At 32.9% G+C, this 144,179-nt stretch overlaps 8 protein-coding genes and 1 pseudogene across 16 annotated transcripts; 5 read left to right on the top strand and 4 right to left on the bottom strand.

The window, feature by feature from the left end:
- Positions 1-1,784: 1,784 nt before the first annotated feature.
- On the top strand, positions 1,785-2,165 carry LOC117913228. Its single transcript, XM_034828187.1, has one exon. It carries the CDS (start codon positions 1,785-1,787, stop codon positions 2,163-2,165), a length of 381 nt encoding a protein of 126 aa, XP_034684078.1.
- Positions 2,166-13,184: 11,019 nt separating this feature from the next.
- Positions 13,185-15,078, bottom strand: LOC117913227 (annotated as a pseudogene).
- Positions 15,079-42,149: 27,071 nt separating this feature from the next.
- On the top strand, positions 42,150-49,448 carry LOC117912483 (cold-responsive protein kinase 1-like). Its single transcript, XM_034827075.1, has 9 exons — positions 42,150-42,184; positions 42,330-42,733; positions 46,684-47,084; positions 47,229-47,351; positions 47,484-47,611; positions 47,701-47,914; positions 48,107-48,338; positions 48,565-48,715; positions 48,933-49,448. Exons 2-9 carry the CDS (start codon positions 42,357-42,359, stop codon positions 49,248-49,250), a joined length of 1,944 nt encoding a protein of 647 aa, XP_034682966.1. The 5' UTR covers positions 42,150-42,184; positions 42,330-42,356; the 3' UTR covers positions 49,251-49,448.
- An 11,921-nt stretch (positions 49,449-61,369) lies between these two features.
- LOC117912454 (cold-responsive protein kinase 1-like) lies at positions 61,370-65,491 on the top strand. 2 transcript variants are annotated; one of them, XM_034827032.1, is made up of 9 exons: positions 61,370-61,980; positions 62,724-63,124; positions 63,247-63,369; positions 63,707-63,834; positions 63,913-64,126; positions 64,211-64,261; positions 64,376-64,442; positions 64,628-64,778; positions 64,987-65,491. In XM_034827032.1, the coding sequence occupies exons 1-9, from the start codon at positions 61,607-61,609 to the stop codon at positions 65,299-65,301; spliced, it is 1,824 nt and encodes a 607-aa protein (XP_034682923.1). In that variant the 5' UTR covers positions 61,370-61,606; the 3' UTR covers positions 65,302-65,491. The 2 variants fall into 2 exon arrangements, with proteins under 2 accessions (XP_034682923.1, XP_034682922.1); XM_034827031.1 differs by having other exon boundaries at positions 64,211-64,442.
- Positions 65,492-67,380: 1,889 nt separating this feature from the next.
- On the bottom strand, positions 67,381-68,100 carry LOC117913074 (alpha-amylase/subtilisin inhibitor-like). Its single transcript, XM_034827980.1, has one exon. The coding sequence runs from the start codon at positions 68,079-68,081 to the stop codon at positions 67,494-67,496; it is 588 nt and encodes a 195-aa protein (XP_034683871.1). The 5' UTR covers positions 68,082-68,100; the 3' UTR covers positions 67,381-67,493.
- A 9,436-nt stretch (positions 68,101-77,536) lies between these two features.
- LOC117913391 (2-(3-amino-3-carboxypropyl)histidine synthase subunit 1) lies at positions 77,537-86,201 on the bottom strand. Of its 5 annotated transcripts, none has more exons than XM_034828357.1 (3): positions 84,665-86,201; positions 79,324-79,496; positions 77,537-78,164 (listed from the first exon to the last, which is right to left on the bottom strand). In XM_034828357.1, exon 1 carries the CDS (start codon positions 86,140-86,142, stop codon positions 84,757-84,759), a length of 1,386 nt encoding a protein of 461 aa, XP_034684248.1. In that variant the 5' UTR covers positions 86,143-86,201; the 3' UTR covers positions 77,537-78,164; positions 79,324-79,496; positions 84,665-84,756. The 5 variants fall into 5 exon arrangements, with proteins under 5 accessions (XP_034684248.1, XP_034684250.1, XP_034684247.1 ...); XM_034828359.1 differs by having other exon boundaries at positions 77,537-78,157; XM_034828356.1 differs by lacking the exon at positions 79,324-79,496.
- An 8,521-nt stretch (positions 86,202-94,722) lies between these two features.
- Positions 94,723-107,690, top strand: LOC117912061 (pentatricopeptide repeat-containing protein At5g66520-like). 4 transcript variants are annotated; one of them, XM_034826511.1, is made up of 3 exons: positions 94,723-96,531; positions 106,092-106,360; positions 107,197-107,690. In XM_034826511.1, exon 1 carries the CDS (start codon positions 94,799-94,801, stop codon positions 96,410-96,412), a length of 1,614 nt encoding a protein of 537 aa, XP_034682402.1. In that variant the 5' UTR covers positions 94,723-94,798; the 3' UTR covers positions 96,413-96,531; positions 106,092-106,360; positions 107,197-107,690. The 4 variants fall into 4 exon arrangements, with proteins under 4 accessions (XP_034682402.1, XP_034682403.1, XP_034682405.1 ...); XM_034826512.1 differs by lacking the exon at positions 107,197-107,690 and adding an exon at positions 106,458-106,838; XM_034826514.1 differs by lacking the exon at positions 106,092-106,360.
- A 5,488-nt stretch (positions 107,691-113,178) lies between these two features.
- LOC117913470 lies at positions 113,179-114,027 on the bottom strand. Its single transcript, XM_034828455.1, has one exon. It carries the CDS (start codon positions 113,933-113,935, stop codon positions 113,375-113,377), a length of 561 nt encoding a protein of 186 aa, XP_034684346.1. The 5' UTR covers positions 113,936-114,027; the 3' UTR covers positions 113,179-113,374.
- A 25,284-nt stretch (positions 114,028-139,311) lies between these two features.
- LOC117912318 lies at positions 139,312-142,556 on the top strand. Its single transcript, XM_034826867.1, has 2 exons — positions 139,312-139,729; positions 141,553-142,556. Exons 1-2 carry the CDS (start codon positions 139,636-139,638, stop codon positions 142,248-142,250), a joined length of 792 nt encoding a protein of 263 aa, XP_034682758.1. The 5' UTR covers positions 139,312-139,635; the 3' UTR covers positions 142,251-142,556.
- The last annotated feature ends 1,623 nt before the right edge of the window (positions 142,557-144,179 follow it).

Below are 144,179 nucleotides of genomic sequence, written 5' to 3'. Positions count from 1 at the left end.
ATGGATTGAAGTTTATCATTCACCTAAAGATAACTCAAGTGGATATATGTGTCCTTGGGGAGATATCATGGTATCTTTATTGAGTATCCATCTCATTACAAGTTAAATCAAATAATGACATAAGTAAATCAAAATCTATAACTACTTTAGGACTCGCTCTTTTATGAGTACCCAAAGTAATCGTTGACCTAGACATTAACTTGATGATCTCTCAAGATTAAGAGCACCTACAATAAAGTAGCTAGGATATATTACATGTTTAACCAACTTGACATCCATCTTAGAGTCATACTATAGACCCTCAATTTTGTCCTCCTAGCGCACGTCCTATTAGATACTTGTTCGATACTTTACAGTTAGCTCCTTGGTGGCCCATATCTACTCACGCTACTTACCTTTCTTGAGCCACCTTGGAGACTCTGGTTAAGGGATTGTCTAACCCCTTTATTATGACCCTTGGCAGTTTTGATTTAGACTTAAGCTTTCCATTCCTTTTTAGGATAGTTCTTAAGCATGTTTAGGTCACTTAGACAATATCCCGATCACTTAGGACACTTAGATTCACCTTGACCTGCTTAAACCCACCTAGGCACCTTTTAGCCTACACACATGTCACTTGGGTCACTTAGACACCTTTTTTAGAATAGGTCCATTTAGACATTTCGTTGAGGCTCAACATTTTATTTTTTTTATTTTTTTATTTTTTTATATAATAATATTATTATTATGGCATGTATTTGATAATTACATTTATTTTATCTATTCATTTTTACTTTTACTTTTTATTATTTATTTATTCATGTATTTAATTGTCTTTATTTTTTTTTTATTTACTTAATAAAAAAATTGTTTGAATTGTTTATACTTTAAATATGCATGTGACCCTATTATTGAACGAGGAAATGATATTATCTAATCTCTCCTTATTCCCCTGTTTTTTCTTTGAAATCATATTCTATTTTATTACTAATTTCATTAGTTTCTTTAATTTTCTTTTAATTTTTTTTATACTATTATTCTATTCTATTTGCATGGGGAGAGGAATTTTAAAGAAGGATGAAGCTGATGCAGCTGTCACGTGAGGAGGGCATGGGAGGTCAGGCATTTTTGGAGTTTCTCTGGAAGTCTCTGGAGAGGATGATCTGGCATGAAGAACACGTGAACATGGAAGCATGCACACCACGCTTGAGAATAAATGACAGCTGGAGTTCCAGTGACTTCTAATGTCGGTATAAAAAGAAGCCACAACACCGACAACAGGAGGAGAGGGCGCTTTCTTGAATTCTTCTTTGAAAAAGTGAAAAAATGGTCATCAAACACCCATTTTCGGAGCTCCATAACCTTCATACTCAAGGATGGAATCACCATCTTCCCTTGGACACCCATTTTCTTAGAGAACAGGAGATCACACCTTCACCACGACTCTCTTTCTGGTTTTCTTTCCGGCATCTCCACGTCACAACACCGCTGCACTTCTCACCATCGCCGGTTGAATCTAACATGGACGAAGATGCCTCCAATGGCTTTTACCGCCATCACCACCATAACCGCCACCACTGCTCTTCCAGAAACTGAGACCAGGATCGCGATTCAGAGCGGAAGAACCATGATCGCAAGTGACAGAAAAAGTTTGAATCCATCAAAGAACAGAATCGCGAATGCCCTCACCAGCGCCATCTCTTCGACGACCACTCTTCATGCACTGCCGACCACCGACGATGCGATCTCCTCTACCTGCACCGCTACACTATTGTGAGAACCATCATCTCCACATTGTAACGCTGATGCACTCCTCACCATCGCCGGCCACCGACCTTCAATTCAGAAACTTCACCGCAAGATCTCCCTCCCTCACCGCCGTCCAGATCCGATGCCCCTCCGGGAGATTTCATAGCATCCTCAACGTAGCCGCGGCAATGGTCAACGCCTCAGACTTCGCCTCCTTGACTGGAACGCTGGTGATCAACCACCACGATCTAATGGGACGGAGTCTCCGGTGTCGGCGCAGTCGTTGGCAACGAACCACGGAGAGCGAGCAACTCTCGAGCAGGGAATCATGTGATCACTCGTGTGCAGACTCCACCGACTCCTCAGAGGGCGCAAATTCAACGACTTCCTCTTCGTCGACAGCATCAACGGTTCTCAAGGATTGCGATATATTATGAGATGGCGGGAACAAAGGTATTCAAATCAGACGATGGAGAGTGCTATGCGAGTTGGGGTCTCAAATGCAGATTCATCTGAGCCCATCAGATAAAAATTTCCAAGTTGGGCATGGGCAATCATGTAAATTCCACCGTATATCATAAGCCATGATGCATGCACTTTCCCGGGATCCACGTGCATTAAAAAAAGAAATAGAATATTCAAAAAAAGGAAGGTGCAACTATATAAACAGGGGCAAAGAGATCCACAATGGGAGATTTTTTTTGGAAAGAACACGCAAGAGAGAATTTTCGAAGCAAGGGGTCGTGATATTCTTTTTGAAATAGAGAGGAGCAAAGAGATCCACACGGAGAGAGGAGCCACCTTAACGCATCAAAGGCAGATTTTTTTTTAGAATACAGGTGAGTTTTTTTTTAAATAGTTTTGATTATTTTGTTCGTAATTCATAAGTCCATGCTAATTTTGTTTTAATCCATATGATAGTTAAAATGTGTTTGTGAGTTTAATTTAATTAGTTTTGTCTTAATTTACTCCTTAGTTTAGTTTTGCTATTGATTTTGATTTCTTAGTTTAATTAATTAATCTTTTTAGGTACAATTTAGGTTTCGATTTGGTTTATTAATTTATTCTATTCATAATTTTAATTCAATTGTTTGATTAAACCTTTAGAAAGATTGCATATTGTTTTTCCGATTTCGATTATTTTGATTTGATCCCTATTTAATTTTGATTGATTGCTTCGGATTGAAAACGTTTGAATTTTATTCATTCAGTTATTCATGTACTTGCTACTCTTTTAATTACTTGTTATTCATTCATTTATTTGGTGATAAAATTGATTTCATGTTAGAAAGTTCATTTTTTTTTAGTTTACTCTAATTTAGTTTGATTCATCTATTTAGTTCAAGTACATTTATAGTTTTAATTCATTGAAAAAATTGATTCTATGTTCGAAAGTTTGCGTTTTTAGGTTGCTTTAATTTAATTTGATTCATTATATTTAGTTTAGATATTTGTTATAGTTTAGTTCATTAATAAAATTGATTTCATGTTAGAAAGTTCATTTTTTTTAGTTTACTCTGATTTAGTTTGATTCATCTATTTAGTTCAAGTACTTTTATAGTTTTAATTCATTGAAAAAATTGATTCTATGTTTGAAAGTTTGCGTTTTGAGGTTGCTTTAATTTAATTTGATTCATTATTTTTAGTTTAGATATTTGTTATAGTTTAGTTCATTAATGAAATTGATCCCATGTTTGAAAGTTTCAGTTCTTAGTTTGCTTTGATTTAATAATTTATACTTGTTATTTTAGGTGTTTTTTTTTATATATATATAGTTTTAGTTTATTAATAAAATTGATCCCATGTTTGGAAGTTCACATTTTTAGTATTCTTTATTTAATTTGGTTCATTTTAATTAGTTTATGTGTTTTTATAATTTTATTTATTTATTGATAAAATTGATTCTTTATTTAAAAGTTCATGTTTTTAGTTTAATTTAGTCAAACTCGTTATAATTAGTTTAGGTACTTCTATAATTTTAGTTCCTTACCTGAATTGATCTTTTTTTAGTTTTTGTTTCAAAATCATTAATGTTAGATCCTGATCACCCTCATCTTAACTTATTGCTTTTAAAATCCTAGCGGTCAGTTCATGAATTGATACTCCGTTAGTTTGTCTAATTTAGAATGCCTTGCCCGTTGCTTTAGTGATCCTTCATTTAATTTGATTTTCTTTCTGAGGCTTTTGGAAACTCATGAAGATTAGTCTCCATTCTCACCTTCAATTTTCTTGGTTGTCAAAAATTCTACTTTGTGATTTTGTTCTCTTTTGTTTTGCTTGGTATTTTGATTCATACACTTTATTGCTTTCAAATTAATTTCTTTTATTTTTAAAATATAAAACTATTCTCAAAATCTCATTTTCCTTAAAAATCCATTTCAAAAATTCATTTAGAGTTCTTAGAATCAAAATCTCATTTTTTTAAAATAATGTGCAACCATGTTTTGATCGGTTCACATCTTTCAAATAAAATTACAGTTTTGAATAAAACACGAATCAAAGCTTGTGGTCCAAAAAAAATGGGATAATTCTAAGCTAAATTCGTGTATATCGATTGGGGAATTGGTGAAACCCCTACATAAGAAAATCTTTTCAAAATTTATTTTTGTTGCCATATTTGACACTTGTTGAAATCATGTCTATCTATTTTTTTTAGGAATTATATACAAGATGTATGTGATAATTGATGATTCTGTATACTTTGATCACTTTTGCTATGCTAATTAGATAACGAGCATGCTAGGATTTCTATATTTTATTATTTGTTATCTAACCCCTTACAACTTAAGGAAGCACATTACAAATTATCTATGCTATCCAAGTATGTCCTCTATCACCTACTTTCTGAATTATGTGAATATGCTTGTCATTGTGAAATAATGCTTATGTCTAATAATGCTTGAGTGTTCTGATATACATGTTTCATTGTTTGATTATTTTTAATAAAATACATGCTGGATGATATATTGTTTAAATTAACTATCGATGTTTTATGATAGCGCTTGAGAAGTGGTCCAGGTACGCATCCTAACCTTTCTTTATTATGATTTGATCTTGTTTGGCATGCTATTTTTTTGGAACCACCTAGCCTACTTAGGTATCCATAATTAACCGATTAATTGCCACTTTCCCCTTAACTTAGTTAGTAGAGACCTTTATAGGGCTTAGAGGGGTGCTACCTTTTAAAGGTACCTTCCCAATAGGTAACCTGATCCCCGGACTTAGACTCGGGTTTTTCAAAGACATGCTTTTTCCAAAAATTATGGAGTCACATTTTAAGGTTTTTCTTTCTTGTTTTATTTTCCCTTTAAAATAAAAATAAAATAAGTGGTGGCTCCAACCTTTTTTCAAAAATTAATTTTTCACAAATAAATAAAAAGCGAGTCTCGCCGATCGAGTGGGGACGCACGTGAAAAATACAGGTCCACACATACTCTAATGACCTAGACAAGTCAACGATAAATAGATTTTATTATTATTTATATTAGGATTCTAATTTTTCATTCATTATCGTATTTGTGCATTATCTATGTTGATCATTAAGGCATCACTTGCATTGTACATGACTTAAGTGCATTAGTAGTTACATAGAATATCTAAGTCATTAGTTCCTTACAAGTAGATGAGTTGGTCACAACTGGTTTATGGACTTAAGCAATCCATTTAAGGTAGTAGTGCAGTACCTCCTAATTGGAAGGATAACCTGTCTTGGTTATTGAAATGGGGTCCTTATAGTGACTGCACTAGTGTGTATGATTACACATTAGACAATACATATAGTAAGTCATGACATTAGTTATCGAGTAGTCATGACTTCACCAAGGTACTATATATATTGCATGAACTCTCAACCTTGAGAGAATATTAAGCTAGGTTGAACTCTTCACTGGCTTTGACCTATAAGTAGATGAGATCCTAAGGTGGTCATATATTCCCTATGGGTTAGATCATTGTTGATTAAGACATGTGACAATAGGTATTCTAAAAAAATGCGTCATGATATCTTATAAGTTTGAGACAGTGTGTCCCCTTGATGATCATAAGGACATATGATCATGAAAATTGTGACCATAATGATTCCTTAAGTGGAATTTAACATATGATCTTAAAGGACTAAAATATGTTAGTTGATAAGATAATAAGAGGATTTGAGACTCAAGAATTATAAAGGTAAATTTAAAAAGTTGATAACATACATCTTGTTAGATTATGGACATCAATTTATAAGGAACTTACATGGAATGGTTAGTAGGTCATAGATTCTAGCTTTATATCTCAATTTCATATCATAAGATACTAGAGTGCAATTGACTCTCTATTGTGGGATATTGAGTCAACTTCATAATTGGATTCTAAGGAACACAATATTTTCCTTTGAGTCTTAATGGTCCTCACTCAATCTCATACTCTTTGGTGGCACATTTATTTTTAAGAATATTTAGGTTATCTATTTATATGTATGCATAAATTCATTTTGGTAATACATAAAGTTGCACAATAGCTTGTTATAAAGAATCTCAAATTATTCATTTCCTTATTCTAGAATTAGGTTAGGTGCATGCAATTCTCTAAAGGCCTATCTAGATCTTACACACAACAAAAAACAAGCATATAAATTCAATATTAGGATCTAGAACATGAGAACAGAGAACTTACCTAGATTAAAATGCTCCTAAATCTAATCTTATGGTGAAAAATAAATATAAAGTTGTTGGAGATCTTGTAGACTCGCAATCTTTCGCCTAATGACTCAACCTTGAAGCTTGGCACTCAAATGTTAAGAGTTTGGAGGGTGGAGTCTAGGGCCCTCTTTCTTCAGAATGTAGAGAATGGTGGATAGAAGAAGAAAAAGACTGAAACCCTAACCCTTAAAGGGTATTTTTGTAGTTCTTACTAAGTTTAAGTGACTTCAACCCACCTTGAGCTTAGATCACTTAATTTAGCCTAAAATGGGTGTTGATTGATTAATTAACCTAATAAGGCTATTTAATTAATCACTTAGCCCAATCCAGATATATCATTTGCTAACTCTTGCGCAACCTTATGAGATTACTAAAACACCCTTATGCACATAAGTGAAATGATAGTCAATCCAACCCTCATAAATAGTGTCATCAAGGTATATGAGTTCAAGTATGGACCATGAGGAACCATAGGACAATATCTACTCCCTTATAATCCAATTTTAAAGTTGATTCAACATTCCACTATAAAGAATCAACTTCGCTCTAATACACTATGTAAATAATACTAAGACACAAAGTGCTCGAGTCCATGACCTGTCATCTACTATATATAGTCTCTTCATGAACTTTTGTTTGGAATCTAATGAGGTAAAAGCTATCAACTTCTCAAGATTACCTCTACCATCCTTGAATTCCAAATCCTCTTATAGTCATGTGATCAACTAACATATCCTAACTCACAAAGCGCTTATGTCAAATTCCCCTTAAAAAACTATTATGACCATAGTTTAACTGAACACATCTCCTTAGGATCACCCTAATGGGAAAAACTCGGATCTCTTCGATTCCCAAGTCCGGATCAAGTTAAGAACATGCATAACTATCCTAGGCTTTTTCTAAATTCTATGCACATCAGAAAAATAACATTTTTATACTTTAAAATGATTCAAAAAGTGTTAACGAAAACTATACATCAAATTCAGATGTTCTCTAATCAAATCCACATTATGAAGATGAAGATTGTAATCGCAGAAGTCTTGTAAACCAAAAGTCTTCCTCCCGATTACTTGAACCTTGATCTTGGCACACTTCCAGTGGGGAGGAAAAGATGGTGGATGTTATGGTTCTCTATCTTTCTGGATGGTGAAAAACAAAAGCTATGGAAACCCTAACCCTTAGGGGGTATTTATAAGGTTCTTAAGTGGGCTTAAGTGACTTGAGCCCACATAGGCTTGGGTCACTTAATCTAGCACAAAATGAGTTCTAATTGATTAATTAATCTAATTAGGCCTACTAATTAATCAATTAACCCAATCTAGAGACCTTGTTCGCTTATCCCTATGCAACCTTGCATAATTACCAAAATGTCTTTATGCACAAAAGTGAACTTAAAGTCAATCCAACCCCTATAACCCATGCCAACAAGGTATATGAGTTCAAAGCGGGGACCACTAGGACCTATAGGAATACTGGCTCCCTCATAATCCAATTCTAAAGTTGATTTAACATACCACTATAGAGAATCAACTAAACTCCAATGTCCTATGTAAATAACAACAAGATATCAAGTGCTCCGGTCCGTGACCTGCTATCCATTATGTTTAATTTCCCTATGAACTGGTGTCCGTAGTCTAACAAGGTGAAAACTATCAACCTTTCAAGACTAACTCTACCATCCTTGAGTTACATATCCTCCTATTGTGTGTTCAATTAACATATCTTAGCTCTCAAAGGGCCTATATCAAGTTCCACTTTAGGAACTACTATGACTATAGTTTTCATGAACACACCTCCTTAGGATCACCCAAAGGGACACACTGTCTCAATCCTAAGAGATATCATGGTTCCTTTATTGAGAATACATATTGCTACTAGCTTCCATCAATAGTGACCCAATCCATAGGGAATATATGATCAGCTTATGATCTCACTCGTAAGTCAAAGCCACTGCTAACTTCAACATAAGCTCAATATTCTCTCAAGGTTTAGAAACTATATAATGAATTAAATTGGTAGAGTCATGACTACTTGATAGCCTTAAGTCATAACTCATCATAGGTCTAGTCCAATGTGCAACCATACACACTAGTGCACTCATACACACTAGTGCACTCATCATGGGAAACTCATCCCAATAGTCAAGACTAGTCATCCCTCCGATTAGGAAGTAGTGTACCACGACCTCTAATGGGTTGCCTAGGCCCATGAACTAATTATGAACAAGTCATCTATTTGCAAGGAACCCATGACTTAGATCTTTTGTGTAACTCCTAATGCACCTAAGTCACGTACAATGCAAAAGATATAGGCAAGAATGCTCATTAAGTATAATACATGGAATAAGGATAGATAAAAATGAAATTAGGACATCATTAAATAAATAATGAATTCCAAATTTATTACATCATGTCATATTTTTAAGGACTCTATCCTAATACACCCAAGAGAACACACTATCTTAAAGACCATGAGATGTCACGGTGCCTTTATTGAGAATACCTATTGCTACCAACTTTCATCAATAGTGACCCAATCCATAAGGGATATATGATCACTTTAGGATATGCTCAAAGATAATGAAGCTTCAATATGCTAAAGATATGATAACCTCAATGAAAAAAAAAAGTGTCCTAGTATGCAACGATGACCAACATAAGATGTGGAATGCCAAAACGCAAGACATACATTTTATGATATGCTCAACAATAATGAGATGATAATGTCTAACCTTAGTCAACAAAGTCAAACAAAACTATACATCATGGAAACTATGTTGATAAAACAAAGTGGAATGATGGACATAAACAAAGCTAACCAGGGCTTTGAGTCCAATTGCAAGTAAGTTAAAACATGACATGTCAACTATCAAATTGAAAGCATCATCATAAATCCATTGATAATCTATCAGGCATTACCGTCATGAAAGATGTTGAACCCAATGTCTAAATGGCACATAAAAGCTCGAATAGAAAACTAAGGACTAGTCTATATCCTTCTCTAATCAAGAAAGTGGAATACGGTCATATGTCATGATGAATGGGATAGGCAGACTAAAAACAAGATATAAGTGTGAAGTAGCAAAAGGTGAGTGTATAGGTATAAAAAAAAATGTAGGTAAGTGTATGTATCAAACTAGGTATGCTAAAAAAATTGAATCCAAGGTGTCATCATCTTTTTAGACCATCAAAAACCTCAATCATGTGGTTGGATCCCAATGTTAAAGAATATCAATAAGGTGGACATGCCCCAATATGAATACTCCCTTAGATGGCTATGCCTTAGTATAAAAGACATCAAATCAACATCTCCCAACTATCTCTCATATTTTAATGTAAAAAGAATGTCTAATCACCTTTGAAAGAATGGTTATGCCCTAATATACAAGAGTGAAAATGCTAAATAGTCCAATAATCCTCATATCACTTGTCATGTTCCATTGTAAAAATAGATATGATCATCTCCAAAATATGGTTATACCCCAATATAAGTTGTTATCCTTAAATCTTTTACTACTAAGAAGGTTATGCCCCAATGTAGGGTAATCTCTAAAATGGCTATGCTTCAATGCCCAACATCAAATCAAGATTAAGCTCTTTGAAGTGGCTATACCCTAGTGTAAACTGTCATCTCAAAAATCAATCATCAATAAGAGGTTTACGCCATAGTGTAGGGTCGTCTCGTAACTTCTAACCCATCATAATCCAAATGATCTCCAAGCAATATCAAGTATCACCTAAGTATAAGTTATTAAACATAGTGTTGATGTTATAGCCTTAGGGTAGTTTTAAGACCCGAGATGTAACGTAGGCTAAGGTAATACAATGAAAGAAATGAAAGGAAACTAGGCTTAATAATCCCAACGATATAATCCCTATGCCTCTAGTATGCATAATGTAATAGATAAAGAAACTCTAATATCATGGACCTCACAAATACTCATTAATACAAATGGTCGGGGAAAATGAATAAATCAAGTAGATATGCTATAGTACATATGACTAAATAAATGAGAAGATTGATATCAATGAAAAAAATAATGAACCTATAGATGTACTACATAAGTAAACAATTATCCACAAGAATAAATCAGTTAAACAAAAAGGATAAGGTGAAACTCCAAAATAAGCCCATAGAAACCAAAGAAACGGTACAATAGTTAAAAGAAAAATAGACAATGTTGATGGAATATAATTTGATACATGAGCAAAAACCAAGGACATAACCAAGGTAAATGAGGGTATAACTCTAAATGAGAAGCATGATTAATATGAGCCACAAAAGTATGTCACAAAAAATGATGAAAACCAACAACTCAATAACGACTCAATGTGTAATGGATATATACAATGGGAAAACCAAATTGTCACACAAACTACCTATTTAGACTAACATCACATTTTTTTTCTTTCTTTTTTCTTTCTTTTTTCGTTCATTTTTCTTCCATTTTTTTCTTTTTTTTTTTTCTTTTTTGCAATTATCAAATAATTGAATCCAAGAAATATCATATACAAGGATCTCAAGGTAGCATGGTGATGAATCTTGATATATACATATAAAAATATCAACCCATGTGTAAAAATATGAACTCATGATAACGAGATGATGATCAATGTCACGAATAGATACAATAGATGTCATGAAAAAGTATGGATGGAAAAATAAGAATGATCAACATAGATACAATGAATGCAAAAGATGAATCAACTACAAAATCCATAACCAAAGTGATCCTCCTATCAATAAACAAAGTATGCCAAAAGGCACTAACACAAGGTATGAGAAAAAGGTAAAAGGGTGATGAATGAAAAGGCTAGGTGTATGATTGGAGCCAAAATATGTACTCTAATGGCATATATTCAATATAATTTATGCACCAGAAGATACTCAAATCATCCGACTTGACCCAAATTGATGTTAAGGCTCTAACCATGAGTTTAACTTACATTATGGAGATTTATCTTAGGTTTAAGGGAAAACTTGATTTGAATCAGGATGAATGGGATTAAAACTCGTATCAAACAGACCTTGAGTGAATCCGAGGTAGACATAAACAGGCAAGCAAGAAGGACAAGCTGTTGGAAAATCAGAACCTAAATGAGACGCCTTATTTAATGGTTTGAGAAGTTGGCTTTGGAAGATAGACTTTGAGAAGTTAGATGGAGCAGCAGATTGACGCGACTTGGAATCAAAAGGTAACAAATATTTATTAGCAACAGTGCCATTTTCTTTCATGGAGGGAAAGTTGTTTATCTTCACTGAAGCAATAGGATATGAACCAGACTTTACATTCCTAAAATTAGCATTGGTTCCATTTGTACCATCTCCAACATAAGTTGAATCCCATGAATAACACGATACAACTTCAGTCCCATAAGGAACAGGTTGCTAAAGATATCCTTATGAAAAGTAAGGAGGTTAACTAACACATTGCCTATCAACACCTATAAGAGTCTGACTAGCATACGAATTATAGCCAGACAGATAATAAACCATTCCATTGTCTAATTGTACACCTGTATAGGAACCATCTACATTGTAGTAGCCATGATCATCTGATTGATTCAAGGTCCCATTATATCCTAGGTAGTAATAATTGTAACAACTAGTAGGTGGATAGCATCCACCTTGCTCTGCAACTAACTCTTGATCAATCTCATCTTTGACACTGACAGTAGCATCCACAAAAGAGGATAGGAAAACATTAAATCAGATGGTGTTCCATCTTTTCCAGAAACCACACCTTGTTTGGTCAACTTGGTAAAGGTATCTGATTTCAATCCCATAGTCACCTGCTCAGATGTCTCAAAGGTCTTCCCAGAAGCTATTCCAATCTTAGAAATTCAATTTTCTCTTCGATGACCCATGAGAGCAACTTTGAATTGCCATTTTCAGAATGCAGTGAACCTACTGATATGAACCACAACAAAAGTTCCATTTCCAATTCAATGATAAATTCAATAGATTTACTTGTTGGTGATGGTGTTGAACAGAATTAGGTTAAAGGACAAATTCCATCTTAGTCTCTTTGCTAGGTCTACTATCATCACATTAAAAGTAATATCATCATGTACTATGGATTCGGCTTCTCAATTACCTCAAATGCATCTACCACTTTCCTAGAGTTGAAATACATTGTAAGCAGAAGCTCTAACCAAAAGCCCAATTTTGATGACCAATGTATGCATCTCTCTTCTAAAATCTAGCAACTTCGAAGAACACAAGTTGAGAACACTAGCAAAAGCATACTTGTCATGTCTAACACTCAATTGGTGCATTTTCGAAAATAAGTTCAAAGCAATCTCAGTATGTTTATTTTCTGCACATCCGGTGATTATTGCATTCCACACTACAAGGATCATCCAAGGTGTTTGATTGAATAAGTGGCAAGCATAACCAATTTACCCTCTTGGTACAAGCTGAAAATAGAGTTGTCTACTAATATACATCTGGATTTTCAATTTCATTGAATACTCATTACATAGAAACTTAGTCTTTTGATTTTTCATAGAAGGAAATGAGAGTATTTCCAACATGTGTGTAGGCTTTGAGACCTATTCAGATGGAATAGGCATGAAGCTGATTACCAGTTTTACCCATCTGAAATATTTGCTTTAGTATCATAAATAAAATACAAAATTTCCATGACAACTCCTCATTCTGGCGAGATATTATAGTAGCCATTTTAAGAGGTAAACTTTTGCCATAGGCATGGATAGTAGAAAATACCATACCAAAAGCATCATTGCCCCTTAATGCATTCTAAAATCGAATCTAAATTTTCAGAGCTATCTGTGGACCCCTTTTAAGATGGAATAAGTGCTCTAGCAATATAGAGAGCTCTTTGGGAAATCAATAAAGCTTTGACTTTGGTAACTAGGATCCAAATTTAAAAGTGATGTCTTTAACTCTTTCATCTATTGTTGCTCGCATATCAATAACATCATAATAGTTTTTTTTTTCGCTTGCAAGAGGGTCCTCTTAGCAATAAGAACTACAGCCACATCATCTTGAACACTTCCTAGATATGTTGAAGCACTATCCACAGCTGGCAACCTGACAGAAATAACCCTTGGAATATCGGCTTGATAAATGTTTGAATATTGAATTGCAAATTGGAAAAACTCATAATCGCTCTTGATGTCTCCTTTAGTTTCCATGGAGAGTGCAATGCTTTGTGTTTCTTCAACACTTAACATTTGAATAGAGAGAGAAGTGTCATTTTTAAAAGTTTCATGAGCATCAGTGTGTGTCTCTTCACCAGGACCAACAACTTGAGTTATGAAAATATCATCAGAGCAAAGTATCTCAAACAAACCATGGGAATCTACAACCGTAGTAGATTCCATTTGTAAGTTCACACCAAAGGCTTCCTCGATGTCATCATGAAGAACCAGAGCTCCCCTAGAAGCTTTTGCAAGATGCTGCAAAATGGGAATCTTACTGGGCATGTTTTAGCACATAGAATGTCCACCACTGTATTTTGTCTGTGAGTCTCCTAACCTAGAGGTTCCATCCACTTTAGCGTTGATTTCTCCATATGAGGATAGTTTGGATGACTCAGGAAATAAGAGACCGATCCAGGGCCATAACTATTTGGTACACCAGCACACACAATAATTATGCTATTACCCCTTAACTTTTAACTATTCCTCTTGATATTTCAACTGATGGCCCTTGAATTATACGCAGAGCAACCTCCACAGTTGTACCCAAGCACGGGTCTCTAGATGTTTCTGGAAGGTTCAACTTATATGGCCTCAAAGATGAGAATATGGTATGTATTACAGGCAGTGAAGCATGTATTGCTGACTGGTATATGCCAATTCCATAAATCAATGATTTCAAATAATCCTGAGTTGGTGATTTGTCACCGGGAAGCATATCAGCAGATGCAACTGAATCCTCTAAAAAATCGTATTATGATATGGTGCGACCATACAGTACAATACCAATTCTTGTAGTTGGGGGCAGTGAATCAACAAATGCATGCAAGGAACTCTACAAATGCTGGAGGTGTGGTTCATCTAAACATTCGTCTATCACAAGAACAATGGATGCAAAAATTCTCAAATCGCCAACTGGAATAAAACCATGTCTCTTGTTTCCAGTTTGAACATAATCATCCATAAGATAGGACAGTTCTGGATAGTTAAGGAGCTCTTTCTTATTGGATACAAATAATTCTCCACTAGACTTAAAAGTCTTTAGCAGTAAATTGAAATACGTGGCCTCTTTCCTCAGGCATACCAAAGCATAAAAAAGACATTCAGAGCAAACCCCAAAGATGTGGCCTAGAAATAAAGACAAGGATTGAGGTACCAAATACAGAGATGAACAACTCTAAACAGAGTACGTTCAAAATGACAAACAAACAAACAAAAGTCTCAAAATGTGGGAACCCATTTCATGCTAAAATCAATGGGCTCCATGGTCGGTTGCATAACTCGAATCGTATCCAAATATATCTTTGGAGTGAATGCCAAGAGAAAATGACAAAGAGAACAAAGCAATAATATACCCAAGTAACAAATGAAAGGCAGGGACGACCAGATAAATGCATGCAGAGTGATATAATAAGAAATATGAATAGGAAATCCACAGTGCTCATACCTGGAAGTCTCTTCATCGTGCAAGATGTGCTCGTCTTCAAGCATTCATCTTTCATCCGCCACCAGCCAAAGCCCCCATGTGTCTCCCTCTGCAGCCCATTCAGATGGCCTTCTTCCTGTCTTGTGTGTTGTGGAGGTGCTCTCCCTTAACTTTTTCCTCTCATTTTCCTCCTGCCCAAGCCTTTCTCTCACCAAAAACCCAAAAAACCCCTTTGATCTCATTGGAAACTTCTTCGTGGCAGCCTACATAATCCTCTTTTTCTTTCTTTTTCCTATCTTCCCATCCAAAAGCAATCCTCAAAATTTCAAACTCCCTTCAAAACCTTCCAAGGAGAGTCCCACTTTCCTTAAACTCCAATGGTTAGTTTCCTTGCAAAAACATGAAATTTATTAAATTAAATAATTGAATGAATAAATAAATAAGTAAATAAATTAGAAAACGATATAATAAATAAATAAGTTAATTAAAAATAAATAAATAAATAAGAAAAATAATATAAAAGGAATGTTACAAATAAAAATAAATAAGTGATTGATAATAATAAAAATAAAAATAAATAGATAAAAAAAAATGAGCCACACAAGCCATGCAACCATGCTAGTCATACAAGTCACGCTAAAAATGTCTAATAGGCCAAGTGGGCCTAAGTGAGTGGGCTTAATGTGGTGTCTAATGAGCCAAGAGTGCCTAAGTAGGCCTAAGGTGATGCCTAATGGGCCAAGTGTACTTAAGTGGGCCTAGGGTGCTTAGGATAGTGCCTAAGTCTAAATTAGGGTTGCCAAGGGTCACAATGGGGTTAGATAAATTTCTCAATCAAAGTCTCCAAGGTGGCTCATAAAAGATAAGCTACATGAGTAATAATGGGCCACTAGGGAATTGTTGTAAGCACCAAACAAACACATAATAGGACATGTGCAAGAAGGCTAAAATGGAGAGTCTACATATCATTTAAAGACAACGGCACAGAGCTAAAGGACTATTTCGAAATTCAACTTATTAATTCAAAACCATTCCAAAATGTCCTCAATTTTGAAATCACACACTACCACATTGATATTTTGCCTCCTCTATTTTGAAAATTGCATCTTGGGCACTCCATCCACCCTAAGTGGGTCCCACACAACTAGAAATCATGATTTTATTTTTTTTATCTTTTTTAGATAATTATTTGTAAAATAAGTTATCAATAGGAATATGCCACGTGTTAGGTTTTTTGGTGAAAACTATAAAAACTCAACATTTAGGTTTTTTAGGGGTTTTTTTTATTTTTAGGAGTTAGAGATAGCTTGGCGATTCTTGAGGGGAAAGAAGAAGACCTTGAAGGTTTTTCTTGGTTAGTTTTATTCCTTCATTTTATTATTGAATAAATTATTGTTTTTAATTTCTTTGAAATCAAGAATGGTTCTTTCTTATTCTTTTATGGCCTATGTATGTGAGAACATGCTCATAAGAGGCTAAAATGTCATCTTGGAGAGAAACATGAAAACCTAGGGTTAGATCCAAAGGGAAACAATGGGTGAAATTGGATTAATAATGGAATGGATGAAAGGTTAGGGCACTAGTATTGAGATCAAAATACCCTCTAAAGTTAGTTTCACTTAGAAGATGGTACAATCACATATTCATTGATACTAGGTATTCTTATTAATTTTTTATCCCTAGTTATCAAAGGTTTAGTCATTGTTATCTATCCTAAGGCAAATCTACACAGAATGGTAAAGGTCTAAAAACCTTATACCTAAACCTAGATTTCATGTTCATTCATCTATTAGGTAATTCAATGGAATAAAATATTAAAAGTTAGGATACAAATCAACTCTGAGGTGTGGGACTCAAGTTGATCTCATTAAACCATGTGCTTTGATTACCCTAAGACTATAAATTATATACCCTTGTCTTACTTAAAGGTTTATACTCATAGTTGGATTGTGGACCCCTAATTTTGATTAATTGAATTAAAAATCAATACTTATTCTTGAATTTAAATAGTCTTATTTATGAATTTTTTTCCATATTTTATTATGATTTATTTGAATTAGGTATTTTTTTTTTACCTTTAGTAAATAATTAATCCTTTGAATCTAAAAACAAATAAACATATTAGAGCTGATCTTAAAAGATGACAACCCGGAATACTACAAAGTCATGGTAACTTTAGCTCTGGTCTTTTTTTTTTACCAATGTTATCATATATTTAAGCTTTAGTATTTTATTTACAATAGAGATTTTCAGTCAATGTACATGGCTCAACTAGTTAGCAAGTGGTAACTCCATATGTAAGAGAATGATAACCACTCATACTTCAACCATAACCTTAAATATTGTGCTTGTAAGTTCTCATATGATCAACACTAAAAATTGGTGTCCATCCAAATATAACCATGTCAAACCTCTAGAATCACGAAAAGGTCTTACTCCAAATACTCCATATAACCTCAAAGGTGATCCTCTTAGCCACAAAATACTCAACAAACTAATCAAGAAACTAACTCGCTCATCACAAGATACTCCTCATTATGCAAGACACACCTTAGGTTGAATCTCCTCAAACTCTACCTAATTAGATCGAAAAGGGACAGAAAGAACAAATAATGGTATTGTACAAAGCTAGAATACTTAGGGATGTAAAAGTCATGTAATGGTGCCAGGGGGTGATATCGTACAACACTCACAATAGATAGGCCCATGTCCAAAAAGTTAAGGTGTGGAAGTGGATAAGTTACTACTCTGATCGTAAGATAAATGGGTCATAGTCTTGAACTCCCTAGTTTAATCCTCTAATCCTAGGTCAATAAGCTCAAAATCCTCCATGATAGATCAAGCCCAATAATTATGATATGCAAATGAATAAATGCCTTGGATCAAAAGTAAAATACATGTCATCACAAGATACAAACACATACTAAAAAGAAAATTGTATCACTAAATGAACTTATGAGTACATCATGCAAAGTAAAAGAAAACAAAAACAACGTGACTAGAAACACAAACTATAGACTCTATGCACTAAAAGTAAAACAAGACTCAATAACAAAATAAAAACTCAGGTGACCAACTGATACTATGGTCACCAAGTATATATCAATTTAGCAAAATCAAGGAACCACGTAAACCTCAGACCTTTGGTATCTTAAACATAATTATCAACATTTGTGTTCAATATGGGAAAGCTAACTACACCACTATCAATAAGATCCTATATAGAATGGTGTAAAGAAGCACAATAGCCGATATAGTGGTCTAACAATTGATAATATGCACAAAACTTCTGAGTGTGAAAAGGTAAAAGTAAAAAACCCAAGAGTGACTAATGGTATAAAAAAAAACCAGCATCTCTAAGGTACTTAAAAGCTTTATCTAAAGGCATCCTCAAATCAGAATAATTCCTTTAATATTGCTAAAGATGACGTGGTTATACATACTGTGAGGTAGTAGTTTACAGATACTAAAATTGAATGATTGTTGCACAGTTATAATATGAGCCACTATATGAGGGTATTGTTGGGTTGATTGAGGATGACAATACTATGGGGGTGAGAAATAACCCTTGAGAATCTATGTTAATCAAGTATAAGGGTGATAAGCAAGTCATCAACACTGAAAACTAGTAAACCAAACCTCTCCTTGACTCTCAACTAATCCATAACTCTCTTTCCCTTAGCATGAAAAAGGAAAAAAATACCAGTGTTTGGCCAAAATCTCTAGCTATGCCCTTCTCAACACTAAATAAAGCTTGGATCAATGATTTGAAATTTGTAAATGGGACACTTATTAGATGTTAGGCAAATCTAAGTTGTAAGCTACTCAAAATCATATCGATCTTATCTCTCTTTGAGGTTGGTCACTTCACCATCTCTACAACATTTCCCCTCAAGTGTGAAATAAAGGAAGTAACGAACTTATTTGATCTTTATATGAGAGACTTAAGCTCTTTATGAGTAACATCCACATCAGTGTTAAATGAATATTGTCTTAAAAAACTCTTAGGCCAAATCCTCGTAAGTCCCTCCATGTGATGGCTCTAGCAAAGCGTACCAATGCTATATAGCACCACTCAATGATAATAGAAACAAAGTGATCAAATATGACTTGTCTAAACCATGTGCTCTCATAATTGTGTTATAAAGTTTGATATGAATAGCGAGACACCCAATACCACTATACCAATATATCTTTGGCATCCTAAACTCTATTGGCAAATTGTCCTCTGACATACTATCAAAATAATCTCATGACATCATCTCCTCAAGGCCTCACATCTATCTTACTTTCTACTTCAATCAATCTATATAGGCTATTTGCTTAACCATACAAGGATTTTCATTGATTGTAACTAGGATTAACATTGTGATTGGTGGAGCAACGTCAACTTGATCATGTGAAATAAATCTTGTGGTTTGTGAAACTAGTATTTGAACAGGTGGAGGTAGCGGTGGTAGTATTGAATCAAGAGGTATATCCTCATGCATGACTTGCCTACTATGTTGGGTGTCTATCATCTGACTCAATATGGTTAATGCCTTTTGAATCATTGTCATGGTCATAGTTAATTAATCAATCAAGACAGTCTATGGATCTATATAGGGCTACTTTGTAATGCCAAACAACCTCTCTCTAACTCAAGCCCAAGGAGCTAAACCAAAACTAGGACTACGGATGGACTCCTATAAAACATATAATAATAATAATAAATTTCAAAGCTACTAAAGTATAACTCATGCAACAACATATGACATGACACATGATACAATACAACACAACATAACACAACACATGATATTCAATCCTATAATGGAAATCAAGATCTAGATGTATAATAAAGACTCTAAAGTCATAGACATGTCTATGGTGAGATGACTACAAATGTGACAAGAGAATTTTTATTAATAATCCAAAATGGATGAGGTGCGAAGGAAGACACTATCATAATATCAATACTCCATCTCTAACATGATTTCCCTAGCTTAACTTTCAACTCAAGCTCTATAAAAATAATGAGGAGATTAAAATGGATCTCAAAAAAGAAAAAGATGAAAATGTGAAAACATGTCTTTCACCCTTCTTTAATGAAAACATAAGTATCAGGTTGAAAATAAAATCAAGTACATCAATCAAAGAATGAAGTACCAGGCTTATGATAGGACTTCTCAATTTGTGAAAGGGGTTAAGTTCTCCCATCCAAAAACATAAAACTAGAACTTAAAAATTTATTTAAATTAAAACAAATTACAAGAAAAACAATAAAAGAAAACAACAATGATAACTAGAGCAACAAAAACAATATAACTTATTCTCTTAACACCTTTGTTTTTTAGAAAGATAATGAGCCTCCCCTCTAAGATGCAGAGTGCTTTCTCTAAGAGAGTCTTCCTCGAAAGAGAGTCTCTACTATATACAATTCTTGTATTTAGAGGTGAAAAATTCATCTCCTTATCATTTTTCTAAAGTTATTCCCTCTAAGCTATGCCTCTTACCCATATTGATAATGTAATGACACAATCATCAGTCAAGAGATGTCATCGTGGAGTAGGTGGCAATCACGCCTCTTTTCTTTTCAGTGTAGTAGCATGATGATGAATGATGGAATGTTTAAGAGCTTCAGGAGAGTTATTTGGTGTGCAAATTGATGAAGGCATAATGTTTGGAAAATGTAACTCATGTGTGAATGGAGTGATCAAGGAAATACACTAAATTGAGATCTAGGTGGCTTCATAATGGGAGAGAAAGCACTTTATTAAGGGGTGAGTGCGCTTAGTTGTTGATGACAAATTTGTATAATGATGAATATGACGTGCACTTGATTTATTGTTGAATGAATAGTGCACATGAGTCTTTATTTTGGGAGAACTATGCAAGTTGGGATAAGCTGTAATTTCCTATCGGCACGCTCAAATAGTGTACAATCTAATGAGGGTCCCTTCAATGTGAAATAGGAGGTGCACTATGTAGCCTAGCTTCTAAGTGCACAATCCAAACCATTGTTCAAAGGTGGATACTTTAAGTACACTTCTCTAAGTGTATAATGTGGATTGGCGTCTTTAGCGTGCACAACCTAGAAAAGGTTCTTTTGTGTCGGATGCACCATAGTTAGAGTGCTCAAGGAAGGTGCACTATCTAACCAAAGTGTAATTAGATGAAAGTCCTTTAAGTGTGCAATGTGGTGGCTCTCATGGGTGCGTAATCTACACTGCCACTCAAATTTGCACTATTGAAGCACTTCCCCAAGTGCTCAATATAGTTTGCTACCCTCAAGGTGTGTTATTCTCATTATTTTTTGCTTAGTGCACAATTTAAGGTTTTTACTCGGTGTGTTATTGGTGATAAGGTCCTTGACTTGAATAATCTCTATTCTTAAAGTGCTAGAAGTGCATGAAATATCCTTAGTCTTACAAAACTCTCACAAAATACATCAAAACGGATTTTTCTAAGACATTAGCACTACTACAAAAATCGAAATTAATGACACTTGATTCCTTGACACTTTTAAAAAATGTCATTATTTAGATTATAATATGATATTCAATGGTACTTATTAGAAGTGTCATTGTTTACTATATTATTTTTCAATCCATGGCGCTTATTAGAAGCATCATCATTTGATAAGGCTTATTTAAATATTATTTGATACATAATGGTGCTTATTCAAAGCGTGATAACATTAATCCCATATCTTTGGCGCTTTAGAAAAGTGTCATTGAATTATAGGTATAAATATACCTCCCTAAAATATTTCCCCTTCCACAATCTCTCATCAACCAAACATTCCCTATGCCATTTCAAACCCCCCAAATGCTTATACCAAATAAACCTATGTACAAAACCAAATAGGATCTCTTATCCACCAAACACATCCTTTTGGATACTTTCCCAAAATTTCCTTTGTCGCTGTTATCGTTACCATCATAAAGAGAAAACTTCAGTCTTGATATCGATGATGAAACCCTAGATTCTCTTGATGTTTTCCTGACTTTGTCCTTATGTTGGAAGAAGTTGTGGCTATTCTCGGATGATTACTACATTTCTTGATCCTAGAAACCTAGAAAGAGATCTTGAGGCTAGAGCCACTATAGGATATTCATTGTTATGGCTATTGATGTGGGTAATGGTTATGGGGCTCTTGATCCAGTTATTGCCAAGGAGGGTTGGGGTGGCCATGGGCCATCATCTTGCTCAAATATGTAATGAAAGAGTATCCTATGGGTCGTTTTTGTCATGGATTTTTGCCCAGATTAGGGCTAATATCTAGGAACTAATTCTTAGCCATGGGTTTTTACCGCTTTGGGCTGGAGTTGTAATTTTTACATTCAATTGGTAAATCTTTTGATTTTTTAAATTGTCTTGTTCTTTGTTCCTATGTTTCTGCACAAGAAGCTAAGATGAATTCTGCCTTTATTGATGACTTCCAATTCGTCTTTTTAATTTGTCATTCTTTAGCTTGCTTTTGTTATTTTGTTTGGCCCTCCACCTCATATCATTATCATATTCCGTTGGCAAAGTGGTTGAATACTCCAAATTCTCTATGGATGATTACTACTCAAAAAGTGCTATTTTGTAGCTTGTAATAAACTCTTTTAAACACTTTTGAGTAGTAGTTATTGCCTTTTAACCCAATTAACATGTTAAGGCCCCTTTCAATCAATTCTAATCAAATTGCTTTAAGTTTTGGTGTTTTGATAGCTTTTTGATCACCAAAGCAATATGAGATTGAGGAGAGTTATTTGGAATCCTTGGCAAAGCAATGGGAAGCTCAAAGGCATGAAGAATCAAAGCTTTGAAGTCCTTTTCCATAAGCAAAGTTGAAATGCAAGGAGGGGAAGCAAAGAGAATCCAGTCATGAGGCATTCTTGATGACAGTCATTTCAGCCACTTTTGGAGCACTTTCTTATGTCCAATTTATGCATTCTATATGTCATTTGAAAGCTTAGGAAGTTAACAATCCAATGCTTCAAACCGTGTACGATTTGGAGCTGAAATGAGGAAGTTACAGCCTTTGGAAGACAACTACTCCAAGCTAAAGGAAGGATTCAGCAAAGTGCTGTGAAATCACCCTTTTGTTGCGAAATGATTTCGCAGCCTTTTTGCACAGTGCTATGGATTTCCCCTGAAGTTTCACGACACGATGGAAGCCAAACACCACAAGATGTAAGCCAACTTCGCAGCGCTGCGAAATCAGCCGTTTGCTGCGAAGTGATTTCGCAGCCCTTTTTGTGCATCTGCGAAATCTCGCAGACCTCGTTTTCACCTGCGAAATGGTCCTTAGTGCTTCCCGATATTTGCGACCGACACTTGGAGATATTTTCTTCAGATTTTTTGTTGTTTAAATCCCCAAACTCTCCTTGTAACCCACCAATTATAGGATTCCTTAGTTATTAAGTTTGGAAAAGGGGTGAATAACCTCAGATATTTTGTTTTGTAATTTTCTTTATATATAACTCTCGGGAGCTTGTTCTCGGGGTTACGGAGGATCCTTTGTACAAATTTGCAAGAAATATATCTACAGAGCACTTGCTCTGCTTTTCATATATATTTTTGTTTTCTCGTTCTTTTTCTTTCTAGCCAATCAAACTCTGAGGATTTTTCCTCAGAGGATGAGAGGCTAGGCTCTTTGTCTCTTGGAGTGAAGAAAGTCGGGTAAGTTTCCTCATGCATAAATTGGAAGTTTTGTTGTTTTAGTTTTTAATGAAGAGAAAGAGTGACCCGTTAATGGTTTTTATCTTTTTAGTTAACTTAAAACGTCTTTAAATCACCTAGGCCAACACTTGGTAAGGCAAGTGATCTCCGTCCATGGAGATTCACTAGTTTACCCCTTGCGAGCCTCTGGGAGGTGACTTGAAGGTAGGATTTTCTAGAATTGCCAACACTTGGTAAGCTTTTGGACTCCAAGGAGACATCCATTAGTTATCTCTTGCGAGCTTTTGACGGGTAATCCAAGGTTAAAGATCACCTTGAATGGCAAGTGCTAGGTGAGAGGTATGAGCCATTGCAAGTTGCATCAGTGAGAGGAATTTAGTGTTTGAACCCATTAAAGGGAAGCATCTGTACAAAACCGGTTGGAGAAGGAACTATATGTTAATTCTCTAATGCGAGGAAAAGAAACAAGTGACCGGAACTCTCCTTTTTGTATGAGGAATCTGAGCCTAGTGATCTAAAACTCCAAGAAACACTTTTCTTTGTAATTAAAATCAGTTACTATTTTTGGTTAGCTTAAAACCAATCCTTTTTCCACCAAAGTTTATGTTTTCTTTTAAATCTAACCTTGAAATGAAAGGCACCAATTCAGCTTTGAATTAATATCATTTGCAAAGTGAAAACCCATCCCAGTGAACGATCCTAGAGCCACTATGCTATAGTAGCTTTGTCTTTGCTACCCTAGTATATGGTGTAATAGGTTATAAATTTTGTTGATTACTCCCTCAATCAAGGATCATTCACTTTTCACCCCTCCTAAATACTATGTTTTTCACCACTTCTTTATTCTCTGTAGAAAAAAAAAAAGTGAATACTAATGTACCTTTAAAAAAAACTTAGAATAAATTTAAAAGTAACAAAAAAAACCACAAACCAATGATAATAAGAAAAAAAAATTGAAGATTATACCAGAGGAAGCAACCTTAGAACTAAAACAACCCATATTTCTCTCTTGAGTTGAAAAGGGTTATGTGACCCAACATGTTATTTGTAAAAGAAATTTCCAAGGTGCGTGAATGGAAAAAGAATTTTTCTTTCCTTTTTTTTTTTTTTTTTTTTTTGCCACAAGAGAATTGTTTTTGGCATTTCAATTTTTATTAAAATAAGAAAGTGGTTTGCATAACTTGGAAAGTTAAAATTATTCAATATCAGTAACAAATACTTACTTAGTTTACGCACAAAGAATACAAATATTTTATGAGACAATTTTATCTTTATATAAATAAATATATATATATATATATATATATATATATATATATATATATATATATATATATATATAACCATTAAACAAACTATTCAATACAAGCTTTGGTGTATCTAACCATTAAACAAATTTAAGAATTGAAAGTAGAAATAATTTTGTAAAATTTAAAAAAAGTAGAAACTATACCTTAAATAAATAACATTATGTTCTATTTATACAAATATATATCAGGAAAAAAAAAACCTTTTAATTGAGACTCCTTAACTATTAGACAATGATATTTTACTTCCATAAATTTACAAATTATAAAATTTTATTAAACAAACAAAGGAAACTGATAAGGGAACTTAGATAATGATATATGTTATGTGTTGATGTTTTTTTTTATATTTTTTTTGTAGGCTATCAATGATAATGGATCATGCGTAATGGGGTTTCAGTGAGCAATAGAGATGGGATGCGATAAGGAGAATCTAAGTTTTGCTATGATGAAGAAGAGACACAGGTTAATCTTTTCAACCCAACTTGTCAACTCCTTTCGTATTTATTGATATCTATATCATGACCTATTTATTGTGATATTTTATTTTCTTGTCTCCTACCCATTTCCCATTTATTATATATTTGTATATTACATACATGAAAATATTTAAGAAGTGATGTTTTTGGTGTCTTATGCTGGTGGGAATTCCTAGGTTTTTGAGGATTTGTTTATATGAACAAAACACGATTTTTGAGGATTCTCAGAGGTTTGATTGGAAACCCTAGAGGAAAGTTCAGACCTAGTTAGAGTGAGCCTTATGTTATTCGAGAGTTGACTCCAGAAGGGGCTGCATGGTTTACTGACTTAGATGGAAACCAGTTTTCAGAGCCTACCAATATGGATCAGTTGAAGAAGAATTATGTTTGAGATTATGGTCGCAAGATGGGTGGCCATCATTTTGGTCAGCCTTACACCTTATCACCTTTATTAATATATTAAACCGTTGCTAGCCCATTGATCCTCACGTGGTATGTTATAGCCTTATTTCTTTCTTATAGCCTTGATTACCATTTCTACACCTGGGTTGGGGCCCTTTGATGTATATGCATGCTTTGCTAGGAAAGTTTCATGACCTTTAGACTTATAGGCCTATCTTCTCATTCTTGTTACCATCCTCTTATCGCCCCGTTTGTTCTATTTCACTATCATTACATTTTCATTCTCTTTCTTGCATTTATCATTATTTGCTTCATCTTATCTCTTCTATTTCTTGGGTTGATGATTCTTCACATCTTGGTGCAAAAAAGGGCAGTCATATCACTCCATCCATCCCATCATTTGGCATTGATTCGGAGATTTTAGTTTGAGAGGTTGTCTCATGGGTTGGGGTTCATGTATTCATCAGTGGTCTGAGAGAGTTTGTTCATTCCTTGTATCTTTCCCATTGGAGTTCGATTTATTGATGATCAGGGCATGCGCATCCAAAAAAAAAATCAATAAAAAAAAACAAAAAAAAACAGCAAAAAAAAAAAAAAAAAAAAAAAAACGTAATGATATGTTTGTATATGGCATCTTGCTCCATTAGGCACTTATGTCAACTTTTGAGGTCTGTTTATTGGGTATATTTGTCATCGTGGGTTCATGTGAGAGTTCTATGGTATCCTATGCTTCTCGAATCATGGTTGATATGTATTAGGTATGAGAGATGAGTAATCTTTTACTAGGGTCTCCGGATCATTGTCTTACTCATCATTCCTTTATTGGTGATATGACTTTCCTTTATTATACTAACATGGGTTGATCATCATCTATTCTACTTTCTCATTGCCTTCTTTTGTATCTCATTACCTCTTTCCAGATATTCATTCCACTTTTTATCCATTCCCTACATATTGATACACATTTTTTATTCGATACCTTCTTCACATCATTCACATGTTTCATTGATGGTTTGACCACTCATCATTTCTCTCATTTCGCCATTGATATTTCTTTTGGTTACCTTTAGGTCCATGGCTCATGAGATTTTTTCTATGCATTACATCTTATACACGAGGGTATGGGTTTGATCATTGGGTATTTGAGCCTAGTTTCCCTTCATTTCTTTCACCCTATCACCATGGTTTATGTTACGTCCCGTGTCTTAAGACCACCCTGAGGTCATGAGATCAGGCGTTATCTTTGACAGTCTTCACTTAGACAGGCTTTTGTAGACTGGTTGAAGTATTGTTGTTATCATGTTCTCTTTTTATGGAAGATACTTTTGGAAGCATTTGGTCTCTCTCTTGCTTAACATATTGATGTTTGATGGATTTTTGAGTTTGGAGATAGTTCATTGATGATATCGAATTCATCCTTTTTTCTACATCAGATATGCATACTGGGGCATATTCCCCTTTCATTTGGTTGAGATGAGCCCCTAGTGGAGCACTTTCTTTGAGCCTGGGCATTTTCATCGATCAGAGATCCCTAGTGGAGTATGTTGAGGTGATATCAGTTCTAGTAGAGCATCATTGAGCTCATTGGCAGTTTTCATGACTCTAAGTTCCATTTGCGGAGTATTTTTGAGATAGACTAGTGGATCATTTTTTGGTTAGAGGCAGTTTTCAATGCGGTGTATAGATCTTATATATTGGGGTATATTCCCCCATTTTGAGGTCACCAGATTCCCATCAGATTTAGTTAGGGATTCATCAGAGACGTGCTTCTACTCTCGAGATTATCATATTCCTCATCATTTTGGTTATTCATTTGAGATCAGATTTAGAGCGTCTTCCTTGAGGTATCGACTAATACTTTATTCTGATTTCTTAGCGGATTATTGTTGAGTTTGAGACAGTTGATTGATGATGTTGGATGCATCCTTTTGATTGTGCGTCAAATATCCATACTGGGGCATATTTCCCCTTTTCTCTGATGTTTCTAGTTGTTGTTGGATGATATGACTATTCCTATCCATGGTTATAGAGATGTTTGATTGATTTTGATTGATTCTCTATTGTACATCAGATATCCATACTAGGGCATATTCCCCTCTCCATGATGAGATTATGTTTGGGCAGTGGTATATAGATGGATGATCATTGTTGGTTGTTTATCTCACAACTTCGACATCAGATATCATACTGAGGCATATTCCCCTCTCCTTTGCGAGATCTGTTTGGGCAGTGGTATGAGAATGGATGATTAGTGTCGGTTGTTTACCTCATGATTTTGATATCAGATCTTATACTGGGGCATATTTCCCCATTTTCTTTGAGTATCCTTGAGATCGAGACAGTGGCTAGCTCGGTTTTAGATTGAGATTAGTTTGAAGCTTTCGACAATTGATTATATCAGGACCTCCCTACATGGATTTGTCGAGATAGAGATGGATCATATCGGCTTTCGCCAGAAGAGCATGGGTGGATCCTTTAGCCAGATGTTCATGGAATAGATTTGTTTTCATCATTGTCACCTTGTAGATTGGATTACCCAGATGAGCAGTATTTTGTGCGCTTTGAGATTTACCTTTTGAGATCCGTCAACAGGGTAGTTTTTCAGACATTGAGAGTTCTTTCAGCTTAGACTTTTCAGAGGTTTGTCATGATGCATCAGTTTCTGACCTATTGATTTCAGTGGATGATTGATTTACTGGTTGTTTTAACAGTGTGAGCACCCTAGATACTGGGGCATATTTCCCTTCTTGAGCTCAATAGTCCGACTCTTGTCACCTTGAGTATACGACTTTGAGCCCATTTACTTCTTATCCACTTTCGAGTTGGTCTTCTTTATCTGTTCCTTCTAGGCCCTGAGCCTCATAGCCCTAAGATATCCACTCCTTCTAGACCCTAAGTCTTATGGCCTTGATTTATCCATTCCTTCTAGGCCTCGAGCCTCATAGCCCTGAGTTATCCATTCCTTCTAGACCCTAAGTCTTATAGCCTTGAGCTCTCTTTCTTCCCTTAGGTCCTAAGCCTAGTAGCTCTGAGCTATCGTTTCCTATAGACCTGGAGTCTTTCCAGCCCTGAGCTAAGTCTTCATCATTTGGTCGCCCATGAGTGGTTTGACCGAGAGTTTGCGTATCGCATTCTCCTTCTAGCCGATCAGTCATAAAGCCTAGAGCTCATAGCCCTGAGCTATTCATTGTAACCCCAAGTTACTCATTGCATCATGACCCAGAGTCATTTATGTCATCCATAGCCTTGAGTTATTCATCGTAACTCTGAGTTGCTTATTGCATCATAACCCAGAGTCATTCATTCCACCCATAGCCTTGAGTTGTTCATCATAACCTTGAGTTACTCATCGCATCATGACCCAGAGTCATTCATAGCATCTCGAGCCCTGAGCTTATGACCCAGAGTCGTTTGCATCCTTCACATCCTTGAGATGTCTCGTTTTCATCATTCTAGCCACTTGTGAGTGGCCTCGACTCGGCACCATGAGCCGAAAAACATCCTGATCGGCTATTCATTTAGAGCCCAGAGCTCACGACCTAAAGTCGTTTTTTCTCATTTATGACCCAGAGTCATTCTTTCCATTTAGAGCCCTGAGCTCATGACCTGGAGTCATTCACTTCCTCTATGACCCAGAGTCATTCTTAGCATTTATAGCCCTGAGCTCATGACCCAGAGTCGTTCATCCTATTTTCGACCCAGATTCATTCATCCTATTTCCGACCCAAAGTCGTTTGTCCTATTTTTGACCCAGAGTCGTTCATCTTGTCCATGACCAAGAGTTGTTCATCTCATCCATGACTTTGAGTCATCATTTTCATCTTTTTCCATCTTTGTGCTACTCATCACATACCTTTCTCTCTTTACTGCCATTCCCCCACATAGAGTTGTTCCATCCTTGTCGTTGCAACCCCATGTTCCGACTCTACTATTGCCATGAGCTAAGACAAAATCTCTGGTCCTTCTTTAGTTCTTCGGTATAGTTCACTTCGTTCCACTCATTATTCGTTTTTTCTACTCACATTCTCTACACTCATGATCTATACTGAAGAGGGGCATATTTGTAGACCCCCAATTTTGTCCCTTTAGCACATGTTTTAAAGTCCATTACCAATACTTTACAGTAATCTCTTGGTAGCCCATAGCTACTCACGCTACTTACCTTTCTTAAGCCACCTCGGAGACTTTAGTTGAGGGGTTTATCCGGCTCCACATTATGACCTTGGCTACCCTTCAAGTTTAGATTAGGCTTCACTTAAGTTCACTTCAGGTTAGACTTAGTTAGGCCCACCTAGTCTCACCCTAGGCCCACTTAGATTCACCTAAGCTCACTTAGGTCCACTTTAACCCACTTAGACTCACCTAAGCTCATTTAGTCACATCTAGGCCCATTTTGGTTTGCTAGGTCCACTTAGGCATCCTGGCCCACCTATGTAACCTTTTAGATAACTCCTGTATGACTTGCATAGTTCGCTTGATTTGTATTTCTTAACACTTGCATGAGCTTGATTTCTTATTCATTTATCTATTTATTTATTTAGTTATTTATTTATTATATTTGTTTAGCTATTTGTTTATTGTTATCTATTTATTTGTTTTTACAAGATTGCATGTGATCAATTATCTTATCTCTTTTTATGATTACTATTATTATTACTATTAAATGTTTTTACTAATATGTACGTTAATAAATTTTTTTAGTAAGTTATTTTGTATTTTATTTTATTTTATTTGGTTATTTTCTTAAAGTGCTTTTAATATATTTTTTTGGTAAGTTAAGTTTTTTAATATATATATTTATACCAATTTGATAAGTTATTATTATTATTATTACCTTTAAAAAGGTTTGTTAATATTTTTTTATTTTTGAATTATGATGTATATAAAATAGAAAAGCGCTTTCCATAAAAGTTAAAATACCACTTTGCAATTAAAACATCACTTTCCATATATCCACGTACATATCCCAAAAGGAAATAAAATATTCCATGAAAAGGATAGGTTGCCATATAAATGGGACAAAAAGGAATAGAAGAAGGACGGTGGGACTTTTTCTTGGAAAAATGAGACTTTTTCTTTGAGGAGAGATCAACACACGCAAGAGTTTTTTGGGAGGAGCGGTAGAGGACTTGAAAGACTGATTGGGTTGCCATTTCAACACATCAAGAGAGTATTTTTTTCGATACAATACAGGTTAGTTTTCGATTTTTGATACAGTATTTCTTTTTTTAGTTTGGGTTTTAGTTGATTGGTTTAATTAATTGTTGGTGATAAATTCTTTTAAATCTCAATTTCGAACAATCTTTTATTTTTCTTAGATTAAATGTCTCTCTTTTATGATTGCAATTCATTAGTTCTATGCTAGTTTATTTTAATCTACATGAAAGTTTAAATAAAGTTTATATTTTTAGTTTAATTTTAGTTTATTTTTAATTTGAATGAGTTATTGATCTTAAATCTATTAGTTTAATTGGACTTGTAAGGTAAAGTTTATATTTTTAGTTTAATTTTAGTTTATTTTTAATTTGAATGAGTTATTGATCTTAAATCTATTAGTTTAATTGGTCTTGTAAGGTAAAGTTTATATTTTTAATTCCGATTAGTTTAAATTTTAGTTTATTTTTAATTTGAATGAGTTGTTGATCTTAAATCTATTAGTTTAATTCGACTTGTAAGGCAAAGTTTATATTTTTAATTCCGATTAGTTTAAATTCTAGTTTATTTTTAATTTGAATGAGTTATTGATCTTAAATCTATTAGTTTAATTCGACTTGTAAGGTAAAGTTTATATTTTTAATTCCGATTAGTTTAAATTCTAGTTTATTTTTAATTTGAATGAGTTATTGATCTTAAATCTATTAGTTTAATTTGACTTGAAAGGTAAAGTTTATATTTTTAATTCCGATTAGTTTAAATTTTAGTTTATTTTTAATTTGAATGAGTTATTGATTTTAAATCTATTAGTTTAATTGGACTTATAAGGTAAAGTTTATATTTTTAGTTTAATTTTAGTTTATTTTTAATTTGAATGAGTTATTGATCTTAAATCTATTAGTTTAATTGGTCTTGTAAGGTAAAGTTTATATTTTTAATTCCGATTAGTTTAAATTTTAGTTTATTTTTAATTTGAATGAGTTGTTGATCTTAAATCTATTAGTTTAATTCGACTTGTAAGGCAAAGTTTATATTTTTAATTCCGATTAGTTTAAATTCTAGTTTATTTTTAATTTGAATGAGTTATTGATCTTAAATCTATTAGTTTAATTCGACTTGTAAGATAAAGTTTATATTTTTAATTCCGATTAGTTTAAATTCTAGTTTATTTTTAATTTGAATGAGTTATTGATCTTAAATCTATTAGTTTAATTCGACTTGTAAGGTAAAGTTTATATTTTTAATTCCGATTAGTTTAAATTTTAGTTTATTTTTAATTTGAATGAGTTATTGATTTTAAATCTATTAGTTTAATTGGACTTGTAAGGTAAAGTTTATATTTTTAATTTCGATTAGTTTAAATTCTAGTTTATTTTTAATTTGAATGAGTTATTGATCTTAAATCTATTAGTTTAATTAGACTTGTAAGGTAAAGTTTATATTTTTAATTCCGATTAGTTTAAATTCTAGTTTATTTTTAATTTGAATGAGTTATTGATCTTAATTCTCTAGTTTAATTGATCTTGTGAGGTAAAGTTTATATTTTTAATTCCAATTAGTTTAATTTTAGTTATTCATGTGTTTCTTGAAATCTAAATGTTAGTTTTTGGATGATAATTTTGTTAGTTTGTTTGATTAGGAAGTCATAAATTTGTTGCCTTAGTGATTGTTGGTCAAATTTTTTTTAGGGCCACTAGAAATCCATGAAGGTTGGCCTTTACTCTCACCACTTTAATTGACAAGATTTCTTAAAATCTTTATTTCATGATCTTTGTTTCCTTTTGTTTTGATTGATATTTTGTTTTCTATTTTTGTTATTTTAAAAATTAATTTCCTTTGTTTTAAAACAAAACTCTTTTTCTCAAAAAAAAAAAACCCTTTTAAGAATTTTTTTTTAATTCATTTAAAGCCCCTAGAATCAAAATCTCTTTTCTTCTTTAAAAAATAATATGCAACCGTATCTTAATCGGTTCGCATCCTTCTCAATTTTCAACAAAAATTTTGGTTTTGAACAAAACGCGAATCAAAGCTTATGGTCCCAAATAAATAGGATAATTTTAGGTTATATTTACGTATATTAATTTGGGGAATTGGTGAAACCCCTACATAAGAAAATCTTTTCAAAATTTATTTTTGCTACCACCCTGCTATTTATTGTAATCATATTTACATTTTTCTTTTTAGGAATTGTATACAAGATATATATGATAATTAATTATTCCGTATTCTGATAATTTTTGCTAATTAATTAGATAATCATGCTAGGATTTATTATTAATTATTTATTATCTAACCCCCATGTCCTGAGGAAGCGCATTAGGAGTTATATATGCTATCCAGGTACGTTCCCTAATACCCACTTTCTAAACCCTATGAATATGATTGTCGTTGCGTACTATGTCCATGCTTGCTATCTGTTTGATTGTCTTGATATATATTTGATGATTGTTTGATTATCTTTGATAAAATGCATGTTGTGTGATGTATCTCAATACTAACTTTCATGTTTTATGATAGCGCTTTGAGAAGCCGTCCAAGTATGCACCCTAACTCTCTTTTATGGCAATTTGATCCTATTTGGCATGTTATTTTTTTAAATCACCTTAGTCTATCTAGGTATCCCCAATTAATCAATTAATTGTCACATTACCCCCAATTTAGTTAGTAGAGACCTCTTTAGGGCTTAGAGGGGTGCTACCTCCTAGAGGTACCTTCCCAATAAGTAACTTGATCCCCGGACTTAGACTTGGGTTTTTTCAAAGACACGTTTTTCCAAAAATTATGAAGTCATTTTTTTAGGGTTTTATTTCTTGTTTTATTTTCCCTTTAAAATAAAAATAAAATAAGTGGCGACTCTGACTTTTCCAAATATTATTTTTCACAAATAAAAAGCGAGTCTTGCCAATCGAGTGGGGACGCATGTGAAAAATGCGGGTCCACAGTATTTCATTATAGATTTGTGACCTTTATTTTACATTTCTTTTTTTCTTTCAGAATGATTTTATGCTTGGATGAGGAATGCATATGAAACTTGGTTATTGTACACATGTTTTATTTTTAATATGAAACTAAAAAAAGAAAACATGTTGCTATGTAAGCTTTTTCATTTTTCTCTTTTATATTGTAATAACCTTAGCTATGGCAATGCTATATATGTTTCATTCATTCATATATATATATATATATATATATATATATATATATATATGGAGTAATTATAACAAATTAATAGCAAAGATAAATTACAACATAAGAAATACTCATTAATCTAACTTAATTTAAGACAACAAATTAATTAAACTTGATTTCTTTATAAGTATAGTAATTTCAATTAATGTGTATGCACAAATAACTATATAGATTATTCTTATTAATTATATATCCGGCTTAGTCTATGTCTTTTCTTCTTTCTTCTATTAACTATCTCCAATTCTTCTAGCTAGTATGAAAATTATTATGATTTTCGTTATTAGTGTAGTAAAATTTAATTATTGTATATTAAAATTTGGATTTCTTTTTCTTCTAACGTATTAACTTTTTCTAAAATCAACAAAACCTTGTTTTTAGATTTTCACTCTTTATTTTTATAAAATATAACAATTTTTCTTTTTCTTTTTTTCGAAATAAGAAATATTATTAATACTAATAAATAATTGGCCTTTATACATTGAAATAGTCTATTTTTAAATATGTGAATGTCTCTTTTTCCTTTTTTTTCCCATCTAACCAATAAAAAGGGAGGACTGATGATTGAATGAGAAATTTTACTTCTATAAGAAAGCAACTTATAAAAAGGTTAATGAAAGAAATACCCTGCTTAAAGTCTAACATGTCATGATTTTTGGATTTGAAAAATTCTAAGAAAATATAGCATGAAAAATAATGGTAAGAAAATTTTCTTTTTACATCTCTTTTATTTATTTTTCCCCCTTATTTATGGTTTTAAATTTCTTGAGAAGTCATCCACTTAGACTTTTATTCCTTTGGTATTTTCTTTGTGTATTTGAATTTTTTATATTCACTACTTTGTGTGTATAACATTTATTTTGAGTTAATTGTTTACGTCATGTCTTATTTATCCTCTTATTGTTATGGGGTACCATGAATCATTATTTTTAACTTTTTGATGTTATATTATATTTAGAAATATGTTACTCTTCAAGAATTTTATTTTTTTTTTTTAGTAATGAAACACTTTTTTATTACAAAGTTTCTCTATTCAATTAGTGAAAGACATTTTATTCTTAAGTGATAAGCTTTAACAATATATTTTTCTCTAACTCATATTTATTTTTCTCAAATTTTTCTACATTTCATTTTATATTGGTTCTAGTGTTTTTTCTTCTTCAAATTTTTGTGAAAGTTTTATACATAGTTTCAATTGTACTTATTAGTTGTTACATGTATAATTTAGAGGTTTTCTATTATTTCTATATTTGTTTACAAATTGTAAGAGAAGCTGGTTTGCCGAAAGAAGAGAACCATTGTGTTGAAGGAGGTGATCTTGAAAACCATGAAGATTACATCAATAAAGTTATTTGGAGGTTGAACTATATTTTTTTTAAAATATAGATATTAATAGTTGCACTAATATTTGTTTTTTATTGAAAGAATTAGAAATTGTTGTTGAAATATTTTGATATAATTAACAAATTTGTATGTAATTATTATATATAAGTAGTACATTAATGGTTTGAATTAAGTTATTGTATGTTAATATTTGAAGGTATTTTTATTAGTAAAATTCAATCTAATTTTGGGGCGTGTTTTTTTTCTTTTTATTTAATTATATAGGAAATTACTATTTTAATAAAAAAAATATAAAAAATATTTTTAATATGAAATGTTCAAAGATAACGCTTCTAAAAGTGTCATTGATAAAATATATTAAAGATGATGCTCCTATAACTGACAAGATTGCCAATTTGGTAAAAATCATTTCACTAGAAAACGTTAAAAAATGACGCTTTTTAAGAGTATCATTGTTAACGTTATTCAAAGATGACATCTTTTTAAGTGTCATTGAAAGCATTAATCAAATATGACACTTCCTAAAAACATCATTGTAGGCTAAAACATATAATGACAGTGGAAAAGATGACGCTTTAGAGAAGCGCCATCTTTTACCTTTCTTGATGTGTAAAAAGTGTCATTGTTTCCCATTTTTCTTGTAGTGATAGTGACAAACTGAATGCATGGGTCTATTATGAGTGCCTCAAACACATTAAAATAACCTCTTTTAAAGCCTTCCTAATGTAAGGTTTGAGTTCTCATCACTTTCAATCTCCGCTTTTTTATCACCATAGAAAGATAAAACAGTTATTTTTACATGAAAGAAAAAACCTAGGCTCCACTTATGAAGCTTACAATCCATTTGTGAACAAAAGTTGAATTTTTACATACAAATATAAAAATCCTATGCTCTTAACCACAAAGCTTACAACCTAATCTATGCAAAGAAATAATTATTCATGTACGTTTAACAAGAAAAAATAACCATTCATTCATCCCTTTAGGTCATGGGATAAATAAACATATCCTACAAAACCAAGTGACCACACCCTAGAATGGATCTAACACTTGAGAACTTAACCTAAGGCTTTGATACTAGTTGTTGAGAACCATAGATTGCTTTGTTCCTAGGCTCTAGATTATTAAGGTGCATGTAATCCTATCCTAGGCACTTTAGATCTATCACACAACATAAACTAGGCATTCAAAACTAATAAACATACCATAAATCCAAACAATAGTACCATACCTATGATTTAGATGATCCCATATCGACTCTTATTGGTGTAGAATGCTCCAAAATTTTCATATGATCTCATAAATATGTAGTAACCTTCAACTTGATGACTTCTCCTTGAGTCTAGGCATAGAGATGGTGGAGATCTCTAGGTTAGAGGCTAGGGTTCTCTCTTTGGACTGAAATGAGAAGCAATAAGACCAAACCCTAACCCCTAAGAGAGTTATTTATAAGCTTCTTACTGAGCTTAAGTGACTTATGCCTACCATGGGTCTAAGTCACTTAATTTAATCCAAAAAGGTTGTTAATTGATTAATTAATAAAATAGAACTTCAATTAATTAATTAGCCCAATCCAAATATACTGTTCACTTACTCTTATGTAACCTTGCATATTTACCAACACCCTTGATATAAGTGAACTAAAAATCCATCCAATCCTCATAAATTGTGTCATGAAGGAATATAAGCTTGAGTAAGGACCATTAGAATCCATAGGATAATGTTAGCTCCCTTAAAATATAATTATGAAATAGATTCAACATCCAACTATAAAGGCTTAACTACACACCCAATGCTTTATATATGTATATTACAACAAGAGACTAAGTTCTTAGGGTCATGGCCTGCTATCCATTGTATACAATCCCACCATAAACTAGTCGTTCGTAATCTAACAAGGTAAAAGCTATTAGACTTTCAAGACTACCTTTACCGTCATTGAGTTATATATCCTCATTTGATGTGATCAAATGACATACTCTACCTCACTAAGATTATATGTCATATTCCATTAAAGGAATTATTGCGAGCCCATATATTTCATAATCACACATCCTTAGGATCATCCAAGGGGACACACTATCTCAAAGTCAATGAGATATCATGGTACCTCTATTGAGAATACTTGTTTCTACTAACTTCCATTAAGAGTGACCTAATCCATAGGGAATATATGATTAATGTTAACTTTAGCACAATCTTAATATTCTCTCAAGGTTAAGAAACAATACAATAAAGTAATTTTGTAAAGTCAATACTACTTGATATCCTTATATCATGACTTACCATAGGTCCTATCCAATGTGTAACCATACACACTAATGTACTCACCATGGGAAACTCATCTCAATGGTTAAGACTAGTCATCCATTTAATTAGGAGGTGGTGTACTACAGTCTCTAATGGGTTTCTTAAACCCACAAACCTATTGTGAACAAGTTATTTACTTGCAAGGAACTTGTGACTTGGATCTTCCATGCAATTCATAATGCACCCAAGTCACGTATAATGCAAGATATGCAAGTCAAAATGCTTATAAGATATAATGCATGGAAATATGATAGATAAAAGTGAACTTAAACTTTATTAATAAATAATAAAATCCAAAAGTTTATTACATCATGTCATACTTTTAAAGGTTATATCTTAATAATGAGAAGGAAAGAGAATGGGAAGGGAAGAGAAAAAAATGGAAAGAGAGAGAAAATAGGAAAAGGAGATCATCCTCGAATGGGACTATCAACCGGTAATGGTACCACCAACAATGACATCGAGGACAATGGTGGTGGCATGCAAGGGTAGGGAGGGTGGTGGTGAAGGTAAGGGTGAGAGGAAAAGAGAATGAAAGAGAGAGAAAATGAGAAGGAGTAGGTGGTCAAAGGTGTGGCCGATGGTGCCAACAATAGCAACAGTGCAGTAGGTGGTGGGTGTGAAAGAGAAAAATGGAGGAAAAAAAAAAAAAGAAAAGAGAGAAAGAATGAAGAAAAAGAAAAAGACAAAAGAAAGAAAAATAAGAAAAAGATAAATGAGATGGATGACATCTAGTGTTTCAAGATGGGTCTTTTAGGGGTTTGTAAAATGGACAATGGAGATGAAATATGAAAACAAAGGGTCCAAATTTAGTCTTGCTAAATGGGTATGGAAATGGGCCTAAAACTTGGGCTTAAATCCAAACAAAAAATATCTAGAAAATGTGCCTCGAACAAATGTTAGAAATGGGCTTAGGAACAATTTTTAGGGTCTACAAGGATACTTCATCCTTTAATCTCCATTGTTCTTGATGTTCCGTCAATAGTTTCTACTAGTAGTCCTATTCTTATTGCCTATATTGATGTTTCTCTTACTCCTCAAATTATTCAAAAGGTTCCTGCAGTTGTTCCACCTATTTTAAAGCTTAAACTATCTACCTATAAAGGAAACTTTGTTCCATCATCTTCTCACACTACATTACCACTCTATGCACCTTATTAGTCAATGGCCCTATTGGATATTATTCATAATGCGATGACTTAATAGGTTTTTTATAAAACACAATTCTTATTACTTAATGACTTAAGTTGACTTTAAGTTAAATTGTTATAAAATTGTTAACTTAAAACTCATTAGTTTTTTTTTTTAACTTTAAGTATTAAGATTATTTAGTAAAATTAACTTAAAGTTTATTCTAAATCATCAAATTGATACATTCACCACCATCAGTTTTAACTAATATTTATCCTCATTAATTTTAAGCAATATATTTATTTATAAAACATCTATATTTAAAGTATTATAAATATATAAGATAACTATAAAATATTTATTATGAAAAATGAGTCATAAACATGAAATCATAATTTTAAAATATACTTTCACTACTGTGAGCAAATAAAGTTAAGAAATATTTGAAATTAAGAATAAGTAAACTATATTTGCTCAATATTTAAAGTTCAAAATAAATTTAAATTGTAATATTAAATTATTTCATTAAGCATGTTTAATTTATTTAATGATTTAAAATAAATTATTAAATCATAGTAATTAATTAAATTAATTTACTTAGAAGTATAGACATGCACCTTACGTTTCAGCATCTCCATTTGGAGAGAGTCATCTTGACTAGTTGGAAATAGCACTACTATTGTAGATGATATTGATGATGATAAAGAATCCTAAAGTTCTATGAAGAAGCGTAAATTTGCTATGAACAAATATTTAGACCTAGCTTCCCACTTCCACTAGAACCCTTATCTAATTTCTTGAGTTTGAAATATTTAGGTTCTTTCTTATCCATAGAGGTTAGAAAACAATATTCGCATATTCTTTGATCTTTGCAATGATATCTTTTTGAATTGCATAAATTTAAATTATTTAAATTATTTAAATATTTATGTATATAAAAGATATTTTTGTATTTCCAATCCAACTTCTCTTCCTTTTGTGGAGTCAATTGAAATTTATCATTTTCTTAGTTATATCATATGATGACTAAAACTAACCATAATTTAATTAATTCAACATTTTGCTCGTTTAGAATCTCCCAATTAAATATTTGGCAAATTTATGCACAACCCAAAGTCTTTGTCCACGCCTTAGACTTTTCTTACCTTATAATTTTACTTTAATTTATATTCAAAGACGTGAATCATTTGTCTTAGAACAAGTAAAATATTACTACAAATAGACATGATCAATAGTGTTGAACATAGGATTTAAAGTTTGGGAATGATTGACAAGTGCATGTGATTTTAGGGGCATATATTAATTTTTTTTTAATATTACCTATTAAAAAAAATTATTCCAAGTTGGGTGGAGGCAGCAATAGGGATGGATAATTGCAATTGTTGGTATTTAATGAGGAATTTCTAGTAAGTACGAGTCATCAGCTCGCGTCTCACCTCAATTGACTAATCTTAAGGTTGGTGGTATTTTCCTTAAAAGAATTAGATATTTTACACGATTTTGAAATCATTTTTAAAAATATAATTAATTATTTGAAGTGGTTTTTTAACTAATTTTTTAGTAATTGTTTCTTCTAAAATTCACATTTTTATTATGACATTATGTTCAGGCAATCACAAATTTTTAACCCACTTTGAAGTATCATACAACACTCCGTATTAAATTACATAAAGATTGAACATCATATGAATAATGATGCTATGTGCTATAGAAAAGTTTAGTTTTGGTGGCTTCCATGACACATCAAATTAACCTATGTATATGGAATATGGTTTTCGTGGTTTGCATCAATCAAAATTTAAATATTCCACAATGAGCCATCCATTTGATTGACCATGACACATATTTAGTTCCCTTGGAAGAATAAATTTTCAAATAAAGGTAAATCAGATCATAAGAAAAATGAAATCCAAGCCAGGATATAAGTGAGATTTTTACGTTCATGATAATAAATTTTTTATTACTATTCTCTTTTTTAACAAGTGACTCAAACATATTAATAGATGAAAAATGTAATTGATTTTTCTAAATATGCTCACATTCTTTAATGTATGCCCTAGTATTGACGGAATTTATTTAGGTTGTTGAACATTCTAAACTTCTAGATGTTCCATCTTCCTAACATTTGACCATTCTTAACTGAATGACCAAAACAACTATATTTGCGATGGACTTTCATCATATGGCTCCACTAGTCTCCATCATAATGACTCTGTTCAAAAGATCTACTTCTTCGTTACCACCAAGGCCCTCCCTCCTAACCTTAAGACTCATACCAAACAAGTGTGCTAACGTCTTTGACTAATAATAATAATAATACAATCGACTTCCATTATAAGGCTCCAGTATTCCCAGCATAATGACCCTATACAAAATGCCTTTGACAAACTCCAACGCCCCTTCCTCTAACCTTAAGATTCATATCGATCAAATGCTGATATCTTTGACTAATAATAATAATATTATGACTTCCATTGTATGGCTCCACTAGTCCCGTGATCATACCAGCCTTAGGCAAAATACTTTTTTGTAAGCCCTTTCCTCTGACCTTAAGACTCATACCAATCAAATGCCAACGTCTTTGACTAATAATAATAATGATACAGTCAAAAAATTTAAGTTTTTTTATAATATCTACGCAAAAATAAATGAATATTTGGCCCTTCACATTATTCAGCTCTCAAAAGGCTTACATTTTTCACGTGGCACATGATAATTTGTAGTCCATAGTCTTCAATTTTTAAAGTGCTTGTATTTTTCATATCACGCATGCTTGCCCTTTTATGTCTTCCATTCTTGATGAGTTTGGATTTTTTATAACCTCGACAAATAATATTTTTATTAGTATTTTTATAAAGGGGTCTTAGAAAATTTTTAACTTTTGAAGGGGCTTGTATTTTCATAACATGCTTGGCAAATGATTCTTTTTATACCAATAACTTGTTGAGGGTAATGATAAATTTATTGAAGTATAATGTATTAATTTCGAGTTTTCTTTTTAAAATTGATATTATAAGTCATGGGGCCAATGGACCAGATTTCTGGCTCGTAGCTGGCCGCCGCTGACCCACCCAACTAGACGTGTGATAACAAAACATTGCGTAATCTATGCCCCAACTCGATTTTCGGACAAGTTTATTTATACCATTCATTGCTGCTAATTCCAAGAACTCACATCCAAACTCCAATTCAGAGGCCACTGTATCTAAGAACAAAGGTATGTATGATAGATTCTGCAGTTTACTATTCAGGGTTGGTGTGTATGCAGTATAATGAATATGCGAGCTGTGCAGTATCATGTCTATGGAATATCCTTCCTTTGTTCCTTGCTTAACTGATGATGAGCTTGAATTCATATATAGCGAACTGAAGAGAAGAAGATAGTATAGATGGAGTTCGGCAGAGGCTTGGTGTCCTTGATGACAGTGGGAATATGGTGGTGGTGGTTGATGAGAGAAGCTGTTTCAGACCCACAAACCAACCTGCTAATCCAGGGATGCAGTACATACAGCCCCCCCAACCTTTCCGACTTCTACAGTAACCTCAACGACACCTTGTCTGACCTCAAAACGCAGTTAAGCGGCAACAAGCGCTTCGCCACCGCACAGAGAACAAGGAGTACGGGCACTGTCTACGGCCTGGCGCAGTGCAGATATTACATGTCCACTGAGGACTGTGTGGCTTGTTTCAACACTGCTCAGTCACACATACGCAATTGCTCTTCTGCCAATGGCGCTCGCGTTATCTACGATGGCTGCTTCCTCAGGTAATTGTCTTTTTATTTATTTCTTGCAAGACGGCTGTCAAAAATGAGTATTTCCTAACATGCTTTTAGAATAACACTGCTAATTAAACTAGAAAAGTTAATTTATTTTTTATTAAAATTAAAAATACTTATAAAAATTTTTAATATATATAAAGAAAATAAAAATCAATACTATTTTTTTTCACCTTTAATATATATATATATATATATATATATATATATATATATATATATATATATATATATATATATATTTTAACATTTTATTAAATATATAATATTTAAATGTGAAGATATTTATTAAAATTTATATAACCTATTACTTTATAATTTTAAAACTATTACTGAATGGTCCAACTCTAGGGATGGCGAACAAATCGGGAATCCGGGAAGGGATGTTATTCCCCTCTCCAAATATATTATTATTTATAAAATTTTAAAAATAATATACTATTCATAATTTAATATTTTTAAAAATAAAAACAAATAGTTATATTAGATATTTTTTTATATATAATTTTTTTTAAAAAATAAAATAATAGCCATTCTCCATGAAGGATGAGGAATTTTATTATTTCCAGCCATATATATATAAAATAATAATTTCAATATCTATTTATTACATTTTTTTTTTTGAGCTTTTTTCAATATTTATATGAGATTTAATCCATCCCATTAATATTTTTTACCTAAATTTCCTTATGATATTTTTTATATTTCAGTAAAATTCAACTATCAATATTTTCATAATTTTTTATATTTTAATAATTGGTTGTACTTTATCTCAATTTTCTCTTTATTATTATTATTAGAAATTATTTTTTTTTTATGTTTTCTACTTTACAAACTCATCCATTTTGCTAAATACACCCATCTTTTTAATTTGTTTTTCTTTTAAAAAAAAAAAAAGCCTTTGAAAATTGTCTATCTTTTAAATAAACTTTAGAATTATATTTTTTTTTATTAAAAATGAATAATAAAATTGAAAACGGTCTAACCATGATATTTTAAAACCTTACACAAATTTGCATTTACTTTAGAACAAATATTTTTTTTATATAAGTAAAAGCATAGAAATTCTATGTATAAATAAAAAGGCCACCCAAAAGCCAACTTAAAGCATATAGGAAGTATACAATAAGTACCTAAAAACAAGAATAAAAAAGAAGATGATATACAAAAAATCCCATCGATCCTCGTTTGAAACACAACCAATCAAAAAATATATATTAACGGTAAAGACCTTTCATCTATAAACAACTTTAGTCCAAGACTAAAAATTACAAACAAAATTTTTTTTCATCATTTTAATCTAAAGCTCCTCATTTTCAAAAACAATTTTATTTCTTTTCCTTCAAACCGTCCAAAAGAGACATAAGGGAATCGCCCTCTAAACCTTCTTCACTTCTTACCCACAAAAGAACCATGTCAACTAATATCACACCAAAGAGAGTAAATAACAACTCACAAAACCCTAACCTTAGTGCAATGGATTAGAATATGATAAATAGACTCTTCTACAGTACAACAAAGGAAACATCTATTCAGAAGTGACCATTCCCTCTTCTTTAGTTGGTCCAAAGTTAAAGTCTTATCCCACGAAGCTTCTCAAACAAAAAAATCCTACCTTAGAAGAAATGCAAGGGCTCCAAATGATGCTTCTCGAAAACGAGAGTGCATTGCTACCCTCCAAAGCACTATAAAGGATTTAATAGAAAAATTCTCATCCTTAACCTCTTTCCATTGCACTCTATCCTCCATATCGGTAAGCACCCTCTTTCCTTGTAAAGAAAAGAAGAATCTCTCCACCATCTCCACCTCTCAATTGTTAAACAGTCTAGAAAACTGAGTATTCCAACCCTCCTCCTCTCCCAAAGAATCCCAAACTTTCACCACCCAAGCCTCTTTTGAAGTTGCCAACACATCCAAAGAATGAAAAGAAATATTGCTCAAAGTATTGTCTCCACACCTCCTATCCTCCAAAAATCTCACCCTTCTACCCTCCCCCACTAAGGAAACGGTTTTTCTATTTAAAAAAGACCATTCCTTCCTAAGAGAAGGAATATTAAGTTAGCATAAATAAATATAGAATAAATAGATAATAATTGTTTCAATAAGGAATGTAATGATAAATTTTGTAGATGATAAAAGATAAAAACTATGTTTTTTGGTTAAAAGATGATAATAATTTACTAAAATGTTTAAATATAAATATTTTAATAAATCTATAAATTGTATTTAATTTTAAATATTAATATTTTGATAAATGAGTGATTATAATAATATTTTATTTAAAATAATTATGCAAACATAAAATTCATTTTTTTTAAGCAAATAAACCAGCTTTCTCTATTATATGTATAAATTATAAAATATACTCCTTAATTACTATCATGATATTAATGTAGGCCAGAGAAGTAATAATTGGCATGATTTGTTTAATTAATAAATAAATATATTATAATTATTTTATTTTAAATTTTATTTAATTAATTAATAAAATTATAAAAATCATCATCATAATTTTCTTAACAAGTCTTTTTTTTATATCATTTATATGATAATTAAATATAATAAATATAAATATTAAAAAATCATATATGCATGATCATTTATTTTACATTATTAATTAGATTTGAATTAAATAAATTATACTTTTAATATTAAATGTATCATCATTTATCTCATTAATCATATTTTAAAAAATTAATAGTTTAAATTTTTTATATTTATCCTTTTAATTTTATTTAATTTTGAATGTTTTTATTTTAAAATATAAAAATATAGATTTATTAAAAAAAATACTAAAATATAAAAAAATAATGAAGTTCTAATATTTTAAAAATTAAAATTAATTTGATAAGATAAATAATAAATTATTAAGACCAATATATCCCTGTTTATTGATATTTTTTCTCCTTGACCATACATATGTCAATTACACTTACAAAATAATTTTAACATGTATATTTTTACTTATTTCATCATTTTTTGGACTTTTTTTAAATATTTCCACGAATTTTGAATAATTTTGGTTTCACCAATATTTTTGTCAAAATATCCACCGATATCTCCGATATATTCATAAAATTTAAGTACCGGTATATCTGTATTTACTGATATTTCAAATCAAAGTCACAAACTTTTGTTCAATAATGGCAGTGGTACATGTGTTAACATCATATGGTACATTATGAAATAAGGGTTAGTACATGTATAAACAAACACTAGAAACACACTTACATGTGTTTATTTATACTCAACTTTCAAAGTGCTTTGTTTCCTAAACTTTCATAAATTTTCTAACAAGGCAAACAAACTATGAATCAAACAAGGCTTATAATATTGGATTCTTTAATTAGTCTTAATCTTAAAAATTAATCTAGAATACCAAAAAGAAAAAAAAAAGTGAAATATACTATTGAAAACAATTAAAATACCTTCTTAGAAAGCACGGTTTTTATAAAATAAAATAAAATTATCAAACTTATTTTCTTAAAAGAGTTTTTTTTTTTTTTTTTTTTGTAACAAAAATTATTTTTAAAAACAGCTACCAAGTATACTCATAAATTTCCCATATTCATACTTCTGCAGAGAAAGATTTAACTTTTGCACCATGTTCATGCAGTTTTTTGTAGGGTAAATGTAATGGTAAATACTTATTGAGACTCGGATGTTCTTGCGCAAAGCAGAACAAATCCACTAACTAACTCGGATGTTCTTGCGCATAGCAGAAAAACATGCCTGATTGTCATCTTTTTTTTTTTTCTTTCTTTTTTTTTTGTGAAAAAAAGTAACAAAAATCGAAGAACACAATATCAGGGATGTAAAGTAATATTTTGAGATGAATATGGACTCAAGCCCGTGGGTTGTCTGATGTCCATGGCTTGTTGGAACCAGATATGGCCTTCTATAATACAAGTTTCTTAGGGCTTGCTTCTTTTCTTTAGATATGAGAGCAGCAGCTTCTACGACGAAACTACTGGCTCTGGCGATACTGCAATTTGTGGCAACCAGACTGCAGCACAGGCGACTGCTTTCCAAGAAGCAGTAAACGGACTATTAGCAGATCTTGAAACTGCAACACCCAGAACTAATGATTCCTATGCAGCATATAAAAAGGAAGTGGTCGGAGGTGGTGGTGCAACCGTGTATGGGGTGGCTCAATGTGTTGAAAGGGCGAGTTCAAGTGCTTGCAAAGAGTGCTTGAAAGTCGCAGATGGAAACATAAAGAGCTGTCTTCCCAGTACAGACGGTAGGGCTGTTGATGCAGGATGTTTCCTGAGGTACTCCAACACGCCTTTCTTTGCTGATAACCAGACCACGGATATCTTGCCCTTCCTAGAAAAAGGTGAGGTCTTATTCTTATTCCTTCCAATTTGGGATACTACTATATATAAGCCTAATACTCGAACTTGAAGATCCATTCCACCACATCAATTATCTTAAGCAGTATCAGATTAGTATGTAAACAATGATGTTGGATTCTTTGCAGGAGGTTCAACCAAGAAGAAAGCCATTATAGGAGGAGTGGTTGGAGGTGTATGCCTATTCTTGCTCCTCATTATGTTGTTTGTATGGCATCAGCACTCAAGAAGGGCAAAGGCAGCTCCTAGAGGTAAATTAAAGCAAGTTGCACCATCATGGTTTGGAAAACAGTTTTAACCCTTCTGAGAATCATAGTTGTTTTCCATTATTTTAGTACTATTTTTCTGTTAACCTTTTACCTTATTGCTTACCTTCATAACAGGTGATATGTTAGGGGTACCCGAGTTGCAAGGCCCAGTAAATTACAGCCACAGAGACTTGAAATCTGCAACAAAAAATTTTAGAGCTGAATATAAACTTGGAAAGGGAGGCTTTGGTGATGTCTATAAGGTAAAATTCCAGATATATATGTAGTCCAGTCGAATGTTTATTGCTTTGGGCAAGTGCTGGTAGGTTATATTAAGTCCATCTTTGAACAGGGTTATTTGAAAAATGGGACAACGGTTGCAGTTAAGAAGCTAATTATAGGCCAACCCAATAGGGCAAAGGCAGATTTTGAGAGTGAAGTCAAGATCATAAGTAATGTTCATCATCGCAATCTCCTCCGTCTTCTTGGATGTTGTAAAAAAGGATCAGAACTACTTCTTGTCTATGAATACATGGTCAATAGCAGCCTTGATAAATTCTTATTTGGTAAGTTAATCTCATCCTTCTAACCATACGGACCGAAAACAGCCACCACATGGCTCAGTTATAGAGTTAAACAAGGCTAAGTGTTTAATTAGTTGGATAGTTTTAATCAGGCTAGGCTGCTCAGTTGCTATAATCAAGCTAACTAAACTGTTGAATTTTGTATATATTAATCTATTTGGAGTTGTTATACAGGCGAAAGGCGAGGAGCTCTCAACTGGAGACAACGGTTTGATATAATAGTTGGGACAGCAAGGGGTCTTGCCTATTTACATGAGGAATTCCATGTCTGTATTATACACCGTGATATAAAATCCAGCAATATTCTTCTTGACAATGATTTCCAGCCCAGAATTGCAGATTTTGGGTTGGCAAGGCTTCTACCAGAGGACCAGACTCATCTCAGCACAAAAGTCGCTGGAACATTGTAAGCCCGTATAAGAAATCACTGATCAAGATCTGTCTGTGTCCATTATTATGAACACCATGCATATTACGTAAATTTGCATGCATTATCTCTATTTGCTTACGTTCTATCTCCATTTTCTTGGATTGACTATTCCTAATTATGACTAAAAGGCTAGTGGTTTGTGCTCCATTTGCTTAAGTTCTATCTTGGGCTGTTGTGATGACTAGTAATTATCATGCTTCAGGGGTTATACTGCACCTGAATATGCAATCCTTGGACAGTTATCTGAAAAGGTTGATACCTATAGCTATGGTGTTGTCGTCCTTGAAATCATAAGTGGCCGCAAGTGCAATGAAATGAAGGCTGAAGATGTCACCGAATACTTGCTTGAACGGGTAATCCACCATAATCACAATACTCTTTACATCTCATTCACAAGGAAATCTACTGAAGGCTTTGTCCCATGTTCATTATAGCTCTAAAGTAATTGTCCTGCATTTATATATGTTTTTCAATCTTAATCAAATCTTGTCATTGCAATTGAGTTCTTACATATGTAGTTTTTTCCTTACGTTTCTCCTTGAATTTTGATATATATCATTGTGTAAATAGGCATGGACACTTTACGAGAATGACAAGCATTTAGAGTTGGTGGACGAGAGCTTAGACCCTGAGGAATATAAAGCCGAAGAAGTGAAGAAGATCATAGAGATTGCTTTGATGTGCACTCAGTCATCAGTTTCTATGAGGCCCACAATGTCTGAAGTAGTTTTCTTGCTACGCAGCAAGACCAGCTCACTTGAGCATGGACCCCCAACTAGGCCTGCTTTCATTGATTCCGACTATAGAGCTCAAGGAGACTCTTCCACCGCTACTGGGTCCTCTGCTTCCAATGCCACTACTTCTATTTCTCACTTCTCAGGTCGATGACATGCTTTGGCAAAAACACCAAGTGTGATGTCTGGTCATTAATCTTGAAAGTCATCTCTGTGTCAATGGAGCCATTAGGTTTGCCCAAATAATGCACCACACCACACTAACATGTATTCTTGTGATTGTGATTAAAAACTTTTTTCTTGTATCAACCACATCATGTATCTAATTAATTCATTTTAGATCATCGTTCAATAGCTCCTATAATGCTACCATCCAATTTCACAAAATCTAACCTTGAGATTAATTTAGTAAATCCGCCAAGTTTGCAGTACTATATTAACCATTCAAGACAATTTGAACATAATACTATTCTATAATTTCACACTAACCAATTCAATCAGATTACTTCTTCAATTCAAGCTCCAATTTTCTAAATCACTGCAGACCTTGATTTTAGATCCTTCCTCTTCCAAAAAAGGAAAAAAAAATGATTTTAGTCATAAAATCAACTGCACAAGACATGTTGGCAAGCAATTAAGAAAAAGAAAATGAAGGAAAAATGAAAATAAAGAGAATTTTATTACAAGGTTAGCTAAGTTCCAAAAGTTCTATCCTAACATTTACAGATACTATATATAAGCCAAGGTCATGGACACTTGACACCATTTTAGTCTTCCCCTACTTCCAGCCCCACATTAGGAGTGTTCTTTAATTCGAAACATACGTATTGGTGCCAAAATTTTAGAACTCTCACGTAGGTAAGTGATCCTCACATTGTGGTGCAAGATCTCGACTCCAATGTAGCAAAAATGGCTCTTAATTCCTAGAGCTCTGCACATAGGCATTCCAAGGTGAGAGAATATATGCTGCAAAGAAAAACCTCGAAATGCTCTTTAAAACAGCCCCCTCTGGTTCTCGATGACATGAGTTGTGCAAAAATGCCCCTGAAATAACACTTTTAACTCCTCATTCATCAACCAGCTCGTGGCCATTTAAAACCATTAATTCTATGAACCAAAATCATATTTGTGGTCCTCTATGCATTCACCTTCGATCCCAGTTAAGTTAATACCAAAACGTGCATATTTTGGTCTTACTCAAACACCCATTCTACCAATCAAAGGTGCGTTAGAGCATGCATCTTCAACTCTGTGTCCAAGCTCCATAGACATAGTAATGCTTCCAAGATTAGTCCCCCTCATACATGATCCATAAGCATATCTTCCTTGGCCCATTAAGAAAAGAAATGGAATCTCTTCTCTTGGTAGTGCACCATCCTTCTTATCAGGAACTGTCCACCATTAGCATTCAGCTGATCATAAACTCGTAGCTAATCTTCCATATATACTCAATCATCCACCATCAACAACCTTCCCATGGCATACAAGCTTCGCTTCTCCCTCCATAGGTTGCTCTTCTGTCTTTCCTTCATAATTTTTGTTGGAAAGTATCTCAAATTTCTTGTGAGTATAGATCTTTTTTATAAATAATATTGTATAGAATATTTTCCAAGTTAAATATCATTGCAATATTATCTTTCCTTATAAAAGAAGGAAAGTTATTAGGAATGTCTCTATAAATATTCTAAATCATAAGGGGATTCGAAAAAGTTATCAAATAGAAATAGGTTTGTAAAGACTATATGAGGTGGATAAAAATGCAAGGAAAAATAGGACATACCCAATAAAGCGAGAGGAGGGGGCTCATGGTTCAAGGTATGGATACAAAGAGTAGGGAAACATAATATGTTTTGAGAACTTAATACTTGTATATGGTTTTGTCATCTATAATATTCCCTATGATATAGTGGAATGATTTTCTCTCATCTGTGGATGTTGACATGGTTGACCGAACCACATTAAAATCTCATATATCTTTGAATGAATTATTTTATCTTTATGTTATTGAATTAATATTTTTAGAATTAAAGCTTCCGTTAGCACAACAAATTGGTATCAAAGCCTAGGGTGAAGATTTATGGAAGGGTCAAAGAGAACAAAACATAGAAGAAGATGACAAAAGGAATTTTAGTTGAAGGTGGAGTCGATTGTTCCCTCATTAGAATGTGATAAGCGTGTATCATGGAGAGATGAAAGATTGACTCATTGGAATTTGGTCTAAGGTAAATATTGTTGGAAAGTGTCTCAAATTCTTAATAAGTATAGATTCCTTTTTGTAAGAATATTTTATAGAATTTTTCCTAAGTTGATATATTATTGTAATATTACATTTCCTTAAAAAGAAGGAAAGTTAATAGGAATATCTTTATAAATATTCTAAGAGGAAAAACTTATGGAATGAAAATGGGCTTGTAAAGATTATATGAAGTGGATAGAGATGCAAGGAAGAATAGAACACACCCCGTGGAGCAAGGTTGCTCATGGTTTAGAATTTTGATACAAAGAGTGGGAAAACATAGGATGTTTTGGGAACCCAATAAGTGTATTTGGTTTTATCCTCTGTAATATTCTCTATGGTATAGTGGAATGATTCTCTCTTATCTATTGATGTAAGCATGGTTGGTCGAACCACATTAAAACTTTGTATACTTTTATACAAATTATTTTTATCTGTTTGTTCTTGAACTAACATTGTTTGCATTAAAGCTTCCATTGGCATAACAAATCAGTATTAGAGCCCAAGTTGCAGATTTATGGGATAACTAAAGAGAACAAAGCACACAAGAAGATGACAAAAAGGGTTTTAGTTGAAAGTGGGTTAATTATTCTCTCATTGAAATGTAATACAAAAAGTATGTATATGTGGACCTGTTGTGTCCTCACTCAATGGCAAGACTCATTTTTATTGGTGAAAAATTAGTTTGGGAAAAGTTGGAGTCGCCACTTATTTTATTTTATTTTAAAAGGGAAAATAAAACAAAAAAAACAAAACCCTAAATAAGTGACTCCACAATTTTGGAAAAGCAAGTCTTGAAAAACCCGAGTCTTGGTCCAGGGATCAGATTACCTATTAGGAAGGTACCTCTAAGAGGTAGCACCCCTCTAAACCCTAAAGAGGTCTCTAATGACTAAGTTGAGGGAAAAGTAGAAATTAATCAATTGATTGAAGGTACCTAGGTAGATTAAGGTGATTTCAGAACTAACATGCTAAAAAAAATCAAATCACAATGGCAAAGGAAGGTTAGGATGTGTATTTGGACTGCTTCTCAAGAGCTATCATAAGACATTAAAGTTAGCACCAAAATATAGCACACCACATGTATTTAATCAAAGCAAATCGAACAGACATCTAGGCACCTAAGGATGGAATCAAACATAAACATGGCTCACAACAACATGCATATTCATAAATTTCCGAAAAGTAAGTGATAGAGAGAGTACCTGGATAGCATGCATAATTTATAAGATTCCTCTAAAAATGTTAGAGTGGTTAGGATAAGTATAAATTATATAACGTATTCATTATGTCTAATATAATGTACCAAAGCCAAAATTGAGCCAAGGTAAGTCAAATGACTCCAAAAATAATAACAATTCAAGCAATGTACAAGGTCATTAGCATGCAATTAGAAAATGAAGCATCACAAAACAATTTCTAAAAAAAAATGTCTTAGAGTGGGATTTAATTACAAAAAATTCTAGAAAACAACTCCTACATATCTAGATCAACATACCAAAAACCAAACACTTATTCAAATGACAGATTGAAGCAAAGACACCCAAAAGTTCTACAAAGTCCAAATTAGGTAAAAATAAAAAATAAAAAATAAAAAAGGTGGCATGCATACGAATTTTTTTAAAAAAATAATAAAAGATCACATAAAATCATAAAATAAAAAAAAATCACATACATCGTTCAAAGTGGGTAAGCTACATAAGCAATAAATTGATTTTCTTCTATATCACAAAAAAAAAAAAATTCAAGGTTGGGTAGTAATCAAAAATATTTTTAAAATACTCCAACTAATTAGATGTCTAGAATCCATTATGTACAGTAGGTACAATTTTGAAAAATCATATCTCCCTCAAAAATGCACATTTTTTTAAATATTTTATATGTCTTAGACCAAATTCAGGAAGTCTAGAATTAAGGAAAAATATTGAATCAAATTTAAAAAGTCATCTGTTATTTTATTTTTACAAAAAGATTTCGGGTGTCTATAATTAGGTGAAAACAAAGCCCTCCTAAAAACTCATTTATATCTTCTATTCTGGAATTGCTTTCTAACTCAAACAAAATTTTAAATACAAGTTCAAGAAATGAGGAAAATCGTTCAAGTTTTGGAAAATTTTTTAAAATATTCTAAAGTTGTTGAAACAAATTTTAAATGTAAAAGGTCAATGGTTGAGTGAAAACTAGCAGCAAGGAAGAGTCTTGAAAAATTTTCTTATGTAGAGGTTCCACCAATTCCCCAATTGATATACACAAATCTGGCTTAGAATTATCCCATTTATTTGGGACCACAAGCTTGGACTCATGTCATACTCAAAACCATAATTTTTATTGAAATGGATCAAGGCCTGGCATGTCCTTATAGGACCATGCAAAAACGTCCAAGTAGGATCTAAGCAGCTGGATAAGGCTATTTCTCTCATCTGTAGATAAATCCGATCCGATCCTCAACTTCCTAGGCCAATCTGCTGTGCTGAAATCAACAATTTATGTGTCTCCTATAGCAGGTGAAACTCTTTGATCACTGGGGTCTGAATCGGAAGCAGAGGATGAGTCATCATCTGAATCATGTTGTACAATCTCATCATCTATGTCAAATATCTATGATGTGGGTGAAGATGGTGCAGATAAAGTAATATCATAAGAGACAGGCAAATACTAAAAAATGCTCAAATCCATAAATAAAGAGTCATGAACATCGTCAAAACGGGATACAAATCCCTATAAAACATCAAATGAAAGAGATGGGTCCACAAAGTCAGACTTTCCCTCAACTAGGCCAACAGAGCCATCAAATAAACCATCAACAACTAAAATATCCTCAGTAGACTCCGGAGCAGGGAAAGTCTGGAACTCCTCAGCAATCTTGATGACGAACACCCCGAAAAGATCAAATGGTGAAGCGAGTTCAGGTTGAACTATCTCCTCGATCTGGCTCAAACTGATCGTGAGCATCTCATTGATGAACTCGTCATGTGGCACAACTCCGTCCACTATGTCTCTGATCTCGACAAATGTCCCGTGCTCATCGATCTCATCCGAGAAATAGAGCGTCATAAGGCTCATACGATCTAGAGATGAATGGGCGGTCAACATAGATGTCAAAGTGTCAGGGGCTTCGTCACTCAACTGTAACTGACATACGAGGCGTTGTAGCTCGGCCTTCTGAGTAGTGTTGAGTCCCCCAATGATCCCGTCCGAATGGGTCTGTGGCTCCAACACCCTCATGAAGTAATCAGCCAAACTCATGGTGTACAGGCGAATAGGATAATCAAACGGTGTATGAGTCAATCGGGCTCTCACCCGCTCCTTACGCAATCACGCCATATAACTATAATCGGCCTCAATAGGGATGAACCCGAGTCTGAACAGTACATCATGATCTGGGACAGCCATGAACTCACTAGGCCCGTGCTGACGTCGCCCCAACCCTATGCCGAGAAGATAAGACATACTCCTCATCATATCAAGCACCATCGTGCTACCGTGCTGGTCAAATGACATAGCCACGAAGTCTTGGCAAAAATCCTCCATCTCTAGGGTCTGCACCTCGTCGAATGTGAATCCAGTTAGAAACAAGTCGTCATCACTGTGACTAATCTGAAGCACTAGCTAAAAAAAAATGAACATATCTCCCGTAGACTGCACTATGACGACCTGGCTATCGTGAATGAACTTCACCTTCTGATGTAGGGAAGAAGGAATGGCCCCAGCTCTGTGGATCCAAGGTTGGCCCAAAAGCAGGTTAAATGATGTAGGAATCCTCAAAACCTGGGACAAAGTGCCCATGACCTCTCTCCGAGTGCTATCGTATGCTTGAACTGTCTGAGTGGAGGGGCCTAAGTTCGAGGGTGCGTAGCCAAGGGCGATGGCAGTGGCCAGAGGACAGACGTTCAAGGCCAAGCCATTGTCCAAAAGGACAGATGAGACTCGGCGGCCTGAACAGAAAGATGCGAACCGATCGAGACATGGTTACATATTATTTTTAAAAAATGAGATTTTGATTCCAAGGACTCTAAATGAGTTTTTAAAATAGATTTTCAAAGAATCTTTTGAAAAAAGTATTTTATTTTAAAATAAAAGAAATTAATTTGAAATCAACAAAACATAAGAAACAAAAATACCAAGCAACATGAAAGAAAACAAAATCACAAAGTAAAATTTTTGACAATCAAGCAAACTAAAGTGGTAAGAATGGAGGCCAATCTTCTCTATTTTTCGATGGCCTCCGAAGATTAAACTTGATAAAGAACTATCAAATAATAAACTATTAAGACTTAGATCACACAAGTTAATGAAAATACTCAACAAAAATTAACAACTAGGATTCAAGAAACACCCAAATTGAGAATAACAAATCAAGGACTAGCACGAGGTCAACTAAACACACAAACACATCTAGACTAAAAAATAAATTGAAATTGAACTAAATCTGAATTAAAAACATAAACTTTATCTAATTGGATTAATTAAACTATTGATTAAAATCACAAACACATCTAAACAAATTAAAATAAAACTAAATGGAAATTATAAACATGAGCTTTATCTAATAGGATTAATTGAACTATTGAATTAAAAATCACAAATTCATCTAAACTAAAAAAATAAACTAAAACTAGACTAAATCAAAATTACAAACGTGAACTTTATCTAACAGGACTAGTTAAACTAATGAATTAAAAACACTAATACAATAAACCATTTACAAACAGAAAACAACCATTCTACCTATGGTTTAACCCCATTGTTGAGAAAGAGTAAGAACGAAAGCTGAAACCTAAATAGAGAGAGAAAATAAGGAAGAAATTACCATGAGAAAGGTTGGTGATAGTCGTGGAACCAATGAGCTACACAGGGATGAGGTGAGGGTTGGGAATCGCCGATTGCAATTGAGACTAAAGAGCTACAAGGGATGGGTTAGGGTTGGGCGTCAGGCTTCGAGTTGCAATCATGATTTGGGGAAGGTTTAAAAATTTTACTTTTTCTATTTAGAAAATGCCAAATATTTTGACTTTTTCTATTTAGCCATAAATTTTAAAAATTCAGTAATAAGTCATCAAAAATTAGAAAAACAAACAACCTAAATTCTAAAAGCAAATTGCTTTCAGCAAAAAGCCAAAAAAACAAACGTCGCCTCAATTTTATTTTGTAAAATTAAATTAATAACGATTTCCTTAAATTCATTGAATATTTTTCTCTTAATTTAGACTTCCTAAATTTAATTTTTGATTCACAATATATTAGGAAACGATTTCTAAAATGAGAGATATAAATTTTTTTCTTTTTGAACCTACTGCACCTGTGCTCTCCAAGAGCTGAAATATGTTCACTTATTTTTAGATATGTTATGAAGATAATATTGTCTTATGATTATTTTTCATTCAAAATATACATGTTAAGCTAGTTTAAAAATTTTTGTATGATTTTAGGACATCTCCAAGTTAACTAAAAAAATCAATTGTTGAATACTTTAACAAAATGCCTTGTTCTGAATCTACTAATATCATTATGAAATCTGGTATTAAATGAGAATTAATTGATTAATTTGATCACTTGGATGATAAACTAGACATATAGAAGATATTCTCTGAAAATGATCATGATGAAACTTAACTTCTAGGTATTTGTTTTAGATTTATTTTGTAGAATCCTCTGTTTTGACTATTTGCTGATTTTTTCTGTAAAGAAATCCACTTAGAAATAAGTTTGACATTGATTATATATAAATTTAGTTTTTGATTCCTTTTTGAATTCATTACTATTATTTGTGAGTTAATCTCATTTATATGAAAACGCTTTGAGATGCTAAAATAGGTATGCAAACCTTTTCTTCACAATTTATTTAAATTAAAGCTTGTGATTGAATATTATCTATTAGCGATTGCTGGTTGTGTTGAGATTATATGACATTAGATACCACTTGTTATAGAATATGTGATTGCTTAAAATGTAATGTGATGTTATTGTTTGTTATTTAACTTTTGTGTTTTATGGAAGAGCTTGGAACGAAAACCAGGTATGTATTTCTTTATTAAATTAATGAATCCTATTGATGTGTTTATTCAATTCATAGTATTTGTGAATTGATCAGTTAACCCTCATAATTATCTCAACTTATTTAGTAGAAATTTGGCTTTTAGGGTTTAGAGGGGTATTATAGTTCTTTGTCGTACCTTTTTAATAAGTAACCTGATCCCCGAACATAGACTCGCTCTTTTCGAAGACATGCTTTTCCAAAAATTTGGAGTCACTTTTGTTAGGATTTTCTTTCTTATTTTATTTCCCCTTTTAAAATAAAATAAAATAAAATAAGTGACTATTCCGACTTTTTCAAAACTAAATTTTTCACCATTAAAAAGCGAGTCTTGCCATCAAGTTAGAACGCATGTGAAAACACTATAGCATTTTAGTTCCAATAGCTGAATCAAAAGAATCAAATAATAAGTACTGCAGGATAAATAAAATAATATTATACATAATAGGACTAACACTAAAGGTATTGCTACTAAGGAGCATGAAGTGAGTATCAAGATAAATTAATATGAAGTAAAATCTCAAGAGGAAGAAAACACTCTCTCCCAGTCTCTCTCAAGTTGTGAAGTGGGTGAATTTTGACTTTTTATGAAAATGTATCGTCAGTTCAAATAGTTCATTCAAACAAGTAATGAGTGAAATATATGATAAATTTCTTATGCCTTCATCATATTTGAGCGTTCCAAATACGCTCACGCTAAATTGATGTTCAGTAATCCAATCGAATTAGGCTGCTGAACATTCTAAACCTCTAGAGTAGCGTAGATGATGTCAATTACGAGTGGATGAACCTGTGCTCATAGAAAAACAAGCCCTCCTGCACTCTATTTGAATCTCGCCATTTTCCAAAACTATGATCATTCTTCCATGAATCGATCATAAATGGCCAAAACATCTCTCTTAATTTCCAGCCTACTTTCATTGACCTCTTCTCACTCCATTGCGTCATATATGGCTTCACTCATAATATTTCTCAGTAATCGCTAATGCCCTTCCCTCCAACTTTGAATGTCCCACTAATCAATCAAGTGTTGTGCACTTTGACAAAAATAAAAAATAAATAAATAATAATATTAATAATAATAACAACATGATTATACTAAAAATAAAATGTTAATTTCTTTAGAAGATTTTTGTTTTTAAAGTAAAAGTAAGGAAGATATTAGTCTTCCATAGTTTTCAATTTTTAAAAGGCTTGTATTTTTCATATTGTGCTTGACAAATAAGTTTTAGGGTGGATGGTCAAGTGAAATCCAACCCCAATAAATAAAAATAAAAATAAAAATAATCAACTTAAACTTGTCCTAATTTGACTTTTAATTTGAAATACTCAACTTAAAACCAACGCAACCGCATTTTTCTAAATTCATGTTGAATTTGGATTAATAAAATTAAATTTGGGTTGATAGGATTAAACTTAGGTTTAATCTAATTAATTTATTGAGTTACATAACTCACAATCTATCCATAATAGCTATTTTTAAAAAAACAATTATATATTTATATCAAAATTTAAATAATAAATAAAACAATTTTTCAAATAACAATAAAATAAAAAATAAAAATAAAAAAGAAAACTAAACTTGTATATCTTTAAAAAATGTAAAAGTATATGATATAACTATATTTTGATATATTTTGATATATTTTTAAATCTAAAAAGAAAATAAATATTATTGTGGATCCGACATTTCACACAATGTATTCTCACTCGAAGGCGATACTCGTTTTTCATTTATTTTGTGAAAATATTATTTTTAGAAAAAAACTCGGAGTCGTCACTTATTTTTGTTTTATTTTTAAATGGAAAAACAAAATAAGAAAGAAAAACTCTAAGTGTGACTCCTTATTTGGAAAAAAAACATGTCTGTAAAAATAGAATCTGGATCCGGAGATCAGGTTACGTATTGGAAAGGTACGATGGTGAGCCGTAATACCTTTCTAAGCCTGTATACGAACGACCTCTACTAAACAAATTAAAGAAATTGTATCAATAATTAATTAATTATAAATACCAAGAAAAATAATCATGCAAATGAGTATGTACAAGTCATGGTGAAAATCAATATACACAAAAATAATGATGAAATCTAATTATAAGAATACAGAAAATAAATAACAAAAGAATTATGCAAAATGATTTATTGAACTAAATAAAAAAAATATATTAAAAAAATAGTTTTCAAGAAATTTTAAAGGATTTTATTAAAAACAATTTTGAATGAGTGATTTCAATTTATTTATTTACAAAATATTTTCTTCAAGTGATTTGATTCAATTTCACTTCTATTTAATTTTTTAAAAAAAAATTATTTACACTTATTGTATCAAAAGAATTTATTACAAAATTTCAATTTGGCAACAAAAAATTATTTTATTTATTTTTACAAAAAAAATGAATGAATTTTTACAATTTTATTTACAAAAGTATTTCAATTTGTTTTCATTTAAGAAAAGTTATTTATACAAGTTATTTAAAAAGACATAACTTTATTTGCAAAGAAAGAGACACTTTCCACAATTTTCATTATTTGTTAAAAAATTTCGCTTTATACTGAAAGTGTCTCTTCAAGAGACAATTTCCACAATTTCCATACACAGTAGAAAATTTCGAATTTATGCTGAAGGTGTCTCTTTCCACAAAAGAAAAAAAAAATTATCTCTTAATTAGTATTACCTACTGTACAACCAAATGTTTAAAGTTTATCACCTGTATACATTATAATCAGTATTTTGCAAAAAAAAAGATAGTATTTTTTATTTTTTATTTTAACAAATAAAAAGTGAAGAATCTCCTTAAATTTAAATTTGAATTTGAATTTGAATTTCAATTATTGCAGGTGCTAATCTAATCAGGTTATTATTTTTTTATTTTGTTGCAACCCCCGTTTGATTCCCAAGTTTTTGCAATCCCCGTTTGATTCCCAGGAAAATCCATCCCCCATTTGCTTTTCGGGAAAGTCCATGCAAAACCCCCTAAAAAAACAAACAAAAAAATGTTTTTTTTTTTTTGCTCCATGGCTTTCTGGATCTGTCCAGGGGTCTCTTTGCTTTTGTGCCATTGGATTTAAATTTCACAAACCCTCCACGATTTTTGAGCCACGCTGAAAAACACAACCTTTCCCCTCAAATCATGATCAGATTACGTTGAAAAAATTGGACAGATACCCTGTGCACGGGCTGGACTGGTAGGAAATATTGGAAAAAAAAAAAAATTTCAACTTTCTCACACTTTCTTGGCAACCAAACAGAATCACAACAAGCCGAACCACAAAAAAATTAAAACTTTCTCCATTATTTTTAGTCTACTCGGTTTCATTGTAAAAAAAAACAAAAATTTTATTTTTTTTACAACTTTCCCACACTTTCTCGGTGACCAAACACAACCACACCACCAAATATAACCACAAAACTTACAGAGAACACCGGGGGCAATGGTTTCTCAGATCTGCACTTCACTTCCTTCCTATTGGTGTTGAGGCAAGGATCTCCACCTCACGATCAACATGCGGGATAGTGGCTTTTCGGGCAGAGGAGGTTTGATGCAGAGAAGAAAAATGGGAAGGGAAGAGAAGAAAAACGGGAAGGGAAATGGAAATGGGGGAATGGATTTTGATATCTCATCCTACGTGTTCAAAAGTGCCGTAGAAATTGAATTATTTTCCAAACTATGGTATTTTAAATATTATTTTTTTTAATAGCAGTATATTTATCAAGAATCCTAGAATTTTCCCCTGGACTTGGACAATGGCCAACGACTTGACGAAAAGGCAAACAAATGGCAGTACCTATTCTTACCATCATCCTTAAAAGTCATTGACGAGCACAACTGCTCCCATGTGGACGACTTAAATGACCAAAATATGCCTCTTCGAAGCTGACCGCCATTGAGCTCTTTCCACCCATCCCGTCATGTTTGGTCCATTTGAAGATCGATCTCTCTCTCTCTCCAACGTGCATGACACTCATACTCGTCAAATACAAATCAGCATTTTAGAAATTTCTGCGGTTCAGCTGTAGCTAGAACTATTCAGACTTTACTAAAACTTCATTGATACGACTCTATGCTTCCTAAAATTCACCCCCAAACTCTTTAGAAGGGCTTCTATATATTGTGAATGTTTTGTGTAGTACATCTAATTTTGCTTTGAATTCTGAGAAGATTAATGACACTGCTCAGCTGAATATATATATATATATATATATATATATGGTGAACTGAAGAGAAGAAGACAACAGAGATGGAATCCAAGGGCTTGGTGTTGTTGATTACAGGGGGAATATGGTGGTGGTGGTTGATGAGAGTAGCAATTTCAGACCCACAAACAAACCTACTAAACGAGGGATGCAGCACATACAACGCCTCCAGCGTTTCAAACTTCTACAGCAATCTCAACGCCACCTTGTCGGACCTCAAAACACAGTTGAACGACAACAAACACTTTGCGACTGCGGAGAGAACCAGAACTGGAGACTCTGTGTACGCCATGGTGCAGTGCAGAAACTACATGTCCACTAAGGACTGTGTGGCTTGCTTCACTGCCGCTCAGTCACTCATCCGCAACTGCTCTGCTGCCAATGGCGCTCGCGTCATCTATGATGGCTGCTTCCTCAGGTAATTATTTTATTGGTTGTTTTTGTTAAGGAGAATAATATGGATATTGAGCCCAAATTCTTCAACATCAAGCTTTAGCAAAATTGGCAGTTAATATAATATCAGAGCTTGGTTTAATTTGCATGTTTGTTTCCCTATTTGTTTCTCCCCTTTCCCCTTGCATTCTTTGGTATCTCTCCCCCTAATTTGCAATTTTATGTCTCCTTAATTTGCATTTTTGTCTGTCTGTTGGATATATATGAATCTAAATTCTGCATATCTCTATCTCTCCAAGTGCGGGTGGTGAAGAAGGGTGTTAAGAAGCATAATATACATATCGAGCCCAAATCATGCAAGTGTAAGTTTTTAGGAAAATTGGTGGTTTAACAATTTTATTCTTTTGGATATGAAAATTATCTATTGCTTCACTTGGGTTTCTAGGTCTTTCTTCTTCACCAGATGAGTACTTGGTTATGACATTCAGATAGAATTCTACAAGATATTCCTCTTTCTGCAAAGAAATATGAACTTTTGGATTGTTCATTCGGTTCTTTGTAGGGTGAAAGTGATGTTAATGCACTAATCCCAGACTAGATATGTTAGTAAGAGCAGAACACCCCACTGACTTACCTGGATGCTCACATTTCTCCTTAATTTGAAAAAAAAAACATGCCTGATTTTCCCTTTTCCATTGCTTTTAGGAGGCAGAGATGTCCTTTAACCTATAGTTTGACACAACTTTCTTATTTGCTTCTTTTATTAAGATATGAGAGCAGCAGCTTCTATGACCAAGCCACTCTCCCCGGAAATGCTGCAATTTGTGGGAACCAGACTGCATCACAGGTGACTGCTTTTCAAGCAGCAGTAGAGGGACTATTAGCAGATCTTGAAGTTGCAACACCCAGAATTGATGATTTCTATGTGGCATATAAAAAGGAAGTGGTTGGAGGTGGTGGTGCAACAGTGTATGGGATGGCCCAATGTGCTGAAACAGTGAGTCCGAGCGCTTGCCGAGAGTGCTTGAAAGTGGCAAATGGCAACATAAACAGTTGTCTTCCCAGTACATATGGTAGGGCTGTTGATGCAGGATGTTTTCTGAGATATTCAAACACGCCTTTCTTTGCCGATAACCAGACCACTAATATCACACCCTTCCTAGAAAAGGGTGAGGCCTTGTATATCTTTGTTCTTTCCAATTTGAGCTACTGCTAAAAGCCTAAAACTCGCTACTGGTGATCCATTCCACCATGTTATGCTATGCAAATTGACGATGTTGCACTATTGCAGGAGGGTCAAGCAAGAAGAAAGCTATTATTGGAGGAGTGGCCGGAGGTGTAGGCCTTCTTCTTCTTATCAGTGTTCTGTTTTTATGGTATCAGCAATCAAGAAAGGCAAAGGCAGCTCCTAGAGGTAAATTAAACTAAGGTGCACCATCATGGTTTCTGAAAAAAACTGTTTTGTCTTTACTATTGGACAAATTTGAAACTTTACAAGTTCCCAATTTCTTGCAGAATTTCTTTTCCAAGGATCATTTTACTGAACATTAATTATTGGCCCAAATTTTCTAATTCTTAGTCTGAATTTTCAGCCAAGTAGAACATGAATAAGAGAATGTGAACCACTTCTTCACTCTTTAATCAGTTCCTTCAAGCTTTAACCCTTCTGAGAATTCATAAATGTTTTCCTTTTATCTTCGTTGTAACTTAATTTCAATAACCTTTTTCCTTTTGGCTTGCATTCATAACAGGTGATATATTAGGGGCAACTGAGTTGCGAGGCCCAGTTAATTACAGTTATAGAGACTTGAAAGCTGCAACAAAAAATTTTAGTGCAGAAAATAAGCTTGGAGAGGGAGGTTTTGGTGATGTCTACAAGGTAAAATTCAATACATATTTATATGACTGGTTTGATGTTTATTGTTTTGGGCAAGTATTCATAGGTTACTTGGAACAGGGCACTTTGAAAAATGGGAAAATGGTTGCAGTTAAGAGACTATTTATAGGTCAACCCAACAGGGTAAAAGCAGATTTCGAGAGCGAAGTCAAGCTTATAAGCAATATTCATCATCGCAATCTCATTCGTCTTCTTGGATGCTGCGGCAAAAGATCAGAACTACTTCTTGTCTATGAGTACATGGCCAATAGCAGTCTTGACAAATTCCTATTTGGTAAGTTAAACTCATCCAGAAAATCATAAGGAGCTGCTGTGTTGCTATAAATTTTGTATGCATTAATCTTGAGTCCTCAAATAGGTGAAAGGCGAGGAGCTCTCAACTGGAAACAACGACTTGATATAATTGCTGGTACAGCTAGGGGTCTTGCCTATCTACATGAGGAATTCCATGTGTGTATCATACATCGTGACATAAAATCCAGCAATATTCTTCTGGACAATGATTTCCAACCCAAAATTGCAGATTTTGGGCTGGCAAGGCTTCTCCCCGAGGACAAGAGTCATCTCAGCACCAAATTCGCTGGAACATTGTAAGTCCTATGAACCTACTTCACTTTGATATTAATGCACTGTCCCTGTATATTAGTATGACCATCATGCTTATCCTGCATTTTAGTCTACAGTTGCCTAAAGCAAGGGGTTTATGCGCCATTTGCTTATATATTTTATCTCCACCTGCAATGGTGATTATTGCTATTTAATTCTCTTGCTTCAGGGGTTACACTTCACCTGAATATGCAATCCATGGGCAGTTATCTGAGAAGGTTGATACCTACAGCTATGGTATTGTCGTCCTTGAAATCATAAGTGGCCGCAAGTGCAATGAAATGAAGGCTGAACCTGTCGGTGAATACTTGCTTGAACGGGTGATGTATCATTATCATTCTACTCTTACATGCATGATTTTCCTTTGGATGCTTTTAAGCCCGTTTGACAATGATTTTAATAAACACTTCTAAGATTATTAACACTAAAAAAATTTATCATTCAAATGTTAAAAAGACTATAAACGATTTTTAGAATCACTATCAAACGCACTTTTAGTCTTGTATTTTGAGATCATTATGTCAATAGGCATGGAAACTTTACGAGGATGACAAGCATTTGGAGTTGGTGGATGAGAGCTTAGACCCTGAGGAATATAAAGCAGAAGAAGTGAAGAAAATCATAGAGATCGCTTTGATGTGCGCTCAGTCATCAGTTTCTATGAGACCCACAATGTCTGAAGTAGTTGTTTTGCTACGCAGCAAAGGCTCACTTGAGCATGGACCCCCAACTCGGCCTACTTTCGTAGAATCCAGCAAGAGAAATCCTGGAGACACTTCCATATCTACGGGGTCCTCTGCTTCCAATGCCACTGCCTCTATTTCTCATTTCTCGGGTCGATAAATCACCAAGTGTGAGGTTGGTCATCATTCTTGCAAGTGATCCGCATACAAATGGAGCCATTAGAATTGGTCAAAACAATGCACCACATCGCATTAAGATCCTAATGCAGTATTCTTGTAATGGTGTTTACCAAACTGTTTTCTTGTATTTATTCTAGTATGGGAAGTGACCTTGTGTGAGATTTGCCATAGACCATTCTAGCTCACTGCTACCAGTTTTCTTGTGGAACTAGTCAGCTTTCATATTTTTTACAGCATTGAAGGGACAAAAGCTCATGAAGAGACATGGAACCTGAAAACCCAAAAACAAGGACCCAGGATAAAGGCCTGGAGGCTAAAGAATACCCATCCGTAATGATATCAGAAAAGAGCAAGTCCAAACAACATAAATAGAACTTTTCCAGCACTCCAAGCCACATTCATTCCTGAGCAACAAATCATGAAAGCTCAGACAAAATGAGCTCCGGAATTTTAGATATTGACAACCAATTCCTTGGAATCACCTCCCACAATTCCTGAGGAATAGTTAAAAATGCCTAACCTCATCATCCAGTGAGGTTAGATAACCAGACACTTATCTTTGAGGAAGAGGTACAAGCCACAGCCTTGGTTTTTTTGTGTAGGGATTAAGTTCACTTGTCTATTAAGGTGTTCACACTCTTCCCTTGCCAGACTAATCTTGCAGGGTTCAGAAAGCTCCGGGCTGTTGGCCCCCAGTCTAGCGTTAAATCATGACCCACGCCCAACGCAGTAGTCGTCCCAGGTGTAGGGAATCATATATTCCCAACCCAGTAGTCTCAGGTGTAGGGAATCAAATACAAAAGCCATAACAACAACGATGGTATGGACTAATTTTTAATGACCGAGTCTTGCACCATTAGTTGTAGTGTTGATGGGAATGGAGGTACTTAGTTCCCTAGTGTGGAATGGTTAAGGCATAGAGACGCATTATAACCTTATTGACACTTTCCTTCTAGATAAGAAGACTTTAGTTACGCCTAGAAGATGGCTAGCAATGAGGAACTAAATTTGAAACCAAAAAATCTTTAACCAGAAAGTCTCTCATCTTGCTTTGGAGGATCAACTTATTATCTTTAGAAAAGGGAACCTTAGTTGAATATTTGATGCAGCAGGGATTCATGAATATTTAGTAAAAAGGACTTGTGGAACTGGAGGAAAAAATATTTAAGTCCATGAACAACTGCCAGACATCTGATAAATCTGACCAAGAATGGTAACTGTTTTGCTATTTGCTACTCCCCGTGGGGCCTTGATTAGCTTGCAGTATTGGAGGTTAATATTATCAAAAGCTGGGGGCTGAACTGTCATGGCAGAATCAAAACCATTGTCAAGGTTAAGACTCAGAACAATTTAAAACTAGACGCTCAGAGAAACACCATCCCGGAGGATCTAGTAATACGGAATCCAACTCAAAGAAGAGTTTTTTTTGCTCCAGTTGCTTTGGGATGCAGCAATTTCTAGTCCTTTCAAACAATGGTGTGTTTTTCTAAGGGCATCCGCTGAGTCTAATTTTCATTCTCTGCCTACCCATTAAAAAAAAGTTGCTATGCTAGATTTTTGTTAAAATGAAGCCTGCAATATCACTTTTAATTTTCTATGCCCATAGTCATAGTTTCTCCATCCCCATTTGGAAATCATGGTTAGGTTGGAAGCTGTCAGCTTCCCTGGCATCAAAGAAATACTCTCAGCTGCAGATCATTTCACTGACTCACAGTTCTCTCCAAATCATCTTTCTTTCCCTAGCGGCTTCTCCCCATTTCTCTTAGAGACTCAAATCCAAATTCACTGAGAGCTGGGGAAAGAAACAAAAGATGTAGAAGGTTAATGGTAACTAAGAACTCACTTCATGACATTCGTATTATTCAACTTGAATGAACATTTTACCATAGATTGATGCATTTCAGGTGTTCCTTTGTTCTCCGGTTTGTATAATGTCTTGGTTAGTATATTAAACAAGTTTTATGCTCAAATTTTATTGAGAGAATTACCTAAAAGGGGTGACATTTGGGGTTATAGAACACAAACAAATAAATTAATAGTAAGTGTAAAAGAAAGAGAGTTGACAGAATAACTTAGCCATTTATTAATAACACATATAGTATTTCATCACGCTCGGAGCTCCATTTATTCACTTGTAGGTAGATGGAAGAGCCCCCCATATAAAATGAAAAACTAAGCCCTCATAAACACAACAGAAAGTACAGGACCATCCAAAGCCAACAGCCTCTTTCCATTCTGAACAAGAATACCAGCGGACCCACAGTCGAACTTACAAATTGGACACACATCCGTAGGACACCATGCCAGATAGTAGCCTTCTCCGTTCCTCTCAATTCTGAAGTATCCAGTCTCACCTCCGGTGACAATCAATCTCCTTTGTGTCTCAGGGTCTCTCTCCCCTAGTCTCCATGCTGTGGACTGGATACAGATTGTGGAGGCAACAAATTGAACACTGAAGTCCCTGGACTCCCTGATAATCGTCTCTTGCTCGAAGAATGGTGCGAATGTAACAGTATAGCCTTGTGAGGAAGCTTGGTCTTCCTGACCAACATACAACGGGCACGACCCATTGCGATTGATCAAGGTGAGACCGCCACCAGAACTATTACTACTGGGCAGTATGTAATACTCTACACCACGTTGAAGAGCCTGTCCGGAGGTGTCGAGCACTGGAGAGTTTGTATCGTTGCATCGTTGAGCCACTGAGGATATGGCCATGACTAGCCATATGTAGCCCACAGCTCCAATCAACCTCAACATGATTTTTCTCAGACAAGAAGGTTACAATCTGCTAACAAACTTCTTTTAGGTCATATAATTCTTGTGTTATATCCATGGCTCTATAGTTGACTATATATAAGCTATTGAATGGAGACGTGGCACGTCTGCAAGATGACACGATGGCAAAAGGTCCGTACACGTGCCGGGTCAAATGAAGCATTACTTGTACCATAAGGTGCCAGTATGAGCCTCATATTTCAATGCCTTCCTGCACGATAGTCATGCATGTACAACAGTTCACTCCTTGGAGAATTGTTCTTTGCCACAAGGTAAGATATTTTCAAAGCCGTCACACATGGATAGTGTGGATTAGGATCATCATTTACAAATTTGTGTAAAAATTTCAAAAGTTCTTATCGCATTCCTGCGTGAGGTTTCCAATATTCAAACTAAGGTAGCCAGTTGATTAATTTCTACCTCTCTTATCCAAAACGTAGCCTAAATCCTAATTGCTTGAAAGGCATTTTTCTAGTCTAATTAAACAAAAAAAATTAATGCATTTGAAAGTGAAAAAGAAATGCATGCAAGATGTACAAAAGGAGGTGTTCATTCATTTCATTTTAGACATATCTCTAATAATTTAATTAAAGTAAAAAAGAAAATAACAATTTAAGTAGAATAATTAGAGGATGTTTGGTAAAACTTAATACTTATAATATTATTTAATAACTTAAGTTGGTTTTAAGATAAATTATACTTAAATTATCAACTTAAAACTTATTATTTAATTTTTACTTTAAGTATTAAAATTATTTGATAAAATTAACTTAAAACATATTTTAAATCATCAAATTAACATATTTATCTTTATAAATTATAAAGACGACAAAATAATTGACTGTTTTTACTTATTACTTAAAGTTTGTTTTGATTTTAAATAATACTATTAAGTTACTTTATCAAACTTATTTAATTTACTTAATGACTTAAATTAAATTATTAAATAAATTTATCAAACACTCACTTAGTGATATGAGTGCTCACAATATGAACATGAAAAGAGTAATGCTTACGCTTCCAGAATTTGGAAAACAAAGTTTGTATAAAGCCAATATTTTCTTCAATCTAATTTTGTTTCTTCTTTCAGTGGCTCTGAGAGAAGATTCTGAGCCAGAAGCCTCCCCCGCATTTTTAACCATTGAGTAGGTTCTCAGAGTGGCAACTCCAAAGGCATAGGAGGGCTTGGAACTATGGACTTTCTATGTTTTATTTTATTCATTTTTCAATTGAAATTCAGAATAATCCTTCAAAAGACAATATGGCTTGAAACATGCTCTGATAACAAACGTAGTGACGTTTTACATAATCGATACAAGAAATAGTGACTGGTTTTTTTACCAAAAAATGTGGACATGTAAGCCCACTTCTAAAGCATGGTGGCTGCTAATACCCATTTCAACGACCAAAGAAGGTGAATAAAATAATGTCTGATCATAAAAGCTACAAAATAAATATAGAGCAAGTACGTCTCAGGATGCCCAGTGTCATCACTACCATCATTCAAACCTTCTGCTAACCACAGTGGATCAGTGTCGCATTAATTATCATCATTCAAACCTTCTGCTATCACAGTGGATCAGTGTCACGATTATCATCATTAATTCAAACCTTATACTGATCTCAATGGATCAACAGTATTTTTGTTCTTTATGTACATGCAAAGTTTGGCGTATTTTGATAATGGAAGTTGTGAATTTTTATTTACTTAATTCCTTTGGAACTTTATATAAAAATATAGATGAGTTATATTAGGAAAGAAATAAAAAAAAAAATTATTGCTATAAAAAATATACATAGAAAAATATCCTAAAATTTAAAAAATTAAATATTGTTAATATTTGAGTTTTTTAGATTTATGGAAATATGGATGAGAGTGTATTCCTACTATTTGTACACTTGATTCTATGTATTTCTTTAAATATTTCCATTAAAATATGTATCTTTTTTATTATTTTCATTAATATGCCCTCTCAAGGTAGAGTGGAATGAATATGGACTCTTAACTTGTCATGAAACACGGTGAAGACATCCTTTAACAAAAATTTAAATAAATATATATCAACAAATTGAGAATATGTGGAAACATAGTGTGTGAGAATATGAGGAAACATAGTGTGAGACAAGAGTGCTCAATATGCTTAGAATGAACATGAAACATAGGATTAATTGGCATGTAAAGAGCATTAACATTGTCACAAAATAATTATGGTGGTCTAGAGATAGGCACAACAATATCTCGTAGAAGATAATTAATCTAAGTCAACTCAGTTACAAAGAAGGCCAAAGAGTGGTAGCCTACCTTGATACTCAAGGGAGCAATTGTTGGTTGTTTCTTTGAACACCAAGACATGTAATTTGCTCCAATAAAGACACAATGACCCATGGTGATTCTTCTTGTAGTAGAACAACCTACCTAATCGACATCACTAACCCAATAAAAAGATGTTGGACTGGTGGAGTAAATTAAAGTGTTGGGTTCCCTTAAGGTATTATAAGATGCGCTTTACAGCCTTCAAGTGAGCCATAGTAGGATTACTAAAATATTGACATACTTGATTAACTGCATGAACAATATCTGGTTGCATGAAAGTTAAGTATTGGAGGGCTCAAACAATACTACAGAAAGCATTAGCATCAGTCAAGACATTGTTCAAAGGAAAAGGCTTGTCAGCAAGAACTTGAGATGTGACAATGGGATTACTGTCAAGCATCTTAGTTCTTAAAAGCAAGTCATGTATATATTTATGTTGAGGAAGAAAGGCTTCCCTATTAAAATATTTAATGTCCACGCCAAGAAAATAATGTAAAGGGTCGTGATATTTAATTTCAAATCCATAACTAAGTTGCTCAAGGCGACTTGCAATATTAAATTGGTTATTGTTGCCTAAAACAAGAACATCATCTACATATATGAGGAGAAATAGTAATGTTGTGGGTGCGATAAATAGTTGTAATAGAAACCGTGTTAGAGCAAAAATTATGAGAGGTGATCAAACTAAGCATGCGACACTTATTTCAAACCATGTAATGATTTCTTTAATAAATACAAATAATTAGGAAAAAGAGAATTAATAAATCCCAAAAGCTATCCATGTAAATCGTCTCCTTTAGATGCCCATGCAAGAACCCTTTCTTTATGTCCAACTAGTACATCCTCCAATCGAAAGAAAGAGATAGAGCTATGATAAGACAAATAATGCTTGGTTTAACCACAGGGCTAAAAGTTTCATCATGGTCTACTCATGATACCTGTGTGAAACCTTTTGCAACCAAAAGAACTTAACACAATAATTAGAATCATCTTTATACTTAATACAATATACCCATCTGGAGCTAAAAACATTGATTTCAAATGGTTGAGTAACAAGCTCCCATGTGTTATAATCATGAAAGGCTTGAAGTTTATCTTTCATGATATTAATCTAGCAAAAATCCTATAGAGCAATCTTTAAGGTCCTTAGCTTAGATGGAATGGGATCATGCACACAAGAAGAGATTGGTAATGAAGTGGCAAAGGCAATGTAGTCACTGAGATAAAAAGGTGGTTCTCTAGCTCCAATGGGTTAAGTTTGTGGCACTAACTCAATTGGAAAAACTTGTGACATGACATTGTGTTCAAGTTGAATTTCAATAGAAGGAGAAGCATATGCAAGATTTTCATCTACAATTGGAGTTGAATTCTCTAAAGTTTGAGTAGTTTGAACCATCGAAACAAAGGCAAAATTTGCAAGAAAATTTGAGGTGTAGTTATATCATTCAAGCTAGGTTGATTTTCTTCATTATTTCCTACAATATTTGGAATAAAACTTGCAATAAAATTAGGATTACAATAATAAGGGAAAATATTAAAACTTTCCTCTTTGGATTTTGTCAAACTTCTTAGAATTTGTGAATCAACCGAGGAGGTAGTTCTCTTATTAGTTGAACCTAACCATTCATTCAAAGAAGGAAAGTCAAATATTTCTAAATTTGTTGAATTAGAGACCACATGTGAGGACTTATAAGGAAAGGTGTCTTCATCAAAAACATGTTTAGAATATAAGCACACCTTGTTTGGGGCTTCAAGCATCTATAACCCTTATGAATTGAGCTACATCCAAGAAAGACACATGGATAAGTCTTCTTAGTAAACTTTGAATTACTTTGATGTTGTAGTGATGGAAAGCATGACATCCTAGCACTCACAAACCAATGTAGTCAAGATGTCTTTTGTAGACCCTAAAGTAAAGGCTAGCATTTTTTAAAGTTGAGGATGAAAACCTATTTATAAGATATACAACCATAAGAAAGACTTCAACCCAAAAAGATAATGGCAAGTTGGCATGAAAGAGCATGGTTAGTTTGGTTTCAACAATATGTCGATGTTTTCACTCAACCACTTTGTTTGGTCAGGAGTTCTAGTACATGAAACATGTAATTCTATTCCATTATTTTAAAGATGTTCAAAAAATATATTAGAGTTGAGTTCTTCTCCATATCACATTGAAATATTTTAATTCTTCAATCAAACTGATTTTCCATCGATTTTTTAAACTTATGGAAACAGATAAAAAAATTCAAATTTTTGTTTGAAATGAAAAAACCATGTGAATCATGAATAATCTTCAATAAATATCGTGTAGTAATGAAGACGTTGATTTGTAGTCACAGGAATCAGGCCTCTAGTTGAACTTTCATTCCTAGTTTAAATATAATAAAAAAAAATAATAATAACACTATGGAATGAGAGTTCACCACAAGAAATTAAACTAGATTGTTTGTTGTAACTTTTAGTTCTCAAAAAAAAAAAAAAAAAAAGGAACTAACAATTATATAGTGTTTAGGTTGTCTCCACAAGGAACTTTAGATTAACAATTCTAGAGGTAAGGGTTTTCGAAGTGTGAGTGTTGGTTAGGAGCACAAAAAATGATTTTGTAAATGAGAAAGAGAACTGGAAAACTGAAAAATAAAAGTGAACTCCAAATGTAGAAATTCATTGAGATTCCTTATCTCAAGCTCAACTCGCTAATAGTGTTATGACCATGTGCATGCAACTTAACCACAATTCTTTAAAATATTAAGCCTTTTTACATAGCAATTCTGGTCAAGAAAAACTAGAGAAAAAGTCACTATGACTTTTATAGTACTCTGGGTATCGTCCTCAAGGACTGACCTATGGAAGTTGTCAAACCATATCCAAATGATTGTTTTTTGCCTAATTTCTTAAATTGAAAATGTGTGAAATGATTTGACTAAAATTAAATTTACTAAAACAAACATAAATAAATTACAAAAGAATTATTGGTTTCTAATTTAAATAATTCAATATTAGGGGTTCCACAATCCAATTTTGGGTGTAAGGCCTCAAGAAAAAACAAGAGTATCAATTTTAGTTAGTCTTAGGGTATTCAAGGTTAAATGAGATCAACTTGAGTTCCATAACTCAAAGTTGTATCTGTATCTTATCTTTTAATATTTTATTTCATTATTGAAATACAAAATAGATGAATGGATATGAAAATTGGGTTTAGGTTAAGGATTTAGGCCTTTACCACTTTGTATAGATTTGTCTTAGGATAGATAACAATAACAAAAATCTCATATAAGTAGGAATCAAGAATTAGGAAAAAATTCATTGTATCAAGGATTGGGCTATTGTACCATCCCCTAATTTAAACTAACATTAGAGGATATCTTTATTTTATTTATTATGTCTCAACCTTTCATTCATTTCATTTTTAGTTCAATTTTACCCATTGTTTTCTCTTGGCCTTAACCCTTAGGTTTTCATGTTTCATACCCTAAGATGGCTTTTTAGCCTCTTATGATGGTGATTTCATCCATACAATCTATTAAAGAAGAATGAAGAACCATTTTTGAATAAAAGAAATTAGAAGCAATTTATTAAAATAGAGAAAACAAATCAAGAATTTTCAATATCGTCTTCTACCGCCAAGAAAATCCAAGAACATCTAGGAATATTCAAGAACTCCTAAAAATGAAAACTAATGCCCTACGTATAGGCCAAAAGTTAAGTTGATATATGGCAAGATATTAGAGAGCATGTAAAATCTTCTTTCCAAATCAAAGGCTCTCAATCAAAATTGTAAAATTCTGGATCACGAAAGTCTTTAATGAAAATATGTTAATTTCACATGAGGATGCTACATTTCACATGGTCATGCAAAATAGAAATGGATTAGCAGCATTCCAACATCATTCTGGTGTATTTGGCACGATCATATGAAAATTCGCACAATCATATGAAAATTCGCATGTTCATGCGAAAATGATTCTCATATGTTTCTAAGTTGTTATATAATTTTAGCTCTCTAATTCATTTTGCATCATCATGGAAAAATTTGTATGTTCATGCAAAACTGACGCTCATTGGTTTCTCTTTGTGCAATTCTCTTCAATCAACCATATCTTCCTTTTTTTCAACTCTAATTTGCACATTGTTTGAAGCATTGGACTTCTGACTTTCCAAGCTTTGAAACAATATATGTCTAAAATTAACTCGAAAAGTACTCCAAATTTTACCTTGAAGTCATAGTACATGTTACTGCTAGATTTTGGGTTCAAATTAGAATGTTTGAACTTCAAGCTATATCTTTTAACCTTCTTTCTTCTTCAAGCTATATTTTTTAACCTTCTTTCTTGTGTTTGCTTGCTCTCCAACTCTTTCCATAACCTTCATTTCTCATCTTTCATGCTATGAATTTCTCCATTTTCATTTGTCAAAACTTTCCTCATGTTTCACACTCTTAAAGCTTATTCTAAGCATATCTAGTCTCTTCTCTACTATGACTAAAAATGACTTCTACAATTTGCATCTTTTTCATCATTTAAACTTGAGATTTAGCTCAAGATATATATTAGATTCATAACTAGGGTCTTAGCAATAATTCAAGTTAAGTTGAGTGAGTTAAGTCTTTATATTTGCATAATTCATTCCTATATGAGCCATTAGAGCACAATTTGTGGCTCCAATCATAGCTTTAGGATTGAGCCAAAGGCTTATATCAAAGAGGTTCTAGTTGACATGAATATAACCACCTCAACAAAGATCAACTCAGTCTAATTACTCTCTTTTAGATCTTCATAATCAAATGATTTATATGGATTCCTCCTTATGTCAATAGGTTTGTATTTAGTTTATAGAATCTTTGCAATTGAGCATAGGTATGTTGCCAAGGTTGCTTGACTTACAACCCTTACAATCTTCGCAACATATCCTTTTCTCTCTATGGTTATTCTTTTGGTCATTGTAACCACTGTCAATAGTTAGATTCTTTTAAATTAGGCACAAATAAACCAATGGTGAGTTGAACTAAGATATGGAAACCTCAACTCCCCTCACCCCTTGAAGTGGTAAACACTGCCTAAACAATATTAAAGAAATGAAAATAGAAAATGCTAGTCTGTAACTGAAATTAAAAGACCAAAAATTAATTATATTAAAAACTATGAAAGATTACAAAAAGAAAAGAAAATTCAAGAATATAGTTAAAAACTCAATTACTCCTGCTCCTACTCTTATGAACAACTATCTTAATGATTTTCCCAATCATCCCGCTATACTTGTATATTCATAGTTCCCATTTTTACAGTAAAAAATCTCCTTGTCTCCAACTACTTGAGTGATATCTAATCTAACACTGCCTCTTGCCCATGCTAATAATATGCAACCATCATTCTTGATGTGTTAGTGTGGAGTTGGAGGTAGCACCTCTCTTTTTTTGTGTGAACATGGTGATGTTGATGGATCAGTTAAAGTCCTAGAGGCACTATTAGTTGTGTTGCCTTGATAAGTGTGTTGAAGATTGGAAGGATTAGGAAGAGCTAAATGTGAGGAGATCAAGGCAATGCAATGGTGTAAATGTGTTTTAGGGTGTGCTTTGTTGTTGGAGGGAATTGCACACTTATGATATTGAGGAGGCATGCCTCTTTATTGGTGAGAGAATTATGCACTTATGGTTGTGATAAGGTGCTCTTTGTGAGAATCATGTAGGAATAGGGCAATAGGGTGCACTTCCTTCTTAATGCACTTAAAATATGTGTAATATTGAAGCTCTTAAAGGGGTGTATATATATATATATATATATATATATGTAAAGTTTGAGAATATATTTAATATTAAAACAATATCTACTGTACTAAATAATATTGTTATAACCCAAATAACCTAATTTGTTTTAGATGTTGTATTTGAAATGTTTAGGATTTTTTTTTTCTTTTTGATAGGTGAAATGTTTAGGATTATAAACAAAAGGATGTGATATTATTATAGAGTATCATATCACCTTATCATAGTGTTTTGAGAGATTTTTGCTAATGTTGTTATTTTAAGTTAGGGTTAATTTCATTTACATCTCTTAGGTTCTACTTAAATACAACTAGTTAATTTCATTTACATCTCTTAGGTTCTACTTAAATACAACTAGTACCTATTTCATCTAACTTTCACTTACCCACATCACTCAAAATAATAAGGGTATTTAATGAAATTTCAAACCTATAAGAACTAGATATATTTAATCAAAATCTTAAAGAAAGTAAATAAAATTAATCATTTTAAGTTATTAGTGATTGCTAAAATTAACCATTTTAAATTATTAGAGGTTGTTTTCGATATTTTTGCCCAATATTAACCTGCATGACTTTTAAAGAAATTTTTTTCCCTTTTCCCTTACCTCCCTAGCCCTAATCAAAACAATTCACCCTTTGAAGTGTTATATCAATGTCAGCCATCCTCTTGGATAATTTTTCCTTTCATTTTTTTTCTTTTACATCCTTTCTATGACTCATTAAAAAAAAAATGTCATTTAAGGGATTTTATCAGGTGGATAATTCTCAATTTAAAAAAAAAAATCCCAAACATAGCCTAAAGGCGTGAAAAAAATAACAATTCCATTCGATGATGAAAGCACACTCCTATCCAATTCCTCGTCACTGTGATTCAGTGACAACATGTCTCAAGATATTCAACGCTAGGAAGAACCCCCCATCTCGTTTTTAAGACTCAAAAACTCCCTTCATACAGTAAATTCAACCTATACACGGAAGCATATTTTGTTCCTCCACTGCATAAAATGTTGGCTCCACAAAATAACTCTTGCAGAAATTAAAAAAATTCATTGCTATGATAAAATAAGCATCCTTTTTCTCCTTCCTTCATGGAACCATACCACAGTGTGTAGCCATGAGGAACAGTGAAATAGAAGTATTATGGAGAAATTAGAATTAAAACTTCTGTCATGCTCTTGCACAACTTCTCTACGAGAAAGTATGGAAGTATCCAATATATCCCTTATTCCACACTATCATACCAATATGGTAAAATCACCCATTCATTTTTTGTCATCTCAAAAACTGTTTGCATTTGAAAATTATTACGGAAATTTTTATCAGTTTATTTATTTTTACAGTCAACCAATTCTCGATAACATGATAGAATATGAATACAATTATATACCGCATATACCAAGTACTTTCTACCTCTCTCAAGGTGAAGCTCAATGTTTTCAATTACATTACCATAATTTATGCACACAAGCATAAGGAGATGGAAAAACAGTGCTCAATACTGAAAAATGGTAACACCTGCAACTTGAAGTTAGTAAACTGTATAGCTCAACCTGAATAGTAATAAATTCATGCTCAACTCAAACCATCCTTTTATGTTCTAAATGGTATTTGAAGTGTGTTTGTTTTCACTATCTTAGGATTTCAAGGGAGGATTCATTACCCCCTGATTGTTTCTAATGCTGACTATATTGTCCATTCAAGGACACCCTCAGATGCTATGCGAAACGAATTTAGATGATTCCATTTCCATGCGGCATCTAGATTTGTCATGAACACATTCAAACTTTTTTATACCAACCTCAATTAAAAGTTGAATCTCCAAAGATGAATTTCTCCCAGCATTTTTGCACTACCCCAACTGGGTAACCCATGTATAGAATGCTTGCAATTTCTGGTCTTCTTCAGCAATATACATCAAGAGGTCCACTTCCAATAAGAACAGAAGATTCTGAATTCTTATGGTGACAGAGGAAGTAAAAGCCATCTGTTTTCTGGGCAAGAGAAAACTACATAAGAATACTAAAATAAATCAAGTCAAAACATAACCAAAAAAAAAAGGGGGGTCTTGGAATTCAAATGATTGGATACTGTGAATAATTTGAAATTTGGAAAATAACTAGAAGCTTGGTTTGAGTTACCACTCATTTAAGCATTTCATCATATATCAACTTCATGTCACAGCCTCTAAATTCAAGTACACAAAGCAAGTATCATGAACTCATCATCTTCCAGATCAAATCAAATCAAACCACGAAAAAGACACACCTGATGAACAGTCTTCAACAGAAAATAGGATACCCTTGTGGTCAACAATGAGAACACTGGAAGTTGCACTATGACCGTGCAGTGTTCAATGATCCCTATGCATTTGATTGCCTTATATGAAAAAACTATTCATTTCACCATGCAGTGTAGGAAAAATAAAAGATATTAGAATTTTGAGTATTGAGAGAACACAAGTTCGTATCACATTAGACTAGTACAAACACCATATATATTCGGACCTGCATTTTAACCCACAACTGAGATTAGAACTAAAACATATTCCTGCTGCCTAAAGCAAGTAGATTACACACCATTTGCTTATATTCTATCTCCACCTGTAAGGGTGACTATTTCTAGATCTCATATGTTTCAGAGGTTTCACTGCACCTGAATATAGAATCCATGGACATTTATAAGAGAACCTTGATACCTGCAGCTATGGTGTTGTAGTCCTTGAATGCAGGGAGTGCAATTAGAAGGTTGATCACCAAATACTCGCTTGAATGGATAAGTTTCCAAAATTATAGTACTCTTACCATCCCATAAGCAAGAAAAGTCATTAAGGGTTTTCTCCTATCCCCATATCTTCAAAAATGAGTTTAAAAAATCTGCTTCGAGAAAGATAGGTTATATGTATAAGTACCTACCTTGCATTAATCAACCTTAATCATTGCAATTGAGCTCTTACATGATTAGTGTTCCTTAAATTCCCTAGTCTTGTATTTTGATATAATTGTGTCTATAGGCATGGAAACTTTACAAGGATGACAAGCATTGCAAGTTGGTAAATAAGAGATCAGTCCCAGAGGAATATAAAGCACAATTGGAGAAAATTATAAAGATTGTCATGATATGCATTCAGTCATCAGTTTTTGTGAGATTCACAATGTCTGAAGTTGTTTTACCATGCACCAAGCACTCACTTGAGCATGGACTCCTAAGCAGGCCTACTTTCATTGATTTCAAAGAGAGATCTCATGGAGACACTTCCTTGTCGGCAACTGGTCCTCTATGTCTGATGCCACTACCTTTATTCCTCAGTTTCTCAGGTTGATAATCTGCATTGGTGGAATCGTTAAGTGTAATGTTGGGTCAATAATCTTAAAAGTCATCTCAGCATCCACAGAGCCATTAGAATCAACCAAAAAAGTACACCACTTCATATTGAGATCCTAGAGTAGTATTTTTCCATTGGTGCTTGCAAAACTGAAAAGGACAATAACTTTGAATGAAAGGTACAAGCAACAGCCTAAGTTACTCCTTGTGCAGGAGTAAGTCAACTTGCCTGTTAGGGTCCCTACACTCTTCCCTTGCCAGAGTATTCTTGCAGGCTCTAGACTCTAGACAGCTTGGGTCAGGTGGTCCAAGTATAGCATTCAAAATGACATTTGCTCAACCAAGCAAAATTTGCTCCATGTGTGCAGAATCAAATACAAAAGGCCATAACAAAAATAAGGTATGAACTAAGATGGCCAAGCAGCTGCTTGATAAGGATAGGATGGAGGGATGGCCATGAAAGCCTAGATGGAGTTTTTCCAAGCATTGCTCTAAACAACAATAATCACACGGGCTAAGATCATTTACCAGCCTGATAAGGAAGGCAAGAATCAATTGACAGCCTTGGAAGACCAAAAGGAGTTGTTCTAAGCACAAGCATGCATTTTCAACAAGTAATCACCTTGGAACTTGGACAAGATGCATCACTAGGCAAAGACTTCTCCTTTAACTTATAGAAACCTGCCCTTTCTGGTTCATCAACTACCCACCAGCTTTATAAGTTCTATCATAAATTTCTATATCTGACTCATTGTTCAATCTTTTTCAGAAACTAGAAACAGAGTTATTCAAGACTATGTAAAAAAGTTAGCGATTAGACTTTGACGATTGAAAAATGGAATGATACAACAACAGTGATAATCTTCAAAAGGAGACTAACAATCTCCCAGGTCTTATTCCATTCACTGGCCATGAAGAAACTATTGAGTCCAGAAGGCCCATTCGCATGAGCCAACAAATATATGGACCCAGAAGAGTATCTTATGACCTTGTCTATGACTCTACATATAGTGATCATAACTAGTACCAACCAAACCAAGATCAAAGGAAAGGCAAAAAACAGCCAATTATGTGCCAGGGACAGAAAAATGAAGATCAAAAAGTGAGAGACACAAAACTAAAACTTATCTTGACTCCACTCAATACATCATAGAGTAGAGAATTTTCCAACACGGAAAGGACATAAGGTTTGAAGTGGCCACTTCTATTGCAAGGGAATCCCTTGACAAGGAACCAGTCTAAGCATTATTTTTTTTGATAAGTAAACACACAGAAAAAATATATTAGAAAAAAGGGCACCTTAAGGCTGACCCAAAAGCATACAGGGGGGTATACAAGAGGCGCCAAAAAGCAAGAACAAAAAGAAGAGGGGATACAAAAAATCACCAGTCCTCAACTAGAACCCAACCAATCACAAAAACTGATTAAAGGAAGAGGTCCTTCATCTACAATCGACTTAGTCCAAAACCAAATATTACAAACAAAAGAATTTTTCAACCTATGAATCAAAAGCTCCTCATTTTCAAATGCAATCCTATTTCTTTCCTTCCAAACCGCCCAAAAAAGACACAAAGGGGCTGCCATCCACACCTTACTACACTTCTTGCCCATGTTAATACCACGCCAACCAAGAAGGGTATCTCTAACCGAATAAGGAAGGACCCAAACTACGCCAAAAAAAGCAAACAATAACTCCCATAAAATTCTTGCCTTGGTGCAATGAATCAGAATATAATCAATAGACTCTTCTTCTGCACAACAAAGGAAGCATCTATTAGCTAAAGTCTACCACCTCTTTTTAAGTTGATCCAAAGTTAACACCTTACCTCAAGAGGCTTCCCAAGCAAAAAAAACCACTTTAGTAGGAACACAGGGGCTCCAAATGATGCTATTAGGAAACTAAACAACACTTCTTGAAACTAGAGCACTATAAAGAGATTTGACAGAAAAAATCCCATCCTTAGTCTCTTTCCACAACACTCTATCTTCCAAATTATGATTAAGCCTCCTTACTTGAATTGTCAAAAGTAATCTCTCCACCTCCTCCACCTCCTAGTCATTGAAGGGCCTAGAGAACCTAGGGCTCCAAACCCCTTCTTCTCCCGAAGAGTCCCACAACTCCACTAACCAAACCTCTTTAACAGCCACAAAGGCATACAAAGAGGGGAACCAGTCTAAGCATTATGAATGCCACAAGATATTAATCACACTAAAAAGATTGTTAAAGCCTCGATCATGCAAGGGAAGGCCCCACAAAGAAAAGTCATTGCAAGGAGTTCATTGCAAAGGGACACAACTGTGGAAAAACAAGGAAGAATACAAGTAACAACAATGAAAGAATGAAAAAACGTGTACAAACAGGAAGTCCTCCCAAGGTATGATTTGTAATCACCATAATCCACAGGATCACATATAAGATTAACGGAAACTAAAAATCAAGCTCAGGGAGATGTGCAGAAAAGCCTTGTTAAAATAAGAGGTCTATTAGATCATTTTGGTGCGTATTTGAATCTAAATCCAAGAATCTCCTAAGTGTTGATAGAGGAGATATTCAGTGATCAAGATTGAGGCTTACGCCTTGAGGTGAGGCTCAAGACAAGGCTCAACGAATTAGCCTTGAGGCTATAGCCTCAATTAAGGTAATCGAGGCTATAGCCTCAGTTAAAGTAATTGAGGTGTTAAGTGGGTCTTTCCAGAAACTGTAAAGGAGGTCTTATTTAGCTGGAGAGGTTCTTTTGTGGGAAAAAAAAAAAGAAAAAGATTTGGAAGTCCATCCCATTATGTATCTTTTGGACGGTTTGAAAAGAGAGGAATAGATTAGCCTTCAAGGGGGGTGTGCTACATATTCAAAAGCTAAAGAATTTTTTTGTTTGTAATTTGTGGGGTTGGTCTAGATTGGATATTGGAGATGACTCCCTCTCCCTTCTAGGCTTTCTAGAGTGGATAGCATCTACTTAGGGGGGGTGAGGTCTTCTTGGTCTCTTTTGTTTTTTGTTGAGAGGCTATAGTTGCCTTGTATATCTCTTGTATGCTGTGTGGCTATTAGCCTCTGTTTTAATACATACTTGGTTTACGTATCAAAAAAAAAAAAAGAATCTCCTAAGTGCTAATAGAGGAGATATAATCTTTAGTGATCGAGATTGAGGCTTACGCCTTAAGGCGAGGCTCAAAACAAGGCTCAACGAATTAGCCTTGAGGCTATAGACTCAATTAAGGCAATTGAGGCTATAGTCTCAGTTAAAGTAATTGAGGCGCAAACCTCTATCGGTCGAGGCTTATAGCTTTGAGGTCAAACATCTAAAGGGTTTTTAACCTTTGTAGGCTTTTAACATATATTTTATAAGAAGTTTAAACCTCAATATTCAATTGATAGGTTCTATCATCCATGCTTTTGTGGACTTTTGATATAGATTTCATGAGTTTTGCATCGAGTCCCAACTTTTTTTTTTTTTTCCTTTGATGAATTACATTGAGTCCCAACTTGATTAAATCTTTTACAAAGTAAGGGCTTAGTAAACTTCCAATTGACCTTTTAAATACAAGGGGAAAATAGAGATTGACAAGAAAAAATAGGGGAATTGTTAAATGTCCCAATGATTGATTTCATATATAAATCATTATCTTATTATTGATAGATAAGAAAAGATATCACTGCAATTGGTAGACAAAGAAGAAGAATTGGTGGATATTAACTCTAATTGGAAGGATAATATAGCAATTGAATATGATTATACTCCTAAGAGAATCCTACTAGTGATAGTAATGTTGAAAATTATTTGATGAAACTATGCGAAAGAGCTAAATTTTATACGAGAGAAAAGTAAGTGTTTGATAGTGTACAGTTATTTAGGTTATTTACTTTTCCTTTTCCTTTTCTTTCCTTATTGTATTGTGGGTCCCACTAACATGTATATATATACCCAAGTCCAATGTGTAGTCTTTACAGTTTTTCAATAACAATAATTAGGGATTCTCCATTTTCTCTCTTTTCACAGTAACTAAATAAAAAACTATTAACAACAAAAAAATTAAATTAATTTTATTATAATATGAAGTTTACATTTTTCTTTTTTTTTGGTTATTCCATTTTCTAGTGACTTTATTAGTATTTTTCTGATTTTTCATTTTAATTTATTTATTTTTAGTTGAGACTTATGCCTCATTCTGCCTCAAGGTTTAAATCTCACCTCATTTGGGTAAAACGCCTATGCCTCAAGACTGCCTTTAGCCTTTTAAAAAATTGTCCAACAATAACAATAGTTTTTGATGTTCCAGTTGCTTTGGGAGGCAGCAATCCTTCAAGCCCTTTGGAACAATGATGTATCTTTCTAAATGCGTACTGAGGCAAATCTTCATTCTCTGGTTAGCCAATAATACTAAATTTGTAGTTTAAATAAATATATAAAGATAAGATGGATGTGTCAAAATGAGAGATTATTAACAAAATATTCTTCAGATTAATTCATTTATATCAAGAGCTCTCCACTTATTCACTGATACATAGAAAAGCCTCCTTTATAAAATGGCCTCAATCAGAATACAAGCAGATCCACAGCTGAACATACAAATGGGGCACTCATCCATGCGACACCATGTCAGGTTGTAACTCTCTACTCCTTTCAGTTCTGAAGAATCCAGTCACCTACAGTGACAATTAATCTCTTTTCTGTCTTGGGGTCTGTCTCGACTAGTCTCCATGCTGTGGAGTGGATAGAGGTTAGGAGGCAGAAAAATGAAAACTGAAGTCCCTGGACTCCCCAAATAACTAAGCATGGAGAGAATGCAAAAGGAAGGCCAACTGATGAAGCAATGTCTTCCTCACCAATGTAATTGATCAAGGTGAGACCACCATCAGAATTGTGAGTGCTGAACATTGTTTAAAAATAAGCAGGATACTATCTGGAATTTTGCCATGTCTAAAAATTGGACAAAATTTTCAGGAAAAATTGGACAGCCTATTACAGGAAACTGACTTTGCATAACTCCTCTATCCACCAACAAGATTCCCAATAAGTGAAATCCAAAATCACTTCCCCATCAGTTATTGCAAAAAACATACCATTTCTGTAATTTTGAATACATCACAATCTAAAAATGAAAGCGGAACAGAAAAATATTCAGCAACAATATCATTACTAATAAGGTTAAAAAAAATTGTATCTATAAGAACCTGAATTGGGAGATTTGGTTGTCCTCCATCAAAAGCACAACATTGTATGCAATGGCATCTCTACATGTAACTGTGGCCTCTTGGATTGATAATTAGGAGATGGCACCATTACCGGTACAAGATGAAACATTTCTCCGAGAAGGCCGGGTCGACTTTTTGGCATAAGAGGAATTCCATTCCCCTCCATCCTGGGCATAATAATCCATTGGATAGTCTTGGGAAACATCAACCTTGTCTTTTGCACAAACACCATTGTCACAGTTATCATTACAACACAATCCATTCTTGATGCAATCTGAATTAGCTATTGAAGCTTTCTCCCACCAACCAGGTATAAAACCAAGAGCAATCTCAGCCTCAAATGGATTCAATAACGGCTTCCCAAAAGCATCACCCCAATCAATGGAGAGCCGAGGACAAGCAATCTGAATCCAAGCATCCACAGAGTCCCCAAACAGTAACACCCTTGCTGGAGATATCTCAGACATCAAAACCACCGTCCAAGAGAAACCCTTTTCCCTCATTCTATCCTGCAACCTATTAAGAATCCTCGGATTCCCCTGCCTCCCCAATGTCCCCAGCACAATGCCCCAATTCTTCCCCTCCCTCGCTTTCAAAATCGCATTTTTCCTCGAATCCTTCATGCCCTTGTGATCATACTCCTCCAACAACAAACGCCCAATGTAAGGATCATATCGGTAAGCTTTAATGGCCGGATTCGCTATCATAAAAGCCTCCAGATGAAACCTCCCATCCGCAACAAACACAACAACAACGTCATCAGAGATAAAGGATGTTTTGGAGATCTTCGGCGCAGTGCAACCTAGAACCTCCCCCGCAGACAAGGGTTTCGATTGTGGAATCAAAACCCTAAACCCCGCCTTCTCCAGCTCGGGCTTGGCAGCACGGATGGCCGAGGAGAATTGAATTGTTCCGGCAAGGACGATTTGCCCGGAGGGAGGGAGATTGAGCTTCACCGTACCAATGAGGAGGTCCACATCGATGGCGATTTCGACAAAGACATAGAGGCATGGGATGGAGGTAGCATCGATGGGGACGAGGCAGCTGTGGCCGTAGTGAATGAGGAGGTCAGCCTCAAGGGCGGCGGCGGAGAGGTCGTCGACGCAGCAGGCACCGTAGGTGACGTCACCGAGGACGAGGCAGTCGTCGGCGCCGGCGAAGGAGGTGAAGATGTCAGAGAGGTGGAGGGAGTACATGAGGAGACCTTCGGGAAACTGGAGGGCGACGCGCTTGGCGCGTGAGGAGAGGATTCGCCACACGCACTTGTGGACCTCGAAGTTGTAGTTGGAAGGGAGAAGAGCAATGGCGGCGTTGAGAGCAGCATTGTTGATGATGGAGTCAGGAATCTGGTTCTTCACGAAGCGTTTCGGCCCTGAAGAAGATGACGATTTCTTAGTGAAAGAGACGGGGTTAGGGTTTTGAGAGGGTACAAGAACCGTGTCTCTCTGCTGCTCCATCGCTTCTCTCACGATGAATCTCCACTTCTAGGCATAAGAGAGTATAATACCCTTTACTTCGCTTTTGAAATCAATATACAAATTCCATCTCATGAATAAATATATATATATATATATATATATATATATATATATATATATATATATATATATATATATATTATTATTATTGGGATTAGAAGCTAAGAAAAAAAATAATGTCTTTATATGTGTATTCTTTTATTTTTCATATTTTGCATTACAAATAGTCTCTAATATGTTTTTTTATTTATGCAATGTATGCTAGATCAAAATAGATTCTACTATATTAACACATCCACTTTTGTGACCGCTTTCACCAAATCCTTCCCTCTTTAGAAAGAGATTCTCGTAGTTGTAACCCTGTGATTGTTTATCTTAGAATTGTGGTGTAAGGATCAACTACTTTGACTTATTATTTTCATTTCATCTTGAGCATATTCCAACCTAAATATTCTAACTGGTCCCAAGTCGTTGATGAGATGTTAGAAGGGCAGAACGACCTCATCTTTGATGATGAGGAGTGTCGTCCGGTAATCACATCAATTAATCTTAGAAGAAGGATTGTTGCTCCTACTCACCCTCTTGATGACTATGTAACCCATTGTCGTTCCCAAGGCTTGATCCTCACATATCCTTAAAGGAGAGCCCCTTCTATTAGTGAATGTTAGAATATTTTGGAAAAACTGCATTTCAAACCTTGGATTGAAGGTTGTGCATGCATCTATCATCTGAGATATAATAGCAACAAAAGCAAATATATGAATTAAAACATTAGATCTAGGGGTTTTAAAAACTTTACCTTTGATCTAGATGTTTCCAAATTAAATTCAATTGGTAAAGTGGATATCGAAATCTAGGGATCTTCCACTTGAGGATTTCTACTGAAGTGTAGTACTAGAAAATGGTGGACTTCTCTCTTTGCAATGATGGAGGCTAGGGTTTTCTCTCCGGGAGACAATGGATAAAAGATTCTAACCTTGAACCCTTAAGGGACTTTACATAAACTTCTTTGTGGACTTAAGTGACTTAAACCAATATTAGGTTTAGACCACTTAATCTAATCCATTGGGTTTTAATTAATTAATTAATTAATCATATTGGATTTGAATTAATTAAATAATCAAATCTAAAAATATATGTGGACCCCGCATTTTGGCTCATGCGCTTCCACTCGATGGCGAGCTCGATTTTCATTTTGAAAAATGGTTTTTATTGATTAAGAAAATGACTTGGAGTCGCCACTTATTTTTGTTTTATTTTTAAAAGGGTAAACAAAATAAGAAAGAAAACCTTAAGTGCGACTCCTTATTTTGGAAAATGTGATCTATGAAAAACCGGATCCGGTTCGGAATTGAGGTTATTTATCGGGAAGGTACAGTAAAGGTCATAGCACCCCTCTAAGTCCCTAAAGTTGGGTCTCTACTAATAAAATAAAACTGACGTGACAATCGATGAGTAAATCAATGAATATCCTAAATGATCGTGCAAATATAAGAATCGGGATATGCATAGACAACGATTAGGGGGAAAATGGGTACATACCTAGGCAACGAGCCACCATACGTTATCAATAGAGAGGGTTAGTGCACAATTTAGGAATAATCTCATGCATGTTAGAGAGTAGGATAAATCAATCATGTATGATAATTAAATCAAACAATCAATCAATCGATCATAAAGACACCCATGTTGGGCCCCCACCACAGCCCGTTTATTTTTGCATGACTTAATGTCACAGACTCCATTATTTTGAAATTATGAAAAATTCGTTCATGCTTATTAAAATCAAGAGGAACAGAAGATTGTTTGAAGACCAGAATGGAATTAAAACTATTGGAGAGAAAATCGGATTTTTGAAATTTATTTGAAAAATTGGAGTCTCGAAGGTTATTTAAAAATTGGAATTTTAGAGTTTATTTGAATATCAGACTTTTAGAAACTAAATGTGAGAACGAGAATTTTAGAAATTGAATTTGAACGAGGTTGGAAATTTGAAAAATGATTTGAGAGTTCGGGATTTTAAATGAGTGGATAAACGGATGAGTGAATAAGTAAATGAATGGGATAGTGACGATGGTGAAATAATAAAGATCAGGTAAATAATTACGAGAGATGAAATTTTTATAGATTGGAGATTAAACTCATAAATTGAAATTTTAAGAAAATATTTAGGGGTGAGATCTTCGGTATATGATTAACTGAATAAGTAAATGGATGAGATAGCGTTAATAACGAAAACAATCATTAAACAGCGGAATGTGAACAATGGAGTTTTTGAGATTGGAAATTAAATTTGGACGTTGGGTTTTTGAAGAACTGGACTTTAATTATTGAAATAAATAGATAAATATAGGATAATAATACTAATTAATGAGGATAATATTTAGGCAAATAAAGATGAATAGTAAAATTTTTGGGGATGAATAGTAAAATTTTTGGGATTGAAAATTTAATTCGAAAGTTGGATTTTTGAAGAATTGGACCTTATATAAATAAATAGATATGGAATAAGAATTCTAATTAACAAAAATAACATTTAGACTAATAATGGAATTTCTAGGATTGAAAAATTAAATTAGGACATGGGATTTTTGAAAGATTGGACTTTAAATAATTAGATGAATATATGATAATAATTCTAATCGATGAAAATAAGATTTAAACGGATTATTGAATGATTAAATTATGATCTGGGATTTTTGAAGGATTGGACTTTAAATAACTAGATAAATACGTGATAATAATTCTAATTGATGAAAATAAGATTTAAACCAATTATAAAAAATTAAATTAAGACATGAGATTTTTGAAAGGGTTAGACTTTAAATAACTAGATAAATATATGATAATAATTCTAATTGACAAAAATGAGATTTGAATGGATTATTAAAAGATTAGATTAAGACATGAGACTTTTGAAGGATTGGACTTTAAATAACTAGATAAATATGTGATAATAATTCTAATTGACGTAAATAAGATTTAAATGAATTATAGAAAAATTAAATTAAGACATGAGATTTTTGAAAGGGTTAGACTTTAAATAACTAGACAAATATATGATAATAATTCTAATTAATGAAAATGAGATTTGAACGGATTATTGAAATATTAGATTAAGACATGAGTTTTGAAGGATTGGACTTTAAATAATTAGATAAATATGTGGTAATAATTCTAATTGATGCAAATAAGATTTAAACGAATTATAGAAAAATTAAATTAAGACATGAGATTTTTGAAAAATTACTTAAAGACCTAAGTTTTGAAAATGGGATTTAGAGTTTAGAATGTAGTAAATTCATCGAGTCCAATATGAGTTAATTTATATAAAAGTTTTCATATATGGTGATTAGACATGATTAAAGAAGAAAAGGTACAATACAAATTATTTTGTGTATATTCAATCCTAATAATTTATCCTTTAGTTATGCTCAAGTCGAATTAAATAAGGTAGGTAAAAATATAATAATATGGAAAAAAAAATTAAATAATGAATTAATAGATTATGGAGACTAGAGGTTAAGAGATTTTTTTTTTTTTTTTTTTTTTTTTTTTAGAATTGAGGCAGCCAAATGGGCTAACCCAGCATGGACTTGGGCCATGAGGGTGGCTAGTTTGAGGAGCAATGAGGCCTCCCATCAACATGCTTGGGCTGGGCTCCAAACTCAAGCCCATATTCGTGCCATGGGCAAGCCCAAGACACCCATCTTTTCAACACAGCCCATTTGTTTAAGAGAACATTGCCCTCCATCAATATGCCTGGGCTGGGCTTCTCCTCAAGCCCAATGTCCATCATGGGCAAGCCCAAGCCCATCACCAACACAAACTCCATCACAACCCACTTCTCCACCTGGGCACCATCATCTTCACCAGCAACCTTCTTGGTAGCCACCTTCAAGCCCTCTCTCTTCACTCTCCCAGGACGCCCGCCGCCAAGGAGGCGTGTGCAAGTGGAAACAATGAGCTTTTGTGGCTCCACCCTCATCGACAATGGGGCACCCATCACGCGTGGGATTACCAAGAGAGCACGACGTCCTCAATACCTCCTTTCACCGGCACCACCTGCATCCCCACGGTTGAACGCCATGGTGAGAGCCACCATCTCCAGCTCCGTCGCAACAACAGTAGAAAATTTAGCCATTCCAAGCGTTGATTGCCCGCCTATGGCCTCCTTGACAACCTTAAACACGCCGGTCTTGATGGTCGTCTCATCTAGCATTAACCCATGCGGCGCTTTGAACTGAAGCAGCGGCGCCGAACCCCAAAGACGGCTCAGGCGAGGTTCGTGAGGAATGAAAAGCCGCTTGGCTGCTGCCCATTCTCTAGCCATTGAAGAAGGCTCGCACACAAAGAGGTCTGAGTGATGGTGGAGGCGAAGATATAAAGAGAGAAGGTGGTGATGGAGAGAGGGAGGGTGGCGACATGCATGAACAGTCCCCATGCACGTGGAATGGTGGACTTTGAGACTTTAGTAATGGCTTTGGAGGGGGCTTGGGTAGCCATGCCTGTGTGGAAAATGGGTATCAAAAGAAGACGGGCATGAGGAGATGGGTTAAGCAAACATGGAGGGTGCTTGGGGTGGTCGTATGCATGAGACTCCATACACGTGAAAGAGATGATGGAAATGAGAGGGTGGTGTTTCTGATGGGTGGTGAGGGTGAAAGAGTGGAGAGTTAGAAAGAGACTGTGGGCATGGAAAACGTAGAGAGAGAGAAAAAAAAATGTGGTGTCAGGCATGTATGATAGGTTTGAAAGAAAATGGGTATGAAAATAGGGGTGCATGGGAGTGAGCGGGTGAGTATCATGGATGGCCGAATGGTGGATTTGCCTAAGATATTGGACGTGGGGAAGATTGGCTCAGGGTATGGGTTTGACAGTGGAGACATGAGCATGAGAGGTATGTGCTGTTGACGATGGGTATGAGAGGATCCAAAAAAAAATGGGTATGGTGACTTCGGATGTGAGTGATAAACGAAGATTTATGAACAAAGCATGAACCAATAATATCAAAGCATACTGATAACTCAAACCTCATCCAAAAATACATCAATGACTAGCTACCCACATCTGGATCAAAGGAAAAGTAACCAGAAAATAACCAAAGAAAGAAAAAAATGGAACAATAAGATGATAAAGAAAAGCAAGGGGTCATCAACGGCATACCTGGGAACGCTCCCTTCTTCTCCATCTCCTTCTTCTCTGCTCGAACCCTCTTTTTTTTCTCCTCTTTTTCCTTCCCCATAGATATCTAATCTTCTATTTCTATCTTCCTTGGCAAGCCACCCTTCTTTCCTGTTCATCCCATGAGCAAGTATGGGCTCCTCAACCACCACCATGGCTGCTATTCCTCACCACTTGTCGTGTGCATGCAGTTGGGATCTATGCATGGAGAGGGGTCCCCCACCTCTTGAAAAATGAATGCCCAAAAAAACCTCCTTGGGTGGTCCCAGCTAAAGGGAAAAAAAAAACATTAGTCTTTTAAGGGGTTTACAATATCATTCATAAGCTCTTTATGAAACCTTGCCTTTTTACCAAAATATACTTATGCACACTTATAAATAAGAAACTCATAAATTCCTAAAATAACGTCTCACCAAGGAATGCAATCTCAAAAAGGAGACCATTAAAACTCATAGAAAAATACTACTTTCATCAATATTCAATTCTGAAGTTGACTCAACATCTTAATATAAAGAATTAATTACATTTTAGTATTCCATGAAAATTATATTGATAAATAAATTGATTAAATCCAATTTAATTAATTTCTCAAGTCTATGGCTAACTATCCATTATATGTAGACTTCCTATAAACTAGAATCTATAATATAATGATGTAGAAATTATCAACCTCTCAATATTACCTCTATCATCCTTGACACTTAGTTTCCATCATTCTATCTTTTACATTGTAAGTCACTCTACTTTTGAATCAAGGAAACAATTGGGTCATGAGGAGGTAGAAGAGGTCGAGGAGATCAAGGAGGTGAAAGAGCTTGAGAAGGCTGACTAAGAATGTAATTGGGAGGAGAGTGATAGCTAGAAAAAGGAATGAATGTTTTTTGCTTTTAATTATATTTGTTTTTGTTAGCCCAAGGGTTCTCCTAATTAGGTTTTGATGATAACAAATCATGATTAAGTTACTAATTGATTTGAATTGTAAAGAATCTCAAGTATTAATTTGAAAATCCGTCAAAGGATCTAATGGATACAAGATTGAGACATTTGGAAGACTTTTAATCATAGAAAACAAATGTAAGATGAATGCATGGGTGCACTTAGGTTTTACATATCATTTCATGCATCTTTGAAAACTTGGTTTATTATTTAAAGTTACAATTTTATTAAAACCCGAATTTTATCAAATGTACCTTACGCAAAACGTTTCAAAATTGGCATATTAATTTACCTAAAGACCTTGCTTAAGTGTTAAAAAAAAATAAAATTGAAAAGGATAGGTTTTCGAGGCCAAAATGATGAACCGGTCGAGGCACTAGCCAATCGGCTCAACCGACTAGGGAACCAGTTGACCGGTTGCCCTTGTCCAGTTGAGGAGTGTTAAAAACACCCTCTCTCATCCAATAGTTTTCCTTTCCATGTTGAAGCACCCTCCTTCCATGTCAACCTCTAGTCGAGGTCCAATCGAAACAACGGTAACCTACCAAAGCATTAAATGCTCCAACGGCTAGTGAACCGGTCGACCTCCAGCTTGACCGATTGAGGTTGCTTTTTGTTTTTCTTGGCTCCCGAGGTTAGAAACCTATAATTGAGAGCTCCACTTCATTTATGACATAGAGAACACTTGCATTCAATTGTCTATCCACTTGTTTTTGCCTTAAAAGCTCTTATTTCTTTCTTGGTGCATTAAATCTACACTTGCATATCCTTTAGTGCACCTTTGTGTTTCATCCTAGATTTGATTTGTATTTTAGCTATCATTGAGCTAGGTTGAGGGATTCATTCTTGTAAAAATTGAGTGTTAAAGCCTTCAAGAGGGTTGAATCTTGAAGAGATTGTGTAAGAGCCAATTGGAGCCGGAATCCAAGTGTAAAGGAGATTGGAAGCTCGGTTGAAACTTCAAGTTAGTGGAACTCTCACTCGGTTAGGAGATTGAGGAGAGTGGACATAGACAAGGAAGAGTCGAATCACTATAAAATCCGAGTTTGCTTTCTCTAACTCTACCTCTTTATTTTTGCTTCTATTGTGCTTGAATTTGTTGTATTGAAAAAAATTTTGAAAAACCCAATTCACTTCCCTTTTGGGTGTTTTTCTCATTTAAGTTTAGCCTTTATTTTCTCAGTTTTGATAGAGGATAATGTCAGTGCACCTTTTTTTCCTTTCCCCTCTATTAATGATATCACCTTTGGTTGTTTTTGAATCGTCTTATTATGATAAATAAGTGTTTGAGAGTTTTTATTCCGTAATGCTTTAGGTTATTAAGGGCAATTTGAAGGGAGTCATCTTAAGAAGGTGCTTAACCTAGGTGACTATGATCCCTTGGGTGAATGCCTTTAAGGGATTTTAGGCCCCTAGAGGCCATTCAAAGGAATCATATTAAGGAGGTGCTCACAAATACCTTAAAGGAATTCAGGCCATTAGGGACCACTCAAAGAGAGTTGTCCATGGAAGTTGCTCCACTTGGGGACTGTTATCAATTGGGCAAATTTAGGCCACTATAAGGGGCCATTTGAAAGGAGACTTTTGAAGGTGTTGAACCTAGGCTACCATAATCTTGTTAATTTTAAACTTCAATGGCAATTGTCAATCATTTCATTCATAGTATTTTCACAAATTACATGTGTGCCAAGGACATAGGATATTTTTCCCATCGAGTATATTCATCAACTATATGGTCCTTCCCAATTAGATGATAGTTTTTTTTTTTTTTTTTTTTTTTTGTGAATAGTAACACTCCATACCTTTCTAGATATTATTGAATGTTTCAAGCATGCAAGGAGAACTCTTGTGGGTAAATTAATTTCTCTTTATAACAAAAACATCATGTTGTAAAAAGTAGAAAAAGGAAAGAGAAGAATATGAGAAAAACAAAATTAGAAAAATGAGAATTGTGAAGTTATCTTATTTTCGGTAACTATGACCCCATTTATAATGTTAGAATTAGAATGATTATGATAAATACGTTTATCATTATTGTAAAATTTATATGAATATTCAAAGAAAAAAATTTCCACACATTTATAATAGATTTTTATTTTTAATTTTTGTACTTTTATACAAACCTCTTAGTGTAGTTGTAGAACTTTTTCCACGGTCGTATCCATATATGGAAAGAAATATTTGATTAATAGGATGAGAAAATACCCATATTTGAAAAAGTATCATGTTTGAAAATTACATATGTAACATCATTTGACAGTTTTATTTTTGAACTTTTTATCCAAAAAATGCTTGATATGGAAAAGAGTTAAAAAAATTATCAAAGGATATTTTTGTCCAAAACAAATTATATTTTGTATTTTCAAACGTGAGGGTTCGTTCTTAGGAATTTACATTTTCAACGGCACTATTAATCAAATAACCGTATAGAAATGGTGAGGAATTATTTGTGAAGCTGTGCACAGCGGAGGAAATAAGTAGTTGAAAAGTTGGGATGATATGTCATCGGTGGTAGATGTTGGCTTCTGTTGGCTCCAAATATTTGAAATCAAGTCGCAGAGTTCTCTCCCTCTTAGACCAATGCGTAACCATGGCTCACATCAAACAGATTCAGTCCCATCTCACCGTTTCCGGCACCCTCTTCGACCCCTTCGCAGCCGGCAGAATCATCTCATTCTGCGCCGTCTCCGCCCAAGGCGACATCTCTCACGCCTACCTCCTCTTTCTCTCTCTCCCTCGACGCACCTCCTTCATTTGGAACACCATGCTACGAGCTTTCACCGACAAAAAGGAACCCGCCACTGTGCTCTCTCTTTACAAATACATGCTTAGTACTGGCTTCTTACCCAATAACTACACTTTCTCTTTTCTTCTTCAAGCCTGTGCTCAGCTCTCTGACCTCTCTTTCGGGATCCTACTCCACGCTCAGGCGGTCAGATTGGGTTGGGAAGCCTATGATTTCGTGCAAAACGGATTGCTCCATTTGTACGCGTCTTGTAATTGCATGGACTCGGCTCGAAGGTTGTTTGATGGGAGTGTGCACCGAGACGTTGTTACGTGGACTGCTGTGATAAATGGGTATGCCAAGTCTGGGCAGGTCGTGGTGGCGAGGCAACTGTTTGATGAAATGCCTGAGAAGAATGCGGTTTCTTGGAGTGCGATGATCACTGGGTATGCGCAAATTGGGTTGTTTAGGGAGGCTTTAGAGCTTTTCAATGATATGCAGATTGCTGGATTTCGGCCTAATCATGGGGCAATAGTGGGTGCACTCACTGCTTGTGCTTTTCTTGGGGCATTGGATCAGGGAAGGTGGATTCATGCATATGTGGATAGAAACCGTATGGTATTGGATAGAATATTGGGGACAGCGCTTATAGACATGTATGCAAAGTGCGGCTGTGTAGAAACAGCTTGTCGTGTGTTTGATGAAATGCTAGATCGGGACGTCTTTGCTTTTACTTCTTTAATTTCAGGCTTAGCCAATCATGGTCACAGTGCCACAGCTATTGAGATGTTTACAAGAATGCAGAATGAAGGGGTTTGTCCAAATGAAGTTACTTTTATATGTCTCTTAAGTGCTTGTAGTCGAGTTGGATTGGTGGAAGAAGGATTGAGAATCTTCAAAAGTATGACAAATATTTATGGAATTGAACCAGTCGTCCAGCACTATGGCTGTTTGGTAGATCTTTTGGGCAGAGCTGGGATGCTAGAGGATGCTAAGAGGGTGGTCAGGGAGATGCCCCTGGAGCCAGATTCTTATGTATTGGGTGCATTACTCAATGCTTGTAGGGTTCATGGCGACGTTGAGTTAGGTAAAGAAACAGTTGAGTGCTTGGCGGAGCGGAGTCTTGACCATGGAGGTGTTCATGTCCTTCTTTCAAATATGTATGCCTCAGCTAACCAATGGGAGGATGTAGCTAAGGTAAGGAAGGGAATGGAAGAAAAAAAGGTGAAAAAGGTTCCAGGGTGTAGCTTGATTGAAGTGGATGGTGCGGTTTTCGAATTTGTTGCTGGAGATATGTCTCATGTTTTTATGGATGAGATTGTGTTGTTGCTTCTTGGTATTGACAAGCACTTGAAATCACTTTGGTCTGAAGATGATGACAATGATGACATGAAATTTGAGTAAAACTACTTGTAGCTGGGATTGGATGCATACTGAGCTGGTGGTGTGGGAAATTCATAAGGGGAAAAGATAGCGCTATCCATGAGTTTTAATTGCCAAATTCAACTAAGCACACTTTTGAGGTAATGCTCTTTTACTTCTCTTGAATCCACAATTTTGCTTCTAGTGTGTATTTTTTGTGTGAAATAATCATTTTGAAATTTCACCTTGATTTAATGAAGATAACATTGAAACATTCTGGCATTGGAGCATTTTGTAAATAATTGGCCTTTAATTTCTGTTTGCCATGATGGAATCAGGAAACACTATAAGCTAGATTTACTAACCAAGGATTACATTATCTAGTGTTCCTAAAGCTGTCATCCCAAGTTTTTCCCTTGCATCTTTTGTCCCTCCCACACCCACTATCAAGGGAATGTTGGAGCATAAAATCTGTTGTTGGAACCTAATCTAGTAGTACCTTAGTAGGCCCTGGTTCAGAATCCCACTGTCAATATTTGTTGCAAATCAATATCATTGTGAAGATGAATCTCACCTATGGATAACACTTGGTTGGGTGGTGGGTGTGTGTGTGTGTGTGGGGGGGGGGGGGGGGGGGGGTGTTTACGGGGGTTGTAAAGTTTTTTAAAAACAATTTGATATAGTACCCCTCACAAATGCTAAACACTCCCTTGAATTTTCAATTGCTTTGTCTATCTTTTTTAATCCTATCAACAATCAAGCAAAACACACAAGCAATATGGATGCACCAATACTCTCTCAACAAAATAATCCATGCAATTCACATGCAAATGAGTCGACATTCCCCGACCAAGATATATAAAACATTTCATCAACTCAAATTCACATTTTCACATGTCTATTAACATCAAAACCAAAACAAAAATAAAACATTTCATCAACTCAAATTCACATTTTCACATGTCTATTAACATCAAAACCAAAAAAAAAATATTTCATTCTCTTTCAAAGCTTAAATGATCAAATTTTAACTCATAACCTCAATTTCTCAATAAAATAAATCAATGGAAAATTAACAAGCCAATGAAAAATAATCAAAAGATGAGATCGGAATGAAGAAACAATGACACCAAAATTTTAATGTGGAAAACCTCTGAAGAGATAAAAAATCACAGGCCTCAAGCAATCAAAACATCCACTATGAAGAAAATTAATTGAGTACAAGGATTTACATAGCCTAAACCTTCAATCTTCTCCCATACCACTTGCCTAGAACCTTCAAACTTCAGCTACCCACTTTCTTCTTCTAGAACATGCTTGGAGTTCACACCGAGCTTGATCTCGGCCACTTCTTGAATCCACACAAAAAGAAATTTAGGTTTTACCCCAAAATGATGAGTATGAAAGTAGGGATGAAACCTACACTAAATCAACCCATTTTGAAAGAAATTTTCTCACTCAAATATGATTTTCAACTTAAAACCCATAAAATTCTCTTTCAAACCAAACACCCTTAAAATAGGTAAGGAGCTTGAAGCTCAAAGAGGGTTCCATTAACTCTCACAACCCCCTTCCTCATCTGGAAAGAAGGCTAAAGTATTAGGGTTAAAACCCATCGAACGACTGCAATTCATTTGGAAAATAATGAAAAAATCATAGATGTGATTGAAGTCCGATCGATTGGACAAGACTAAAAAAATCTTGGTTCAGCTTAAATTATTATCCTTTAGTTTGATAAAAAAATGATCTAAATGTTTTAAACGCAATGTTTTACATTCTTAAGCTTCAATTCCATTTTCCAATAAAAGGACAAAAGTTTAGAACACGGTTGACCAATGTGTACTATCATCCAACACCTTAAAAACCAATGGATTTTCTCAATGTCAATCAAATTTTTGCCAAAGACAACCATTTTTTTTTTTTACTTTGTTGTAATATAATAAAAGAGAAAAGAAAAGAGTTTTCAGATTGTGAATCTGACTGTGATCCTAGTCAATCAAATGATTTTGCATTAGTTGTATTTATTTCTTTTCTTTTTTCTTTGGTAGAATCTTACTTATGGGAGAGATTGTAGGATGATAAGTGGTAGGTGAATCTAATCCGTGATTTACAAGAGAGAATGGAGATTATAGGTGAATCTGTTCCCTAATTGTGTATTAATAGGATGTATAGATTGTATTCTAATACAATTCAATTAGAATAGAATTTGTTTCATGGTATCAGAGCTAGGGCTCTCTTTTGCACCCTAAGTTTTTCCTATTCTCAGCCTTAATCATTGAGAATTTCACCACACTTGTATGGCCTTCATTGCTAGTAGTAGTAGAACTTGTTGGTCTCCATCTCCTTCCTTTGAATTTTAGTCCACATAGCCTCATAAATTTTCTTCTATCTCAAATTTACAAAAATTGTTTTTGATTAGCTCTAATATGTTTGATGGATTAGAAATCATCTAGTCTTCAAACTTTGCTCCTAACCTGACTAGCAAAAACCTTTATGTAGAATATCAAAATCTGCATAATCGATCCAACCCAATGACTGCGATTACCTGGTGTGGTCTCAACTTGTACAAATGTTTTTTAAGGGAAAAGGAAAGTTGAGTCATCTAATTGGACTTGTCTTGAGTGAGACGATCCAAAGTTTACTGTTTCAGATGAAGAGGACTTGATGATTATGTCATGGCTATGGAATTCAATGCAACTAGAGGTCAGTGGGATGTGCATATTCTTGATGATGGTTAGTGATATTTGGGAGACTATTAGGCAAAATACTCTAAAGTGAGGGATGCTGCCCACATCTATGAAATAAATTCCAATATTGGTGCTACCAAGTAAGGTACTTTTTTTGTTACTGAATACTACAATATCATGAAAACCTTATGGCTCGAATTAGATTATTGTCATAAGATTAAGATGAAGTGCAGCGAAGATGCTGCAATCATGCTCACATATGTTGAAAGAGAAAGGATATTTAATTTCTTAGTGAGATTTCAATGTGGAATACGATCAAGTTAAGGTTTAAGTCCTTGGAAAGGAAGATCTACCTCCACTAAATAAAGTCTTCTCCATTATAAGAGCAGGAGAAGGAAGGAGTGTTATGCTTGACACTAACAACAGAAGGCTCAACTCTTATCACTATGAAGCCAAACTCTACATTGCCAAACAACAATTATGAAGGAAGTGAAATATCCAGATCACCAGTGAATAAAGATGGCTTATGATGTATCTATTGTAAAAAACCAAGGCATACCAAGGAGGCCTGCTGGAAACTCTATGGAAAGCTGCAATCATATGGTAGAGGGAACGAAAATTGATATGCACAATTTGGACATCGGAGTGGCCAACCCAATATTACTCGATCTTAAGAGAATTCCCAGTAAGAAGTCTCAGCATCTAATGATTTAGATGCTGATAGATTAAGCAAAGAGGAGATTGAGAGGCTTCGTAGCCTTCTAACTTTAATGGATAAGCCTATTACTTCATGCTCTCTCACTTAATCAGGTAAGTATCCTATTTCTCATGTTCTTAGTATTTCAAAGGACTATTTTCCAAGTACATGGGTCCTTGACTCAAGTGCTACTGATCATATGACTTATTCTTCACACTGTTTCACTTCTAATAATCCATATTTTGGGGATAAAAAAATTAAAGTTGCTGATAAGACACTAGCAGCATTTTGTGCCAAGGAAAAGTTGCCTTAACATTGTCTCTCACATTAAAATTCATGTCACCTGTTCCAAAACTTTCAACTAACCTCTTGGCAATTCATTAAACTACTAAAGATTTGAATTATACCATAACCTTTTTCCCATCTCATTATGTGATCCAAGACCGAGCCATGGGGAGGATGATTGGACATGCTAAGGAACAAGATGGGTTTGTACCTGCTTGAATCTAGTTTTGGCAATGGTGATCATATGTCACGCTTTTATTTTTTATTTTTTTAAAATTCTTATTGAATAAAGCCCAAATATGGTTGCATCATCTTCATCTAGGGTGTCATCATTTTCTTTGCTAAAAAAATGTTTCCTTATCATTCAATAAATTGAATGTTAACAGTTTTCATTGTGAGGTTTGTCAATTAGCTAAACATCATCATGTTCCGTTTCCTTTAAGTAATACAAAATCAATATTCTCTTTTTTGTTAATTCATACTGATGTTTGGGGATCCTCTCAAATCCCAAGTTTTTCAAGAGCAAAGTGGTTTGTGTTCTTATAGATGATTGTACTAGGGTGAATTGGTTATTCCTCATTAAAAACAAATCAAATGTTAGTTTTGTGTTTCCTTTTTTCCGCAAAATGGTTATCACATAGTTTAGAGTTAAGATAAAAAAACATTAGATCTAATAATAGGAAAGAGTACTTTAATTAGATGTTATTTCCCTTTCTCGAAAAAGAAGGGATTGTATAAGTCTTAATGTATTAATTCCAACAAAATGACATGGATAAACAAAAAATCAAGGATCTATTAGAAGTCAAATCACTTGACCCTACTTTTTTATAAAATTATGCCTAAATCATATTGACGAGAAGTTGTCCTAATTGAACTATTTTGATTACCCAACTACCCACAAAAGTGCTTGAAAATAAAGCTTCATTAGACACTCTCAAAATTTTTTCCCACCTTTCAAAAACTCCCGTGAACTTCCTCTCTAAGTCTTTGGTTGCGTGTTATTTGTCCATATCTATCCTCTAAATTGCAGCAAATTTGATCCTCGAGCTCTAAAATGTGTATTTGTGGGGGATACTCTCCAACTAAAAGGAGTTATAAATGTTATAATCTTGCATTCTGCTGAAAAAATTTTCACCACCATGGATGTCATTTTTGTTGAAAATAATGATTTTTTCCTAATCCTTATCTCCAAGGGGAGAGCTTAGGTGAAGATAAGTTTCTCTCTTATGATCTGCTTGAACTTTCTGAATCTATGCCACCTGCACAAAAGGTCTCACCTATAGGTTCTACATCCTTGTCACCTGGTCAAGAATCCTCATAAGAGACAGATCAAGGGGTAGTTAATGTGGCTGTCATGCCAGTGCATGCTTATTCTAGGCAGAAACAATTATGACTTGATTGAGTACAAGCTCGAGAGTCTGAATCCAAGCCTAGTAATGAACACACAAACTCCACCAATCTATTTCTAGTGTTACGTCTCCTATTGCTTCAAATTTGTTGCTCTCACCAGAAACTCATGATCTATTTGTTCAAAACAAAGATTGAGAAGTGTTCTTGATCTCCATTTACCAATTGCCCTTAGGAAAGCCATCGGAAAATGCACTTAACCCCTGGTTTCCAATTTCATTTCATTTCATTTGAAAAGCTATCCCTATGACATAGTGCCTTCCTTACCAAACAAACTCCTATTGAAATTTCTCAAATAGTTCAAGAAGCACTTAGAAAAGAGAATTGGGGGAAATCCATGGAAGAGATGTTAGCTCTTGAAAAAAAACCAAACTTGGGAAATAGTTGAATTACCGAAGGGAAAAAACTGGTTGGATGTAAATGAGTGTTCACAGTTAAGTATAGAGCTGATGGGACATTGGAGAGGTATAAGGCTAGGCTCATGGCCCAGGGGATACGCAAACTTATGGGGTGAACTACTAAAAAACCTTTATTCTAGCAGCAAAGATGAATACCTTTCATATATTACTATCCTTGACACCTAAATTTGGTTGGTCTTTACAACAACTTAATGTTAGGAATGCATTTTTCCATGGTGATTTTGAAGAAAAAGTGTATATGGAAACACCATCTAGTTTCAATGGAGACTTAAAGAGAAACAATTTTTGTGTAGACTAAGAAAGGTGCTTTATGGCCTAAAACAATCTCCTTGAGCATGGTTTGAAAGATTTGTGAAAGCCATGAATAATAAAGAGTTTTGACAAAGCTAAGAAGATCATACACCATTCATCAAATGCTCACATATGGGTAAACTTACTATTGTCATAATTTATGTTGATGAAAAAATTGTGGCAAGAGATGACTTAGAGGAAATAGAAAGACTCGAGAAGAAACTAGCTAAAGAGTTTGAGATAAACGACTTGGGAAGACTCAATTACTTTTTGGGGGTTGAAGTGGCCTAGTCAAGGAAGAATATTTTTATCTCTCAACAGAAGTATATATTGGATCTTCTTAAGTAGACAAGTATGCTTGATTGTAAGCTTATTGACACCCATATTGAATAAGACCATAAACTAGAAAAGTTCATTTAGAGGTGCTATACAATATTCTACTTTACTTAAAATCTGCTCTAGAAATGGAATTTTCTTTAAGAAAAATGAAGAGTTAAGACCAGATGCATAATTTCATCCGGATTGGGTAGGATCAATGGTAGATCGGTGATCTACCTCCAATTATTGTACAGGCTCTAAGTTGGCAACGTAGTGTCATGGAGAAGTAAGAAGCAATCCATGGTGGCTCGATCAAGTGCAGTTAGAGTTCAAAGCTATAGCATATGAGATTTGTAAGTTATTATGGATAAATATTATCCTTGATGATTTAGAAATCAAGTGGGAAGGGACAATGAAGTTATATTGTAACAACAAATCAAAAATCAATATTGCTCACAATCCAGTACAAGATGATCGAACAAAACATGTAGAAGTAGATCAAGAAAAACTTGATGGTGTTTTGATCAACGCACCTTATATTTAAACAAAGGGGTAACTTGTAGATGTGTTGATTAAGAATTGGTTAGTCACTATGCTTGATTTTCCTTCTAGATGCATTTGGGTGGATTCAGTTCCAACCAAGGTTGCATTCTATGCTTGGGAGGCTACATGGGGGAGGGTTCTCACTCTTGATAGACTTCAGAAAAGAGGATGGCAGCTTCCTAATCGTTGTTTTCTATGTGGTTGTGAAGAAGAAACTGTAAATCATATGCTTATTCATTGTATAGTGGTCAGAGTTCTGTGAGATATTGTTCTTGGGTTATCAGGTGTGCAGTGGGTCTTTCCAGAAACTGTAAAGGAGGTCTTAACTAGCTGGAGGGGCCCTTTTGTGGGAAAAAAAAGGAAAAAGATATGGAAATCCATTCCGTTATGTATTTTTTGGACGGTTTGGAAAGAGAGAAATAGGCTAGCTTTTAGGGGGGGAGTGTTAGATATCCAAAAGCTTAAGAATTCTTTTGTTTGTAGCTTGTGGAGCTGGGCTAGATTGTATATTGGTGAGGAGAGTGTGTCCCTTATAGGGTTTTTGGAATGGTTGGCGTCAAACTAAGGGGTGGTGAGCCCTTTTTGTTTTTTTTTTGGTTTTGAGAGGGGGTTGTTGCTTTGTATACCCCCTGTATACTTGTAACTTTCCGCCTCTCCATTAATATATCTTGCTTTACTTATCAAAAAAAAAAAGAATTGGTTAGTCACTAGTTTCAAATAATTACATGCAAGTTGGGAATGGATAACATCTATTCTCTAGCTTGAGGGGGAGTCTTGGTAGGTTCTTAAGAATTTGATTGTGATCCTAGTCAATCAAATGATTTTGTATTAATTATATTTGTTTCTTTAATTTTTTCTTTAGTAGATTCTAATTTATGAGAGATTGTTGGAGGATAGATGGTAGGTGAATTTGATCCTTAATTGTGTATAAATAGGATGTATAGATTGTCTTCTAATACAATTTGTTCAAGTAGAGCAGTATTTGTTTTAGATTGTTTTCGAACTTAAGACAAATTTTGTTGTCAGTTTTCTTATATTTCCTTTGGTGACATTTAATAGGACTTTTTGCCCCATTTTACTTTGTTGGAAGATTTGATAAATTTTACTAGATCTTATTAGCAATGATTTGTCTGTAAATATTGTGATTGATTTTGTAGAGTTCTCTATTTTATTTCTTTCCTTTATTTCATTCCTAGATAATTGCCTTATAATTAGGTTTCATGATTGTGTCCTAAATTAGATATATCGTTGTTAGCCCTTGTATGCATTTATTTGCACTCTACTCATTTGGAGATTCAAAATAGAGTGAAATTATTTATTCCTTTGTACTCCATTAAGAATTATTGCCACAACATACAATGGTTTGAAATATAGGATTATGCCTCTAATCTTCAAAATTCCAATTTCATTGGAGCAATCATCACATTTATCATCATGTTGTTGATCCACTGAATTTCCCTCAAAACTTCAACCACTTGTAATTGATATAGTGCTGTTTGTAGGATCTAATGCCTAGTTTGATGCAAGATTGTTAAATTTCTAGCACCAAGGAAGTTTCTGAGTTGCAGAATGAGATGAGAGGCATTGGGAAAAACTAAAAGGAGAAAAAAAATCATTCACACCTCAGGTTCCTAAGGAATTTCACTTGGAGAAGACTACACCTTTCAAAGAAGCTAATAGTTACTTATAAATCTGAAAGACTACATAGGTTTGTATAAACTCTTAAATTTTTTTTTCCTAAGACTACGTCAAGTAGGAATACAATTCTTTTGCCTAAACAAATTAGAAGCTAAAACTAATAGAAGTTTGACAAAATAAATAAATAAACTACTAAAATCAATCCTAATAAAATAAAATAATCAGATAAACTATATTTTTTTTTATAGGAAACGACAAATGGATAAATTGATAGAAAAAAGTATTTTAAATTGATAGAAACGACAAATAAACTATGGGATGCCGGTATAACCCATGCTAACCATATCAAAATTACTAAACTACCATTCTAAAAATATTTTTTCCTTTTCTTCCATAAGGACCTGATGGCTGGAAGCCAATTGATGTAGGATGGCCTTCAAAACCTTAAGGCTAAGATTGTCTTACAAAAAGACCGTAAAATATGTGTGTGTATAAGTAAGAATAAATTTTATGGAGGAAGAAGAATGGAGATTACTTGAGAATGAACAAGTGGAGCAAAGAATTATTGAAAGGGAGAGATTGGGGCTTGTTTAGGAACATTTAAAAAAAACAATTATCAAAGAACAACTTTTTTAAATAGTTTTTCAAAACCAGTTCTATGATATTTTCTAAAATAAAAAGTATATTTGGAAATTTAGAATATTCTCAACTTGTTTTCTATTTTTTTGAAATATTTCTTAAAAATAATTTTTATCTATAATGTTTTATTTTTCAACCATTCTCGATATTTGTACAATTATATTTTAAAACAACCCTTAGAAAACTAGTGAAAACAATTAAAAATAACTAAATTATGTTTTAAAAAAATACTTGTTTTTAGAACAAGTTTTCAAAAAACTTTATTTTGTAAAAAGAAAATAAAAAATAATATCAAAATGTGTTTTCAAGTCTAGAAAATTTTCTAATCTGTAAAATAGTTTTTTGTTTTTAAGAACAGAAAATTGTTTTTAAAAACACTTCCAAAACAGGCTCTTGGATTTTAAGACTAGCTCAAGTCAAACTCAATTTTATTTGTTTGAAATTTTTTTGTTATTTTGGTGGCATGGACCTTGTTTATACAACTTACCAAACTTCCTAGGCAAGTTAAAGACCTTTAAGAACAATTCTACTGATAGAGTAACCAAAGACTCAAATCCTCAAAATCAGAAAACTGCTAGAAATTGCAACATAGGAAATACTCATATAAACCTAAATAGAAACTAAAAAAATGGAAGTGCCATGCTACAATGGCATGGATAGTAATTTCCTAGAATAGCTAAGCAGCATTTGTCATAATTACAATTTGCTAAAAATTATTATTATTGATTACCTAAAAATTACTATTTAAAATAACTGCTTAGAATGGCTGAGACAGAGCCTGCAATCTGAATTTACAGGCTGCTTGAAGATCATCTCCCTGGATGTGTTGCAGATTTGATTCAAAGTTGTTGGGAAGAGAATATTATCAGTTTGAAGGATATAAATGTATGCTCTCTAAAACAAAAATCAAGTTCATGGCTTTTCCAGCATCTTCAACAGCAGTGGCAGCACCAGCAGAAGTGATTCAAAAGGCACCAGAACCTGCATCAACGGTTCCAATGTATTCTAGGGAATCTTTTCTAGCACCTTACACATTAAACAACTTGCTTATCAACTGCAGCAACAGGTACAAAACCAGCATCATACTTAATTAAGAGGCATTTCAGTTCAAAGTAATCTACTTCAGGAATTCACCATTTCTGGAATTACTTTTTTCCTGTCAGAACATGGGTAGATCTCTGACATCAAGGAAGTGATTGCCTTCTTTAAATTCAAGCCCAACCCACTGCTTGTTTTAGAAAGCATTTGAATCCACTATGTTTCTCTTAGGCATCTCCATGAAGCCAAGAACTTTTGAGAACAGGGTTGATGACCTGCCTCTGAAAATCAGGAGGTCTATTGGGGTTTCTCTGATAAGATGAATTCCCTCTCCAGTCAACTGTATGGAACTGGAAGCCTCATCCTAAAGTTGATATGCTTAACTGGAGTCAGCTTCTTATTCTTAAAGTATTCATACTAGATGCTTCCTTAGTTCTAGAGGTTACATATTCTGACAAATTGTGTTGCTTGCTATTTTAATCTCCAAGATACTAATCATATATATATATATATATATTATTTCTTGCTGTTTTATTGTTGATGTTTGGGATAAAATCAAATATATATTTTTTTCTTCAATATCATGGTTGCTGTTGATTGGTTTAATTCTTGGAAAAGAATGCAACCATGTTTCAGAATATGTGGAACATCCTAATGAGATTTGTGTGCATGGGTGATACTCTAAATCCTTGTTGGTCATTAAGAAATTTACTACCAGAAAACTTGTTAAGATCAATAATTTTTTTTCTAATTGTTGGTTGTCCTATTACCCTTAAGCAATGTTAATAGGTTGAAATGCATTGGATTTAATGGGAATGCTCTGTTATTTATGATTTGGAACTCAATTTGATGGTTACAAGCCAGATGTCAGAGGATTCAGAGCTGTAGATTGGATTAGTAGAGATTCCAAGGGTTGTGTGGAGAATGCTTCTGCGGTGGCAAGAACGTGTCGCTCGAAGGGAAGCCCTGCTTTTGGCAATAAGCCATGGTGATTAAGAAACAAAGCTGAAAATGATTCAAGGTTTGGCCCTCATGGATGCATTGCTCTACATATTTCCAAACAAATCAACAATGCAGATGTTTGATGATGTTGAGGCAGGATTAGGCCTTCCTCCTCTTCTGATTTTTGGATGATTCTGGGAGTTAGGCCTTATGTCATCTTCAGATTCGCATATACTTGGCTTGTGTTTTATGACATTGGCCTCTATCTTCTCATGCTTGGACTTGTGTGTCTATATTTATTTATTTACTTCTATGTTTGCCTGTGTAGTATGCTTTGATTCTTCTTTCATACAAAATTTGTGATCCAGGGAACATATGAACGAGTATAACTTCTAATGAAAGAGAAAAGACAAAAAGGAATAAAGGGAAACTAGTAGCAATAGAAAATGGAATGCGTTCTAGCTCTGCTGGAATGTGATTAAGGTCAGCAATGAGAGTGCATGGAAGCTAATGATCAGGCAATTTATGCTCTCTCATTACACATAACGTGGAATGCTTGTTTTTGGTATGGTTTTGTGGCATTTAGTGAATTGTTTGGTAAATCAACTTAATGGTTTTATGACTTAATTTAAGTCACTATAATTGGTAAAATAAATTAATATTATAATTTAAAATAAAAATAATTTTAAATATTAAGTTAAAATAGTTAATTTATTTTTAATCTAAAACCCCCTCTCATATGCTCAAAATCCCAGTAGCTTTAAAATACTTCTATAAGCTTAAAAAATAAAGCACAGTAAAATGCTGAAAACATCTTTTCCTAATCGATCTGCGATCCCCCAACTAATAAATTTCTAAAAAAAATACGTTCATACAATTAATTAGTGTATTTCCAGTGTTGCATTTGAAACTAGAAATTAGCAGAAAGAATAGCAAGTGTAGCTCACAAGGGTTTATGTTAATGGTCATGAAGGGGCAGCATCAGCAGCTTTGTTATGCCATTCAATTGCCAAGGCAAATCAAAATGTAGGTATGTAAACAAGCACAGCTTTTCAGCATTTAACCATATACAGCTCTCTTCCCCCTAGTTTGCATAACTCAGTGCCTTATGATTTCAGGATGTAGAAAACTGAAATTCTCATCTTGGGGGTTGAAGGAGTTTGGCAGATAATGAGCAAATTTCTGAGTGAGAGGCCCAAAGAGGGTGGGAACAATATGAATATGCATAGCATAAAGAGACTAACAGCTGAGGCACATCTAGAAACTAAAGGGGAACATGACATCTTATTGTGGTGCTTCAATTCCTTAATGTCCTCATTCTTCTAATACAAGAATGCAGATTGCACTTGATAATACAAGAAAGCAGAATGGTCCCTAGGAACAAAGCCATTTTCAAGGAAACAAAAGCAGGGGAATGAGAAGCAGCCTCGACCCTGGACTAACAGACAATGCCTTGCATAAAATAAGGAATAAACAGTGGGATTACCAGGGATGTGCTCTTTACCAATTACCTACTCAGCTGGTCAACAGTACAATATCTTGTGTTTCAAACCAAATGCATACTCGGATGGTCAAATATCAGCCTGCAAAAATTGTTGACTGAAACTTGACCAAATGCAAATTCAAGGTGCCAAGAGGCTCCCATTGTCCTTCCCCTGCTATACTAATTGTGCTGGAGTCCAACACAATGCTGACGAGTGGGGACTTGGGTCTGAGTTTGGGCATCTTACCTATACTGCAATTAAAATCCAGAATAGCAATAAAAGATTCTTTGGATGAAGTTACCCTACAAAGACATTGAAAAATTCAGGAAAAGAAAAAAAAAAAAGAAATTCAACAAAGATTTCCCACTAATAATAAGAAAAACAAAATTAATATTCTTTCCCATTCAAAACAGATTTGTAAAAGTTTCCAAAACTCTCCTTCAACTCTAAGGCTTCATTTCTAATTTTTATCAGCCACCAACATCCTTACATAATCAATTAGAGCTCACAAGAATCAATATAAACATGGCAGTACAATCAATTTGAGCTTCAGAACGGTTAGTTTCCATTCAAACACTATTGTGCAGTTTGATTGAACAAGGGGTTGTGTTTTTTCCTGTTTCAAGATGGATACTTTGCTATATTCTATAGATTTAATTATTTAGATGGATCTTTTGAAACTGTATAACGATTGAATCATTGCTATATTTTATATATTTGCTTCATATGCTTTATGATCTTCAGAGTATAAATTTACTTATTGAAGTTTCAGCATGCAACACATATAATCACTAATCCTTTGCAAGACAATTGCTTCAAGATTTTGACATATCATAAATCAACAGATTCAGATCTAAATCTCGAACTGTGTACTGGAGTAGAATGAGAAGCACAGTACTAGTACTAGATCAGGGGTTATGCAGCTGAATCCTACAGGAAAGAATGACAACAGAGTCTGGTGTCTCTTCAATTCACCCTGACAAATACATAACAAAAACCTGTTTTCCTTGAACAACCTCCTACATTTGAAGTCAGCATAATCAGAGGCATATTGCTCCACACACATACTCCCAAAATATAATCCTATTGCATATTCACATCTCAATTCTATTCCTAACACTGCATCATATTTCCCTTACATTGGCATAAGCACCACCAACAGGACATAAGATCGCTCAAATCTCAGCATTCTAAATTGAATCCAATGTTTAAAGAACACAGCAACTCTCTAGATTGTCCATTCATCAAATCCCCAAAGCTAGAAAGGAGTGCTTTCTCAGTGGAAATGAGGGCAAATACTAGATCCAAATTATTTTTCCCCTGTATATTTTTCTATTCACCAAGTCGGAACTAAAATTAATTGTCTAGTTTATAGTCAAACAGGAAATGAAGTCCAGTGAGACTCAAGACAGTTTTCCATAATGCCTCACATAAAAGTTGACTGAAAAGAACACAAGAGTCCTTATTAGCAGCTGCTATGAGTTCAGCACCTACCTAAATCTAGTATTTATTTTGCCAGATTACATCTCAGATTGCGAATTTCAAGACAAATACAACCCACTCAACCACAGTTACTCTAAACTTCAACTTAGAATCAGGGGGAAACAAACACGGAAATTGTGGAACAAGGGGCCCCCACCACCACCTCAGAAATTATCTTGCAAATTGCCTCAAACCATGAAGGAAATTTAGAAAGGCATTTGGTCAACAAAACAGAAAGTGCAAGTGTAGATCTCTCCACTCAATTTATCTGCATTTGGCTCTAAGAAAGTTATTCTTAGCGCAGAGCAGACAGATTGTAAAGATTCCAATCTCTAATAGAGTAGATAAACAACAGCAAAACAGGAAAAGGTTTCTATTAGGTTAATAACTGGTGAAGCCTTTAGTTAACACCTTGTCAGCATTACCCTAAACATACCCATGTATGGTATGGCATACATTCGGGCCCTAAATGAAGCAAAATACTGAAACAAAGCCGGTTTAACCCTGAACAACTGGTGTAAGCAACAGTTCGAGCAAAATTACAGGTAAACAACTCCTTATCAAGTTCAGGATCATCAAAAACCACTAATTGCATTGACATTAGAAGCACTCCCAAAATACAATTAATTAAAAGGTCAAAATCACCTCAAACTAATGAATGTGCCAAAACAATGATATCTCTTTTAAGGAAAAATCTCAACATCTAATTTGAATGGACAAACCCCATAAGGAATTCTAGCACCAACAACCAGAGCATAATGATGTATTTACTGCATAGTCAATAGAATCCAGGCTGAAATAGAATTAAAAGAAGCATGACAAACATTTGAGTGATGGAACATACTTTCAATGCATTCTTCTGTGACTACATCCCATGGAAACCTTCTGCAGCTAATTATTTCCATGCTTCAAAGGTTCCCTTAAAAATTTCAAAGAATTTTTAAGACACAAATCTTCATTATGTGCTTGTTGCTTTTTCTTCTTTCATAAAATACCATTTCACAGATCCCATCACAAGCAGAACAAGAATGGGGAAACACCCAGCCTAAAAGATCATGGGCAAGATGCAGAATGACCCTACTTGGAAAGCCGCAAGCCCAAATAAAATTCCTGAGCTAGCTGTGCCTAATTTGGCTTCAAATATGCAACCATATTGCCTTCTGGATAGGTCTGAAATATCCTAATCTCTGAATCAGTTCTTTGAGCATCTTCCAAACATCTTGTACAACAGATCATGATCTCCAATCTTTAGCTCAAATGCCTCTAGGACTCCCTCAACATCACTTTAACTATTAAGAAAACAGGCCTTATTGACTATTGGATGATAGAGAAACCTTTCCTAAGTATAATAACCTCCACTGTAAAAACTATAAGACCTGTTCCCTAATAATTAGGGAGCCGTGACAATTAAGTTCCAAGTCAGTTAGTACTTCACTTAACATCATTGTGTTACTTTTTCTATTATCTTGAACTGGAAAGTCCCACTCTAGCATTTTAAGACAGTTCATGGATATGCTAAAACCCCCGAAAGATTACCGGATTTACTGTATGGTCGTGGAAAGTTACAATGTTACATTGACCCCAAGGTGTTTGTTGATTTCCTTTTCCTCCTTTCTATTTGTTTCTCTTCGTTACAGTATTACCAGGTCTGTCAAAAAGATTGGCCACTTTCCTTCTAATGTTCCTACTAGGAACCACACATGCAAAGCCACATGAAAATCACCAAACATGTAATTGTGAATTTGAGATGCTATTGCAAGATACAAAACTACTAGAGGTGATGCAAAGAAGGAAAACAAGTACAAAACCAGAAGAATACTTGACCAAACCAACCCCCCAAAGAAAAAAAAACTAAAATAGAAAGAACAGTAATCTTCCTAGAAAGAACACTATCCCATACATAATCCTACCCCTGATTCTAGAAAGGCCTTTAATTCAATTCAAAGCCTATGTTGATATATAATGTAGGCTCCTCATTACTAAAAAAATATCAATATTTTATAATCCTGGTCATTTATACCACATAAAGACAAGGAAATTAATATAATTTCTTAAAAAAGTAAAATAAAGCATAAAAAAAATAATTGAAAAATGATAGCCAAGTTGATTTGAAGATCTGCCTTGAATGCTCATGCAACATAAGGTATCCATCCTTAAGTTTCTATGCAACAAAAATCTCTTATTAGAAAGTTGAGTTCTAAATCGAAGCTGAAAGAGGCATTTGATAGTTGGAGAGTGGTTGCAACTCCAGAAAAATGAGTACAGCCTCGGGGATTTTTTAGTGAAAAACTGTTCCATCAATAAGTATTGACAAGACAATGTCGTGTCAATTTTCCATATGAGACATATATGTATATATATATTACTAAATTTCATAAATAGATTGAACATGATATTATTAAGTGCCTGAAAAATATATATCCAATAGCTATATCTCAATACAAGTCAATCTCATTATGGAAAACAAAAGGACGCATGGTCACTACTTCACCTGCTAAAGGGAGTATAGCAAAAGAATGAAAACTAAATTGAAAATGCAATCCCCTTCCCTGAAACAGCCTATGGCCAAAATCTTGCTATTTTCACAAACACTTGCTGAAAAAATCAAGCATGTTAAAAATTTGGTCACAACACATAAAGATAATGGAAAAAAGTAGTCGATCATTCGTGCAAAACTACAAAATCACAACATCATCTACTACAACAAACTCCGACAAAAGGGCAAAATTACGCAATCATCAACTTTAGGAAAACTACAAAATCACCGCACCATCAACCTTAAGGTATACAACCTGCAATTAAATAAAAGAAAACAGACCAAGGCTCCATTTGTTTCAACCAAAAAGCTTCCCATACAAAAAAAAAGAAGATTAATCGAACATATGTCAGAGAACAATTTTTCCTTCCAAATAATCGAAGCCCAAGCGAAAGAAAAAAATTAAATAAAACAAGCATTCAATGTATTAGATGATAAATATACACAAAGCATAGTTATAGATGTGATTGAGAAACACAAAACCATAAAAGTACCCACATTTTTAGCAATATAATTCATAATAACATAGCAAATAGCACCTGGTTCAGAAACGCAAAACACTAGGCATTAAGCATTAAAACCCTAATTTTTCTGTGCCTCATACCGCCTCTTTTGCCACGGGAGTAGAGGCATCAGCAGGAGGAGGGATCTTCACATAGCCCACCTTCTTAGGGCTCATGTCAACGTCATCATCCTCAAAGTCATCGTAATCGAAGTCGGAGTAGCGGTGGCGGTTGGAGAAGAGCGACCAACCCAAGTACATGGTTGCGGCGGTGAGAGCGCCACAGCCGACGCCGAAGAGCAGCGCCACCACAACGCTGAGCACGTCCTTGGTGCGGTCGCGGAGGGAGTCGGAGTCGAACCCTAGACCGAGGCCAAATCGCGGCGGACGCTCGATCGGGTGCTGATCCTCGACGGCGTCGACGAAGGTGAGTGGCGGACGGGGGTTAAATTGCCGGATCTCAGTGAAAATCGTGAGAATTCCGGCGGTGCCTGCGGAGTTAGGGTTGTTTTGATCGGGGAAATTGGGGTGGAAGGATACGGAGTAGGAGGAGATGAAAAGGGTTTTGCAGGGACGAGCAGCGGCCGGATCAGAGAGGAAGCCCAGGAGGAGAGCGGCGGAGAGGAGGCTGAGGACAGACTGAGTCAACGGCGCCATCGGGGACCTGCGGCCGAAGAGAGAAGAGAGAAGAGAGAAGAGAGGAGAGATAATGATATTAGGGAGAGATTCTTTTCTTTTTTTTGGTTTGGAAGCCTGTGACCACGTGAGCTCTGTTTCCTATATACCTACGGACTACTTGTTTTATATAGAGAGAGGCCTTTCCTTTTTCACGCGAATATCTTTTTCAAATCAAATTAACAACTAATTTTAGTGAAAAAAATATTCCATTTACACCAATTACTTAAAAACTCTACCTCACTCCATATTACAAATTTTCTAAACCTACATTTCCATTCTACTTTGAACACACTTTTTTCTCCATCCAACAAAGTCAATTCTTCAATAATAATAATAATAATATGGCTTTTATATTTTATTAATCCATAAAATGTTATTTAATGTTAAATTTCTACTGGTATAAGGAATTTTTTTTATGTCCTTAGAAGTTGAGTGCGGACAGATTTGGAAATATTTTATTTATTAATTATTTAAAAATTTTTCATTTTCGTTTTCCTTCACGAGTACGTTCATCTGCTTCGTAAAATACGCCTATGAACTTTGACAAGTCTCAAAAAAAGACAAAATTTACTTATAAAAAAATATTTATATTTGTATTATATTATAATTATTTTTATATTATAGATTTTATAGAATATTTTAAGTAATGTTGTTTCCTTCCTTATGTTTAACATGATAGAAAAGGTATTTCCTAATTTTTTTAATAAAAAATAAAATAAAAAATGAACGTGTGAACACTTTCAAAGCCTAAATATTCTTCGTATATTCAAATTTGTTAGGATTGTATGTTTGGACTTCAGACTAGATTTTTTATTTTTTAAAGAAATTAAAATTAAGTTTGGAAATATGTTAGGACATCTTTTTTGTCCCTTTTATTCTCATGAATCAAGAAAAGGTAAGAAGAGATAAAAACTCGAAGTTTGTTAACAGCAATCTAGAACTTTGTTAAGAAAATTGGAAAATATTTTTTTGAATGATCCAAGTTTTGGATTCAAACATTATTTTATAAATACTGTTATTATTTTAAATTATATCAATACATATTTAATATTAGAGACTAGTGGGTGTTTGATAAACAACTTAATAATTTAAGGTGACATAATAACTTAATTTAAGTCATTAAGTATATTTGGTAAAATAACTTAATGATTTGATTTAAGATAAAACAATAATTTTAAGTAATAAGTAAAAACAATTAACTTATTTTTAAGTCCACATCTTTATTTTACCTTTTTATTTTTATTTATCCTAATAACCTCTATAATCTCCTTTGCTCTTTCATAACCTTCACAATTACTTGACTTTTTTTTTGCTCTAATCATAATTTATGAAGATAAATATGTCAATTTGATAATTTAGAATAAGTTTTAAGTTAATTTTATCAAACAACTTTAATATTTTAAGTAAGAATTAAATGATAAGTTTTAAGTCTACAACTTAAATATAATTTAACTTAAAGTCAACTTAAGTGGTTAAGTAATAAATAATAAGTTTTAACAAGTATCCCTAATTTTTTGTTGATTAATTACAAATATACTAAAAGTTTTATTTCATTTATTTTAAAATAAAAAATAAAGAAAATGAATAAATATAATGTTATTACCGTTTTTTATGTAATAAAAATCAACACCAATAACATTTAAAAAAATTATTAATTTTTTTAATTCTCTAAATATAAAAATGAAAAATAGAATAAGTTTTAAAAATAAAAATAGAAATTAGAAATGATTTTCTAACCAAATAAAATCTTAGAATGTCAATTTTCCTTTACCTTATATTTGGTACTTGAAAAATAATAAGGAAAGAAAAAAAAATATTAAGGAAAATATTTTTCGCATATTTGATGGTATCGTGAAAAATATGAAGAAAAATAAAATATAATTAAAATTAATTAGAAACTTATATATTTTCGAATTATTTAATCTTTATATCCAAAGTTAAAATAAGCTAAATAAGTATGAAATAATATATAAAATAATTTATTGATTTTAAATTTAGTTTTACTATTATTCACTTTTTTCTTTTTAAAATTTTTCTCTCAATTTTTTTTTCTTTACATTTGGGAAAATTAAAAAAGAAAAATAGAAAAAAGTGAATAATTTACTGTTGCAACTATATGCCATTTAGTGGGGCCAAAAACAAGATGGAACCATTTGCTGCACTTTACTACTATTGCTTTAATTTGTGCTCCGTACTCAACCTCCTTCGTCTTAATCTAAGACAAATATTTAAATGATTTAAAATAAATTTTAAGTTAATTTTATCAAACAATTTTAATATTCAAAATAAAAATTAAGTAATAAATTTTAAATCAACAATTTAAAATTTATTTAAGTTATTAAATAATAAATATTAAATTTAACCAAATGTACCCTTAATATTATCTTGAAATACTAACATAATTTCAATTACATAATCTTCACAACCGTCCCAATTTCCCTAAATCCCGTTTTTTTCTTCTAAAAAATAAGATTAATCTTAAATTTTTGAAAAGAAAAAGTAAAGCTTCTAAAAATTCCTATTCAATAACAATGATAAAGTGAAAAATTCTTTACCCAGAATTTCATTACAATTTAGTATAAGTTGATTATTTTTTTATTTATACTAAAAAATGCATGTTGGAAACATAAATGTTTCTAAGATGCTTAATGAAGAGCAGTAGTGGGAAATGTCTTTTTACATTGGGTCAGAGTTGGTCTGGTCTACAAAGGAAAAAGGGGTTCATTTGGGCAGGCCCAAGTAGTGGAAGTGGGAGTGAGCCCATCAAGCCCATCATGTTCAAGAAAAGAGCAGGCAAGAAGGAATGTTAAAAATTGTTACACATAATTACTAATATTATAATTCATATTATAACATAAAATCATGTGATATATAATAATATTTATTTAATATCTCTTATATATCACATTTAGTTGATATATTGTGATATATATATATATATATATATATAAAAGACATTAATAGCAGATATAGTATAGGAAAATATAAAATAGGATTTTCATACACCCGTATGAAAAAAAAAATTATAAAATAGGAATTAGAATTTATAAAATACAAATTTTAAGTTGTTAAAAAAATAATTAATATTTCATATATTTTTTTTTATCAAATGTATTATCTTTGACCATTCAAGTATTACTTTTTTATGACATAAGTACTGTATTTAATCTTAGGTACTATATTTGACCGCTGAGTGCATAAAACTTAAATTATTTTTAAAAGATTCCTATTTTATAATTATTTTTACGAGTGACCGAAAACACACTTTTTTCCTTGAACCCCGTATATAATATACAATGAGTAACATTGTATATGATATGTAATATACAATATTATTATTATTATTATTATTATTATTATTATTTCACATACATGTTATATAATACATAATAATAATACAAAAAATCAAATCATATTCATTTATAAAAAAAATTTTAAAAATATATGGTATACCTTTTTATCCATCATTATTTAACAAACATTTCTCTTACTCATGATAAAAAATAATTATAATAATACCCAGTATAATTGCAAATATTATATTTATCATATAATACCCTATTATTTAACATATATCTTGTATGATAAGATAAAGACTTATAACATCATATCATATAATATAAGTTCCTAATTATTATTTATGATTGAAGAATATGTTAAAGAGTGTGATATCTCTTCTACTCAATGTTAATTTACCATAGATGAAAAAAACTGGTTGACTCTTAAAATTTGTATGTTCTTAAAGGTTTAGCTTTCAAGTAATCTAAGCTAAACAAGAGACAAGAAACTTAGAGCATGCAAGACCTCACCTAATACTATAAGACTGTTTGATTGGCAGGATATGATATGATAAGATATGTATATCCTAAAATATCATATCCTATTAAAAAGGAAATACATATCCTAAGATATGATTTTCAATGAGATATGATATCATTGGATTTACTTATTCTATGAATATGATATTTTAAGGTAGTATATTTAATTAAATATGTTATATTATATTATGTTTATATTTAATTTGTGAAATGAATAAAAACTAATATGAAATATACATTATTTTCAATGTTTAAAATAAAAATTATATCACATTCTAATATTTTTTATTTTTAAAAAATAAAATTTCTCTTATGCTTAATAATATTCATAATTAAAATATTTAAAATTTACAAATAATTTTTTTTTATATTATGTTATTTAATATATAAAAATAATTTATATATCATATATTAATATTATTTTATAAATATGTTTTTAATTTTTATTTTTTAACCATAAATTTAATTTATAATAAAAAATTTTATTTTTCAAAATGAGTATATAAAAAAAAATTGATAAAAATAAATTTATGATACATGAGATATGTATATCTTATATATTTTAACATGAAATTAACCTATGCCATGTAGAAGGGATAAAAAAAATGTGGATAATATATCTCACCACTTATCATATCCCATGTTTGATTGAACATAGGATAACACAAGTCATGAGATAAATCATTAACCAAATATGGAATATGATATAATATCCACTCTCTTATTTTATTAAAGCAACTTAAGAAGTAATAATTTAATGCCGAACTTAATCATTCAAAAATTTTCACTACTCATTCCATTTAAGACTAGGTGAGTGAATGCGTACCCATCCCTAAGTTATGTCTCTCGATAGACTAACTCCCCCCAACCTTAGTGAAGCAACTTCCTCCTCAATCGGACTTGGAATTCACTATACTTCATTTTTTTTTGTCTCTTTTCATTTATCATAATATTCTTGTTTAGTTTGTAAGCAACTCATTTCTTATTTTGTTTTTCATTATTATAGATAAACATCCATATTTGTGTTAAAACATCAACTTGCAATTCATCGATGTTTCACCAACAATTGTGTTTATGCTTGAAATTGTAATTATTATAAAGACTTGTTTGACATGTTATTTATTTCTAATTTAGTTGTTCAAGGAAGAGAGCCAAGGTTAGAATTCACTAATAGGTCCATTATGGGGTGATTAGAAGATTTTTCTAAAGTTTAATAAAGATTTAAAAATCTAGAAAATAACTTGAAATAATGTTTATATTGGCACTTGATAGATGTTTTTGTAGAAAATCATTTTTCTATCAGGTATCCTATTATAATAAAAATATTTTCACAAAGGAATGACTCTTAGAGACACTAATTAGGTGCAGGGAAATATTCTTTTCAATGTGGAGAATTGGTTTTGTGAAGACATGAGATGCTCTAACAAAATGTGTAATATTGAGGAGTCCATACTTATATCGTTAGATGTAAGATATCATAATTACCTCATTTCATGCAAACACAATGTCCTAATTATATCCCATGAGATTGCGGGGTCATACAAATAGACACTCCGGTTTGAGATTGACTTTGATACAATTTGTAATGACTCACACCTAACCATATAGATATTATTTACTTTGAACCCAAAAGGATCAGTACAATTTTAAAAGACATCTACAAGATTAAGAGGGTCCATATTTATAAAGCATCAATAATTTTTTTTCTTATCTGATGTGGGATGTCACATGCTGAATGTACAAAACTACATAACATCGATTTTTTGATGGAATGCCTCCCAAAATCCAAAAGCAACAACTTGCAATTCATCCATGTTTCAACAACAATTGTGTTTATGCTTAAAACCGTAACTATTTTAATTAATGCTCCTTTTTCTTTTGGTCAACTTTTCATCTTTAAAGGCTCGTTTGACATGTTATTTATTTTTAATTTAGTTTTTCATGGAATAAAGCCAAGATTAGAATTCACTAATAGGTTCATTATGAGGCGATTAGAAGATTTTTCTAATGTTTAACAAATGTTTAATAAAGATTTAAAAATCTAGAAAATAACTTGAAATAATGTTTATATTGGCACTTGATAGATGTTTTTTTATCGAAAATCAATTTTCTATCATGTATCCCATTATATTAAGAATATTTCTACAAAGGAATGGTTCTTAGAGACACTAATTAGCTGCGTAGGGGAAATATTCCTTTCAATATGGAGAATTGGTTTTGTGAAGATAGAGATGGTATAATAGAACTATATAACGATTTGCATTCAATTGTGTAGATATTGTCCGCCCTTGAGCTAAAAGGGTCTTCGCAATTTTAAAATGAGTATATAAGGTTAAAAGCAGTCCATATTTATATAATATCAAAAACTTTTTCCCATATCTAATGTCAGATATCACAATCACCCTTACAGAGACATAATATTCTCGTTGCGTCCTATGAGATTATGGTGCCATGTAGATAGACACTCCTCATAAGGTCAAACAAACAAATGCTTCACATTCATTGTTCACTTTAAACTTAAAGGGACTCTTACGATTTTAAAATACATCTACAGAATTAAGAAAAACCCGTTTTTATATGGGATATCACATGTTAGATGTACAAAACCACATAGCGTGGATGCCAGTTCAATCCACCGTCCCAACCTCCAAAGATTAGTCTAATTCTACCCATAAATTTTAAGACGCCATTAGAAAAACTACTAGCCAGGTATGGAAAATAGCATCCGTATTCGATTGTTTCATGAAAGCATGTAATTTGGACATTCAATTATGAAATAGGGTGGAAATTCAAATTTTATTATTTAATTAAAATTAAAATGATAGTTTAAACTTAAATAATATATAAGGAAAGGATTGAATCAAAAAGCCACAAGCAAGTCAAGGGGACGAAGCAGTTAATTTCTAGTATAAATGCATAATTAACAACATATTGACTATTCTTAACCCACCATACCGATGAGAATTAGGTATGATTGCATTAGGTAATGGCAGTATATATTGTTCTATTTCCAAATAGTCAAGAAAGCAATAATAAACATAAACTAAACTTGGTTCAATGAGACAAAAGGCAGGTAGAGAATCATATATTTAGGCTATGTTTAGTTCCGGAAAGTACAAAGGAAAGAAAAAAAATGCTAAGAAAAATGATTTTCTCATGTTTGGTTGTCTTATGAAAAATATCAAAGAAAATCAAATATAATTAAAACTAATTAAAAACTTATGTATTTTTAAATTATTTAATCTTTATATTGATGAGTTAAAATAAATAAAATGAGTTTGAAGTAACAAAAAAAATAATTTATCAACTTTTAATCTATTTTTTTTTATTTTCCTTCACTTTTTTTTTCCTTCTACTTTTCCTTCGTATTTTCTTTCCCTCGCATTTTTCCGGGAACAAACATAGCCTTAGGGTTTCACTTGTCATACATATACCTTACATTAATGACAAAAATACAATATCCTTTTTCCTCCCTTTTTCATTTACATCATGTTTTAAACAAGACCAAGGTCAAGTAGGTCGGCCGAAGTCATTGAATAATAAAGATGCAGAGACATGATCAAGATGTTAGGTGCCAAATTGCTTTGAAAAATTCATCATCTTCCATTTCATTCTAGAGGGTTATCCATTGATGTGACAAAGTTGTTTTCCTCACAGATCACCCATCCCCAAATGGCCATTTCAATGCCTTTCCACATATCATTTCAAATTAATTTGACTTCACAATGGCATCCTTGTGGGTCAGAAAGAAAGTGGTTGATTAGATATTGTCATATTGATAATGTCTTTTGTCCTAACTTCCTATGTATACTGGTTTCAAGTTCCCTTGTTTATTCAATGCCATAAGGATATCATGGTAATATATAGCAAATCATATCATATTGTATAATATAAATATGCAAAATTTTAGGTACTATTCGGTCATTACCGAACTTGCAATCTCAATCGTTAAAGGTATATAATGAAATCTAGGTTGTTGGATCATGATATAAATAAATGTATAAAATAAAATTTAAATTTAAAGTAATGAGACATAATTTGAATATAAAATAATAAAATCAAATTATATGCACAAATTTTACGAAAGTCCTACAATGTAAGTAAAACAATATAAAAAATAACGTGATACAAATTTTATTAAAATTGATAAATTGTAGAGTATCATATTTATGATAATATTTTTTTGCAAAGATTCTTTTACAATGATCACAATTTGGAAAATGACAATGCAAATATTTTCTTGATTGAAATTTGGAATTCCCAAAAATTTAGTTGTTATTTTTTATTCTCTTTTGATTTCAATGAGAATATTTCTTTCCAAATTTGTTGATGAGAGAATATTGATTTATTTTTTAATTCTTTTTTTTTTATAACAATTGAAGAATTTGATTTTATTTATAAAACTAAGATTTGTAACTTTCCGAATTTCGTTACTTGTCACTTTAATATATGTATATGTCAAATATACGTATGACCCATCACATGTCGATCCTAAATTTTGTTGAATTTAGGGGCGACATTTTTTTGAATGTAAGATAATAATATCCAACATTTCACATGGTATCATAATTTAATTATTGTTTCAAACTTTCATATGTTAAAGAGTATAAGTTTCCATGTTCCGTGACAACTTAAGAATATTATATAGTATAGTTTGAAAAAAATTAATTTAAAAATTAGAGTAAGATATATTTATAAAATGGGATGTCCAATAACACATCACCATCTAAATGCACCTTCACCACATGTCTTCTACACCGAAAAACAGCTTACACATTACATTTCAATGCCGGCAATTTGTCTCTATAATTTTGCTGCCTTGTCGTAACTCAATTATGATTAGACTTCACAACTAATTTATCTCTATGATTAGACTTCGCAACTAATATATATATATACTTTTGACCGGTTTATTTAATATTAGAAAATATTAAAATAAAAGTAATCCCTGTTGTAAAATTAAATTTATGCTTGGAAAATATATTTTAAAAAACATTATTTTTTAAAAAATTAATCAAATAAAGATTTATTGGATTAATTGATCAAAATAAATGAAAATACTATAAATTTAAAAAATTAATCTTTCTCATTTTTTGAATTTGAAGAATAATTCATTTTTAATATAAATACCCTTCAATTTTTTTTTATTATTTATATGTATGTTTTAAAAAAAGAAAGTGAGGATGTTTTTGTTTAATATCAATTTTTTAATTTAAAAAAATGAAGAATTATGAGATATTCGATAAAACTTAATACTTATTACTTAATGACTTAATTTGACTTTAAATTAAATTATATTTAAGTTGTTAATTTAAAACTTCTTATTTAATTCTTACTTTAAGTATTAAGGTTGTTTGATAAAATTAACTTAATATTTATTTTAAATTATTAAATTGACGTACTTATTTTCATAAATTATAATTAGAATAAAGGAGATCGAGTATCAATGAAGGTCTTGGAGTAGTAAAAAAAATCGTAGTGGTAATTAGGGCAAACATGATAAAAATGTAAAATGAAGATATGATTTAAGAATAAATTAATTATTTTTATTTATTATTTTAATTTTTTTTTTACTTTAAGTTATACTATTAAGTTATTTTACCAAATATACTTAATTTATTTAATAACTTAAAATTAAGTTATTAAATTGGTTTACCAAATACCCACTTAATTTTACAAATTGAAAATGATATAATCCCTTTTAATCAAATAATTCAAAAATATATTTAACTTATTATGTTTCCGGGTAAAATTTGAATTTTTCTACTTGGTTAAAATACAAATAAAAATATGGATCATATAAGAGTTTTATCAAAATATACTTCAAAGTTGTGTTGGATTTTTAAATATTACTTTTAACTTTTTAAAAACCCTTTGGACTTACATTGATTATAATGTAATTTCTGCTCTTATAAAATTGAAAATAGCAAAATAAAAAAAATACTTAGGTTATTTATATATATATAAAATATTGTCTCACGAATATCAAAGTGAATATGTATGTACAAGTAGTAAATAATTCCACAGTTTTAAGACCTCACTAAGAGCCTTAACCGAGGGGATGACCAAATTAATGCCACACAATGAAATTTAAGGAAGATGCAAAAATTGTGAGATTCAAAAGAACAATAGACAAAGGTAGAAAAGAAAAGTAGGATTTCTTATTATTATCAATTGAAAAATAGATATAACATAAATAGAGTTTAAATGGACTTACAATTAAAAGAAATTTAAAAAGAAAAATGACTAGTTTACCCTTACTCCCAAAAGGAAAGATAATAATTCTAATATAGACAATAAATAACCATGACAAATAAATAATTCCAACCTTCCCCAACAAGCTCATGATGCAATTGCAAGAAGCATTGAGAGTTTGCCCATCAAAAATTGAAAATGCAGAAATGATTATGACTTGATATACAAATTTGGAATCCGTAAGGAAGAAGGAATAAAAGACAAAGTAAGAATGTTGTGTTGAAGTTATGACGAGTGAGGTGATAATCAATCTTAGTAGTTTGGTCCTTCCATGACAAACAAAATTGTGAGCAATTTGAATAATAGTCTTGTTGTCACAATACATAAGAGTGATACGAAAAAGAGAAACACTCATATCAACAAGTAATCAATGTAACCAAATTATCTCACTAGTGATAGATATCATAACACAATACTTAGCTTCTATAGAAGATCGAGAAACGAAAGTCTATTTTTTGTTATTCCAAGAAATAAGAAAATCCTCCACAAATATACAAAATTCAGTGGTAGACTTGTAATTTTTAGAATCACTGACCTAATCAACATCAAAATATGCACACAAATCTAGAAAGGAAGTGGACAAAAGTAAAAAACTCTAAAATGGAGTGCCTTAGAGATATTGCATAATACAAAGAGCAATAGTCTAATGAATTGTAGTAGAATAACTAACAAATTGAATAATAGTGTTGTTAGGATTTTAGCTATATCAACCTAAGGTAATCACCCAAAGAGGGGTAAATGGGGTGATGACCACTTCTTGAAAATTTGAACTATAAGAATGCAAGTAACAAAGATGTGCAATTATGTAATAAATACAATAAAAAGCAATTTCATATAAAATAAAGAGAGTAAGGAAGAAAAAAATGCAAACTCAAGATTTTTATAGTGGTTCGATGCAACTTAGTCTACATCTACTTTCCTCAAGCTCCTAACCAAGTGAAGGTTCCACTAATCTAAGACTTCTAACACAAGCCTCCAAGCATTACAATTGGGTTGATAAGCTCAAATTGGCACTCACAATTTCTTCAAGAGATGACTCACTCTTGAACTCTCCAAGCGATAATCAACAATTGGAAAACACTAAGTGATACCTTAAATTTTTCCCTCAAGTGATACCCTATACTTGATCTCACCTCATAAAGGTTACAAGAAATGATTGAGAATTAAACTCATAAAATCCTAGTACAAGTTTAAGCTTAAATAAATATAAGATAAACTAAGATCAAGGTGCATAAATGGATATATTATTTTAAAGCAAAGTGCACTACAAAAACACTCTCCCAAGGCTAAAAAATATTCAAGAAAGATTTTGAAATTTTAAGCTTACTAAATAATAAAGTTTGGAAACTTTTATAAGAGTTTGAAACCTAAATTAGTCGTTAGGTACAGTTTGAGGTCATCTAGTTAACCAACTGGTCAAATGGACTAATAGCCTTTAGTTGGCAAAAGGTATAAAAAGTGACCTTTAGGTCACAAGAACTCCATAAGTTAAGCAATCGACTCAACCAGTACCTTGACTAGTTGAGGTTACATCTTAACCGGTTAAGACAATCTTCTACCAATTTGAAAACTTTCCAGAATTGGTTGGCCTCTTAGTTTAATAGATTAACATATTGGTTCAATTGATCCACCTTTTGGTTAACCATAAGTAAAAAACAAATAGCGAAAAAAAGAAAGAAAAGAAAATATGCACAAATGGCCTTTAACAACTTTGATTATTTCAATATGAAAACTTCATATCGAAAAACCCTTTTTAACGATGAAATGCATGTCAAAACATGAAATTTTGTTTCTTGAAACAATCAATCTCAATTTTTATAAAAATCACTCAAAGATGTATAAATAAATTCTATAGTTTTTGCAATTTTTATATCTTTAACATAAAATCTTTAGGGAAACTTGGCTAGATAACTCCTTACCATTTTGGAAACCTTTTCTAACTATGAAAAACATTAATCAATGATGGTTTTCATTTAGAAAGATTCTTTATCCAATTTATAAAATAAAAAAAAAATGATTCAGACACTTGGATTAGGTGCTATAAAAAAATTGTAATGCAATATGAACTTAGTGCACCAACAACCTTATAAAGAGATCATATAGAAAAGTCTTGATTGATCTTCTCTTTGAGGTCCTCTTCCTTTTCTTGATTTGCTTTTGCCTTAATTTGTTTTTATGATTGCCACTTTGGAAATCATCTTACTTAAACATACTTAGAATAAACTATTAGTTCTAAACCATATTTTGTTATTATCAAAACTAAAATTCACCGAACCTTGGTTTCATAAATGTGAACAACATAAGCAATGTCCAAATATGTAATGTTGAGATAAACCAAGTTGTCGACAATAGTACAATATATATAAAGTAGGATCTAACAAAGGGTTACCATAAAAAAAAAAAAAATACTAAACATTAACCTAAAGAGGAGTATTAACATTCTTAGTATTAGTAAGGCGATCATGATTGAGAATATCAATTGTGTACTTAGACTACAAGAGAAGATAACCTTTAAGAGAAGAAGCTACCTTACCACCCAAAAAGTATCATAAAGAGCTCAAATCCTTTATTTAAAAATAGGAAGCCAAAGCTAATTTCAACATTGTAATCTCATCAATATCGTCACCTATAGTAATCGTGTCATCCTATGAAGAAAGTAAAATATGACTAGCGGTGGTAAAGTACAATACATTTAGTAGTGGTACTCTTTAGAAAGAGTACATGATCATGATGATTGGGATCAAAGCTAAGAGAAGTGAGTACATTAGAGAATTTTGCAAACCAAGCACAAGGTGCTTATTTGAGACCACATAAAACTTTATTAAGCTTGCACACTTCTCTAGGATTATGAGAAACACTTAGAGAGGGTACCATGCAGATTTCTTCTTAAAGATCACCATTAAATAAGACATTTTTAACATCCATCTTAGATATGTGCCACTAATGAATAGAGGCAACTGAAATAAGAGTATGAATAGGGATTCAGAAAGTGATAATGAAAACCATACCTCAAATTCAATTGTTCTTAAATTAAATCCATGCGATGAAGATAAATGATGAAATCGTAAGGTCTCGTAAACCTGAAGTCTTCCGTCCAATGACTCGAACCTTGATCTTGACACACTTTTGGTAGAGATGGAAGAGATGATGAAGGTTGTAGTTCTTTCTTTCTCTTTAGAGGTGGAAGACGGATTTCTAGAAAATGTTGTGGAAACCCTAACCCCTAAAAGAGTATTTATAGGATTCCCTACTAGGCTTATGTGACTTGAGCCCACTAAGGGTTTGGGTCACTTAATCTAGCCTAAAATGAGTCTTAATTGATTAATTAACCCAATAGGACCTAGTAATTAATTAATTAACCTAATTCAGAGAACTTGTTCACTTATCCATGTGGAACTTTACATAATTACCAAAATGCCCTTATGCACAAAAGTGAACCTAGAACCAATCCAACTCTCATAACTAGTGGTAACAAGGTATATGAGCTTAAAGTGGGGACTACTGGAACCTATAGGAGTACTAGCACCCTCATAATCCAATTCCAAAGTTGATTCAACATCCCACTACAAATAATCAATCAAACTCCAATATCCTATGTAAATAATAATGAGAGACCATGTGTTCGGGTCTGTAACCCGCTATCCATTGCGTTCAATCTTCTCATGAACTGGTGTTTATAGTCTAACAATGTGAAAACTATTAACTCTTCAAGACTACCTCTACTATTCTTAAGTTAAAGATCCTCCTTGTCAAGTTCCACTTAAGGAACTATTGTGACCATAGTTTTCATGAACACATCTCCTTAACATCACCCAAGGGGACATATTGTCTTAATCTAAGAGATATCATGGTGCCTTTATTGAGAATATAACTGTTGCTACCAAATACTATTAATAATGATCCAATCTATAAGAAATATATGATCAACTTATGATTTCACCTGTAAGTCGAAGTCATTACTAACTTTAGCACAAACTCAATATTATTTCAAGGTTGAGAGACAACACAATGAAGAAACTTGGTGAAGTCATGACTACTTTATAACCTTAAGTCATGACTCACCGTAAGTCTTGTCCAATGTGTAAACCATACACACTAAGATACTCACCATGGGAAACTCATCCTAATAGCTAAGACCAACCATCCCTCTAATTCAGAGGTGGTATGCTACAACCTTTAACGAGTTGCCTAAACCCACGAACCAGTCATAAACAAGTCATCTATTTGCAAACAACTTGTGACTTGAATCTTTCGTGCAACTCCTAATGCACCAAAGTCATGTACAATACAAAAGATGCAAAACAAAGTGCTTAAAAGATATAATGCATAGAAATAAGATAGATAAAAGTGAATTAAAACTTTATTAAAAAAATAATAAAATTCAAGAGTTTATTACATTATGTCATGCTTTTAAGGGCAATATCCTAATAGGATGTTAAATTAACTTCAAAATTGGATTCCGAAGAAGCTAGTACTCCTATGGGTCTTAGTGGTCAATCAAGCTCATACTTGATGACATAATTTATGAGGATTGGATTAGCTTTAGGTTCACATTTGTGCATAAGAGCGTTTTGGTAACTACGCGAAGTTGCATAGGGGTTAGTGAACAAAACATCTGGATTGGACTGATTGATTAATTAGATAACCCTATTGGATTAATTAATCAATTAGAACCCATTTTAGAGTAGATTAAGTGACACAAACCCTTTTTTATTTAATAAAAAAATTATGGACATGTTTTATTTTAAAGGAAAATTTTTAAACTTATTTTTATTAAAATAAAATTTTGGGTCATTTTTTTATTTAATGAAAATATTTTTTTGGTAGTTTTTATTTGGAAAAAGTCTTGCAATTTATTAAGAAAGCATTTTACAACTTTATATAAAAAAAAATGTTTAAATTATTTAATAAAATATTTTAGGGTTTTATTTTATTACAAACTTGAAAACAAAAAAAGAAAAAGAAAAAGAAAAAGAGAAATATAAATGTGCAACATACTCAAATAAATGTAAAAAAAAAAAAAAAAGAGAATGAGCATGATATGAAAAAAATCTCTCTACATTATTCAATTCATCCATACAATAAGCAAGTATACTAAAGAAAAAGAAAAAAGACAAAAAAATAATAATGCAAATATATAAAATATTGAAACAAATAAAATTAACATAGTATGAAGGAGACCATTGTGCATTATTCGCCCATATAATGAACTTGTATATTTTAAAAAATGAAAAAGACAAATTAATAATAATTTCATATGCTAAACAAATATTTACAAATTGAGTGTAAATAACTAAAAAAAATAGATACTAAAAAATAAATAAATAAATAAATAAAAAACCAAAAAACAACAAATAAAAGGAAGGAAAATAGTGTACCCAAATGAAACTCTCCAAAGCTTGCAAGTGCCAATAGTACAAAACTAGAAAATTCTCTCACCAAAGAATACAAAAAAAAAAAAAAAAAAAATGACAGAGAAAAAAGAAAATAGAATCGTCCTTCTCCCTCCAATGAACTATCCAATCCCTAATTTCCTTGAACCTTAAGGTTTTGCTCCTTATATAGCCTTTAGTGAGAAGATCAAACATTCCATGCAAAGATAGACTAATGCAAAATAAAAACCTAAATGAGAATGATTACAAAGGCTTAAATTAAATAATTGCTAGCCCAAAACAAACAAAAACCAATAACAAATATGCAATAGGCCCAAGTCAAAATAAAATAACTAAAATGCAATAGGCCTAAGTCCAAACAAAATAACCATGCCCACAAAAAGAATCCAGTTATACCATGTTCTTGAATAATGAAACCAAGGTGGAGTAGTAGCCATGGTGGATATGTCATGGTGGTGGTGTGATTAGCAGTTCATGGTGTGACTAAGGGATGAGAGAAGAATAGGAAGAAAAAAAAATACCTATGAAAGAAGAGAGAAATGAAAGAGGGAAAAATGGGGAAAGATAGAGAATAAGAGAGAGAGAAAGTGAGATGGAAGGAGAAGAGAGAGTAGCCTGTTAGACGAGATGACTATCGATGATTGGAATCTGACACCAACATTATCGACAGTAGTGGCATGGGATAGACAGGTGAGAAATGTGTACGTGGGTATGAGGAAAATAGACAAAAGAAAATGGAAAAACAAGGAAGAAAGAGAAATAAAATAAGAAAAATGAAAAAAAAAAAAAGAGAAAGAGTGGCTACAAGAGAGGTAAGAGAGAGAGAGAAAAAAAAATTGTCATCTGAGAAAAAAATGGTTGTCAATGGGTATGGGTTAGTAGAGGGAAATAAGAGAAAAAAGATTAAAGAGAGAGGAGGTGGAAAAAATGGGTTGTAGGTTTGGTTTGTGGGGTTTAAGGGTCTTCATAGGGTTTCCATATCTTTTTTGAGTGAGTTGTCTTCGATCTCCAAAGAGAGAGAAGAGAGCGATAGCCTCCTCCTTTACCAAAAACCCACCTTTGGAGTGTCAAGATCAAGTTAAAGCCATCGGGTGGAAGATCTTAGGTGTATAAGACCTTCGATAGTTTCAGATTTGATCTTCAATCTTCAAATGGATTTGATTTGGAACATCCAAATCAAAGGTATTGTTTTTTTAAAAAGCTTTTAATCTAGATCCTTGATTATTAAAATTTTTATTTTGCACTTTTGTTGCACAAGATCTAAATGCCTAAGGTAGATTGCATGTATTTATACAACCCGGGGCTTGGGAATGGAAAAATCTAGGGTTCCTATCATTATGCTCAAGAAAGAAAACATGACGAGATACATATAATTTATGACTAACCGGATCAAAACAATAATACATTTTCTTACTTTCGCCATACCCTAGAAAAACAAAAATAATAGACTGAGAAGATAGCTTACTATGCTTTACACCAAGACAATAACCATACAACTTTTTAAACGATGACAAAATAGATGTATGAGATGAGGAGATTTTATTAATTAAGTGAACTGTAGTAGAACTACTTCCCTAAAAATTTAATATGAATATAAGAAAACAATAAAAGAGAATGAATAATTTCAACAATGTGCCTTTGTTTCCTCTCAATAACACCATTCTACTTTGGAGCATCAATATAAGAAGAATGGTGAATAGTTCCATGTGAAGCTAGCAAGTAATTCATGAAATGCATTGAAAGTATACTCTTTACCCAAATCACACATAAAGCACTTGATAATAACAGAATATTGGATTTTGACAAAGTCTTGAAGGGTATTATAAATACTTAAAAAATTATAACGATGTTTCATAAAATAAACCTAACAATAATGTGTATAATCATTAACGAAGAAAACATAATGTTGAGACCCTCCTTTTGTAAAAATTGACAAAGGCCCCCACACATTAGAATAAACTAAATCAAATGGTGCAAAAGAAGAGGAAACACTTCTATTAAAATGTAAAATACAAAATTTTCCTAGTTTACAACCACTACAATAAGAAATATCTTGTATTTGTAAATTTCCTAATGCTTTTGTAGAAAATAAATACTTTCAACAAGAAGCCAAAATATGTTCCAAATGAGAATGCTATAATTAAAAGTTAGATGAAGGACTTAAATGAAAATAGAAAGGAAAAATCAACACTTGGAGCTACAACTATTGATACTTTTAGTTCGTTTAGAATATATAATCCCTCTTTCCTATAAGCTATCCCAATTAGCTTATAGGATTAGGGATCCTACACAAAACAAGAAGTAGAAGAAAAATAAATTAAGTAATCAAAGTCATACAATTGACCAACAAAGACAAAATTCATTGGAAGATTTGGGACATGATAAACATTAGAAAGAAACAAATAAGGTGTAATAACAAAGCCAACATTAGCTAAAGGCATTAGAGTGCCATCAACAATTATAATAGACATAGAAAATGTAAGATATAAGAAAGTAATAGATAAAGAATCAAGTGACATATGGTGAGAATCTCTAGATTCTAAGACCAATATGAAGGAAAACATACTTGAAGAATTAAAGGTTGATAAACCTAAAGAGGTAGATAGAACACGTAGTTGTTTGGCGATGAACTTTTGGAATTGTTTGATAAAGGTAGCTATTGTAGGAATAGAGGTTTTTATAGGTCCAAATCCAAACAAGTTAGATGTAGGAACAATTGTTGCAATATTAGACAATGGAGACCTATAAGAACACTATTAGCTAGTATTAGTCTCACTTTATTGAGACTATTGAGAAGGTAGTTTTAGCACTATTATATTTAAGATCTTAGGACATTTGAGCTTTCCATTAATCCTTCTACTTATAGTAGCTACATTTATCTATTTGAGTAAGAATTTTTTTTATTGTTGGAAGATGGCCTAGAAGGTACTGCCAAACCAAATGTATGAGGGGTAGAGAGAAATCCTTTTCCTACTTGATACTTAAGATGTATCTCCTTAGCCAACAATTCATTGACCATTGAATCAATAGAGGCAAGTGGCTACAATGCAAAATTCTCACACAATGCCTCAAAATCACTATGAAGGCCCATAAAAAAATTGAACCAACCATTGTTACTCTATACGAGCAATATAAGGCTAAAAACTAGGAGCTTTGCTAATTCCATAAGAGTTAATTGGTCCTAAAGATTAGTCATGCAGAATAGAACTTTTTAATGCTCATGGTCTTCTATTCAAGGGCTTGAATATAAATCTCTAACTAATATTTTTTTACAAAATTAAACTATGTATATAATATTTCAAAATGTTCTCAAATCTCCTTATCAATTTCATAGTTTACCAACTATGTACCTATCGAATTCTTAATAGAGTTGTTGATCTTAGTGATAAATTTCAAATTGTTTCCTTCGCAATGTCTACTTTTTCTACATATTTTTTATCCTCTTCATTTCTAGGTTTGCATAAAGTGCCAATAATGTAATCTTATATCCTTTTGCCTTTTGAAAATTTTTTCAGCACATAACTCTAGTGTGAATAAATTTTTCCATTCAATTTCATACTAATAGATTGAAGAAAATCATCTTTCTTCACCAACCATGACGCATAAAAAACAAATAACTACTAAATAAAAAAAAAAAAACAAATATGAATCAAAGAAAAAAAATACAAATCAAATGTCATGATTAAATAAGAAAACAAATGTGACCACTTGTGATGGCAATGTACGATCAAATGTGACAAAAAAAAATTTCGAGGCTCCACTCCAAACCACAAGCAAAAGTTCAAGCTCATATGCATGAAAGTTGTTATGAGATTAAACTCTTTTCAATAAGATCATAAATCAAAAGTTCAATTAAAATTAACCTTGCTCTAATACCATGTGAAATTGAAAAGAATCATTGACAAAGACATAAAAAGAAAGTTTAGGGTTTCTTATTATGATCACTTGAAAAATACATACAACACAAATAGAGTTTAAATAGGTTAACAATCAAAAGAAAAAAAAATCTAATTTACTCTTACAACTTGAAAAGAAAAATAATAATTTTATCATAGGAAATAAACAAATAACTCAAACGAAAACAAAAATAACAAGCTAAAGAACAATTATTATACAAGGAGGAGAAAAAACACGACTAGAGTTAACAGTAAGATTTGACACTAATTTGATAACTTTTAACTATAAAGGAGACTCATTTTCTCTAATTCTCCATACCAGAGGTGGTTGAAACTGTGCTCAACAATGTTTGGATCAATATTCCTTATATTGTAGAAGAAAATAAAACTAATATGAATAGAAAATATTTAGAGAAGCTAGTCTTTATAGAATGATGGATACAAAAATTTTACAATTCTAACAGCTTAAAAACTAATTAATATATTAAAACAATTAAACAAACTTTAATTAATAGAATATGAGGCGGCATTTTGTGGGCATGGGTGTAGGCATAAAGGAAATAAAATTTTTGTAACACTTTTCTTTTTATTATTTTCAGAAATAAAATTACATAATTTTTAATCATGCTTTTAATTTTATAAATATTACTCATTTTTAATATGTTTAACTTTTTTAAAATTTAAAATGTTTGTGAAGATAAATCTCACTTATAGAAACACCTAGAAAGAAAGGGTGGGTTAATAGGTATTTTATCTAACAAATGCTTACAATTCTCCTATTTTTCTGGAATGTCATGAATTTTTTTTCAATCCCATTAACAAACAAGCAAATCTCAAGTAACAATGCATGCACCAACACTCTCCCAACAGGTTAGTCAATGCAAGTCACATGCAAATGAATCAACACTCCCCAAACATGATATATAAGACATTGCATCAACACATACACATATTTTCACATGTCACTTGACATCGATCCTCAAAAACTAAAATATATCATATTCTTTCAAATAGTTAATGATCTAATTGTAGCATATGCACTAATTAATCAATCAAAATAACTCAATGAAAATATCATAAGCTAATAAAATACTAATCAAATGATAATAGAGAGACAATGACATCAATTTTTTTAACATGGAAAACTTTCGAAAATATAAAAATCATAGGCTTCAAGCAATCAAATTATCCACTATGAAGAAACATTAGTCAAGTACTAGGACATACCTAACCCAAGCCTTCCATCCTCTCTAGGACCACTTCCCTAGAACCTTCAAGCTCCAACTACTAACTTTCTTTTTTCGAAGAGTACTTGGAATCAATTCCAAGCTTTTATCTCGATCTCTTCTTGAATCTACATGAAAAGAAACTTGAGTTTTACCCTAAATATGTTGAATATGAGAGCAAGGATGAATAGAACAATGAATCAACCCATTTGAAACAAAAATTTGTCACTCAATAGTTGATTTTCAACTTAAACCCAGGTGATTTTCTCTCAAGGCAAACACTTTCACCAATTTGGTAAGAAAACTTGAAGCTCAAAATATGGCTCTCTCACTCTCTCAGTTGTCTCCTCTAATGGAAAGAAGACTTAAGTATTAGAGTTTTAAAACCCATCCAACAATTAATAATGATTTGAAAAAATTGAAGGAATGCAGGTGTAATTGAAGTTTGATCAATTAGGCAAGAATAAAAAGAACTATATATAGTAAAGACTATTACCCTTAAGTTCGATCTATGAGAAATCGATTCAAATGATTTGAACATTATATTTTACACTTCTTAAGTAACCACTCAATTTTTCAATAAAATGACAAAAGGTTAAAACATGGTTGATTCATGTTTGCCATTGACCAACATCTCAAGAACACTTACTATCTCCTCTACTCATCTTCAAATATGAAAAATTTGGAAGAGGCAAGAGTCCAAAAGAGGATTTGAAGAGTATGAGCTAAAAAACACAATGAGAATTTTGATTCGGAATTACCAATATACAAATACACTTACAATTTGATATGTGCATGAGAATAGTTAGAGAAAAAGCTTTTTATTTATTTATTTATTGATTTTTAACAATTCTAGACGATTCTTTAATATTTATTGAAAGTTGGTTTTGTAAATAAGAATAAGATGTTAGTGGGTGTGAGTGTTAATTTTCCAATTTAAAAAAAATTGAGAATTTAAAAAAAATTATACCTTTAATTTTTTAAGTTCTACTATCACAATCTTACAATAAAAAAGGTTAAAACACATTATCATTATTAAATATGACTTTTAAAATTATTTTTAAATTTCACTTATATTTTTTTAAAAAAATATAAAAACTAGCCAATCATACACTAAATTAATAATAGGTAAAAAAATGTGGCATGTAAAAAATAAAACTAATATGGGATGCTATCGAGAGATAAATTGAAATTAAAATCTAAGAACAAATTATTAGAAAAATTAAAGTTATGGTTGATAACTATTTTTTAAAATAGTTCTAAAAAATAATTTTTTAAAAATAGTTTTCTTAATGTTTTATATAATAAATGTTTGACTGAGAATTTGGAATATTATTAATTTGTTTTTATTTTATTTTATGTTTTTAAATATATTTTAAAAATGATTTTTATATATAGTGTTTTATTTTTAATAAATAAAAATAAGTAAGGATAATTAAAAAATATTATGTAAAAACATTCTGGTTTTTTTTTGTTACCCATCATATTTTCCTTTTCTTTATTTTTTTATTTTAAAGAATAAGAAACTGTTTTTGAATACGATTACCAAGCAAACCTTTAAACTTCTTTATTTATTTGGCTTTAGATTATCAAGTAATTTAGAACAAAGTTTTTATCAAGCAATTTGATTGAAATTAGACAGATGAAAAGTAACCAAAAACACTCAGAAAAAAGTATTTAAAAAAAAACACCAAAAAGAAAAAAAAAATTAAAACAAAAACAGAAAAAAGCAGAAGAAAAGACGTGTTCTAATTGACGAGACATTGAGATAGAGCAGAGACCCCTCTCCTTCACGTGGTTGTCATGTCAGAAAAAATGAGGCAGGAGATCCAAAAAATTTATGATTGAAAAAGGCCGGTTTTCTATGAAAATATTACAATGATGTGAAAATAGGACATGGAAAACAGCCCCTGAGGCTTGATTTATTTTCACTCGATTAATTCCACTTCATTAAATCCAAACGATCTTCTCGTAGGCGTTTGTCCCCAATCCAATCGGGGGATCAAATTGATTATAGAAATATGAATTTAATTAGTCAATTTATTAATAAACAATAAAATATATTATCTAGATGAGTGAATAGATTGACTTTGAAACAACAACGATTAATTACTATTACTATAAAACAAGCTTGTAATTTATCTTCGTTACCTTTTCTTAATAATAAGAAACAATTTGAAAGAATTGAATAGACTGTTAGAACTGCTAGTCTTAGAACCATAAATAAATAGGTTTACTCTTCAATTGAATCAAAATTCCAATTTGATCTCAAATGCGGATTTAATGTTTTGTTCGAAAAATCTAAAAATTGAGAATTGATTGTTGTATTGTAAGAAACAAAAATAATCAGGGTAGAAGAAGAAATCTTTTTGTTTTTTATTTTATTGAATATATTCTTTTATTTTGATGACTATATCATATTTTATTATACTAATTTATAATTTACCTTCCCGGAGTTCATTTTCTGGGGAACTCTGTTATTTAAATCATTAAATCATTCTGGTAAATTCTTTACAATCTCATTCAATAATTGTAGTAAGAAATAAATGAAAAGATGATGTGGTGTACGAGGTGACAGGATATACTTCCATAAAGCTTCTATCTCAAGAGGGAGAGAACAAACTTGACATTACAAATATTTTGGCTTCATTTGAATGAGTTTAGGAGAAGTCATTTTTTTTAATTCAAATTTTAATAAAATGTCTTATATGGTTTTTATTCTCAACTTAAAATATAAAATTGATATGAAAATGTGTTATATGTAAGATATTTAAAATATAATTGTTATTTTTAATTACCATATAAAATTGATGAAGTTTTTACTAAGTAATTTGATGAAAAACTAGATGAATGAAAAGCCAATCAAGAAAAAAGCCATGAATTTATCTAGTTTAAAAAATAAATAGAAGAAAACTATTTCAATCCTAAAGCTTTATATGGTTTAACTTACAAAGAAGAATAGCCTTTTTTTTTAATTATTTTTTATGTTAAGTAAATTATTGTGCCTATTAAATTATTTTGTTTAAAGTTTTAGATCAAATATCTCATTATTTTGAAAATTTTATGGAATATAATAAAAAAATTAAACACGGTCATCTTTGTCCAACTAATTTTCTTTTACAATGTATTTCTCACTATTTTCATTTTCTTACCCATTTTCTCAAGGGTTATTTTTAATTAATTATGAGTTTTTTTTTTTGTTTTTTTGGTTTTTTTTTTTTTTTTGTCTTCCCTACCAACCTTTTAAAATATCTTAGGTATTATTTGGTAATTATTTTCGAAAACAATTCTAAAAAATAGTTTTTGAGAATAGTTTTTACAAACTATTTTATTTTATGATATTTTGTAAAACAAAAGTTTATTTAGAAACTTAAAATATTTTTAACATGTTTTTAATATTTTTAAATATGTTTTGAAAATAATTTTTATATTTAATATTTTATTTTTAATCATTCTACATACTTATATAATTATTTTTTGAAACAATTTTTAAAAAACAACTAAAAGATATTATTTGAAAATGCCATATTTTCTATTCTTTTTAATACAAAAAATAGAAAATGGTTTCTGATTTCCAAATTTATTTTCTTGTTTTTTGTTCCGAAAAACAAAAAAACTATTTTTAAAAATAATTACCAAACAATCATTTAGTTTTTTTTCTTCTTCTTTATTTGTCATTACAATAAATTATAAATATGATATATTTTTGTCAAAATTTTAAATTTAAAATATTAGAAAAAAACTAAACTAAGGTGGGATAGCCATTTCTTATACACCCACGTGCTCCACCTTATCTTGTTTAATTATTCTTTTGAAACATGGATGAGACTATGGTTTAATAATTGGGACCGGGTGACACTTCTTGAAACCACATCGTTGTTATCCCTTATTATGACTACTAAAAATTCCTTTCAATTATTTTTCTCTTACATTTTCCATAAAATACTAAAAATTTATCACATATATATATATATATATATATATATATATGATCTTATCATAAAACTCTAATTTTTTTTTATTTAAAATAAGTAGTATCCATTCCAAAATGATTATAAAAATATGTAAAATTTTATCAAGAACTAGCTAAACAGTGTTGTATTTTTGTTGAATAAAAAAAATTAAAATATTTAATTTTTTTATTCAATTAAAAGTAATTTATTAATATCAATCAAGATAATTAAATTGAATTTATTAATAATAAATTTATTTTAATCGTATAATTTAATATCAATATGGTTTAACATAATAAAAAAAGTTAAATATTTTAATTTTTTTTATTATTTCAATTCAATAAAAAAATCAAACACCCTTTTACAGTTTTAATATTTGAATATAAATCATACAATTCTTAATCATATTTTTATTTAGTATTTTCCACAAAAAAAAAAAGGCTTCAGGTCAAGTGTTAACTAAAAAACTTTTTAAAAATATTTCTAATATTCTTAAAATTACTTTCAAATATATATTTAATATTTTATTTTCCTTTCTTCACGTTCACCGACATCTTATTTATTTACGAGGACAGCCAAGTTTGATTTGACCAATAGCTTTCTTTAGGGTTGGAGAATGGCTTTCCAAAAATGCTTTTACCATCAGAAGTGCTTTTTCCTAAGTGGACATGACGAGCTCGTGGTTCTATTCAAAAATGCCTTTAATATTACAATAATTTTTCATTTTAATATTCAGTGTTTTATTTATTTATTTTTATAAATGGGTATGAGGAGTCGAGGAGTTTGTGAATCTACTCAAAACAGAGCTTTTAATATTTACACCAAACAGAAAGAATCTTCCATTGCAAGTCCGATTCAGTGGGTCAAAAACACTTAAATATAGGGGAAAAAGCTGGAAAAGGATTGCGTTCACAACTTGCCCATCATCCTATACATTGAGCATTTTCCCATTGCCAGTTCCAACGGACATTTTATACTTCTCAAAGTGCTTTATATTCAAATTTTATCTGGGAGAGTGTAAGAAAGCCTCAAGGGCAAGGGAGGAGTGCATTCACAACTTTGGGTTTCAGTTGTTTCAATTCATTCACTTGACTGAGATTTGAGAGAGATTTCATCATCCCCACTTACAGAAAGAGAGATGGGGGTGCTTTCAGACAAGATCAGCAGAGAGCAACTCAAGCCTGGGGATCACATATACTCATGGCGGACTGCTCACATCTATGCGCATCATGGTGTGTGACACACTCCTTTTCTTTTCATTTTCCTTCTCTTTCTCGGCAACCAAACGGTGCTTGATTCATGTTTTCTGTTTTTGCTATTATTCAGCAACATACATAGATTAGATGTTTAATTTGTGGGTGAGTGTGGATTGACTGATTCTCTGGTTTATTCTGACCGCCAAACACTCTTATGGGAGATCCATATCATGAATCTTCCTTCTGCTTAACTATTGTGGGCTTGTCAGAGAAACCCAGTTCATTTTTTCTGGATTAGGTTTTAGTAATTCTATATTTGCTTGATTATTACACCATAGCTATCAAGTCTCCTCTATTTATTTGAGACATTGAACCGGGCCCATTACTTATTCTCTTCCTTTTGGAAAGGACCCAGAGTTTTCTGGATTCAATGCATTGTTTGTTTAAAAGAATTCATAAATAAAATCTTTTATGTTTCATTTGGGACTCAAATCACAATCAAATGATTCGTGGTAAAATCCCTCTATGATGCAATTTATTACAATTTTTTTTTTCAGCTGATGGATGGATCAAATGGTGTTCTTCTTTTGTTTATAGATTTGAGGATTAGAAGTATGACTATTGCTTTCCAATTGTTTTTTCTTCATTATTTGCTATTTCATCAAATTTATTAATCAGTTTACAGGTGTATTTGCTTCTCCTGATGGTTGCTTAAGGAACAAAAATATTAAAAAATGCCAGGGATAGGAGGAATTATTTTTTGATGCTGCTAAAATGATATCCTTTTTCCTTTATCTCATCCATTGCCTTACAGTTCTGATATCTCAAAGGAAACCTTGGATTGTGTTTGTTTCATCAATGTCCCAGAGAGTTTTTCTCCAGCTAAGACAATTTTTTGTTATGATTTTTGCCTTGGTAACCCACTGTTTTTGCCTAATCTTTGCTCTTTGTCAGAGATATGGAGAAAGATGCAATTGATAGGATCATAAATCCAACCTTACCTAGACTTCTCTAGCAAGCTTTGCAGCTTGACATTTTTCCTAGAAACAAACAATATTTTTTTTGGGTCACCCTGTGGTGTTCCATTTGAACAAGTTTTCCTCAAGGGACTCAGTTCAGAATTTTTTTTTTTTTTGGTGAAAATGATGCTTTTAATCTGGGCACTTTGAATGATTATATCATCAGCTGAGTCATCTTAAATACTGTGTTTTGGCATTCTTCTTCTTTTTGCAATTTATGCCCTTTTATCTGGAATGCCTTTTGATGTCTCTAATGGATTCTATGAATGAGCAAGTTTGCCTTTTCATGCTTTGCAAGAACAATGGGGATGTTCATTGTTGCATAAACTACCATGAGGCCTAACCTGTGCCATGAGGCTATTATCTGTCCTACCAAGTTAATGGCACAAATTGTTTTCTAGTGAGAAGGTAACATGCCCATGATTTACATATGGGTAAGATAATAATTGACATAAATGAGTGTGTGGATTAGAAACTTTGTGTATATGAACAAATGCATTCATGAGATCTTAGAAGAAATACCGATGGAAAAGTATACAAGGGTCACAATTTCACAATGTTAAATGAGTGCCAATCATTACATGTCAGAATTTTAACTTAAATCAACTTATCCCACCATTCCTTACAATATAAGCTTTTGGATCAAATTGTTAACTTGACATTATATCCGAGCCCTAGTTATTTGGAGATGATGAGTTTGAATTTAGGCCTAGCCAGTTGGCATCCTTTTTCTTATTTTCTCTCTTTATTATTCTTTTCAAGGTCCCCTTGAATATCTTGATAGGCTCAAGAATTTTCAACTGAATACTTGACCACACTGCATCTGCCACATGAGAACAGGGATATACACCAGTGAAGGAATGGTGATCCACTTCACTCGAGCATCAGGTCAGGAGATTGGTACTGGAACTGAGTTAGATCGTGCCTTTTTCGTATCAGTTCCTTCTCATTCTTCGGACACTCCATGCCCAAGATGTGGCTATCATTTAAGGCTTAGAGGTGGTGTCATCTCTACCTGTCTTGACTGTTTCCTTGCTGATGGCGATCTCTACCTCTTTCGATATGATGTCTCACTGGCATTTTTTATTGCCAAGTTTCGAGGAGGAACCTGTACCCTTGCCGCATCTGACCCACCAGCAGATGTCATTCACCGTGCCTCCTTCCTCCTCCAGCATGGATTTGGTGTCTATCAGATTTTCAAAAACAACTGCGAGGATTTTGCAGTCTACTGTAAGACAGGTTTGCTTGTGTTCACTAACACCAGTGTGGGCCTGAGTGGGCAGGCAGTGGCCTTGTTTGCTATTGCCAGCGCTATCATTTCTTCGCCGCTTAGATTTCTAACTACAGGCTTTACTGGTCTAGCAGTAATAGGTTGGGCTATGTTTTCTGTTAGTCGGTTAGTTTCTGATGTTGCAGTGCGACGAGATGTGATTAAAGTGTCTGTTGAGAGACTTGTCACCTATTCTGGCTTAGATGAGCAGGGTATAACTAATACGACCAAGGAAGACTCCGTAACTGAGATGGCAATGGAAGACTAATGTTTGTCCTGTTGTTTCATAGATGTGGAAAATCTGGTCCTCATTGTAATGTGGATTGTTCCTGTCAAAAGCTGTCATGATTAATTGGAAAACTGTCCTTGATCACATGTGCCTTTACAAATCCTTCAAAGGGATATATGTTTTTTACAGGTCTTGAATAGTGCTCAATTTCTTACAATATAGATCGATTATTCTGTGTCTATTGTAGAGATGTAGAGATGTTAGGGCGTCCTTTTATCTCTTCTCATATTCGGGTATACAAAAGTATGATGATTTATTCAATTAAGAAAATATTCTTCTCCTCCATGGTTTATCTATCAGTTTGCTTTATAGTAACCACCATTCTTGTATAGGACTTACTGTCTCTTCAGAGTCAATAAATTGCTGTGCTGGACGAAGCCTGAGGAGCTATTCAGTAGCTCACGGCCATCCTTGTTCGGCTGCAGTGGGCAGTTGAGGAGGGAACCTCCAATCTCATGACAGGAGCTAGAGTTACAATTGGATGGGACATGCCTAGATTGCAAAAACTTGAAGGATGCCTACATGAGCTAAGATCTAAGGAACGGGACAAGTTTGGAACAGAAGAGGCATGCCAAGTTCAACCCTTTGCACCTTACAACACCTAGGAGAGACCTCCATTACTGCAACATACAACTTCACCAGAAAGGGAAGAAGAAAAGCCGGAGGATAACTCAAAATTGTAGTAGTCTATGTTTATGGATGTGTAATTGAACTTATTTTTTGTTTAGAAGTGAGACGTTTTCCTTCATGAGCAGAGGGGGATTCTACTTGACTTTCTGCCCTAACCTTTGAAGGTTTACAGTAGTTTTTGTAGCAGTCATGAAGAGAGGAGGTGGGCAATGTTTCCTGGAGTAAGGGAGGGGGCGTGGCAACCTTTTTTGTCCTAAGCTCCTAAATCCCCTCCAGGAATCTATTTGAATGGATTAAAGTATTTTTGTTTTGAGAAGGTTTTGTACGTGTCAGAGGTGTCTGTAGATTGTAGTCAACCTTATTATTAGAACGTTTAGAATATAATTATTGACGCCATGATTTCCTAGAAACTTCTACGTGACTTGCGCTGTTGTTCGTGAAGATAATGGAAAGAAAACCATCCCAACTCCATCTTCCCATCCCATTTTCTAACCACCTTTGACCTATCTTCTTTTATTGAGCAATGTTTGGAACGCGGTAACCAAGTCTAGAAATCAACGTCTCATTCTTTCTATTTTGTTGTCATTCATTTAATGACAATAATGGAAGTGGAATAAAAAATGATTTTGGAAGGAATGAATTACGTGGGATTTCAATTGATCCAAAAGGAGATATTTTGATTTACTTGGTATAGGAAATAATATTATAATATTTTTTTATCCTTATATTTTCATTAATTTTTTTGGTCTCTTTAAGATTAATTTTTATTTATTAAGTAAATATAATTTTTAATCTTATTATTTAGTTCTAAAGAAAATTTTTAAATGATGTTTTTTTTAAATATTTTAAATTATGTAAAAGGGTGTTATTTTCAATTCATTTATTTTGTTCAGAATTGTTAACCTAGATAAACACTCATAGGTTTCAATTCATTCACTTGATTGAGATTTGAGAGGGATTTCACCATCCCCGATTATAGAAAAAGAGATGGGGGTGCTTTCAAACAAGATCAACATAGAGCAACTCAAGCCTGGGGATCACATATACTTATGGAGGACTACCCACACCTAGGGACGAAAAATATCCCAATATTTCGATGATATATCGTGATTCAGACCAATCAGTGCCTATTGCCCTTTTGCTTTACAAGTCTTTTGCAGCAAAACAAAAAAAATATCAAAGATATATTCAAGGGTGATTCGATTAAAGAAACAATAGGATGCTTAATAAGCAAATTCTTCATTTATGAGAGTGTCATACTCCAAAAAGCAAACTCTC

Source organism: Vitis riparia, chromosome 4 (genome assembly GCF_004353265.1).
Source record: "Vitis riparia cultivar Riparia Gloire de Montpellier isolate 1030 chromosome 4, EGFV_Vit.rip_1.0, whole genome shotgun sequence".
NCBI lineage: Eukaryota > Viridiplantae > Streptophyta > Magnoliopsida > Vitales > Vitaceae > Vitis > Vitis riparia.
This window is presented reverse-complemented; position numbering and strand designations above follow the sequence as displayed.

Coding starts and splice junctions, on each gene's coding strand:
- LOC117912483 (XM_034827075.1), top strand. CDS start 42,357: ATGGAGTTCGGCAGAGGCTTGGTGTCCTTGATGACAGTGGGAATATGG. Junction 42,734..46,683: donor TACGATGGCTGCTTCCTCAG/GTAATTGTCTTT, acceptor TCTTTTCTTTAG/ATATGAGAGCAGCAGCTTCT. Junction 47,085..47,228: donor CTTGCCCTTCCTAGAAAAAG/GTGAGGTCTTAT, acceptor GATTCTTTGCAG/GAGGTTCAACCAAGAAGAAA.
- LOC117913391 (XM_034828357.1), bottom strand. CDS start 86,142: ATGGAGCAGCAGAGAGACACGGTTCTTGTACCCTCTCAAAACCCTAAC.
- LOC117913228 (XM_034828187.1), top strand. CDS start 1,785: ATGCACTCCTCACCATCGCCGGCCACCGACCTTCAATTCAGAAACTTC.
- LOC117912318 (XM_034826867.1), top strand. CDS start 139,636: ATGGGGGTGCTTTCAGACAAGATCAGCAGAGAGCAACTCAAGCCTGGG. Junction 139,730..141,552: donor TCACATCTATGCGCATCATG/GTGTGTGACACA, acceptor ACATGAGAACAG/GGATATACACCAGTGAAGGA.
- LOC117912454 (XM_034827031.1), top strand. CDS start 61,607: ATGGAATCCAAGGGCTTGGTGTTGTTGATTACAGGGGGAATATGGTGG. Junction 63,125..63,246: donor CACACCCTTCCTAGAAAAGG/GTGAGGCCTTGT, acceptor GCACTATTGCAG/GAGGGTCAAGCAAGAAGAAA. Junction 64,127..64,210: donor TCTTGACAAATTCCTATTTG/GTAAGTTAAACT, acceptor GTCCTCAAATAG/GTGAAAGGCGAGGAGCTCTC.
- LOC117913470 (XM_034828455.1), bottom strand. CDS start 113,935: ATGGCGCCGTTGACTCAGTCTGTCCTCAGCCTCCTCTCCGCCGCTCTC.
- LOC117912061 (XM_034826514.1), top strand. CDS start 94,799: ATGTTGGCTTCTGTTGGCTCCAAATATTTGAAATCAAGTCGCAGAGTT.
- LOC117913074 (XM_034827980.1), bottom strand. CDS start 68,081: ATGTTGAGGTTGATTGGAGCTGTGGGCTACATATGGCTAGTCATGGCC.